Source organism: Pholcus phalangioides, unplaced genomic scaffold (genome assembly GCF_987345545.1).
Source record: "Pholcus phalangioides strain wild (caught in Gottingen) unplaced genomic scaffold, Ppha-v1.0 ptg000007l_1, whole genome shotgun sequence".
NCBI lineage: Eukaryota > Metazoa > Arthropoda > Arachnida > Araneae > Pholcidae > Pholcus > Pholcus phalangioides.
The window spans coordinates 20,722,711-20,866,889 of NW_028301600.1; the positions used below are offsets into that span (position 1 = coordinate 20,722,711).

The 144,179-nt window shown below is 36.9% G+C and overlaps 5 protein-coding genes across 8 annotated transcripts in view; 1 reads left to right on the top strand and 4 right to left on the bottom strand.

Annotated features, from left to right (window-relative positions):
- Positions 1-6,121: 6,121 nt before the first annotated feature.
- Positions 6,122-52,717, bottom strand: P5CS (Delta[1]-pyrroline-5-carboxylate synthase). The gene is made up of 15 exons (XM_089232821.1): positions 52,636-52,717; positions 47,956-48,324; positions 30,273-30,416; positions 28,653-28,766; positions 28,093-28,266; positions 27,583-27,798; positions 25,068-25,230; positions 21,803-21,946; positions 21,423-21,637; positions 21,177-21,314; positions 19,229-19,424; positions 18,299-18,420; positions 14,674-14,860; positions 8,015-8,110; positions 6,122-7,305 (listed from the first exon to the last, which is right to left on the bottom strand). Exons 2-15 carry the CDS (start codon positions 48,202-48,204, stop codon positions 7,136-7,138), a joined length of 2,328 nt encoding a protein of 775 aa, XP_089088947.1. The 5' UTR covers positions 48,205-48,324; positions 52,636-52,717; the 3' UTR covers positions 6,122-7,135.
- A 5,481-nt stretch (positions 52,718-58,198) lies between these two features.
- Positions 58,199-73,260, bottom strand: sfl (N-deacetylase and N-sulfotransferase sfl). Its single transcript, XM_089232822.1, has 11 exons — positions 73,092-73,260; positions 71,924-72,703; positions 68,132-68,329; positions 65,759-66,546; positions 65,510-65,625; positions 62,449-62,763; positions 62,172-62,354; positions 61,849-62,069; positions 61,420-61,765; positions 61,181-61,290; positions 58,199-61,044 (listed from the first exon to the last, which is right to left on the bottom strand). The coding sequence occupies exons 2-11, from the start codon at positions 72,085-72,087 to the stop codon at positions 60,819-60,821; spliced, it is 2,667 nt and encodes an 888-aa protein (XP_089088948.1). The 5' UTR covers positions 72,088-72,703; positions 73,092-73,260; the 3' UTR covers positions 58,199-60,818.
- Positions 73,261-82,716: 9,456 nt separating this feature from the next.
- Positions 82,717-83,963, top strand: LOC149085050 (uncharacterized). The gene is made up of 2 exons (XM_089233842.1): positions 82,717-83,168; positions 83,309-83,963. Exons 1-2 carry the CDS (start codon positions 82,717-82,719, stop codon positions 83,961-83,963), a joined length of 1,107 nt encoding a protein of 368 aa, XP_089089968.1.
- Positions 83,964-130,157: 46,194 nt separating this feature from the next.
- On the bottom strand, positions 130,158-131,831 carry LOC149085051 (protein ZBED8-like). The gene has a single exon (XM_089232823.1). It carries the CDS (start codon positions 131,725-131,727, stop codon positions 130,255-130,257), a length of 1,473 nt encoding a protein of 490 aa, XP_089088949.1. The 5' UTR covers positions 131,728-131,831; the 3' UTR covers positions 130,158-130,254.
- A 5,993-nt stretch (positions 131,832-137,824) lies between these two features.
- Positions 137,825-144,179, bottom strand: part of LOC149085052 (uncharacterized) — a 21,522-nt gene continuing 15,167 nt past the window's right edge. For 2 of the 4 annotated variants that reach the window (XM_089232825.1, XM_089232824.1), the window contains exon 5: positions 138,261-138,863. In XM_089232825.1, the coding sequence (XP_089088951.1) occupies positions 138,408-138,863 (456 nt within the window). In that variant the 3' untranslated portion in view covers positions 138,261-138,407. Of the gene's footprint in view, positions 138,864-144,179 lie in introns of all 4 variants that reach the window. The other 2 variants (XM_089232827.1, XM_089232826.1) reach the window with 2 other exon arrangements.

The window sequence follows — 144,179 nt, forward strand, 5'->3', positions numbered from 1 at the left end:
TAGAGGTACAAATGAATATTTTGCGCCATCATTAAAAGGCTTCAACTAGTAGAATATGGCGAAAACTAACTATACTTACAAGCATTAACCTATTCAATAGGTGTTGACAAATAATTGAGTACAAGATATCTCTTTAATTAATAACAATATCTTGCAATAAAGAAATTTAAAGGCAGTAATTAAATATGTCAATTAAATTAAACAATAACTTATTTTTTCTTTTCGATGGTCAACTCCACTAACTTTCGTTTACTCATAATCAGTGCCGTCTTAACGCATGGGCCCACCCGGGCACAGCCCGGAGGCCTCAAAAGAAGAGCGGGCCTCACAAAACTGGGATCTGGTTGAAATGTTCATGATGCTCTTAAGGTTGGTTAATATAAGAAAAATAAAAAAAAGGGTTATAAATGTTATTCGATAACTGTGGAGAAAAAAAAAACATGCTGTTTATATTTAATTGAATCCGCAACAGGAAAAATGTGAAATACATGTAGTATGCATTTTTCCGCCATCAAAAAGTGTCGGGGACACAGCAACAGGTGCCAAAAAATTCACCCTCTAACGCAGAGGTTCTTTCTGTGCGCCCTGGTACACGTTGCCCCTGACTAAGGTTTTTCGAAGAAACTCTTTGTGGAACTGCTCTGGGGAGAAGCGGATAAGCATTGATTAGAAAAAACCTTTTACGTTTACTGCACGGACTATTAAAATAATTATAATACAACATTGTATAATAATAATAACAATAATAATATAATATTGATCAATTAAGTATTATAAAATTTGGAATTCATGTTCCGAAAACGTCGTGAAAATCCACTGAGTGGCGCGTAAATGAAATATTTTAAATTCATAAGGTTTAAAGACTAATGAGGTCCAAAAATGTTCGATAAACGGAGAAAGTCGTATAAACGAGGTGTCACATGATTTCGGGAATTCCTGAGAATTCTCGGAAAATACGATTTCGTGTTTCCGATGGTCAGGAATTTGAAAAGAGTAATTATAGATAGACTTCCTTAATAGTAGTCGTTAAAATATTCTGATTTCGATAACGTATTGAAACATATACCGAGTGTTTCACCTAAAGTGCCCGAAAGGAACATCTCTGCGTTTCGTTCAAAAATGCAAGTAAAATATGAAGAATGATCAGCAAAGATTGTCAAGTTTGTCATTTTCTGTGGTCAGTCGCTAACTGTTGTACTCCAGTTAGGAAAGTTCCTGACAAGGACAAACCGGGTATCGAATTCGCGACACCTCTAAACATCCTTTGGTATTTTAAGCGAGTATCTTATCAACCTGGGCTACCGCGCCCAATAACAAAAGAGAAAATTCAATTCGTTGACAGAAAACTTTTTTATTTGGCAAATCATTTCCTCTGGAACCGGGAATGCTGATCAACCTGAGACATGGAGTTGAAGAATTTCATCGAATAAAAGCAGTTTACCGCATTTGGACTATCGATGGGAGGTTCTTCTTTCCGGTATGCCTAGGCTGACCATATTTCTTTGACAGAAATACGGGACATTGGGATTCCAAATACGGGAAAATACGGGACATCGCCAATTATCGCACAAAAATGACGCCAAAACCGAACACAGTCGCCAAATATTGTTAAAATAACGGAGAAATCACAATGGCGGGAAATGCAGCATTATTGCTAATTGCAGTGGATGAATTCCACGAAAAATTTTTTTCACTAAGACAAATATGGGAGATTCATATACTCATTTATAGTTGTAGTTATCATAATATAATTTATAAGTTGAAAATAATTTCAATCTTTGACTTCAATAAAGAATAAAAATTCAAGTAGGCTTCATGCAAAATACGGGAAAAACCGGGACACTTTTGCTAAAAAGTCGGGACAGCCAAAAAAACAGAAAATACCGGGACTGTCCCGGGAAATACGGGACGTATGGTCACCCTAGGTATGCCCCATAAAAGGTCCTCAAGCCTGAATCAAGAATGTCTCAGTCCATGAGACATTCTTGTAAGCTTATTCGGGCGATATGAGTTTTTCCCAGATTCCCACAAATACAGTTACCGGATTCCGAAACTTGGAAATGAGGACGCATGTGCGGAGATACGGGAGGCGTGCCCCCCCTCCCCCCAGCGTCAAAGGTGGAGTCGACTGATCTAATGTATATATGAATTGACATCCTCATCATCGTGCCCCCCAGTCTATCTCCGCCTATGCATGTGCCTATACCTTGGCTATGTCACTTGTTACTTTGCAACAGATGGCGCCTCCAAAACGGAACCGCTTTTAATATGCATACAACATTTTTTAAAGGGTGATATTTTTAACGGAGGGTATTTATGAAGGTTTCAGGCATTGGGTGTTGTTTCTGAATGTAGCAAGGAAGAGGTAAATGCAGGCATGGTCCTATGTTCTTTCACTATGTAGTGTGCCTCCATTTAACGAGATCTGGTGCTATGATTTTGAAAACTATGTAAATTGGTTGATTTGTATATCTCCAATCAGGTAGAAGTGGCCCCAAAATATCATTCTGCCAATGAATTCTTAGGAAAATTCTTGATGAAAGAAACAATTTCAGAATTAATGGAGATTTAAAATTATAGTGAAGCATCACTAAAACAATATATTGTTTAAACAATATATACCACAGAGTATCATTATATTGAGATTTCATTGTAATTGGAAGTCTTCGATCATTTTTGATCCATAATTGACTCAGCATCCTAGCCACTGATGGCACACACCAGTAAAGATGCCGTTGTTCTTTGAGTGCAATCAGCTTCCTCTAAGGCAGCGGTTCTCAACATTTTTTGGCTCGCGGAACCCTTTCTAGTACATAATGTCTATGGCGGAGTCCTGTAGGCATATTTTTTATTTCTCCAAAGTTACTGATTTGCTTTTATTATTCAAAAACATTTATAATTACTTTTTTTCAAATTTACAGTTCTTTTATATTTTCCTCGAGCGGCTGCAAAGCACCGGTTGAGAACTGCTGCTCTAAGGAGTATCTTGCCTTTTCTTAATATTGTTCTACTATACATAAAATATAGAATACATGTTAGAATATTATGTTAATGGACAAACAATTGATTTATTTATTTCTGTTTTTGGTATCTAGCAACACATTATTAGTCAAGTATTTAATTTCAGAGTTTTGGCAACAGTACGGAAAACATGGCTGCTCAAGTCCACAGCCGCTTGTAAGTTGTACGAATGTGAGAACAGAACTCTTGTAGAGATGGAAAGAACTCTCAAGTACTCCAACACAGAAATGAACTTCCCGGTTTTCCCATGTGGGTCGAGTTTATCAATACTTCAGCTTATATTTTGAACAGGACTGGAAAATCTTTGGTTCACAATGTAAGTCTGTTTGAGCTATGGATGAAAAAGAAGCCTCAAATAAGGCATATGCGTATCATTGGGTCAGTCTGTTATGCTCAAATCCCAAATCAAAGAAGAAAGAAGATGGATAAGAAAGCAACAAAGAGGGTTATCTTATCAGATACGATGGAGATGAAAGGTATCGCATCTATATCAAAGAAAGGCAGACAGTGATTTGCTGTCGTGATGTGGTATTTCAAGGGAAGCCCTTACAGATTGAAAATACAGTGACATTTCCAATTAAAAGAAATGATCAAAATAAAGAACTTTCAAATGAGGGAAAGTATACCCATGATGAAGAATCAGAGAAAGATAGCTGTAGCTCAGAAGATGAAGAGGCTGAAACAAACATCAGACAGCTCAGGAACAGAAATGAGTTGAAAAAGCCTGAAAGGTTTGAAGACTACATTATGTTGGCAGATGTCTTCATGGCTGATGCAAATGAACCAGAAACTTATCAAGATGCAGTCAATTGTTCAGAATTGTTCATTTTGGAAGAAAGCCATGGACTCTGAAATGAATTCCTTAAGAGAAAATTGTACATGGATTCTACAGCCATTACCTAAAGGATTGAAAGCTATACCTTGTAAGTGGGTGTATTGTATCAAGAAGAATCCAGATGGTAGTATTAACAAGTATAAAGCGAGACCTGTAATCAAAGGATTCAGTCAACCTCGTGGTATTGATTACAATCAAACCTTCAGTTCGGTAACCAAGTTAGGAACAATACGCTCGATGATCAGTATTGCAGTAAGTGAGAAATTGCATTTGACTGAATTTGATGTCTCTAAAGCAGCGGTTCTCAACCTTTTCTGACTCACTTTTACATATAATTTCTATGGTAAAGCACCGTTCGGCTCAAGGAGCCCTTTTTAGTATATAACTTATATGGTGGAACTCTTCAGATCCCTTTTTTTTATTTATTAATAAAATTTACTGATTTATTTTACTTTCTTCGAGCTGCTGCAGTGCCCCTGGGAAATGCACACAGAGCCCCAAGGGCTCCGCTGAGCACCGGTTGAGAACCACTGCTCAACAGCATTTTTATATGGTGATCTAGAAGAAACCATCTTGGGCAAGTAATGTGTATAGACTCAAGCGCAGTCTTTATGGTCTTAAGCAAGCTCCTTGGAACAAGTGTTTTGGAGATTTTTTGTTGAAACTAGGATTCAAAGCAAGTGAAGCTGATCCTTGTTTGTACATCAGAGATCATAACAACAGAAAATTACTTGTAGCTTTATATGTTGATGATGGCCTAGTTGCAGCAACTGATCAACAAGAAGCTGAAGATTTTATTAAACAGTTGAAAATGAAATTTAAAGTTGCCAGTAAACCAGCAACATACTTCTTAGGATTGGAAATTGAAAAGTTTTCCAATGGAAACATAAAAATTAGCCAACAAGTATATACAAAGAAAGTGCTGAAGAAATTTTGTATGGAAAATTGTAGACCAGTTCATACACCTATTTTGAAAGTGCCGTCAGAGGAAAATGGTCTTGAATCACAAGCAAATGAATCATTTCCTTACAGAGAACTAGTCAGAGCTATCATGTATCTTATGGTAGGCACCAGACTCGACCTAGCATACAGTGTAGGAGTTTTATCATGCAAGCTAGAGAATCCTTCAAAAGAAGATTGGGTGAAAGCCAAACGTGTTCTCAGATATATTGCCAGTTTCACAAGTAAAGGCATTATCTACAGATATAACTGCAACCCCAGAGTGTTGGAATTTTATAGTGATGCTGACTTTGGAGGATGTGAAAAGACTGGTCGCTCAACTACAGGAGTGGTGATCTTGTATGCTGGTGGAGCTATCTCATGGCTCAGTCAACAACAATCTATGGTAGCAACATCGACCACTGAAGCAGAAATTGTTGCAGCAAATGAATGATGTAAAGAAGCAATTTGGTTGCAAAGGATGTACAAAGCAGTTGTACAACTTGAAGAAATTCTAGTGATCCAAATTGATAATAGCGCAGCTATAAGACTTGCACGAAATCCAGAATTCCATCGCTGCACAAAGCACATCAGCATTAAACATTTCTTCATTGGTGAAAAAGTGATGGAAGGAGAGATTGCGGTACAAAAGGTCTATACAGAGAATCAGTTGGCCGATATGATGACAAAGCCATTGCACAAGCCAAGATTAGTGGCACTGTCTGCTAAAATAGGACTTGTATTGTAACGAAATTGTTTGTTTTATTAACAAGGGAAAGTGTTAGAATATTATGTTAATGGACAAACAATTCATTTATTTATTTCTTTTTTTGGTATCTGGCAACACATTATTAGTCAAGTATTTAGTTTCAGAGTTTTGGCAACGGTACAGAAAACATGGCTGCTCAAGTCTGAACAGCAACAGATGTTGTCTCTCACTTTATGTGTTTAACTCCCTATTAAAATATGTGTCTGTCTTCAATTGAATATTCTGGTTGTAATTACTTACACTCACACACATCATTACTAATAAAGATATATCAACAGATCCAAAATAATAAGAATACATAATATGTTAGAACTGTATTCAGGCAAACACTGAATTTTATGTAATTTTCTTTTCACTTTCTTCCAAGCATCAAGTATCCACTGGCTTTTTTTCCCTCTGTAAACATCGCATCTCGAAGATCCCTGAAAAATGGCTGACACCAGACTGATATTGATGCACGTGAATCTTGTAGGTGGAATAAAGGACAAAATTATATACCTCCTCTAAGGTGTGATTCGACCTTTATTCATGAGTGGAAATATATATTTGAAGTTTTTGGAGCAGTGGCAGAGTCTGCGCCTGTATTGTTGGCAGTGTAGTCATCAGAAATAGAACACAGACCATTATGCAGCACTGAGATATTGTTATATACAGTCAAATCTTGATAAGTTGAATGTACAGTGGCCAACAAAAACTTTCGAGTTAGCATTAGTTTGACAGAGTAGAAAAAATAAAGATTTATTAAAGTAACAGCGCTATTTACAAATTTTGTATCAGTAAAACATGTCAAACTACTGCAGATGAAGAAATTAAAAAAGATAAGTTATTCTAATTTAATCATATTTAATTATTTAATGAGAATGTTTAGAAATAAACTAGACTTACATACTATATTATTGAAATGGACACATACACAATACTCATATAAATGAAACAAATTATGAATAAAGTGTGTACAAGATTATTTTCTGTCAAAAAATGCAGCAATTTTCACAATATCTCTCTTTTTCATCCTTCTTTTATGAGAAAGTCATTCACCAAAGTCAGTCATTATCTTTTTGCAAGCAGACAAATGAATCCGATAAATTCTTTTGCTAAATGCTTAATTCTATTGCTAAATACTAAATTCTTTTGCTAAATACCAAATTCTATTGCTAAATACCAAATTCTATTGCTAAGTGCTAAATTTTATAACTAAATGTTACTTTAAAAATTTCTTTCATTCCCAAAAACTTAAATAAATAAAAAGAACTTTGAGTTAATAGAAAATTTTAACTCTAAAATATCCACAAAGTTCTAGGGATGAGTGAAAACTTCGACTTAAACAGATATTCAAGTTATCAAAGTTTGGGTTATCATGAATTGACTAATTTGTTGTCACTTTAAAATTTTGCTTCATCATATTTATGTTTCTCAACAAAAGAAATAAAACAAATTTTCATAAAAAATGTTTATTTTTTACAATGAGATTCCCCCCAATTGAGATCCCTAATAAGAATATTTCAAACAATTCTTATAAAAAAATACTTTAGAGATATCACTTGAACTTGTCATAAAAATGTTTCTTAAGCTCAGTTGACAGCTGGTAATGATTCGTGACAATACTTCATGTTTCCATCAGAACTGAAGTCCTGCACAGTATTACCAGATCCTTCAAGAACCCATTTTGTGGTCAGTAGTCCTTCAACTCCAACAGGCCCTCGGGCATGTATCCTGCTTGTACTAATGCCAACTTCAGCTCCTGTAATAAATTTCACTTATTAAATGTCATTTAGAGTGTTTCCAATAAGCTTTTTGAGTCATTTTTCACATCATTTTGCTTGAAAATCAGGAGAGTCAAAATTGAGTGAATGTTAATGCACAACTGCATGGGTTGGGTCTGACAAACCTATCTTTGAATATATTTTATACAAAATATACTTATGTATCTTTTATTTATAATATTTTGATTGATTAATTTTAGCACCATTATGAATGTAAAATGTATGTAATTAACCATTGCTGTACTATTTTATAGTAAATTTCAAACTAAAAGTTCTGGTTAATGATAAAAACAATAAAATAGATTTTTTTTAATGCATGTGAATAAACCTTATAATATTAAAATGTAAACATATTCATATCTCATCTCTACAGTAATTATAAAATAACCATATCTCAACTAACAAATGTTTTTTGACTGCATGTATTTGGTCTCATGAAGCCAAATACAAGTAATTCTTTACAGGAAAATAGCCACACACTCAAAAATGGCCCAGTAGATAAACCAATTTGAATAGGAAATTAGCAAGAACCTCAAGAAAATAGTTCCTGCTACCTTTCGGTAAATAAGAGAAATACATATGTATGTCTCTGTGTCACTAAAAATTGAATTTTCATAACAACCTCCAACTTGTATTTCTATCTCTAATCCATTCAATTCATTTGAAATTTCCATAAAATATACTCACCTAAACCAAACCGATAACCATCTGCAAATCTGGTACTGCAATTGTGGAAAACACACGCACTATCCACACCACTTAGAAATTTTTTTGCTGCTTCAGCTAGAAAAAGACAACAGTAAACAAGTAATTGTAACATAAATAATTATCCTTAACCCTTTATTCCCTTTATTTGGCAATGTTACTCTCAAAAGCAAAATGATTTTCTTATATTTTTCAAGTAAACTCATTTTATATTTTGAATTCTTTTCAGCATTGATGCGCTTCTGAGCAACTTCTAAACATTCGATTTTTACTTGTAGATGTTTATGAAGTTTCCATAATTATCAGCAGAACAGCTCAAAGGTACACATTGCCTCCTATTTCGACTCTTAACCTTTGCATTTTGTAGGGAAATACCATATGTGAGGGAGACATCTTTCCTTCCCCCCCTCTCCCGCCAAAAGCATGCATGTGCAAATTTTCACTTTTTGGGTTTTTCAGCTGGTTGGATCCCTTATTTTGCTTAAGTTTTTTCAGAAACACAAATGTTTAACCCCTATTGAAATGCATGTTACAAAGCATTTTGGGGAAATGACACTACAAGAGTAACACGGGTAAACATTCAAACATCGTTTCCCCCGTTTTCGAAATTTGCACATTCATGCTTCTGGCATGAGGGGGGGGGGGGAAGATATTACAAATACAAATACAATGCCACAACAGGCAAAATGCCCAACGAGGTGGCTGAGAAAAAGATGTCCATAATAAACATGGATGTCATATATTTCAAAAATACAGCAACCCAATTGAAAATGCAATTACAAACAATATATATATACATGATGAAATATTATACAATGCCCATAAGAATACTTATGGTTGTCTTATTCTGAGTATGGAATAGCCTCTCGATTTACTCCAACATGTTTATCATATTTCTTTTTATTCAAAAATTTATTTTTTCAATGATTGAAGTTCAATATTGAGTGAAAAATTTTGGTATTTATGATACAGTAATTTTTCATTTAGTTTTTGTATTTGAAAACTATTTGAGAAATCCAGACAGAATTTAAATTTGAGGAATCCCAGGATTGACAGAAATTATATTTTCAATAAAATTTGAGGTTTCAGTCAAAATTAAGACATCATGTAATTGTGATGTACACGATGTAAAATGAAATATTTCAGCATTAAAATGTAATAGGAATGATTTGCGACTGAAGCCAAACATCATATAAATGTGAAAGTTGTATATAACTGGGTTACCCTGTATTAGAATAAAGTAGTTTCATATTGGCACTTTATTAAATAACCAAAGGCAAAACAAAATCCAAGTGAAAATTTGTCAATTTTAAATTTGTGAAATTTCAATCAAATACTACATTAAATGATCTTGGAAAATTAAAAAAAAATTACTTTTTGCACCTATTTTTACTTCAATGAATACTCTCATCTTTTAAAAATTAAAATAGGGATGAACAGGGGTAACATTTCCAACAAATGTGGAAAAAAATAAGTTTTATTTTTACACCTAAAATAAAAGTCATATTTATAAGATTAACATGAACATGTAAATCAATTAAAATTTGTCCCGAATTGACATTGCAACAAAATGATGCTACGAGTTTGCACCACTACAAAATGATGCAGCGACAAGTTTGTACCATGACGCAATGAAGCAGCAGCAAGTTTGTAGTATGACAAATTGACCAAACCCCACATTATCATTTGGGTATTGTGACCAATATTTATTCACAGATTATGTTATCATTTAGGTTAGAGGCGTCTGAAGTGTTTCGAATCTGTGGGTGCTCATTTTGAGTTTCATGTAGAAAATTTTGATTTATGAATTCATTTTGGGGGGTGTTTGGACCCATTCTACAAAATTCTGTAGACAGCACCCCGATTCTGACACCACTGATTTAGGTGTTGTGACCATATAAAGAGCCCCCTTACTTCAGTTCTTGGTCAGTTTCTTTCAGTTGACCAGATTGAGCAAGTGGCGAGATGCTTGTCTACCATTATGAAGGCTACTGTCAAGTCAGCAGGTTCAATCGTAATCATTACCAAAGAACAGTTTTTTCTCTAACGAGGCATCACCAAATAGATGGAGCCTTCTTAATATGATCTAGCCAAAAGTCCCTTTCATGCTCAAAACAAGAGCAAAAGTATAACATGACTTTGTCTATAGAGAAAGATTTCTGACCCAACTCGACAGTAGTAAATGCTGTACATGACCAAAGTTGTAGTTTGGTAAAACAAAATTAAAAGTTGACCAGATTGACAATTCCTCTACCAAAAGACTTTCTCAAGGGATCAATGGTATTTATATATGTTAACAAAGTACATAGTCTACATTAAACAAAATTACCACTGAACTGCCGCCTGACAGTTCAGTGGTTAGGGAGCTAGCTTCTGACTGTGCAGGTCTGGGTTCAAATCCTGGTTCGGGCATGGATGTCTACTAACACACTAACAAATTCCCTGGACAGATCGTAAAGATCTCTTGGGAATACGTGATGATCACGTTTATTATTTATTATTATTAAACAGTTCCATTTCAACACTTCCTAATAACTGAATTATAAAAAGACTGACATGATCATAGCTTAAAAGAAAAAAATTCAGCTTTAGAAGAGAATAATAATAATAACAATAAAAAAATGAGTCGATGGAATGCAGTGGCACAATTAAGCACTTTGCAACCAGTTTGGGTAGAAATAAAAATGAAGCTGCCCTGTTTTTACTGAAATGGAATGTATGGTCATCATATTTGCTTCTGTACTTTTTTAGGGTGCAGTTATAAATTAGTTATTGTTATCAAAAACCTGATGTGATCACATTAAGCTGTAAACTCTATATTTATAAACTTAAACTTTATAAGGTTTTATAATTTTAGTCCAGTGATTGTATTTATTCATGCATAAGATGATTTCGTAGAAATTTTTTTAATTTATATGGTAATGAAAGGCATACAATAGATCAGTTTCTCATATGCAGTGATACTTTGGCTAACAAAGAAAATATGTTCCAGAATCACATTCATTAACCAAAATCTTCATTAGCTGAAACACAATCATAGGTTTCTATGGAAAAAATGAAAAAGCTTCTATGGAAAAATTTTGGAAAGGCCCAAAATTTGAGATAAGTTTTATAAAACACTAAGGAGCACTATAAAAAGGAAACATACTGACCAAAGATTAAAATGAACAGCTTCACAATCAGGTGAAGGAGAATATAAAAAAAGATGAGATACTGATAATCTTTTTATTTCCCTCAGATTTTTAATGTCAATTTCTGTGTCTCATATTCATGCAGATGGTAAAGATAATCTCCTAGAATGTATAGATCAGTGTTTCCCAAAGGGGACATGGTCCAGGGGGGTGGAGTGGTAGCAGCTTTGGATTTAGTATAGGATCCTATGGGTGAATTTGATTTGGAAGGTGATGAGAGAGAGAGAGAAAGAAACTTTTGAGGAAGGGGCGATGGAACAAAAAATTTGGGAAACTATGGTCTAGATTGTTAGTATTATGTTAAGAGTCTTGCACCAAATGAATGCTTACACAGAAAAATCCAAGTATAGACTTTTTTTAAATGCATTTTTAACTTTTCTTAATTATTAATTTTACATAAAATGACTTGAAAGATTCCTTGAAGAGAAATAGAGGTGTAGTTGAAAGTGATTTTCAGGGAGATATAAATTAATCAGGCTTATGAGACAATTCTGTGAAAATTCAACTTACAACATGGTTGTTTTATGTGAGCACATGTATCCATGTTAACTAAATGTTGTTTACTGAGGTAAACACATTCATAAGCCAAGGTGCTTGTTAGCCAAAGATATCAGTGTAAAAGACCACTGTAAAGAGGTCAGCCACTCTCACATCTTTGATGTGATTATGTCAACCCATGACCCCTCACCCCCATCTCTGCTTATGTGACTGTTGATCCTTCCCAGCCTGAAAAACTCAATAGATTACAAATATATGTAGAAATGTCAACTCCACTTGTTGATACAAGATTCTGAAAAGAAGAAAGACTGCTTAATTTTGGAGATGATGATTACAAGGAAGAAAATTCATCTCTGCCCCATGGGGACTTAAACCCATCTCTCGTTTGCCAGAGTGAGTGCTCTACCAACTAAGCTAGAAAACAGAATATTTCTCCCTTGGAGCATATACATATGTTTAAAGGCTCCATACATGGACGGCGGTGGCAATCAACTAATAGCTCATGAATGACATAGGTCACCAGATGATGCTTAGTTGGTAGAGCACTTATTCAGCGAATGAGAGACCGGGTTCTGGTCGCTGTGGGGGCAGAGATGAATGTTCTTCCTTGAGATCATGAATATTCCTACATTAGAAGGATATTTCAAAGAAAACTAGTATGCTTCAAATTTAAAGCACAAAGATGTGTTGTTCTGTTACACAATATACAAGTATCATAAATATAGTATCACTATGGAAGTATGGAGTGAGTCAGAGTAACTGTCCTGAACTTTAAAAAAACATAAAAAAAGTCTTAAATTCATTTTGTTTTACATAAAAAGTGATAAATTTACATAGAATTTTAAAATTTTAAATCATAGTATTAATGCCATGCTTATATAACAGTAAAAGATTTTGTTTAAATCACCCCTACCTTTTAGAATTTTAAACCATGATTTTCGAAATGTAAATCCAATGATATTTTGATACTGGCACATTTTTAAAATTTTGACTGTTTTAAAATATTCCAAACCTTTTTGATTGTCCTACAACCAAGAACCACTACAAACCAATCAAAAAAGTTTTGGTACTTGGTAAGCTGGAAAATTTAAAAACAGGCCAAAAACTTTACAAACATAAGATTTTTGCCTATTGTATGCATGTGTGTCTAATTGGTTTACGCTATTGCCTCTACTGGGCAACACATACCTCTCATAAACATTCCTTTGATAAGTTCTCAAGCATGCCGGAAGGTATTACACCTGTATATCATGCTTGCATGAACGGGTGAGAAGTGTGCGTAAACACTTCTTGTGGCTTTTCAATTAAAATTATGTTCCTAGAAAAATAAAATAAGATTGAAAAAATTAAAAATGAATAAGATTTGGTGAATCAGATTTTCTTCAGATAAGGGGCCATCATTGAGTTTGAGTATAATGTTATATGTATTAATGTTTGAGTATATATGTACTCAATGTTTCTCCAACGCCAGTAGTTGGCATCATCAAGAGATATCAGATTGAACTGACTACTACTTAACCATACATGCACCTCAACTTATTCCTCAGCTTATTATCTAACAAATAGGTGCATGTATGTGTTTATTACCTAACGTGAAGTTTGTTTCTGAGGAATGCCCTGTCATGTATGTTGAAATGCTACCATCGGCCTTCCAAATTTTGATGTAAGCAACTCAGCAAGTTGCTGCATGTTGTGTTATGTGTGAATTATTGAAATGTTGTTCTCTGTGGAGACTTTTTTAAATGGGAGATTGGCTCACATTAATACCTTAGAGTTGGAAAACCACAGAAAACCAACTTCAGAAACCACCACTATGCCATCAGTGGGGTCGAACCTGGATTGTCATGATGGGAATCTATCACGATGCTCACACAACTGCATAGCAGCAGATGAAACTGACTGTAGAACAGAATTAAAACTCATATTACTCACTTTAACTAACTGAATAATGGAAGAACGTTGCTGTTTTTGGAAAAACTTAGCTTGACTATGCTTGTTCTTTTGGGATTGGCTATTTACCATGCATTCAGAATGCTTCCCCTAGATATCAGTAGTAGAGTAGTTGAATTGGTTTTTTATTCTTTCTGATGCTGGCCAAGGAATCAGGAAAGTTATATGTTATCAAGGTAGGGGGTTCAAATTTGACTCAACTTTATTGATTCTTGTCTCTTGTTATAGCAGTTTGAATGTTTGAAGATTTCTATTGCCTTTCTGCACAGGGCCGTCATTTCAACTTTTTCCAGGGGGGGGGGGGCAAAGATCATGTACTCAATGTATGCATATATATACCATTTTTAGTGTATTTTCAAAAGCCTCTGACCCCCAAATGACGGGCCTGTTTCTGCATAATCAAGGGAAAAAATAGTCTTTGCTGGATAGAACCTCAGTTTCTTTTAATTTCATTCAGCAACAGCAGAATTTTCTGTTTGGCACAACCTGCAGTTTCTTTCATGTTCTTTAATTTTGGTTGCTATTGATAGTTGCGCTTATCGTGACTATGGTGCTAGAAAAATGTTGAGTTTAAGCTCATTATGGGCCCTTAGCCCATGGGCGGAGATACGGGGGTGGGGGGCATTGCGCCCCCAGCATCAAAGGTGGAGTCGACTGATCTAATGTATATATGTATATACGAATTGACATCATCATCATCATCATCTTGCCCCCCAGCAATAATGACCGTGCCCCCCCCCTGACTTCCAAGTCTATCTCCGCCTATGCCTTAGCCTGAGAAAATCTGATTCCCTGAAAAGTGGCATTAAAAACCTAATCAACTACAGAATGACATTTTGATTGCACTTTAAATTCATGATAGTTGTTTGACAGTTATTGAATAAAGAAAAGAAGGAATAAAGCATGCATAAATACATGTTAATTTACATCTACTAGTCATTGAAATTTCGGAACAGCAATTTCGACTCATCCTTCACATTCTGATAAAGTTAGACCTCTTACCATTTTCAGTGACAATAGCATCAGTATGAGAACTACCATATGTATTTATATGGTCAATTGCACCCTCAACATTGTCAACCACTTCAACCGCACAATTCAAAGTGCCATATTCCACTCTCATTGATTTAGCTGGAGGTGGACCAAATGTTAACAGAGAATGCATTCGAGGTCCAGAATATATTTTAACCTATAAAATATATATATATATATATATATATAGCAGACTGGTCTCATATTTTAATTATTTTATATGTAGTATACAATATAATACTACAAAGTTTTATACAACAAAAAACCATATACAAAGCAGGAAAATGTAAAAAAAGAGATTTAAATTTCATTTTCCCCAAACTCTGAATAGAAGATTTTAATTTATTGAAGTAGATAAAATAAACAATTAAATCATTTGTCTTTTAAAATCTCAAAAGATTTTTTTTTTTTTAAATTTGTATCACGTAGGGAGTATTTTAAGACCTCAATTAGTCACTTTTTTAATGGTTTTTGACCTTCAAGAGCTTCATGAAAATAAAGCACCATTTTTGAAATTCTACTCGATCCTCATCACTTTCATCTGAAGAAGATTCTGTCATATCAGCTACTGATTGCACCTTTGTAGTAAGTAATCAGATTAACCATCAGCACAGTAAGCTGTAAAAGTTAGAAATCACTGTCCTAATTTTAATTAGGACAGTGATTTCTAGCTACTGTGTCATTGCAGTTTAGGGGTGCATTTAAAGAGCTTTGAGACTGAGAATGGGGTGCCACTAAGTTAAAAGTCTGGGAATCAGCTTCACTATCTAGATACAGGTTTGCAATGAAAAACTTTCTTAAAAATAATTAGTGTTTTTTTTGGATGCTAATTATTGGAAAAATAATAAAAAAAATGAAAATCTTATATATATAATATACACTGCTCAAAACAATTAGGGGAGCACATGGTTTTAACAAAATTACGCAAAGATGTATACCGATAAGTAACATAAAATAAATCATCCATAATTTAAAGCCTAGCAGGAAACGGAAGAAAAAAACTTCATATGCAAATCAAAGTTCATGACATCAAAAACCAGAAAAAGGAGATAAGGGCAGAAATCGGGATGTTGCAGAAACGTCTGTTTTACTGCCGTAACTGTGAAATTCGATTGCGCAGTACTTTATTTTGAGACAAGGTGACTTAAGGATGTCTCAACAACGTGATTTACCAGAATCCATGGCATGGTGTGTTATAGGCAGACTGGAATCCGGGTCGCGGACGCTGTTGGAGTCGCCAGAAGTGTTGTTGCAAGGCTGTGGAATCGATTCCAAGAAACAGGAAATGTTAGACGTCGACCAGGGCAAGGTCGGCCACGCGCCACTACAGCAACTGATGACCGGTATATACGGTTAACAGCCCGTCGAAAGAGACAGAGAATGCTATGCAGCTGCAAAGACGGTTGCTCTTGGCAACGGGACGAAGGGTGTCCACCCAAACAGTACGTAATCGGCTTCATGAGGGAGGGCTCTATGCACGTAGGCCAATGGTCTGCATTCCGTTGACTCCACGCCACCGTGCGGCCCGAAGAAGATGGGCTGCTGAACATCGAGATTGGGAGCAATATGATTGGAGCCAAGTGCTGTTTACAGACGAGTCCCGATTCAGTCTGGAGTGTGACACCCGACATGTTCTGGTATGGAGGGACAGGGGCACTCGAAATAACCCCGCATTTGTTCGTGAAAGGTCACAATACAGACGAGCTGGTTGGATGGTATGGGGTGGAATCAGCATAGGTGGATGTACGGACCTGCATATCATTCGGAATGGCACTTTGACGGCCCGAAGGTATGCAGACGAGATACTGCGACCTCATGTCATCCCTTACGCTGGAGCCATTGGAGATTCCTTTGTTTTCCAGGATGATAATGCCCGACCGCATAGAGCTCGTCTGGTGGAGAACATGCTTGAAGCTGAAACAATACAGCGTATGGAATGGCCAGCGTGCTCTCCTGACCTGAATCCAACGAGCATGTTTGGGACATGCTCAGACGACGCATTGCTGCATGACCAAGGCCGCCTGTTACTGTCCGAGACTTGCAGATTGCACTTCTTGAGGAGTGGAACAGTATTCCCCAAAGTCTGATCGATAACCTCATCGCATCCATGGCAAACAGGTGTGCAGCAGTCTTAGCTGTTCGAGGAGACCACACGCCCTATTAAAACTCATGCATCATGTCTAAACAGTACTTTTTTTTTATCGTTTACATGTAACCAAATTGTTGCCCTAAATCATCTTTTCATGTTTTTTCCATATTTTCAAAGAATTGAAGCTTAATTCCAAATTTTTTTACGTCTTTTTTCTGTATTGCGCATTGATATGCGTGTACTATCCATTGTATGCCAATACGTGGCTGTCTCGCACGGTTTTCTTCACTTTTTTGCTTGCTCCCCTAATTGTTTTGAGCAGTGTATATATATATAACTGTAAATTATTGAACAGATTTATCCCTCCTGCACTGATTGTAAATATATCATATACAGTGATACGGTATATCAGCATACATAATAATCAAACACATTACATTATTGCATAATAATCACAGATTATACTAATTAAGTTAATATTAATTACAACAAAAATAAATTCTCAAAAATTCAATTAAAAAAAATGCTGATCATAAAAAGTGCTTCTTAGAGAATTTGTTCATGATTACTTTTTTGGTCAATATGCATCACATACTTTTGAAGATATCATAAAGAATATTAAACATGCCTGTATTTACAGTTAAACAGCCATTTTTATCTTTGGTGTTCTTTTTTAAATTTCTACTGTCTTTGCCTCTAAATTTTTCTTGAAAAGATATTTAACAGCAGGGCTTACCACAAAGTAACCATAATTTGAACTATGACTTGAAATGTAAAGAAAGGTGTTCTCTACACTTGTTAATACAAGATTCCTCAAAAGACTCCTCTCACTTGAGAGACCAAGGTTTGAGTTACAGTGGAGACAGAGATGAATTTTCTTCCTAAAATCATCATCTCCAAATATAATGAGTCTTTCGAGAAATCTTGTATGACTCATCATGCCAACCCAGTGGCACTTAATATCAAGTTATATACAACAAACTTTTATTTATGTAAGAACAATTTAAGAAAACCATAAAATCACTAAAAAAATTTTCCTTTGTTCAGCAGAAAAAACAATGAATAAGCTAACTGAATTAAATGAAACCTCTTCATGCAATAAATATCATCATTTTTATACACCATGGCTATTTTCTGAACAAGTGGGCTAACTAAAAAGAAAAATTTACAAGAACTCTAACTATTTATTGTTGATTGGGAATGATTGGGTCCCACAATTTTTTTCTTTTCATGTCTCTTGTGAGAGATTGATATGCTAACATAGGTGGTGGAAGGGGTCTTCCTACAGCAGCAATGTGGTTTTTTTTTCATCTTTCATGCTGTTTCTGCTGTACCTCTGCATCAAAAAAGATTCTGACAAAGACTAAGCTGGTATCAAAATCGTAACGCCTCTAAACATCCTTTGATACTGTAAGCTGACTGTGACTTATTGACCTATGCTACCACTCCCACAACAAATATATATAGTAAGTGAGAAAAATTGAAATTAATAAATAATTCACTTACATTTTCTTTTTGAAGGGTACTGCAGATTTCAACAAAAAAATCTTTGTCTATCAGGCTTTTATGCAGCAAAAGAGTCTCCATGGCATTGCATGCTGATGGATAATCACATTTGGAATCTTTGACTGAAAGAAATTTTTATATAATTAACATGTTACTGTAAAAGAATAATGGGGTAAAGTTTAGATTTTACCACAGATTAGAGAGAACATTGTTTATGAACATAGGTGAAGATAGACTTGAGAGAAGAGGGGGCACAATGATTCTACACACATATACATTATATATATGCACATTCATTAGATCAGTCCTTACCACAACTACCCATATCTCCACCCACGTTTATGTGTAATAAAATCATTGATTCTTTTTTTTTATTAGTCTAAGAGAAACTGATAAATAAATGTATGAGGAATTTCAAACAATAACTACTTTTGATTTACAATTAATTAATAAATATAATCATGATGCATGCAATTGATAAATATATGATATATAATGATTAAACAAATGAATTCTATCATTTACTAGTGGAAGCCCAAATAAAACAATTTTTCAAAACTTTTACCACATTTTTGTGATAAATGTTAAGGTATACTGATCTTTTACTATAACATACATTCATGTTTGTAAAAATTACAACACCATATAGAGGTTGTGCAAACAGCATGAAACTCACAAGAAATAAAATGTAAAATATGCTATGAAAAATATCAAAGTTTGAGAGTAATAAATATTGCTGTGATTAGCAGTGTCCTCTGCACTAATTGACTAAAACAGAGGGCTGTTGAAATATCCAACAAGTCATTAGTTTTTGTAAGCGAACTTGAGAAGTTCCTGGACAAGTTAATATGCCTTGTCTGCATAAAAGAGCTATGGAATACTGACAAACACTTTATGTATTTTGAAACAAAAAAGTACCAAAACAAGTACCTATCCGCAATGCAGTATCAATATCAGCATGTTCATCTATATAAACATGACAAATGCCTTCACTATGGCCCAGAACAGATATCCCTTTGCTCTGTTGCTGTATTGAATGAACCAGTTGTGATGAACCCCGTGGAACAATTAGGTCTATGTACTCTTCTAGTTGCAACAACTCACTAACTTCTTCTCGACTATTTATCTAAAAATTAGAAAAGGCATTAACTGTTATTTAAACTTGATATCTTAGTATGATAATACTTCAAGAAAGTGGGTTTCTGAGAAAAACATTATTGATGTATAACCAAATTACAGGTTGAAAAGTTGTAATCCAAAATTTTTTCATGATGTTACATCTACAGCTGCAAAAAAAATTACAGTGAGACCTTGATAACTCAACACCTTAGTGGGATCAAAAAACATGTCCACTTTAGCAGCTGCCAAGTTAGCAAGGTTTTATTTCATCTCACCATGGTTTATAAAAAAAACTGTTCATGTATTTTATGTAACATATATCTACCTATATGTAAATAAAAAATTCTATATCGCATCATCTACACAAATTCATATAATGTTTTGATCAGCAATTTTCTATGAAAAGTTTCCATAATTATCCCCAATTAGGCAGAAAAATCCTATTTCAATTGCTGGAAGATCTTTTATTTGTGAATAAGCAGTACAATTTCTCAAAAATAAGCAAAAACTTTCCTCCTCTCACTTGAACAGCAGTAATTATGGGGAAGTAATCCTACCTAAAGGTGTGACAGAGGTGAGGGAGAATCTTTGACACATATTAATCAACAAATGAATAGAAAATAATGAAACAAGATTATATTGGAATACAAATGAAAAATGTAAAATTTTTCAAACTGGTAAACAAATGGAAATTTCTGAAAATTAAGTGATAGGGCAGTACAAATCATAGTTGAATTGAGCAGGATGCAGTCATCATATGTCGAGTTATAAGGGTTCTTCTCTTTTAAATTTGGTATTGTGCCAACCATGAGAATAATAAGTGTTGATTTATCTGCGTGTCAAGTTATCAATGTTCTGCTGTATTTCAAAGGCGTTGCATATGTAAAGGCACATATACATGAGTAGGGCTCATTTAGATCCCGTGATAGGGAACCCAATTTTTTTTTCTCCTTGTATTTCAGAATTTTTTCTGGCATGACCACAACCTCCAGCGAAATGAGCTAAAACCGTGTAACTGATAGAGCTTGGTCGTGATCGGTCTGTTCTGATTATGAGAATGTGCTTGCTTTTTAAGTTTGCTGTTACGTAAAGTATAATAATTTATCTTCTCTTTTTTAAATATTAAATTTATTTGTAAATAGCTATTTTTAACAGAAGAATATCCCTGTTTGAGATTCATAATTTCATAATTCATTTCTTCAATAATCTTGAGAAAAACATTACTGAAGAAACATTATAGAAATACAGGTATTTCAAACCTATGAATCTCAAACAGGGGTATTCTTCTGTTAAAAATAACTATTTACAAATGAATTTAATATTGAAATAATTTATCTTCTTTTTTTTATATTATAATATTATTGAATTTAATGTTATAATATAAAAAAGAGAAGATAAATTATTATCTTTTACCTAACAGTAAACTTAAAAAGCAAGCACATTCTCATAATTTCAAACAAATAATATGCTGCATCAACAAGTTGGATTGGCTTTGCACATGATGCCTAAAAACTTATTGATATACTCATATTTTGTTGAATTCTCTCCATGTTGATCTCTCATGAAAAGTGTAGACAGAATTTGTCTTTTTTTCTGTCCAAATTTAAAAATGTTGTCAGATTAGACATAAAAAAACATTTTCTATTCTAAAGTTATAAATAATACCAATAACTAATTTTTCAAAGAAAAAGAAACAAACTTAAATTTAAAAAAAAAAAAAAAAAAACTTAACAATTTCTAATTGACATGTATTACTCACAAGAGCTACAGCATTAGATGACCCATGTATTGAAAGAGCTTCTTCAACTAATTTAAACAAACATAAATTGGTGTGATTTGCTTCCTTCCCTCCTTTTAGAAGCAAACCATTGCCAGTGATGATAGACAAAGCTGCAACCTAAACAAAAACAATAAAAAGTTTAAAATATTGGCAAAAAATTATGTATATCATTATTATTATTATGTATATTATAGCAAACTGTTAAATATTGGAAACAGAATTTACCTGAGGCAAACAGTCAGGGCGAGATTCAAAAATTACTAGCAAAACCCCAATAGGGACAGTAATTTGTTTTAGCTCCATACCCTCAGCCACACGTGTGCGTTTGAGGATCCGTCCTAACACATGTGATGAGTTGGCGATTTGCTTCAAGCCTTCAGCCAGGCTGTCTAATTTGCTTTCTGTTAATGTGAGTCTTGCCATTAGAGCCATGTCAAGGCCTGCATGTTGAAATGTTTGAGAAGGAAGATTCATTTACAATAAAATTGTGTGATAAATTTAATATTATTAATAAGCAAAAAGAACATTAAAACAAATACCATTAGGAAAAATATTACTTTCCTTTCTTTAAAAAAAAAAAACTGTGCAAATAATTTATCAATCACCTGTTCCTTTAGCCTCTTCAAGATCTTTTTTATTTGCTTGTAAAATGGCACCCTTGCGACTATGTAGAAGATCAGCCATTTGCAAAACAATGTCACTTCGCTGTTCATTTGTTAGCTGCTGGAGGGTTCTACTACCTTTCTTAGCTTCAATTAAAAAAATTTTTCCTTGAAAAATTTTGAATGCTATCAATAATTAAGACTTGGCAAAGACAAACTATGAAATTCTAATTAGAAATTTCAATCACACATTGGTTTCATCATTCATGAGTGATAATAGTTTTACTCTTATATATATAATGAGTATTCACTAAAAGTTTCTTAAACTCAGTGGGGTATTTATGGGAGGTTAGCTAGCTATAGCCTAGGGCGGCAAATTTTAGAAATGAGTGGCTAAGAAAATTAGTATATAATGGGAGAAAGACAGCAAAATTTTTTTTATAACTATGAGTCCGCCTCTGCCCTGAGAGTAAGAAATTAGACCAATTGAATCTAGAGAGTGTAAGCACGTGAGTGAGCAAAAGAGTGACCTACAGTTTACACAAGCATGTGAATGACAAAAAAAGTAATAACCTAGAGCGTATGCAAGCATGTGGGTGACTGAAACAGTGTTCAACAATACGGGTAACTGAAACAGGGTGTAAGCATGTGAGTGATCAAAACAGTGTGCAAGGATGTGAATCACCAAAAGAGTGACCCAAAGACTGTGTGAACATGTGAGTGACCCAAAGAGTGTGCAGTCATGTGAGTGACAAAAAGAGTGTGCAGTCATGTGAGTGACAAAAAGAGTACACAAGCATGTAAGTGACAAAAAGAGTACACAAGCATGTGAGTGACTAAAAGAGTACACAAGCATGTGAGTGACTAAAAGAGTACACAAGCATGTGAGTGACTAAAAGAGTATACAATCATATGAGTGACCAAAAGAGGGACTTGGAGATACCGCAAGTCTGGATCTTGAATCCTGCAAACTGCAGCTGCAGAAGCCGCTAACTGAAGGGAAGGGGCAATTTTTTACTACCAAAATATTATTCGCGTACACCTGAAAATTTCCAGAACCGCCCTGAGACATGAGTATATTGATGGGGGGGGGGGGGAAAGGTGGCTAAGTGTGTTATAGTAAAGGGCGGTGAATTTGAGGAATGAGTGGTCAAGAAAATTTAACTCGAATGAGAGAAGGGCGGCGAAATTCGGGCAGCCCATTAGCGGTAAAACCATACATATGCCTCTGCTTTAACTGATCTGAGACAGAAGGGGCTGGTGTTTATGTCAGGCCCACAACTAGTTACCCCATCAGTTCAGTTGAACACATCCCAGTATAATCCCAGTTAAACAAGTGGTTAAAGGGAGTGGATTTTATGCCCCCTTATTTTGATCTGGTGCTCAGGCCACCAGACCTGCCTGCTTCCCCCCAGTTGTGACTCTGAGTTATGCAGCATTGTTAAATAAGTTCTAAATGAGAAAAAAAGGAAATTCATGGATTTTTAAAATTTTTTGTTGGAAAATTCTTAGAAAATTGCTTTTCCTTTGAAATTTACTGCTTTTCAAAGAATTGAGAGTATTATGCTTCTTCCGTAATGAAATTATGTTGGAAGCTTTGTTACATAACACACATGCTCATATTTATCATTTTTCATTTTGTTTTTAATTTATGATGGAATGGTAGCATTTACTTGAGTAGTTTCATCCTTTGCTACTATAGCATTGAGGTCAGTAACAGATAGATTTAGTTACTTTTGCACTTAAATAAATCAAGAGTTTATGTAAACTTGATTATTTTTCTTTACTCATCATCAGAAGAAAGAAGAGATTTCTTTCTATAGGTTCAGAGGCCATACTTTGAAACTACAGAGTTTCACAAGTTAAAACTTAGCTGAACACCTAAAAAGCTCTGTAAACTTTGGAGATATGCGGCATCTAGCAACTGAATCTCTTCCAATTTTTTAATATGGGTACAGTATCTGTATTTATTCACACAAAAATAATAAAGTTAACAATGAAATTCCTCAGAATTTTTTTTTCTTATTAGATAAAATGAAACAGAGCATAATATTTTTTCACTCATTCATAGCTGTCTTTGACAAGTTTTGATCATATACATAATAAAAAAACCAGCACCTAAAAATGTCTTGAAATAAACTTTAAAACTTGATAACAATGAATTTGCTAAATGGAAAAAAATATTATATTCTGTGGGGGAGGGGAATAAACACTCAGAATAAACGTTCTCAATTGGAAAATGTCTAAAGCCCAAGACAGGATTCATTGCGCACTTCTCTCCAAAAGATAAGCATGAAATGCAAATTCTCAGATTACGAGTAAACAAAAGGACTGTATGGGACAAAACTTGCTGTATACTAAGAGCATAATATGCAAATTTACAACACAAACATAACAGAAATTGGCTCAGCAAAAAACATGTCAATCAGGTTATTGGTGAAAACAGGTGTTTCTTTCTTTGTTTCCTTACTTCTACTAAGGATGCTAGGGAGAAACTCCAAAATAGTCATTAGGTCTCAAAGGTCTATAGATTTCAAAGAAGGCATTTTGAAGATGGTCAGCGATGGTAAGCCATAGGAAGGTTAGAATGAAGCCAATCTATTGGAGAAGTTTCCAGAGTCTTCCGAGCCCACCAATTTGTGATTTCACAAAATTTCTTTACACCATTGTTGATTTCATACATAATCACCATTCTGTGATCTCACAGGATGGTGTAATTATGGACCCAATTCCAAATCAGCAAAATATATATAAAAGACCACATGTGAGGGCTTTTAGCTTTTTAACAAACCTCTGCAAAAATAATCCAAGAGTTCCAAAGTTTTCGCAAGCAAAAGTAGCAATTACTGCCTTCTGAAATTATTGAGAATTTTATCTGTGGCCTAAATAGTCTTTGCTAAGTCTGTATTAGTGTAAGGGTAGGCCATATTCCTTATTGTTATCATCCATTTTTTTCCAATTAATAAGAGATTTGTATGCAAATAATGCACAGATTCCTGTTCTATGCTTCTGTAAAATTTCAAATAAAATGTCTTTAGTTGTGTCTGATTTGTGCTGGCCTTTTAATTTTGGGCTTATTTTCTAAAGTGGAATATATAATGTACTCGAGTATATGAAGATTCAATGTTTATACAAGACAAAAGCAAAACTTCTCTAACCTACCACAGAAAAGAGAAATAATATGCCTTCTATATTATTAGTAATATTAATATTTCTTTCTTTAGTAATACTCTAAATTACAGTTTAAATTGCTACAAAAACTCATCACCTTCAGCTGCTACAGTTTCAATAGGCACTGCTGAACTTTTATGATTTGTGAAAAAAGTACCAACACGCCGTCCTTGTAAAATTTGAGAGATACTTTGTTCTGCTTTCCCATTACAAATAATCACTGAAATTCCACGCTCTAAAGCCCATGAAGCAGCTCTAACCTAAAATAAATAAAAACCCATATTTTTCATGCTCTACATAGAAATGCATAAAAACATATATTCATGTCATTCAAAGTGGAAGGCCACTCTAATTAAAAAATCTCACACACACAATTGGTGCTCAATACCCTTTATTTAATTTTAGTTAATCTGATATCAAAATTTAAACCAGCAGCTGGAAATCAATTTATTACATACAGCTCACCTGACTTTTTTATTATTTTCTTTCAATATCTTAAAAAAAATTCATGAAAAATATAAATGATCAAAATATTTCAAATTATTCTCAAAAGGTATGTCAATATTAGACCTGTAATCAATAAAAAAGCAGTCACTTTATAATATCAAATTATTAAGAATGAATCTAAAATAGTTTCATTGATATTAGTGGTAAATAATGAAGTAGCAGTTAGTGCAAGTTTAATGTTCATCAATGTAGAAAACATCATTACTTTTGCATTAGAGTATTTTCTGTTGGATGTATACATTTAGAATGTAGATATTTATACACCAATTGCTACTAATGAACTCAACATTACACTTTTTTAAAGCAAATTGTACCTGCCAAGATACCGTGCAAAACTTGAAATGAAAACTAACTTTTTACACTATTCTGTCTTATTTTCAGCACCTGATTATTATTTGTACAATCCAGTTGTTTCAAAGAATGTGGATATACTGTGCAAAGTAAAACAGCCACAACTGCTGAAAAAAAAACTAATGCTGAAGAAGTTGGACAGATAGTTCAGCCAGTACATCTTTTCTACAATAATTACATGCAAAGGAACGCATTGGCTTACAAAAAAAAAATCAGACTAAAAAAACTGAAATCAAAAGAGTGACATGATGTGATAGTTTCAGATCAAAATTGATCATTAAAACATATATTTATTTTTTATCATTATTTTTATTGTTTTATTTTCTTTGAAAACAATTTTTCTCTTTTGTACAAAGTATTGTAATTGTTTTTTTTTTTTTTGTTTTCCACGGTAAATATGCTGATTGTACCATTTTATATGACCCTATGTTATACTGTGTGGTGCATAGGGAGATGTTTTTGTGACACAAAATTAAAAAAACAAAACATATGCCATCTGCAGCCACTAAGACTACTAAAGCAGTGTTTCTCTTCCTTTCTGAACCCAAGGACTACTAAAATTGCTGAAATAATTTAATGGTACACTGATTTACAGTATGTGGGCCTAGTTTTTTATTTGAATCTATATGAATATTATTAATACTAGTAATATACAATTGAATAATATTCATTTAGTTAGAATAAAAATTTTCCCGTCTGCAGACTACCTATCCCATCTTCCCAGATCATAGGTTCAGAAACACTGTACTAGAGAAAAGAACAGTTGTGAGATACACACACACACTCTCTCTCAGGAGGCTTGAAATGATAGTGACATAGGCGGAGATAAACTTGAAAGTCTGGAAGGGGGCATGATGATGATGATGATGTCAATTCATATATATGCAAACACATTAGATCAGTTGGCTTTACCTTTGATGCTGCCCCCCCCCCCCGTATCTCCACCCATGGATAGTGAGTAACCAATAAAAGATTGTCATACAAACTTGCATAAATCAATACAATCAGATCCAAAGGTATCAGATCCATTGTATAGACAAGCTATACAATGACTATGATCAGTGGTAGATTTTGCATTACCCAGGTTGCACCATTAGGAAGCCTCCTACCATATTACAACCCCCCTGCACCCTCAAATGGTTGATAACACAGATCACATGAAATCCATTGAAAAATTATTATATTTGCTTTTGGTGAAGTGCTGTTGGATTGACTTAGCTATTACTTTCAGGGAAACCTGGTAGTAAGGATTTTTATAAACATAAATATATTAATATTGTGCTAATTGAATACTCATAAGTGCATTTTCTAGAGATGTCAACATTGTTTGAAACTGGAAGAGAGGCCAGCAGCAACACAACTTTGGTGGGCTCATGATGATTTTTCCTTAGCCCACAGAATAACGTTACATAAGGATAATACTGTATTTTAAATTTATTCTGATGCTAACCAAGAATGTTTGTTAAAGCAATCACATGATTGTGAGAATTAACATAACCAATAACTTCATAATTTTGGGAAATATTTCACCTTCTGTACCTTGTATTTGGGAGAATTTTATTCAAGAACAAAAATTTTAACATGAGCTATTGATGACAATAATTAAAAACCCAAATCTATGAACAGTTTGATCACACTGCACACAGAAAAAACAGGTCTGTGAAGTGAAAAAAATTTGCAGGAGCATGGCTTGTAATTTTAAATAAATTTGTACCTCTTTTTTGAAGTAATACAGATTGAAAATAACAACATACTTTTGACTCCATACCTCCGAGCCCCACACTTGACTTCTCACCATACGTGATGTTTCCATTGATGAAAGGACAATATGTATGAAGGAAACGAGCTCCATCTTCACCAGGTGGCAAAGTGTAAATACCATCAACATCGGACATGAGAATTAATAAATCAGCATCAACTTCTGCTGCCAAATGAGCTGACAAACTGTCATTGTCTTTGATATTAATTGACTAAAACATTTGAGAAAATAACAAAATTAAATTGCAATTCAATAAAAAAAAATCAGTACATATAAGTGATGATAACTTTTCTACATGAGAAAAACATAAGTTTAGGGGGAAAATGCATATTTATGATTGAAGAAATCACAAGAAAAAAATTCTATTGACTCCAATTTTCAATTTTATATCAAACAAATGGTCGTATTTCAATTTCTTATTTTTCACTTTATGAGTGAATTAAAATATTTGGTTATATAGCTAAAAATTTGCTGTATAGTTTCATTATTTAAAAATGTTTTCTACCTCACTACTGTGTTGAAGTTGCCTCTGCTTCATGAAGTCCAAATCAGCTGGGGGAACGACAGTGTCATTTGTATTTACAATCGGAATAATGTTAAGACTCAGAAGTTCCTGTACTGTGCATTTTAAGTTGAACCGACTCTCTGGATTATAAAAATCTGGTTTTGTTACCAAAACCTAAACAGTGGAGAAAAAAAATTATATGACTGAAGCTTTCAAAATTCTCATGATTATGGTACACACAAATACAAATATAAACACAAAGATTGAAAGAGGCAAATTGTAAGAACTGTGTAAATCTAGAACAACTTTGGAGAATTTTTCAGATAAGTTGTTAAAGATTTTTAAAATAAATGTTTGTCTTCTTATCAAGTATGATTACTTAACAGTATAATTAGGGATAATAATACACATAAGTAAAAAATTCTTATAGATGGGTCATCTGAATGTATTTGCTTATTTAGCTCGTACATTTTGTTGATTTGAAAAAATTTCATAGTACTATAGCAATGTAAAACACTCATAAATAAGGCCTAATTCAAAGTCAATATTTAAAGCTTTACTTGGGCAATGTTAACACCAAACTGTGAGAACATGACATCATATAACGCCATAAGCCCAGATTGTCCAACTGCAGCTGCTGCACGTGATTCAGTAAATTTTCCTGTTAATATGCCCTATGTGAGCAGAAATGTAAAATGATATAAATAATACACATTCACTGGGAATCCAGATTTCGATACTGCAAATTAACAAATAAAAACAAAAACAATTTTTCAGATATATCATGAATACATCAATGTCAAATACAGTAATACCCCAAAGTTACCTGATAAGTAGGACCAATGATATCCATGTAAATGACTTCATAAAATTTAACTTGTCTTGAAACTGCAATCTGGTCCTTAAAAAACTGTATTATCTAAAATTTGTACAAATGAAAGTCACGTGTTGAATGCTTTGTATATTTTGTATATACCTTTGTCCATTGAAAGAAATAAGTTGCTTGTGTTTGGAGGCAAGAATACAACTTTCAGCTGCGGTTGGTTTGAGATAAATTCAGAGTTGCAGACCAGGTGCATTGTCATCAAAGAGGATAGCATCAAACAATTTTTTTTTTTGACTGGCAATAATGTTGAACTTGAGGTATAAATTTAATTATTTTTTTTAATTATTCATTCATTCTCATTCATTTTATTAATTTCACTTCTGAAAAATATTCAAGATGAGGGGCAAAAATCGGCCAAGGAGTCAGTAGACGCATACTGGTAGATGCAATGCAAAATTCATTATTAATATTTATAAATAAACATAATTACATATTACTATCTATTGTAATAAAAAAGAAATGTGGTGGTTAATACACACAGAACAAAACTAAATGTCTATGATACTTTTCCCATAAATAACAATTTCTAAAGTTTTTGGAAACAACAGTAGGAAGTGCAATTTCATGAAACACTGATATTGCATGATTTTAAATTACTACAAATGATGAAAATAAGTATAGTATTGCAACATGTAGGAATGAGGTTAACACATAATTTCACTGAAAATAAGCAGCATAGGAAAAAATCAAAAGAAACTCTATGTTCCTGATCGAAAACATATTTCTTCATGTGTTTTTTGAAAAGTGATAAATTATTGTGTTAAGAATATCAGGCGATTTATCATGTTGCAAAATTTTGGCACAAAGTAAAAAAATATTTCTACAGAATATGGGGTACTACTACTGTACCATTAATTTCTAGAAAAACATGACACATTTTGAAAATATGATTACTGTAGTAAAATAATTTTTTATATTGAATTTTTCATGATTTTCTCTAGGTTTTGGGAGGTATGTTCTATATTTCTCTATGTTAGCCTTATGCTGCTTAACAATATGTCTTATATTGCATCATTATGTTAGCTCATAAATTTAGAACTACAACAGTGATTTGTATAGAAATGAATTTTCTTTTGGGTTAGATAATACAATTGAAGGACCGGCGTTAGTTGAACCCAAAATTGCAAAAGAACCACAGCTAACGGTGGCTCTTTCGCAATTTTGGGTTCAACTAACGTTGGTCATTCAATTGTATTAGTGATTTATATGTTTTATTTTTAGTGAATCTCTTATTATTTATTGAATCGCTTATTGACATAAAGATTGTGAGTGTTGAAACAATAAAGACATTTACCTTTTGCAAAGTAGTCTTTGGGGACAATGTCTCTCTCATTGACATAGACATCCGTATTTCAGCACGAAGCTTCTGTCTACCAAATGCTACAGCCCCACTTGTAACAAGAAGCATTTGCTTGCCCTCATTTTGTAGCTGAGAAAGCTGAAAATGTAATATTAGTCAAACCATGACTAGCAAATTCGATGGGACTGACAACTTCATTTGTTGAATCATGGTTGAGATAATGAGATAATCACAAATATATGCACAGGAACTTTGACAAAAAAAGTTATTCAATTAAAGAAATTGTTACACCCAGGGTATTACTTTATACATACATAAATTATTTTCTATAAATGAAGGGGAACAAATCAACCATAATTTAAAAATTTATTCATCAATTTTTTTAAAACTTAGCCAAAGTAAACATTGTAAAATATTAAATGACACTAAAAAAAGTTTTGGATAAATTGCTATAGTTTTGAGGATAGCATATGTATGACATTGACAAACTCAATGTGTCAGCTTGATACACGAGAATTGTCTCCAATATCACCTCTATCTCCAATACAGTATCTACAGGGATGTTCTATGTAATTATTGATATACAAATACGAGGGCCACAACAGGTAAACTGCCCAATGAGGTGGATGAACATATTTGCCCATAAAAAATATGGATGGCAATTATAACCAAAATACCAAATATAAAAGCATATATCACCAAAAAACATTTAATAACACACTACCCATAAAAAAGATTATGATTGTCTCAACTAAGTAGGATAGCTTCTCGATTTATCCCACTATGTTTATCGTACTTTTTTTTAAACGTATCAATTGTGTTATAATTCACGACCCCGGAGGTAAACTATTCCATTTATTAACAACCCTAATAGAGAAAAACTCCCTGTGACACCAGTTGAAAATTTTAAACACTTCAATCATATTGTAATGGTACGAACCCATGGTATGTGGAGAGGGGACACCCCATTTAAATAAGTGCTAATTAATTAATAACTATATTTCTAATAGTAATAGTTTCACCTGAAATATTGTTTCATCATCTGGGGTCGACCAGAAGTCATCACATATGGTGCCGCACTGTTATCAAGATCTGCCTGCTTCATTGCTGTTACGGCAAAATGACATGCTTCCATCATCTGATGGCTCTAGAACAACAGACTATATGCAAATGGGGTGAGATCGGCGCTGACTGGGCGCCTCAACAGCAGCCAACCTTACATAAGGTGACAGCGAGATCATCTCTTCGCATTACATTTCATCTCAATCTTAGTTTCATCTCCATAACTTGCTTCATCAATCATACTCCGACTCCAACTGGGAAGTCTGGTCCTCATAGGCGGAGATAGACTTGGAAGTCTGGGGGGGCACGTTCATTATTGCTATGGGCATGATGATGATGATGATGTCAATTCATATATGCATATATACATTAGATCAGTTGACTCCACCTTTGACGCTGGGGCCCCCGGTATCTCCGCCCATGGTGGTCCTCCATCATCTATGTTCCTGAATTCAACTCTGGCCATTTGATCATCTTCTAAGGTCCATGAAGTAAAGGAAGTCAGCAGCGTAGTTTGAGAATGATCGACGAACACTTTGAAGGACTGAGTCTCCATGGATTGAAGATCCAGATTGTCACACATGGAGGGATGAGACTTATGGTGAAATTCAACCAGTGCCCCATGGAGACCTAGGGCTCTGCTTTTGTCAAAATTTCTCATATTTTAGTAAGTTTAAATAACGTTAAATTCAGTAATAAAAGGTAACTGTAATAAGTTATCTTGTTGTGTTTGCTCGTGATGCTTATATTATTTTTGATCCCAATTACATTGTGACAATAACGTCACACTTTGACAACTGAGTTCCTCTAATGTAAACATGATCAAGAAATCAAGTCCTCATAGTTCAAACCATGTGTGCCAACAAGAGCACTCGTAGCTTTCCTCTTTCTTTCAAACTGAGCACAACTCCGGTCGATTGCCAAGGGCAATTTACTATGCCAGAAGTGTGAGTGTGTGTACTTAACAGTCTGAGTGTGTATACAGCATTGTGTCTGATTTATCATTGCTGCCATTTATATTTCAGAAATGAAGTGAGTGAAGTGTAATGATTGAATAGGTATACCGTTGTAGGCTTGTTGCTCTCTGCTGAGAGACTTTTTAGCAGATCAGCTCAAATTCATGCCTCAAAGTTGGGAACCACAGAAAATCAACTCTAGCTGGCCACCACTGTAGCAACGATGGGGTTCAAACCTGGGTCCTCATGGCATGAATCCATCACTATGACTACTTGACCACCACAGCAGCATAGATCTTCTCTGTACTCCCTCAACCAAGTCTATGTCCCTTTGTAGGTATGATCTCCTTAACCTTACGCCATACTCCTGTGCAGGATGAATTAAGACCCGGAAAAGTGGAAGGATCACTTTGAAGAAAAGCAAAGAAACCTTTTTGAGAATGAAACCAAGCATTCTGTACATTTTTTAACCACTGCTAAATAATGTTCAGAAAACCTAAGCTGCTCGTCAATGAGTATTCCCTAATCGGTGATCCTAGTTGCATCTGGAATGACACCACCATTCAACTCGTAGGTGAAACGTGAGTTGCTCGAACCAAAATGAGCGACCATGCACTTGTCAATGCTAATGTTCATGCTTTAATTGTTAGCCCATGCTGCAATCATATTCAAGTTCATCTGGAGCCTCTCCCTTTCACTTCAATTCCCAACTACCCCATAAGCTTCATGTCATCTGAAAATTTGTTCACAATCCCATCAATACCGATATAGAGCTTATCGGTAAAAATTAAAAAACAATGGGACCAAGGACACTTCTTTGAGGGACTCCACTTTCAACACCTGCCCAATCAGAAAATTCCCCATTCACCATAACCCAATGTGATCGATCTCAACCATGATTCTATCCAATTCAACAAGTTGCCGTCAATCCCAAACTCATGTAAGCACTTCAAGAGATTGCCATGCTGGACTTGATCAAATGCCTTCTGGAAATTTTGATAAACATAGATAAACAATATCAACGTTTTTGCCTTTTTCCCAAAGCCTAAGTCACTGATCAAAGAAGCAGAGGAGGTTGGTTACACATGACTTCCCCTTCCTGAACCCATGCTGGTTTTCTAACAATACGTTATTCTCATCTATCCACTTCATAGATTGTCTTTTGATAATAATTTCCAAAATTTTTGAGAGAGAGCTTGTCCAACTCAGTGGACAATAATTAAACATGGTGTTTCTCTACTATCATTTTTAAATAACGGAACCACATTAGCAAGCTTCCAGTCCCCTCGGACCATACCCTCAGCAACACTACTTCTGTAAATCTGTGCAACTGGTCCCAACAATTTATTTGCCCATTTTCTAAAGACCCTAGGATAAATATAATCTGGTCCTGGTGCTCTACTTGCACACATATTTTTGAAAAGTTTAGGACTTCCACATCTTCCACCTGGATATTGTTGAGGGCTTTATCACCCCATGACACACTCATACTTTGGATATCATTTTCCCTATTAAAACCCTTAACCATTTAAAGGCCAATGTTCCATAAATGGAACATAGTTTTTATTTACAAAAATATCAGATAAAAATTGATTAAAATATTTCCAGTTTTTTTATCACATACAGAGAAGAATTCAAAGTATTTTTTGAAATAAATTCAGAAACACAGAAACATTCAGAAACAAAGGTTAATATAAACTTTTTTTCCACAGAATTTTTAAATTTAACATTTCTTGCACATTTTCCCCCTATTTTGATTAAAATTTGCCGAAATTTCAATTTTGAAGTAAATTGAAAATTATTTTGCATGTTTCTACCACTTAATATAACAATCAAAATAAATCAACTTTTTTTTTGTCCTGTTACATGTAAACAAGCTATGCACGTTCAAATATGCATGTTTCATTTATGGAACACTGGTCTTCCAAGAGAGTAGGATTCTAGAGATATCTAATGTGCAGTGTGCTGCTTCGATTTTCCCATTCAAACTCCAGGGTGTTGTCATCATTTGACATGTGTATGGGGGCAAATTCTGGGTAATATGACACAGAGGAATGTGCTCTCTGGGTGAACTGTTTATATTTATATTGGTTGAATACTTTTTTATTCTTGCATTCTTAGAAATACATGTTTTGTGAACAGCAGACTTAAACAAACCGTGATCGGCAATGGTAGATAGTCTTGTAATGTTCAGCTGTATGTAACCATGTCTAGAAGATATCTCACATTAGAGAAGTTGTAGGATATTTAGAAACTTTTAGATATGCATAACTAGTAGGATATTTATAACTTGCAGATATATGCCAATTACTTGCTAATGAAAATGGGAACATCACGGATGAAGATGTTATTGTTGAAAATGATCTAGTGACAACAGTTGCAACTGATGTATGTGAAATGCTGGAATGCTAGATATATTTTGAAACAACGAGGATGAGGTATTACAAACTACCAAAACATGTTCTTCTCAAAAGACTTAGGGCAGAAAAAGTTTAACTCATGTGAACATTTCAAGAAAAGACAAAGCAATTTGAGCAATCCGAAAAAAACCATTGCATGGGATAAAAGAAATTCTTTCTAGAATCCGATCAAAACCTCAGCTCTCTGGATTCCATTGGAAAAGATTTGCCATATGACCATTATAACATGTTGGAAAAGTCATTCAGAGTTGCGAGAAGCAGATCTTATTTTGCATTTGGAATTCCAAAGCGAAGTGACAATGGACCTTCTACAAATGAAAGAGGGGTGAATGATTCATCCAAGTACACATTGTCAACTGAAAAAAAGATACCAGGTCATCTGATGGCCATTATACTGTGTCTGTGAAGCAAGAAAAGGGTGTGGTTTGCCGAAAAACACTAAATGCTACCAATGTGACCAACGGGTCCATCAAAGATGTTTTCCTTCTTTTATTATGGACATTAGAAAAAAAATTGCATTTTGTGCACACATTTTTATTAAAAAAAAACTCAGTATGTGTTGCGAATTTGAATTTGTAGTAGAAAATAGAAAATTTTGTGTGCTAACTGTACTCCAGAAATAAAAAATCATGAGAATATAGACGATACCAGTTTCCGCTTTCACCTCTCCCCAAGTGCCAATGTTCCATTTATAGAACATCGTGGGAAACAAAGAAAAAAAAATTTTTCTTCAAATTTCAAAGTTGATCTATGTATAGGCATGAAAAGGACATCGAATTCCAAATTTCAAAACAATAAGTAATTTTGTTCATAGTTCGGCCTTTAAACCGTTAACTGGTTACATCAGGTCTGATAGACCCAGACCCTAGAATATTTTCTGTGTAAATGTATTTAACGATACCAGTTAAGGGTAAAAAAGCAATGCGAAAAAGTTATTGAAAGCACCACACATGCCTGCATTGCTCTCTACCCTAGATCCTTCTATTGAGAGGGGGGGGGGGCCAACTGTTCTCTTACATCCATTGTTGACATACTTGAAGAATGATTTTGGGTCAGAGAGAGCGCCAATGTTATCAGCCAGCCTAGATTCAACTTCCTTTAATACAAACCTTTACTTTCCCTATATATATATAATCTCATCTTCAGTGCACTTCTTTTTCCAATAAATATTGACAGATTACCTGTTCCACTTCTATACTCTCTGAATATCCTTTTCTTTTCAAGATAAATATTATGCACGCTTTTCTTGAACCAGAGGAGATGCCATGAACAAACCCCCTTTTTATGAACAAAGGGCATGATACCATGCAAAACAAAGGAGAGTTTTGTTCTGAATTCTTCCCACTGACTCATCACATCCACTGATACCAACTGGTCTATAAAAATTAACCTTAACATTTCCCTCAAAAGTTCGAAGTTGGTTCTTCGAAAACAAGAGGCCATTCTTTTATTGCTCGGTTTATCCACGAAGAAGCTACAAAAAAAGTTAATAACCTGATGATCTAGAAGAAAGGTTGTCTCCAACCAAAACATGTTCAATAAGATCCTTGAAACTAGTGAGAATCAAATTCAAAATAGATTAGTACCCTAAGTACCTTCTGATCCACGCTGATACAAGAAATTGTGGAGCACCAACTTAACAAAATCTCTCTCTCATATTGATCTCTAGCGATAGGTTCTCCCAATCAATACCCGGATAATTAACTACCCTCTTATGTTTACACTAGGGCTGGGAATCTATTAAAATTTTTAATTGGTTAATCGGAAAATTTTAAAATCAATCAAATTTTAATCAAATATTTTCAACTGCTATTTATTCATAGCAAATGTAGTGTTGGTAGCTATATAATATTTATTAATTTATGCTATAAATAAATAAATATATATATATATATATATATATGTGTGTGTGTGTTCTAATCTTTTCACGCATACATCCCCTGAATGGATGTAAACAAATAAGAAATAAAGGCCACCCGCTTGAAGCTATTTTAATATCGTCCCCCTTTACCAGAAACATGAATGTAAAAATTTCTAGAACTTGGAAACGACTTCGGAATGTTACTCTATGAAAGTTGTTCTCCTAAAATGATTTGTAAAATGTGTTTCATTAGGAGATACACATTTGCATTTCTGCAAAAACTTAGATAGCAAAATAAGTGATCCAAGCAACTGAAAAGTGAAAATTTACACATTCATGTCTCTGGCATAAGGGAAATGATATGCTGAACATGCTTGCCATATCCTGGAATTTCTTAACTTGGATCTTGTCGTTTTTTTTATCTGTAATTTTAGAAGCCATCACTAGTTTTCATTGAATTCACTCTTGTGTATCCTCAATGTCTAAAACTTTGATGAAAATATTGATTCAAATACCTTTAAATATAGTCACTTATCTGAAATGTTATAAGTAGGAACATAATTTATAAGACATTTAATCTGTTTAGTCAAATAAATCAAGTTAAATTATAAACTTTTAATAAAAATTTGAATCGAATTGATCAAGTCAATTAACTCAACTAAAATGTTCAACAATTGATCGATTAACTGACCCGATTAATCCGACCAGCCATGGGCGGAGATACGGGGGGGGGGGGGGGGCGTGGGAGAGCATTGCCCCCCCCTCAGTGTCAATGGTGGAGTCGACTGATCTAATGTATATATGTATATATGAATTGACATCATCATCATCGTGCCCCCCCCCCAGACTTCCCAGTCTATCTCTGCCTATGCGACCAGCCCTAGTTTATCCAAGTGCAAAATTCCTTCATGAAGCTTGGATCCCATTTCCGTGGGTTATAGCAAATTCATAAAATAAGCTTATGCACTTTTTGTTTTTTCAAGCTCAACCCATATAGTTTCATTGTTATCTCTTATCTGTATGTTACACTCTCTAGTCTTGAAACATGATTTCCCATAAATCAAGAATCCACCTTTTTTCCTATCAGATCTATTTTTCTATTCTAAAAAGTATCTTACCCTGAGATGTGTAAGAATGATTCACCCCACGTTTGACCAAGATTCCGTAATGGCTACAAGGTCTAGGCTCTCCACAGCTATCATAGTTTCTAAAAAATCTTTCTTATTACCCAAGTTCCTGGCATTTATTAGCGCACATTTTAATTTGCCCTGTGATTTAGTGTCAATCGAGAAACTATCCAAGTTAGAATTAGGTAATTCCCCGTCTACCATATGCGCTGGAACCGGCTATTGTTTACATATGTATATGTGACGGAACCTAGGGGCTGAGGCTATTTCAGCCCCTCCCCAATAAATTTTGTAAGAGGGCTGAGCCCCAAATAATTTCGGAAAAAAAACAATGCAATGCACATTTCTCCTCTTGCGTATACACTTGAGTCCTGTATATACGGGACGACCAGCAACTTTCAGCCCCTCCAATGTTTTCTTCATGTCAGCACCTCTGATGTCTACACTGTAATTATTATCATTAACTCACCCACATTTTTTCCGTCTACCTAGTCCAGGAGTAAATAATCTGACCTAAGCCTATTGCAAACCTCCTAGACACCTCTCCCACTAAGGTGAAACCCATCCCAATGAAGCAACCTATCGGTGAATGTGGAAAGCTCCAAGAATGTGACCCCAAGTGAGAAGCAAATGTCCTTCAGGCCTAAATTGAATTTGTGGATCCTACTCCTATATACCCCCTACTACCCCTTGCCAGTACTGGAATCACTGCCACATCTAACCCCCCCCCCCCCGAGCAGATAATAGTAAGTCCCAAAACTCTGACAGAGACTCACTAATATTTGCTCCTACCTGCTTTGTTCCTACCCACATTATTTTCCGCCCAGGGTCCTTTCGTCTATTAAAAAGGTTTCAAACGTCCCTTATCTTTCCTCCCGGAAGACAGCAGCACTCGAAACCCCGGAAGTCCATACACACCCTGTCCTACAGTTCACTACCCACGGAATCCCTGATAATTATCCCACTTTCATTATCTCCCTCTTTCTCATCTACATCCACTCATTCCCTCTCTGAATTGTCATTCTTCATGGACAAATAACTTCTTTGGCAACAGGTAGCTGTGTTATCGCTGGGGTGTCCACAATATGCAACTTTCTCCAGTAACACTTCGACATCGAGCTCCAACCCTGCCCTCTCCAAACAACCTTTACACTTAAGAATTTTCTGTTACTATCCTCCTATATATAGACCAGTGAAACCGTCCGTCGCTACCCCTACACAACACTAATCGAGTTCGATGCGTACTAATAATAATGATAAATCTAGATAAGAAACAATATAACTATACTGAAAAAATTTGTGAATGTTAACAGGAACGTTAACAGGAAATTATAATAACCTAAAACACATTACAATGCGAAATATGAAATATACGTAAAAAATTAGCTATATATATATATATATATATATATATATACACGAAAAAATTAAGTAAAATAAAATAAATAAAGTGATCAACACTCTTAATCATGAAGAAGAAATATATATAGACAGGGTGCATTCGACCTATTCTGCCAAACGAAAGGGGGTGATAGACGAGCCCAAGTGTATCATGAAACACCCCACCAACCCTATCCTACCATTTTCGAGTTTAAAGGATAATCGATTGTGGGAAAAAATATGAGTTAAGTCTTAAAAAAACCTGTATTTGTAAAGTTTCTAAGAGACCTACACTCAAACTAAGCACATGTTTTGAAGAAATGAAAAAATCCTATAAGATGAAATCATTTTAATCTTTTTTTTTGGCGAACTACAAGCGGTGAAAGATTGGCTAAGTTCAGTATCGAACTGTCAAAAAAAATTTCATCACCAATTATGAAAACACCCTCTTAGCTACAATCGGTCAAATCATAGGCCGAGATAGACTTGGAAGTCTGGGGGGCATTCATTATTGCTGGAGGGGCACGATGATGATGCCAATTCATATATACACACATAGATCAGTCGAATCCACCTTTGACGCTAAGGGGGGCAATGCCCCCACGGCGCTCCCCCCGTATCTCCGCCCATGGGTCAAATTTACCAAAAGCTTATGCATTGTACCAGCTTTCAAGAGAGCCTACAATAAACCATATCAGTGTTCTGGCTCAGGAGAAATTTAGGTAGCCTTTTGTCCCCCAGCAATAATGACCGTGCCCCCCCCCCCCAGACTTCCACGTCTATCTCCGCCTATGAAAGTATGTCAAAAATGTGGAAAAACCACAAAAATGGCAGAAAACAAAAAACCAGATATACGAGCGCATGGGCACAAAAATTGACTATCGACAAAGAAACAACAGAAAAAACCTGGCAATAGTACAATGAAATCGAAATGAGAGCGAGAAAAAAAAATTTAAATCGATCGAAAATACGCAATGAAAATCAAAAAGTAGAGAGTATAAAAAACACTTATCTCGCAAATACAAAGATGTCTATCCTTCTAAAAATCCAGTGGCGAAAACAAAGACAACGAAGAAAATTACAAAATGGCGCACCGACGCCACAGACAATACCCTTCTTTCTTTCAAAACAAGCACAACTCAGGTCTATCACCATGGGCAATTTACTACCTAGTGAGTTGTGTCGGAAGTTTAACCCCTTCGCTTACAAGAAATTCGGATGCTCTCTATTGACGAATCGGCAATAAATATAGCAACCTTGTCCTAACTTAACCGCACGTTAGAAAAAATGAAGAAAAAAAAACCAGATGAATGAAAATATGACAGTATAATAGATAAGGTGATAATAATGTATGTAGAAAGTAAAACCTAAAAGTTTTCACCTTTGCCCTACTTGTTCTCATACATCATATGTGAGGAAAAAAATCACTATCAGGGTATACAAAAACCAAAAAGAAAAAAAATTGTAGGGTTGCAACAAAGCTTGATGATCAAGGAGAGAGAAAAGGAAACACAGTGAATTGTTTGAATTCATTCCACTGGCGTTTGAATGCAGTATTACGTCCTTTGATCGTAAAGTGTCCTTTGATGGTTAAGTGTGTGTACCTAACAGTCTGAGTGCGTATCTAGTGTTGTGTCTGATTTTTCAATGCTGCCAATATTTCAGAAGTGAAGTGAATGAAGTGTAATGATTGAATATTTGCACTGTTTGTAGGGCTATTGCTCTCTGTGGCCAGACTTTTTTAATGGGGAGATCGGTTCGCATTCCAGCCTCGAAGTTGGCCACAGAAAACCAACTTCTGCCGACCACCACTGTGACGCCAGTAGGGTCACAGACAATACTACTGTGACGGTCATGGCTTGAGGCCTACGGCTATTGGCCGGAGAGCGGATCGTGATAAAAATATATCTGATCCCTTCCGTGGCCAAGACGAGGAATTCATTGGTTGTGAAGATTTTGTGATGAAAACAAGCATTTCTATTTCGTGGAACTGAACTTCTTCATTCTATTACAGACCCACCCCCCTTCTCAGAGCTGAACTCCCATGTCAACGCATTGAAACGGCAGCCCCCACATGCACATATAAGAACCAGACATTGTCCTACGGCCAGGGCTGTAACTAGGATTTTTGCCGCCCGGGGCAAAAATTATTTTGCCACCCCCACAACTTTAAAATTCAATAATATTATAACGGTGTTCTTTGTTTCCACCTAAAACTGCCGCTCCCCTAAGTTTTTCCCGCCCGTGCCCCCCCCCCCCCTAGTTACGGTACTGCCTGGGGCGATCGGCACTTGAAAATTTACAGCCAATTACAGGAAATGCCGTGGAAGTTAGTCAAATTGTATTGCTTCTTTTTCAACTGAAAGATAAGGAGCAAGAACGGTGTAACTTCGGATGCAATCACGTGACCGTATGGTTCATCGGCTGGACCAGCGCTATTCCTAGTTTGTGTCATTCTCGAAGTATATTTTATGCAGAATGGCTGAAAGGAAAAGGATAACCGTGTTTTTAAGTCATCCGTGATCACCTTCCGCAATATTAGCCCGATAATTGAGGTTCTACTGCATTTCTGCCATCAATGAAACCCAGTATATTAGTAGTATAGCCATCCTTCAATAAGTATAATTTTTTATTAGGTTTTTCGCACGGATAATAAATATATACAGTGGATACTCAGGGCCGCAACTAGATGCTTGGTCACCCGGGGCAAGCACGCATTTTGACACCCCCCCTCCCCTTGTAATGTTGAAGGAAAGGTTTCAGAATGAAATTTGCGCTCCCTCGGGTCTAGCACCCGGGGCACGAAACCCACCTGCTCCCCGCACGTTGCGGTCCTGTGGATACTGGATAGTCATTTATTACAAACAGGTAAAATATAAAAATACTTCCTTTTTTCCAATTTTGTTATTTTAAATCTTATTTTACTCCCGGAGGTTTAACCGTGTTTTTTGATTATCCGTATTCACCTTCCCCACCATTAGCCCGGATAATCTAAATTCTACTGTATTGTATGTTCTGTAAGAAATTTCACGTAGTTTCCTGAAGTGAAATCAGCTGCGTGAATATCCACAAGACGCCAAACGAACAGCACATAAGTATATCGTCACACTTTCTAACAGGAATACGTACGTAAAGGTTGGGACTTGATAGCGTGTACCGTAGAGACACCTAGTTGATTTTCTGTTCGGAAAATAAACATATTTGTTTACTTGGCAACAGATGGTTTCGGGATCTGATCTTGCCACTTGTGTTGGAAACCGGTTACACATATAATTTAACACAATAACAACATGACAATTTTTTAGAATTTCTTCTGAGGGAATGTAAAATACTATTCTGAAAATACTAGTAGTTCTCAAAAAAAATTATCAATGTTACATTGAGGGCTAACCCGTTAAGACATCCACTGGTTACAATACTTTCATAACTTCCATGACAAAATTTATGCTAAAAACACGTGCTTCTTCAAATCAATCTATATATATTCTTATGGTACAACCGATACCGAACGTTTTAGAGCAGTGGTTCTCAACCTTTTCAAGCCTGCGGCCCGGCTTCATTCATTTTTGTGAGTCGGAGGCCCGGTCAAACACACGACCAACGGAAACTGAATGAGGAAAAATGAAACGGCTAATCACTCGCGGCCCGGTATGAATGATATCAGGGCCGGTGGTTGAGAAACACTGTCCTAGAGCGTCAACAATAGATTATTCTTCTCTTGTACTTTTTGGGAATATGTATACATCATTTTATAACTTAAAAGAAACTCAGTATATTTAACCCTTAAATGCAGGGCCGCAACTAGGGGGGGAGCAGGCGGGTCTCGTGCCCCGGGCGCTAGACCCGAGGGGGTGCAAATTTCATTCTGAAACCATAGGCGGAGATTGACTTGGAAGTCTGGGGGGGGGGCTGATGATGTCAGCTCATATATACATTAGATCAGTCGACTCCACCTTTGCCCCCCCCCCAACGCCCGTATCTCCGCCCATGTCTGAAACCTCTCCTTCAACATTACAAGGGGGCGTCAAAATGCGCGCTTGTCCCAGGTGACCAAGCATCCAGTTGCGGTCCTGCTTAAATGAGTAGCTTCACATATATCCAAAAGGTCACGTTCATTACTGCAGCCAGTTTAAATATAAAAATTCAGAATCGACTTTGCACATAAGCTGAGATCATTTTCTTTCCATGTTATATTTTGAATTGGCTGGTAGATGTCCCAATTAACGACAACTCTTCGTATGTTGCTGAAAATGTGCGACTGTAATTTCGCTGATTTGGTGAAATGTTTTGTGTGCATTTCTTTTTTTTTTTTTACTTCAATATATTTATTTTATGGAAGATTTTTGAGGCTCAATACGGCCTCTTCGAGGCCTTGTAAGAACAGTACAATTCGAGATAATTTTTTTCAAAGTTGATGGCACGTATAGAAAGCCTGAAATATCTTCAAAAAAATGTCAACTCAAAAAAAATTGAGGCATTTAAGGCCGAGCACATAGTGGAACGAAGAGGTACGCAATACAAGAATTGCGACTAGGAAAAAAAATTGGATAATTATGGAGAAAGATATGTCCGCACATATAGTCAAGGAGGAGGAAGACAGAGAAAATCACAGGAGGGGTTCTGAAATGCAAGGGTGTGATGATGTTGATTCCTTCCGCAGAAGAGAGACAGAAAAAAAAGCGAGAAACGGGCCAATCAAGCAGATCTAGGTGAAAACAAATAAGTTTGTTTAAGTCGCGCACCTCGTTGAGTGGCCTCTTTCTCTCCTTCGCCTCGTTTCTCGTGTGCGGTGTACAACAAAATAATACAATTGTTTTCTTCTCTAGTCTCTATTATACAATCTCTTACCATTTGGTTGACGCAATATGTGCGCGGCCTAAGGTTTAAGACGTTACATCGAACTGATGCAGTGAATCTCAAACTTTAGACACATGCGATTCACCTTCCCATGATCATAGGCCTGTGGTGCCTTCATGAAAATAGTAATTGTGAAAATCCGGTATAAACTTTGGTCAATTTTAGCCATCCCCCCCCCCCACATCCCGTGGCAGGGCCCCTAGACTGGGATCTTTGGCGGACACTCAGAACAGATTTTGAAGGACACCTCTCTAGTGAATTTATAGCGTGAAGAAACAAAAAAGGGTGAGAATTGTCTCGGGCTCCCGGGCCCGAGCCCCGTCAGCCCCAACTTTGTGGGATCCATGCTTCTAACCAACAAGCAGGTCTTGCTACACTCAGCTCGTCCTTGATGAAGTTTGGTAACCCTCCAAAAAGTCATGACGAATATTTCGAGAAACACCAATAATGCCAACGAATATTCATGAACACTTTTCATCGATACTTATTATTGCGATTTTATTATGGCTATTTATTCCAAGTGAATCTCAGATCGAATTTGTTACTCTTGTGTTACTCCACAAGATACATCAATCACTAATTCCATCACATTTATTATAATCTATTTCTTGGAAAATGCAATGCAATACAGACAGCCTTTTTTCCTAACCGAAAGTTTCGGTTTCGAAGATGATTAATACTTACTACTATAGTCAAATTCCGTTATAACGAACTCCAAGAGACCGAAGAAATCACTTCGCTATAACGAAATTTCGTTATAATGGAATTTCCGTTTTCAACATGCGCAAAAACATTTTTTATAGCGGAATTTGATTCTAAGGAAAAAAATTACTTATTTGCGTTCTAGATCAGTGGTTCTCAACCTTTTTGGACTCGCGGAGCCCTTTTCAGTACATAATTTCTATGGCGGAGCCCTGTTTCACTCTAGGAGCCCTTTTTGCATATAATTTTTATGGTGGAACCCTGTAGGCCTCTTATTTTTTATTTATCTATCAAAGTTACTGATTTGTTTTACTTTCCTTGAGTCGCCGCGGAGCCCCTGGGAAGTGTACAAGGAGCCCCAAGGGCTCCGCGGAGCACCGGTTGAGAACCGCTGTTCTAGATAATAAAAAGAACGAAGTTGAATTTAAAAAATAACTCAAAGCAACTTAAATAAATTAGGCATCGAAGTTTTTTCATAAGTTTTACTTACTTAACATGTTAGAGGCATATAAGCCGTAATTTTCTTTTGCACAACTATTGCGGAGAAGTCGAGGAAACAACAAATTCCTCTAAAGTATACGCGTGCTCAAAAAAATGATCTGGAAGGTTCTCTTGAGCTGATAAATATCGTTTTAGAGTTTCCAAACTAGCTAAGGCTTCAGATGCTGTAGGTACCGAAACACATTCTTGTGAAAGCTCTTCATCACCTGTCTGCAATGGATTGTTCTTTGTTTTCTTGTATCATACGAACGATATCAATGTCCATTAACGGTTCCGAAGTGAAGACGTCATCGTCAGAGGAAAAAAATCGTCCAGCGCCACTCCATTCGGAACGAACGTTTCTTTTGCGTGCCCTTCCGCACAAAGCCTGCAAATCGGTGGGTGCACTTTCTTCAGCGTTATTCAGTACTTCACAGAACTCTCTCTGCTGCTATTAAATTTGCTTTCTTCCACCCATTTTTACAAATAACTTTTTGAGTGATATCTTTCCAGGCTCCAGCATAGGCGGAGATAGACTTGGAAGTCTGGGGGGGAGGGGCGGGCGCGCACGATGATGATGATGTCAATTCATCTATACATATACATATACGCATAAGATCAGTCGACTGCACCTTTGATGCTGGGGGCAATGCCCCCCCCCCCCGTATCTTCGCCCATGGGCTCCAGCTATCAAATCCATAACTTGCTTGACGTCAGGCTTCACTATGATTTCTTTTTTATCAAGCTGGTGAAAAATACGTCAGCAGTTGCGTACGGTACTTTCCTTTCACGGCCTTAATTATGCATTGGTCAAGTGGTTGCAAAACAGACGTGCAGTTAGGAGGCATGTATTCGATGCGAATGCTCTCTAGCTTTGGAGGTTCATTGTGTGCCGTGCAGTTGTCAATAAGGAGCAGGAATTTTATATTATTTCGTTTCATTCCTCCACATAGGCGGAGATTGACTTGGAAGTCTGGGAGGGCACGATGAGATGATGATGATGTCAATTCATACATACATATATACATTAGATCAGTCGACTCCACCTTTGACTCTGGGGGGGCGCCCCCACGGCCCCCCCCCCCGTATCTCCGCCCATATTCCTCCATCAAACTTAACTAGCCACTCATAAAAAATTCCTGTAGTCATCCATGCCCTTCGACTTGATTTGTAATCACAAAGCAGCATTGACGTACTCGGGGGGGACCCCCCACCCCGAGCCAAGATTATAGTGTTAATTTGCAGGAAAACAGTAACACCCCCCCCCCAGAAGGAAAAAAGAATCTGAACCCCCCCCCCCAGAGAAAATTCTGCGTACGCCTATGCAAGACAGTGATTTCACGTTCTTCAGGCACCATGGATTTGCAGATTTGCCAATCACTAAAACTTTTCTTTTTTCGGTTCCGTTCATGTTGCAGCAACACAAAGCAGTCGAGCGTTGCTTGGAGTTTTTGCCAGCAATGCACTTGCCTTTTTTAAATGTCAAAGTTTTGTTAGGTAACAGTCGGAAAAAGATTCCGGCTTCTTCGTCTGCGTTGAATACATCGGAAGAATCGTTATGACTATCACTTTCGCTATTTCCCCACCTTTCCATTCATTCATATTTTTCATGTCAACAGAATTTGCTTCCCCGCAAATCTGCTTTGCTACCACACCATACCGTTCTTTGAAGCGATTCAGCAAGCCGACACCTGCTTGAAAGTTTTCGCATCCAAAAGCACGTGCGAACTCTAAAGCTTTTTCCCGTATGAGTGGACCGGTTATTGGCACATTTCAGGAACGAATGTCTTGAACCAGGTAAAGACAGCTGTATCCACTCCACATCTTGGAAATTCTAAAGTCTGATCTTTTTCTTATGGGATCTTATAACTGCTGTTTGAATTGGCAATTCCAATTTTGTCCAATTTTTCAGAAACGTTGAAAGAGTAGATGAAGATATGCCGTATTTTGATGCCACATTGTTTTTCTTTACACCAGCATTAACTTCAAAAATTATGTTAAGTTTTTCTTCAATTGAAAACTGTTTTCTTTCGAAACAGAAAAATATCAAACATTCGCGCTACTCGTAGCACTGATTTGGTTTCCTTTTCACGAACTATATTCGTTAAATTTCTTCCGCAACCCCACAAGCCATAGGAGAACAACTTTTCCCCCAACAATATAGCACAAGCACCATTTACATCGGGGGGGGGGGGGGGGGAATGGCGGTAGGGTTCAAAACTTCCCTTTTCCCTATAAGGGAAAAAGTTGCCGAACAGAACTATATTCACTCTTTTGATGATTTTCCGAATTCTGAATTTTCTTTAATTCTGGATTTCTGAATTTTCTTCAATTCTGGAATTTTATATTTTTCTTCAATTCTGAATTTTCATCTGAGTTCTGAAACTATTTATTTCATTTATTCTGAATTTTATGGGCACTGGAATTATTTCGTGCCCCAGGCGTTAAAGTCAGTTTTTGTTTCTAGTTACGGCCCTGGTTATATATATCGAATTTTCAACTTGTTACTTAACTCACTGTTTACACGTTTGAACTCACCTAAAATACGTTAAAATTTAGTTGACTACAAAATTACTTAACTCGTTTAAAGCGTTTAGCCTAAGGCGTTTGAACCAACGTGCCACTGGGCTTGAGATTCCTTGTGAGGAAAGATAGAGATCGCACAATCCCCAGATCTAAGCTTAAAAGTGGATGTGTGCCGTACACGACAGTGGTACCCAAGTGTAGTAACTTGCTGTCAACCACGGTCCCGGAAGTTTATACATTTTTTTTTAAATGAAAAAAAATTCGAGACACTGTTTTCGCTAAAAAATGAGAATTGAAAAAACCCACCTGTTCTACAATCGATGCCAAACGGCCTAAAGCAAGGCCAGATTGGTCTTCTCTGGTTACAACTGCAGATCCGAGTTTGACAACAACTCTACGGGCATCTCGTAACTGAGATCGATGAATGAATGGTGATTTGGGCGTGTTTTCCAAAGAACCCGCACGAAGTGATGAGTTCCTACGAAATGATGAGATTTTTCTTTGATTTCCACTGCGTACCACATGCTTTCTAGAAGTGCACAGGCTCCTCAACATTTTAAATATCTAGCGGTTCCCACAAAGAGACAGCGAAACTAAATGACTGAAGATGAAAGTCTTTTTTATGATTATATTGGCCCCGTCTTTCCCTGATGTTGATCGAGCTGCAGCTGAGATCTGAGAAAATGAAAACATATTAATCAAATCTCAAATAAATTCGGATAATCATATATATATGCAATTTTCTTAATACAATTCAAACAAAGTTATAAAGACTGACAAATAACAGCAGTTAAATTTTATGATCAACAAATAATATTTGAGTATATTACTCAGCAAATATATGAGCAGGTGCTTACGAAATTGAGTCAGACACTCGTTTACGTAACATAAAAATATTTACGGAAACTTGGCGAATGTTTAACGAAAAATTATCGTAAAAACGTCGAATGTGAGCAAAATAGAGTTAAAAGACAAAATTTGAAAAGATGGCGATTTATAACTCAAAATAATATTTAAAAAATTAATTCCCGTAGGCAGTGATGATTTCAATGATTCATTCAGTGATGATTTCAATGATTCATTCAGTGATGATTTCAATGATCCATTCAGTGATGATTTCAATGATTCATTCAGTGATGATTTCAATGATTCCAGAGGAAAGGACAAAAAAGAAGTCGGAGGGAGAAATATAATTTGGAATTATAATGATATTTTAATTCATTCTTCGAATGATTTATGACAAATTTCCCTTTTGTGACAAATCCGAGATTTCTGAGTTTACCCCGACATAAATCCAGAAAATATCTGTTTACTTGATATATTGGGCTGAGAAAAAGCCGTCTATCTCTAGCGTCCTACCTGGGGGCCATTTGCTGAATGTCTGGGTGAGCCCATCTTTTGGACGTAGCCAGTCCACAGGTGCTGGGCCACTTCTCTCATTTTCAATCACGGTCCATGGCTGGGTGGTTCGGGTGAGCCCGTCTTTTGTGAGTGGCCAGCATAGGTGCTGGGCCACTTCTCGCCTTTTCGGTGGCAGTCTACGGCTGTGTGGCTCGAGTGAGCCCGTCTTTTGCGCCAGTGGTGTAGATGGTAGCATGCTTTCCCGGTATGCAAGAGGGACATGGGTTCGTGTCCCGGTGGACACCAGATGGCTTTTCTTTCCGAATCCACCACGGCATAAAATCAAGAAAATACCTGTTTCCTTGAAATCCGAAATTATCTCATTATTTAACCTAGAGGTCTTCAACCTTTCAGACATCGAGGGCCAAATTAAAACTTCCCACGAAAAGCCTGTTGGCCAACAATCTGAGGTATTTAGAATTATAAGATGGAATCCATATTTACAGTGCTTTATCTCAACAGAAGGGTAAACACAGTGGCCCAAAATAATTCAAGACTTTCTTTCTTCTGAAATTATACCTTTTATTAATTCTGAAACCATACCTTTCATTAATTCTGAAACCATACCTTTCATTAATTATGAAACCATACCTTTCATTAATTATGAAACCATTTCTTTCTACTGGAAATATTTCTGATTAATTACTTCTTTTAATTTTCCTGAAATTACTTCAATTAATTAATTAATAACAATTTACTGTAATTATTTATTCCGGTAATTCTGTATAATTTCGAAAATATTATTTCTATTAATTTTGAAATTAGTTCTGGAATTTTTTTTTATAAATTATGAAATACTTTTTTCACTAATTCCGAGATCATTTCTTTCACTAATTCTGAAAATATTTGTTTCAGACGTTATTTTTAATCATTTATGAAATATTTTTATGAAATTCAGTTACGAAACAATAATTTCAGTAATTCCAAAATTATTTCTTTCGTTGATTTCGAAATCATTTCTTTCATTAATTTCGAAATAATTTATTTCAAAAAATCTAAAATTAATTTTTAATGAAGGTATTTTTCAGAATTCTGCCGAATTTTCCTCCAAAAACTATTTGATTACTGTGGCTTCAACTTACTCACAAAGCAGTCTTTTTAAATCTTCCAGCTAGCTAAAGGCATTAAAAATGCATAATTATTGAAACATATCTATAACGCCATCTGTACCTTATTTTAAAAACTTTAAAACATGTATAATTTATTCAAATCATCAATAGACGATTGAGAAGCCTGCTATGCCCATGTTCTTTTAGAAATGAAAGCTGTTAAAGGGTAAAATGCGTCAAATAACAAATAAGCACCTTGATATGTTAACAAAAGTGATTATTTCACTGGGCCAACGTTCTTCTACATCGGAATCTTGGATTATAACTTTGCTGTAAGGGTGGAGGGTTGAAAATCCATTTGTCTACGTAGGGGATTAAACCAGAGGTTCTTAACCTCTTTTCTGTGACCCAAAATCAACAACGCGACCAATGGATCTGTTCGGTTTTCAAGAATTATGAAACCAGTGTATTTACATCAGGAGTCCAGAATCAGAATTTTTATGGCGATGCCTGGCCCCTAAAGCGTGTCATAAGTCACCCTCTTGGGGGACCCGTGTGAAGAGAAAGACAAGAGAGTATGTTAATGTGGTGATATGAATGCATGTTGTGTAGAGAAATGAAAATTTTGTCGTAGTTGGTGATTTGTCTTGGTTATTTATCAGGAGTGTCAGTTGATTTCACGACCCATCTCGGGAGGCAAGTCCGGACTTCGGCAGGAGCGAAGGGTGCGGGCGCACTGAAACACTAAATTTTTGCAAAACGGGATAAAAATACTTTGATTACACTTTGACTTAAACGTTCTTAACAAAGCAAATAGCTTAAAATTCTGTCCAAGAACTCTAAAATTCAGACATCGAGCCCTCTGGTCTAGTGTTTCCCCTTCCCCGCCAAGCCAAGAGAAGGATGCAGATAGATCTAGTATCCCAGGCGCTGGATCAGATAGGGACGCTAAATTCTTATTTTAAAATTATTCAAATTTACACGAGGCAGACATTATTCATGCTTGCCCGGCTGAAAGACGGTGGGTAGTTGTGGCTCTGGGTAGATAATCGGTCCTCTAGCCTGTCAGTCCCCCCCACAACCTTTGAGTGCCTGGGGGCACACTTGACATTTTTTTTTACTTTGCAGCGGGCACTATTGTTCAAATTTATTGTCGGATGGCTTTCTCAAATGTTTTTTTATGACCATGAAAAAAAAAAAAGAATAAGTAGTTTGATATTCATTATTGGGTGGCGATGTAAATCTGGCGTACACCAGGGGGCCCATGTTATTGGGGAATTGCGAAACTTCGTTTTAGAGGGCCGCAAAATACTCCAGCCCACCGCTGTCGGGAGCTCCTTCGACCCATAGCTTAAGAACCCCTTAGATCAGCGGTTCTCAACCGGTGCTCCGCGGAGCCTCCATGGGGATCCGCGGCCGCTCGAGGAAAATTAGAAAAAACAGTAAAATTTAAAAAAATAATTAGAAATATTTTTAAATAGAAAAAATAAATCAGTAACTTTGATCAAGTAATTAAAAAATTTTCCCACGGGGGCTCCGCCATTGAATTTTTTTTACTAAAAAGGGCTCTGCGAATCAAAAAGGTTGAGAACCGCTGCCCTAGATCAAACCAAAGAAAAACAAAATCATCGTTCTGATGATAACTGGCTCTAAAGCAAGTAGATGGCGCCATCATATGGTTACAAATAACCATTATTTTGTTAATTAATAGTCCTTACGCCGGTATTACACTATAAAAGTTTGATAAAAATTATTTTATAAAACTTTAAAAATGTAACCAATAAGCAAATCTGTTAGGCCGGGATTACACTATAAAAGTTTGATAAAAGTAATTTTATAAAACTTGCAAAATGCCACCAATAAGATTATCAGTTTCATTTGCTCGAATGTAACCTATGAACTTTATTGGTTGAATTTTTTGAGTTTTATACAAGGGATTTTATCAAACTTTTATAGTGTAATGCCGGCCTGAGAAAACTCGAACCCTCAAATATCGACAAAAAACCTTAAAAAGTATCAAAATTGGCAACGAAATAAATTAATTATAAACATTAGTATTCAATGTAGTTATTGTAATGTAGTAAACATTAGTATTCATGTAAGAATAATAACACGAGTTATATGTATTAATCCATAATTGAAATAATTAAAATACGTAAAAACATGCGAAAAAAGAAATAATTGACATGTTTATATCTGGGTCAACCGGCTGCCACGTGCAAAAAAAAATAAAATCTTACGATTCAAAATATGTTTCAAATTTAATATGAGCATAATTAAATTAGTTAATTGCCAAAAATTAATGTCATAATTTGATCCATCAATGGTGTTTACGTTTCAAAAAATGACAGAAATATGCTGCTGTTAGAAGAAAACAACAACACGTGGCGTCGGTATGTGTGAGACAAAATACAAGATATAAACTTAGTATTGAAGGAAATTTTCAAAAATCGAATCAAATTCAGAAAAATTAGAATAAAAATAAATTAATATTTCGAAAAAATTCTTATCACAGCGTTTTTTAAAGCTAACTTACATAGATCATGTATCCCCAATACTGTCTGTCACATTACTCTACGTTCTCCCCGTGTGATACTGTCTTATTTTTTCTCTTCCCCGGAGTTTGTCTGATGTAATAGTTTGGCGAAAAATTGGTGATGGAAAATTGGTACAATGCGATCCTTTGGCTTCTTTCAGAAGTTGTTGGCCAATATTTCTATTTTGGTCTCTATTCCTATATTTTCCTTCCCTGTTTGTTGATCAAATCTCTTCTTAAGATTAAGGGCATAACTTCGATCAATTTCATCGAATCCCTGATTAATTTCAAGGTAAAAACGAGCATCACACATATTACGAAACGACAACAGTGTTTGGGATTATTCAACGTTTCAATGAATTATTATTATTACAGAGTGATACCTCGGCTAACGAAGGTGATTTGTTAAGGAATCACATTAGTTAGACGAAACGCTATTTCCCATATGTTTTCCATGGAAAATCGTTTAATTCATGGCCCCACAAGGGTGGGGCTGGCAGGGCTGTAGCCCTAGGGTCCGAGATGATTCTCATCATTTTTTGTTCTTTCCACGCTATGAATTCACTATAAAGTGGCCCGCCAGTGCTCCAGCCTCGGACCCCGCTCTAAGATGTGGGGGGCCATGAAAAAGACAAAAACTGACCGAAGGCTAAAACGAATAGCTTACCTTCGAACCAGTGCAGTCCCCCCCCCCCGTATTCGCGGAGGTTACCGCGAATAACTGAAACCATATAGGTTTATTGAACATCATGAGAAGAGCAGGGGGTGAATCACATAGGCGTAAACTTATTGAAAATGTTGGGGGGAGGGGGCGCTCAGGCTCATAATGGAACCTCGCTTATACGACGCGTCGTATAAATGCAAAAGCGGTATAACTGGAACTTTTTCCGAAAATTACCCCCCCCCCCTTTTTTTTACAGACGTTTTCGAAAAAAAATCTGTCGTTTTGATTCAAAATCTTATGCTTGAGAAGAAATATTATACTATCATAACATTACTGTTGCTAAAGTCTCAAGCAATTTTACGGTATTCATTTCAAGATTTAACAGAAAAAAAAAATTATTTAAACCTTTAAAACGTCCTATACATACTTGTTTGTTTTGTTTCTATATCTAAGCAAAAAGGAGATGATGTATTGAGTTCCGTTGTTGAAAGATTTTTCTCTTAAAGAAAGAACTAATAGTACATGTAATTTGTACATGTTTGCTATCAGCAAAAGGCCGGAACTAGGGGGGGGGGGAAGAGGAGGCAACTGCCCAGGGCCGAAAAATTTAGGGGGTAGCAGTTTTAGGTGGGAACAGAGAACACCGTTACAAAATTATCGAATGTGGGGGTGGCAAAATTATGTTTGCCCCGGTCGGCAAAAATCCTAGTTGCGGCCCTAGCTATCAGCATACCATAGCTCGTTCAATAATTATTTCAGTACCTGTCAAAAGCCATTGAACCAGTCAATCATCTTAAATTTTATGGCTTTTTCAGTAAAAAATATGCATGAGAAACTACAGTCGATCCCGCTTAGTTTTTTCGCTTACAACGTTTCTTCCTGATGTGTTTTTGAAAACCGGGAAACACTGTATTTCAGTGACACGTTTTTGCCAATTGAAAAATTATGTGATTCGATTGATAGAAATGGTGTTTTCCAAAGACTTGGGAGTTTGAATTGAAGTGAAAACGTCGATTAATTAAAGTGTATACAGGCAGGGCCTTGGGTAAAGCAGGAATTAGGAGGCTCTTGCGACAAGAGTCAAAGATGTTAATTGGTCAGAGAATGTATGTTGTTTGAATTTCGGGGGCTCAAAGTTATGAAGGCTTCATTTGCCCATGCAGAAATTAGGCCCTGTATACAGGGATAATGTATAGGAATGTATAGCAACTGAAGCCAAACGTCGTACAAATGAGTAAGGTCAGAAACGTAATAGGGAGACGTATAGAAAGGGTTCCATTACATTTTCCTAAATGCAGTAAAATCTCCACAAATGATCCCCTGTACTCAAACACAAATATGCATCAGTGGTCGCCTCTATTCGGCGTAAAATTTCTATGGCGGAGCCCCGTAGGCTCCTCTTTTATTCATTTATCGAATTTACTGATTTATTTAATTTTTTTCGAGTGGATGCGGAGCCCCCGGGAGGTGCACACAGAGCACCGGTTGAGAACCGCTGCTTCAGTGAAAAATTTCCCAAACTTTTTGTTCCATATATAGTCCTTCTTTAAAAAAAAAAATTCTTCCTCATCTCTCCCAACTCAAGCCCACCCATAGCATCCTATACTAAACCTATAGCTTCTACCGACCCTTTGGACTATTGCGTCGCCCCTTCCCCCAGGGAGCGATATTTCACACTTTGGAAAACACTGCTTTAGTGGCCATTCTTGGTTATTATACAACTTAATTTAATGAAAGGTCACCTAGCGGGAGACGGGAAATTGACCTTTTTATTTTTGATTTTTTTTGCACTATTTATAAATTTGTTATGTGTGTGGGTGTATATGTGTGTATGTTCTATATACAAATCTACAATTTTAGATCGATCGTCACCAAATTTTGCATATATACCAAATGGGACCCGACTTGAATGATAGGCTACTTTATAATTTCGTCAGAGCAGGGCAAATGCCCAAAATGGGCATTAATGGTTTTTGGGCATCAACAATCACTTTCCGAACGTTTACTTTGGTTACCGTGGTTCCCTAGCAGGGCCGCAACCAGGGGGGAGCAGGCGGGTCTGGTGTCCCGTGCGCTGAACCAGAAGGGGGCGACGAATTCACCTTTTAACTGCTTTTTCTACATTACAAGGGGCGCCAAATGCCGGATTGCTCCGGGTGACAAAATATCTAGTTGTGTCCCTGTTCTGTAGCAATGCGTTTCCAGACGTGTTTATGCCTTTACAATGGTTTGGCACTTCTCTAATCCTGTTAGTAATACGTATATGTATAATAGTTTATGACTTTATAATGCTATTTTGCCACATTTGCAAAATGCTATTTTGCTAAAATGCCACATTTTCAATACTCTTAGTAATGAGGCTTCTTGAATAGTCGTCATAATCATCATCAACATCGCTTTGAGGGTCAGGAAAAGGTGATCCTCATAGAAATCAGTGTTAAAATTGCCGATTTTACTGTAGAAATGCGGAAATTTGGTGGAGTTTTCTGTTACATCAATAACTTTAAAAATTGTACAGAATTTGCGATTTTTTGAAATATTGAATTCGCTTAAAGATACGAAGCCCAGAAAATTAGATATGAAGTTATACTCAAAAAAATTAGGGGGATTCGTCCCCCTCTTCTCTTCTCATTTTGCAGAATAAGAAACTGTAAAATAAAAAAAGATTTTAAGAAATGTGCAAAATATAAGTGTAAATTTTTTTTTGTTGGGCCACCCATTTGGCTCAGGTTCCTGGAGCATTACCCCAGCCTAGTTTCGAGCCTAGGAATTATCATTTTTAGTTTTTCAAGCTACGAATCCATTATAGTGAATCCAATACCCGTGAAAAGTCTGGCTTTGGGGGCCTGCTAAAGATCCCAGGCTAGAAGCCTTCTGCAGTATGTGGGAGTCCATGGCCCTGCTTATAGCCCGATGAGTGCCCTCCCCCCGGTAAACACGCCACTAGATGCCACGGACGGGCTGTAACTAGGAGTGAAGATCATTTTATTGTCGGTGGGGGGGAAGCATCAAAATGCCTCCTCGAGATCGACTGAGATGCCTCAAGACAGGGGCGTAGCCAGAAATTTCGTTCGGGGGGGGGACCAAAGTGACAGAACAATGGATTTGGCCATCTTTTTCCCTTTTTTCGGTCATTTTCTCACATTTCGGGGGGGGACCAGACCCCCAAGTCCCCCCCCCCCCCCGGCTACGCCCTTGCCTCAAGATATTTAAAATTTCTAAGTGCTGCGAACGTAAACAGGGTATGTAAAACTCCCCCTCTTTGCGGTCATCGGCGGGACAAAAAGAAATTCGTCCGTAAAAAAAAGAAGTGACCGTGAGAGGAGGAACCCCATTAAAACCTTGAGAATAATTCACTAGTTTTGAAATAAACACAATTTTGAATAACATAAGTAAGAAATACTACATACTTTTAGAAATTTCCCAATTTAATTTACAATGGTACATAGAAAAAATTACAGTAATTTCCGATAAATATGTCGCATCCTGAAAAAAGTTTTTGCGGAAAAATCGCCACTTTTTTTTTTTTTTACATGTCACAGCTTCGTATAAAGGCCGAAACACACTGTACTGACGTGACGTGATTATTCCGAGTCTAGGTGTGGAAAACGTATCCATGCGATTTTTGGGGGGGGGGGGGGGGTTGAGCCAGCTATCCAAAATTAATAGGGGGGTCTCGATCCCATTAGTCTATACTAATACAAGTTTACGCCTATGACAGGTTCCAAGCACTTCCCTGTGAAAAATCGGGGTCCTCGCGAAAGATCTCAGTCCAAAAGCCCGGTCCAACGGAGACGGGATTATTTTAGTCGTGGAGGGAGGGAAGAGTATGTAATTTTTTCACCCTCTCCGCAGAAAAAAATCGATCGAAACGATATTTCCTTCCCCCCTCCCTCAAGATTTCCGCCTGTGAAAACTGCCTTCTTCCGTAGTTCCGGCCCTGGCTACCTAAGTGTTGGGGTACTGGAGACAGGGCTGCAATTGGGGGGGTCATGTGTTGAGGGTGCCGGACCCGGGGGGGGGGGGAAGCAAATTTTAACCTCCCTTCAACATTACTTGAAATATTTAAAATTTCTAAGAGTGATGCTAACGTAGTTTGGGAATCCCTGACTTGTAAGGAGGAAATATTTCATATTCCTAATATTAGAATGCAATGGTACCTGGCTCAGGGGTTTTGAAATTTTCCATTCATTTCTTTTTTTGTGTGGTAATTTTATTTTACTATTATGTATTTGATTCCTCATCAAAGGCACCGGAACCTAGGAGAGGAGGATATTTGAGCCCCACCCCCAATAAATTTTGTAAGGGGGCTGAGCTTTCCCCCAATAATTTTTAGAAAAACAGCCAGCAACTTTCAGAGCTCTCTCCCCACCCAATGTTAATTTCTTCATGTCAGCGCCTCTGTTGTGAAGGCTCGAAAAATCAGGCCTTGTTAATAAGATTTTAAAATCGTTGTCACTTTTTACCTCTTCCCACTTTTTTTTTCTTTTGTTGTCTCATGTCCCATCCCCAAGGGTCACGCTCAACAAAAGAAGAAATGCTCCTGAGTTTACTGACAATACAAGCAAGAGAAAAGATTCTCTCCCCCCCCCCCCCCCCAATTGGGGAAAGTGACTTCACTAAGTGCTTTAGACATTAAGGTTATGAAACAAAATCTAAGGTCCATCATATGTATTTGTCTAATTACAGTGTTTTATTTTTGATATGTTATGTGTAATAGAATTTGCATATTGTATTTGTATATTTGGAATAGAATTATGTGTAATGAATTAGTGTATATACACGATATGTTAGGTAACATTTCAAAAAGTCAACGCATACATCGAAGTATTTGGCTGTCAATTGATAATCAATTTATAAAGGAAAAATGAAAGAGGATAACAAAAGTACCATGACAACTATCATTAAAAAGAAATTTTTATTACAGGATTTAACTTATTTTTTAACAGAGTGAAAAAAAAGCTCCATAAAATTACTCATGCTTTAAAACAGCATGAACTAAAACACAAAAAACAATGAATGAAACAGTAAGATCGGGCATTTATGTTTTTTTTGTCTAGCCAATTGAAAAATCATTGGAAGTTTGAAAATCCATAATTTCTCAGAACTTATTATGGTAATTGTTTGACAAGCAGAATATAGGAACATTTATATTGAAAATAATGAAAACCTTTTTTTGTATTTTTACTCATGAAACAGCTTTGGCAATTTTTTCTGAAAATGAAATTATCCTAAAATTCTATTGATTTTCGTATTTAATGAAGTATAATTTTTTCTCTCGATTCATACATGGAAAAATACTTATTTTCAAACTGGCTGCTTAAAATACTAAGTGATATAGATAAACGTGCACCTTGTTTTCCGTTGCATGAAAAAATAATGTCTTGATATTACCTCCTGGTAACGTTAAAAGTCATTTTAACTGCACAAAAACATCTGAAACTGGATTGATATGATGAAAAGAATTTGCTTACTATAAGTATTCCAAATTCATTAATTTTATATCTCTCATTATATATATATATATAAATGCAGAGCAAGGAATACTTATACCCACAGCATGAACACCAACTATTCAATAACAAAAATAAATCAACTTTGAATTACAGATGTCTTCTCCCCATTCCCAGATACTGTTTCTGCGAAACATAGTAAGTCTCTCTCTCAAAGATGGTTTAAAGCAAATACATAGTGTGAACTTTCAATTAAAAAAAAAAATTCTGCTCACAGATGAAATTATCGTAACAAAAAAAGATCACACAAAAATACTTAGCAAAAAATATCTCATGAAGTAGAAACTATGTATATACACCATCAATACATTCATTTTGATACATTGGAAGGGAGAAGGTAGTTGACTTACTCAATTGTGGACCCCTTTCCATCTACTTGTAATTTATCTGAAACATTTTTAATTAAGGATTCTATCTGATTGATACCCTCAAAATGGCCCAACCTTATGAGGTAACAGCTCATATCCCATACAGGGAAAAAGAAAGGGCTATGACTGGTTTTATTATCTGATTGAGACTGCTAAAGCATGTTAGACAGGGTGCATAGCTAACTCCTCAAACTGCAAATTACTGGAAAACCATTGATTCTGGAGGCATACTTCTAATTAAAAAAAAGTATCCAAATAACGTGTTGATCTCAGATACGTCATTCATATTGCAAGGGGTTGTATAGTTATTGAAATGAAATAAAAAAATTAACTTTTTATACAGACACACTGTGCTCAAAATCAAAAACTCAATTAGAAAGTTGTTGTCCAGTCACTACCGAGGCCAACAAAAGAAATCCTAGGTTTCTAACTGCAATATTTACTGAGATATTCGATTTCAAAAAATGGAGAAATTGAAAAAAAACATGAAAACTAAAGGGAAAAAGTATTTTCCGTTAGTCTGTGCTATTTTTTTTTAAATTTTCCCTAATTTTGTGAATTTAAATATTTCAGCCAATATTGCATTTATAAATGTAGAATTTCTTCTGTTCACTTCAAGAGAGACAGGACAATAACTTTCCAACTGGGGTTTAGAGAGCACATGGTGTCCATATAAAAAGTTATTTCTTTATTTTAATAACTATACAACCCCTTGCAATATCAATGACACGTCTCAGGTCCACGTATTATTGGGATACTTTTTCTTACTGGAAGTATGCCTCTAGGATCAACAGATTGCCCGTAATTTACAGTTCGAGGAATTAGCTATGCACCCTGCATATGTTATGCAACTTATTGTTGCATAGGATTTATGGAGTCTTAATGAAGGATCCAACTCTTTTTATACCTGATTGATTGATGAATAGGTACCAATGCAAAAAATAGCTATTCAAGAAGTGAAAAATCATATAACATACTAAAAAAAATGGGTAATAGCTACACATACAGTTTTATGCTCTGATTTGCAGTGTCCTCAAATAAAACTACATTGATTTTTTGTCCCGTCTTTGTCTATTACTATCCACCTACATTTCCCACATGCGAAAACTTTGTTTAATACCAATAATGATGCACCAAAATGAGTAATGTTGATGTGTTGGACTGTTAACAGATTAAAACCACCAAGAAAACAAATTATCAAATGCTGGTTCATAAAACTTTACCACATATGAAATTCATGCCCACAAATTTTTACAACATGGCACTCAAATGCATGCACTACATGCAAGTCTTAAGCAATTTGGGCCAAAATGCCCAAGAATCACAAAAAGTGTTGACAATTAGAAATTATTCTAACAAATTTGTGATACACAATTTTCCAATACAAATAATTCATTAGCTTTTATCTAACCATAGAATATAATTTGTAGACATAACACTTCAGACTTTCGTGGACATTATAAACAACAAAGGTGATTCACCTAAACATCAAACATGGCAATAACATGACTAAAATAAATATTACATATTTTGCAAAGCACATTAGCATCAGTGCTTAGATGAGGTGAGCAAAATCTTGAAATATATGGCAATTATATACAAAATAATATATATGTTTTTTATTATTATTAAGGAACACTACGGTCCACGTGACAATTCTCGTTCAAGCCAATATGGAACTGGCTGCCTCAACTTTGCAAGCAATTTTGATAGAGCTATATTGTGAGGTTGATAAAAGACATTTAAAAACTTTTCAGATTGTGAATCCATGGGTGGATACTGCCGTCCTTTGCTTCGTCCAAGGCACTTGGTACTATTTCTGTCTTGATTTACTTGGCAGAAAAAACCCTTTTTAGGATCATATCTAAAAGAAACAAAAAACTTTAATTTGTTTCTTTGAATTCATTCATTTTCATTATTAATCTGATCATAGAAATCTTGATCAATCTTGAGCTAATTTATCATTTTCTGTAAGAAAATATATATATATATATACACACCTCAACAGATCTTTGTAATTAAGAATAGGTTTAATTTTAAGAAACTGCTGCAGTTTACTCATCAATGCCACGGGATCAGACTTTAACTCATCACCATCGATGATCATTAACTGAAATTAGAGAATCAACATTAAGTTAAAGTAAAAGATGAAACATTTTGAGGGAAAAGAAAAACACTTGAGAAAAATTGTGATGTATGTTTTGAATATGTCCCAAAATCAAAAGACAAACTTGCATACTTGCTGTGGCGGATACAGGTTAAGCCATCTGTCTAAATGCTGTGCATACATCCCTGGTACTAAACATCTGTTTCTTAAATCACGCAATGGACGACTGCTTTTATCACTAGCTGTGACAACATCTCTGAAGCTGTAGTTCAATGCCACTGGATCTCTGTGAGCTTGCTGATGAACATACCAGGAATAGGCTCGCTTGACCGGACTGATTAGGATTGTCACTAATTTGGCATTTGGAAGTAGTGCATGAGCTCGAATTGGGACTAGTTCACCATCAAAATATGTAGCGCTTTTTTCAAACAGATACCTATCGGTACTGTTCTTTGGCACAGGGAAAAAGTTCATGTACCTAGGTGAGGTAAAACAAAATTTTTTAATAAAAATCTATTTGATTTTTTAACGATTACTAGCTGTGAAAAGACATTCATTTACCAATCAAGGCCTTTGTAATAGTTGCGCCCATTGAAGAACTGGACCTCCTCAAATGTTTCAGGTGATGGGTAGTTACTAACAATTGCAGGATGCATAGACAAAAAAGTATACAGAGCAGTGGTTCCTGTTTTCTGAGGGCCAATCACAAGAAATTTTGGCAACTGTTCACATGACTTTGAACTTGACCAAATGGCTTTATGCCGTTTGTCATTACATGGGTTCTGAAAAGTATGAATAGTTAGAATGCATATGATCATTTTATTTTAAACAATGTATCAGCTAGCAAATAATATAAAAATATTTTCCCCCCTATATAAACATACCATCCAAAGAGGATCACTTTCTTCTGGATACATTTGAAAGTACTTGTCCGCTAGCTGGAGTGGTGGAAGTGTTATAAGCTGTAAATTTGTCCAACATTGAACAAATTTGATAACCGACTCAAATGTGTACAATGCAAGCCGGTCATTTGCATAGTTTGAGAAGTGAGTCATAAATACCTGGATCTGTAACATCAAAAGCATCAATGACATTAAAAGACCAATAACCTCTATTAGAAAAATCAAATTTTAAATAAGATAGTGATAAAAAAAAACTTACTGGATTATACACAAAAGAGTAAAATAGCTCGCCTCCTTTAATAGAACTTTCTAGTTTTTCTGGGCCACCTGGATAGCGATCCAAGTAAATTGTGTGGGTGAAGAGACCACATGTTTGTCTTGGCAATATCATGATATTTCTGTGGATAAAACCTCGCCGTAGTCTTGCAGGTCGAAGATGAGGATATTCTTCTGTACTTGTGACCCGAACATTCCAAACACGTTTCCAGGCCTCATATAATATTTCATGAACAGGATATACACCAGAATGATGAGGGGCGACTGAATAACCTGAGTCTAAGGGAATGTTTTTATTCTGCAAAACATTGTCTTTAGTTAACTTTATGGTTTAACTTTACAAATTGAATTTCAGAAATTACAAAACTTAAAACCAAGAAAAGCATTAGTATTAAAATAAAATTCATAGCATATTTACATTAACCATGACATATAGGTGGATCAAATATAAGCTGGAATTTCATTCAGAATGGTGAGGGGGTCGGAGTGGCCCTCTAATGATTACAGGCCGGTGGTTTGGATGTTGGCAGTGTCTTACCTCTTTTTATTATCTACAGCAACTTGTATCTATACCCAGTAGCACAATGAGCAAGCAAGAGGTAGATACATCTGTTGTGCAGTACATTATTATAAAATTGCTAACTAAAAAAGGTGTAGAACACAATAAAAAAAAATATGCACAGTACAAGGAATAGTCTTCAAAACTGTAAGATTGGCTTAAAAGTCTTTTTTAGTAGGATTTGGTCAAAAACGAACCCTACCATAGACAAGTATCACAGCAGAAAACACTTGTGCTCTTTCCTAAATTATTGAAACAGATGGCCACACAAGGATATAAGAGATAGCATTAACAGTTGGTACAGTATTAGCTATGGGAGAGCTCAATCTATCATTGAGGATGGCCTAGACTCTGTAGTACCAGCAATTGTCTGCTAGGTGAATTCCTCATGGCGTTCTTTTCCATGACAATGCAAAAAGCCATACATTGCTACATTAACAGCTGAAAATGGTTCATTGGCTTGTTCTGGAACACCTTCCCTACAGTCTGGATTTACTGAATCCCCCAAAAATAATTCTGGTTTATATTTGATTTGCCCTCGTACCTGTAAATCAAAGATTACATTTTTGAGGTCAATATATATAAAATGAATAAAAACATGCAATATCATACATATATATATATATATATATATATATATTAAAATAAAGCTTAGAATAATGTGAAGATTTAATACCACCCACTATGGGATCATCTACTTCCCTCCTTCAAAGAAGAGTTATTGTTTTTAATTTCATATTTTTACTCTCATCAGCACGTTTTTATTAAGGAAATTTCCTCATGACATTTAAAATAATCAACATTACCCTCTCCCACCGCCTGCTTGGAATCAAGCCTCTCCATAGTGGCAGTGTTTATCGTCAGAAGGGGGGGTGGTAAAAATAAATTTCTACAGAGTGGCATAAGGTCAAAGGTTTTGCATGGTAACCTTATAAGTTTCCCTCTAGGTTTCTCCTGTTAAAATCCTTAGTTCATCTGCAGCAACTACAAAACTTTAATTATTTGCATATACCTGGCTAACCTATGCACCTTGCAAGGTTTAAAGTAGTTTTATCAGCCTTAAACTATTTTTAAATTTTTTATAAACAGTAGATAAATCGCATAAAAAACATCATGAAAAGCAATTTCCATAAGCTCTTGTTATGTAGGTCATTTAAAAAAAAAGGTGTACATTCCAGATTTTTAAAATAAAAAATTCAAAGTTGAATTTTCAAAATAAAATTGATCTCAAATTATAGCCAATGACTTGAAGTTTAATATTTCATAAATACTTTTCACTTTTATTTTGTAATAAAAGTGAATATCTGAATGGTGCTCGCCTTGGAAACTACTCCTAAACATCTCCAAAACAGTTTTTTCATGAAACTTACCCATAAAAGATCTCCCCTTGAATTTCCTTTTACTCAATTAATAATTCTTTAATCACAGAGCTTTCCCATCACAAATACCTGAGTGTGATAATTTCTGCCAACCTTCATTGGAACCTCCACACAGTGCCGTCTTAACGCATGGGCCCGGGGGCCTCACAGAAATGAGATCTGGTTGAAATTTAGAATTAACCAGGTAGGGCCTCAGAAAAATCGCTTGGCCCGGGGGCTCATGATGCTCTTAAGACGGCCCTGCCTCCACAAAGATTATATATTTCGAAAATGCCTTCAAAAACTTTTTTTCCCCGTCGTAACCTCAAATATTCCGCCCTCCACCTCCAACATCTATGCTTCCAAACTTATATCCTTCCTGTCCTCTCCTATGCCTGCGAAATTTGGGATCCTTATACACAAAGCAATATAGTTAAGCAGGAATCTACCTACCTACCTAAAATAAATCTACCTACTTTATTTTAATCTGGTACTAAAGACTTAATATGAATCTTATATATATATATATATGTCATTTTTTTAAAGTCAAATCCAAAAAGGTCAATCAAGCATGAAAAGTGAACCTTTTAATGAGCTCAAAAGTGTTATCAGATCCATTCTGGTATAAAAATATATTTCCCAAATGACCATAATAGTGGACATTTTAAAATACGAAAAATTTCGGGACAAGAACAAAAATAGTTTTTAATAAGAAATTTTTTTTTCTTCAAAATTTTGTCAGTTTTATTCATCTGTGGCACATATATAAAATGTGATTCCAAGTTTTCGAAAAAAAAAGTCCAGAGAGATTTTGTATCAAGTCTCTTTGTTTAACACTTTTTTTCAAGATGGGACAGCCAGGTTTTAAGGCTTTGCACTACACAAACAATAATTTAAAAAAACATTAGATACCATCTGAAACAAATTAAGAAATACCATATGACAGAGAATTAAATGAAGAACTACAAAAAATTTAAAGTACTACCAGAGTGCTCTGAAATTTTGTAAAAAAAATTAAGTCTCGGAAACAGTTTATACACTTTTTTTTGGAATGACCTTATTTGTATTGCATAAAAAAAAAAGAAGAAAAAATGATAGACTCAATGGTGTAACCAACCAGACATTACCTTTGCGAATTCCCTATTGAGTTTCATTTCCATTTCTAAAACTGTTATATTGTCAAATAGATGAGGTTGGGAATGACTGTACATATGGCAGAACCACCAAAATGATTTAGCATTTTCTGCAATTACAAGCAGAAATATATACATAAATATGTATCTTAAATGCGTTGTCAATATCTTCTTCACTGCTTAATAATGGACATACATCATTTAAAAAAATAATAATACAGCCAATACAATGTAAGAATTTACCGATCAGCAGATCATCGCCTTCATTTTCTTCGGAGGTTCCTTTTTGGTAATATTTCCCAGAAAATCCAAGATTGAATCGAAACCCTGATACTGTTCTTTGAATTCGTGACTGAGCACTAATTAAAGCCATCACATCTGTGGGTTTCATCCGAGTACCTTTCTCTCCCACAAATATGTCATCTATGTCAACAAGGACATATCTTTGCAATGGAAGACTGAGTTTTCCATGAGACAAGTATGAAATTGAGTCCAAAAATAATAGCCTATGAAGCCAAAATTGGAAACCATTTCCAAACAAGATTCGCTTTATACCGTCAAAGGTTCCACGGTCTTCCACAACAGTCGTTAACATTGGATCAATTCCTTTAGCAGCAAAAAATTTATGGAAGTTTTGTGATCGTGCTGTTGCCAAAGCTTCATATGTGGAGTGATTTGGCTGAAATACAGTCCAGTCTGATCCAGGAATATTGCCGTAAAAAATTTCACCAGACCTTGTAATCCTTAGCACAGCGGAGTTCTTATTTAAATGAACATCTTTAAGTGCAAGGTTGGTATGCACATAAAGAGGAAACCCTTTCAACTGAGCACCTACAAAACTGTCTTCTTGAGCTTTTAAAAATCCAATGATTCCAACATTATATTCAAAACAGTATTTATCAAGTATCTGCCTACTCCAGCGATTCAAATGTAAATACTTTTCATAGTTTTCAAAAACAATGACAGCAAATTTTCCTTTGTCAAGGTTTGTTAACAGAGGAAGACTCTTTCCAGCAATTTCTAACTTGAACCTGGAAATTGAAAACTGATTTGTTTATTGTTCACAAAAAAAATTCACATGAAAAAACAGTAAAAACAGTAAGACATCTCACCAACTTGATATTTTATATTTTGACAATTACAAAATATCTTTGCCTCCTTAAAACCTTATTTCGACAATGAAAGAGATACTGCGTTGTGTTTCCCCCCCCCCCCAAATTAAGTATGTTTTTTTATCCCCCAACCTGTCAGATCAACTGACAGTAAAGGGAGACAGCTTTTGTTCTCATTTTGATAATAGAAAAAAAGACAGATGGTGTTCCAAATATTCCATTCCCCCCCTTCTGGGTAGTATAGGAAGTTCTGGGAGTACAATACAAATAATAGAAAAAGAATATTTCTCTTCCTTGGGTTTTTTAAAATTATTCTCAAAGTTGGGGAAAGGGCAGTATCACCTGTACAAAATCAGAAAAAAGTTTTCTTGATAAAAGATGTGGCATTTTACAGAGGGTTTGGTTGTTTCCACCATGCCAGTTATAATGTGGATCAGTGAAATTTATAAAACCACGGAGAGGGTTAATAATAGTAGATAATCTTACATGGTTTTTTTTATCCATTAATCTCTACAATGCGATTCTCGTAGGAGACTTTTCTTTTCCAAAGATTATGACGTCAAACATGATAGAGCTATCTTAATGTAAAAGCATGAGAGGCTTGTACTTATTTTCATTGAATATACTGCAACCCTTTGTTGAATTGTGCAACAAATCAGGGAACAAAGAAAAAGTGCAATATACAGTGGAGCCCTGGTTATATGTCATTCAAGAGGCTATGCCAAACACACAAAGATAATATTCCTGCAATTTAATAAATACCTGTAATAAATAAATGCTTTGATTGCATTTTAATTTTTAAAATTGTATTATTTAACCTATAATTGACACAACATTACTACGGCTTAAATATCAAGTACTCACTGTTTTCTATACTTTTCAAGATTTAAAATAAAAACCCATAATTTTAAACCTTTTGGAAAATGCCTTATCATATATTTTAGTTTGGTTTCCATATCTGAGCTAAGACCAGATAAAAGAGCTGATAATTTACAAGTTTCTCATCAGCGGACCTGCACCCTTCCAAATGCTTTCAATGCATTTTCCTTCAAGAAAAATTTTATTGCTGACAATGAAAAAAAAAAAAATCACACTTAAAACCTGCTCCTTTGGAACTAGCTACTTGTGTTGAATTCTCAGAAACAAGTAATTACTCACATACGTGTCCAATCTAAAATGATCATTAGTTGGTCAAATGCTTATTTTTGTATCTCTCTAAGGTTTCAATCGCTCTAAAGTTTATGGCTTTTGCAGTTATAATATTTCAAAGATTTGGGGTTCGATTTACAGTTGAAACGTCACGGCACTGTGGTGGTCGAGTGTTGGACTTGCATCACATCACAAGTACCTGGGTTTGAACCTCACCGCCACCAAAGTGGTGGTCGGCTGAATTTGGTTTTCTGTGGTTCCCAACTTTGAGTTATGAATGCGAGTTAATCTCCCTGTTGAAAAAGCTCGCCACAGAGGAAAATTGAAAAAAAAGAATGTAAAATAAGTAAATTACTTCATTCGAGTAGCTTCCAAGATTTCAGATATCTGCCTACCAAGCTGCGAGTACTGCGTTTCTAAAAATACTAGAACTTTTGCATCGAGTCTCAATTGTGCACTAGATGCATGAACATTTGCGTGTCGAACTCCCATTGAATCATCAGATCCTTCAGATTTGCAATGGAAAGAGATCTCTTTGCGGATTTTTGAATCACTATATAAATATATAAACAAACATAGAAATAAGTTTATTGAGAAAAAACATAATACAAGAAAACATTACAACTGGCAAAGAATTTGAAATATATAAATGAAAGAAGGTAGTTTATGGTGCTGTAAAAACTATGAACAATACATGTTCATACTACCAACAAATTGGAAGCATTAATCTTCGAATAGGCAAGTGTACCTCCCAGGTGCATTGTTATGATTCACAAGTCCATGTTGGAAAAGAGGTGTCCCTACCTACTAGAAGGTTAAATACAACCCAATTCTCAATCTAACACTGGGGTGGCCAACTTCTTTCTGTTCAAGGACCAACGTAATGGCCAGCTGCAGCATCGTGGGCCACATTATGGGTGTCACTCCAGTGTGTAAGCCACACCAGTAAAATGATCCTGAAAACTCATACATTTTTTATACACCATAAGTACAGCAGAATCTCGATAACTTAATACTCTAAAATAGTGGTGCCCAACCTTTTTTCTGCCATGCCCCACCTAAGCATCTTATAAAATCCTGATTCCCCCCCCCCCCCAGAGACACGTGGTAGTGGTGGGGGGGGGGGAAGAGACGAGTTTGACAGTTAATGAGTGTCCGTTTATAGATAGCTAAATTTACCGATGCCTGTTGACGTAATTTTAAAAAAAGTCTGTTATCGGGGGTTTCTGTTAAAGAGGAGTGTTTGTTGAGGAAGGTTTTATTGTAGTTTTTATTATTTGAAAGGGATCTCCTATCCTCACGTGGAGGAGGCCAAAAAATCTATCAACCTGGTCTAAAGCAGAGGTTTTCAACCTTTGAGACAATACAGTGCAGGTCAAAAAAAAAAAATTTCTATCAAGCTCAATAAGTCATACCGTTGTATCTATATTCACACAGTAGCATCTTAACATGTGGATTGAACTGGGCCTTACATTATTGAATTTTATTTATTATGAGATAATTTTCTCAATAAATATGACTTTTTTCCCCCCACCCCTAAAAATCATGTTGCCCCATGTTGGGAATCAAGGCCCTAAAAGTATTGATGAAAATGTTGACAGCAAATGTTGGCCGCAAGGTTTAATTTGATCTAATCTAAAAAAATTATCTGCAATTTTCTATGAAAAGCTTCTGAATAATCTCAAATTATGGTGAAAAAATGAGTATCAAAATATGTTATTTGCGAATGAGCAGAACAATTGCAGAAAGTCAGAAAAACATTTATTTTTTAAAATAAAAAAAGAAACTATTTTTAGCTTATTCAAATATCGGCCAATTTTCAATGTACAGTATACTGTTTCGTCGCCAAATTTTTGTATGCGCCAAAACAGTGATATGTCACCAACATAATTCTTCCAGGTCCTAAAACGTAGATGGTGCCACTGCGCCAGATTTTCTTTTCCAGCTTATTGTCATTATTTCGTTTTGCTCAAAGCTGGTTTTGCTTTTTTTGTGCCATTTTTCACGGCATTTTCTGGTTTTTTCAGCATTATGGCTGATCGCGTAGATTTAATGTATTTGCATTGGCTGCAATTTAAAGGGCAGAGAAGCGTTATCAACTTCTGTATGATGATGGGCCTGTGATTGGGCAGTAACCCTAGCGCATAGCCATAGCGCTTGTGGTGGTCCAAAGTTGACATTTTCAGGTACGGGGACAGTCCCCCACAATGCAAGAAGCGATGTCTGAGTGCGAATGTAGGTGGCGAAGCCATTTACGTGCACCAGGCACGCGCCGTACGAAGTACCGCCTACAGATTTATTTATTAATATATCTTTAGGGGGGGGACATTTGTTTATTAATATATATGTAGACATATTATATATAAATTACATATATATATATATAATTTTATTATATTTCCACATGTTTTGTTTTTTGGTATTGGGGCAGTAACCCTAGTGCCAAAGCGAGTAGGGTGATATAAAAAGTTGCCAAAATCGCGGTATACCGTATATTGGGAATTTACACGAATATCTTTTGCTCAAAATTTTCAGCTATCAGTTGTGGATACAGTTTAAAAACAGTGGAAAATGGCCGTACCCCCCCCCCCCCATAAAACCTCGGAATGGTTTGCACACTTTTTCTGGGAATGACCTGTAAAAGGAACCCCCCTTTTTGCCAAAAATAAGAGGGGCGTTTTTTATACATGAATAGTATTACAAATACAGTAAAACCTTGTTAAGTCGTCACCCTAATAAGTCGTCACTCCGGTTAAGTCGTCATTTTTGTTCAGGCCCTTCCACCTCTCACAGACAACAATGTTATGAAACCCTCGTTTACTCGTCGCTAATTTCGGTTACCTCGTCATTATGAAAAAATTTGAGAAAGTGGAACAGACTATTTTTATGGCTCCCATTAAAAAAAACAGCTTGTTAACAGCATTGCCACATATGCTTAAAAGTCACCATAAAACTCTATTTACTACCCAAACGGAACAGTTTGAGTAACAAAAGTTACGCTGGGGAAGTTCATTTGCCGACTAAGGTTTTTGGAACGTTGGGGACTGTTCAAGCTAGATCTCATTTCTGCATGGGCTCTACTGGAGAAACTGCGAGACACCCAGGCTCTGTCGCAAGAAGCAACGTAAGCACTTCGGCCCCTGGGGGGGGGGGGGACCAGGACATCTTCGGCAAAACCAAAATTTATTGATACGTCAAAGATTACACATAGTGCAAGGAAATCAAAAATTATGTAAATCAAGGAATCAAATCAAATTAAGTCAAAGTGAAACGCGCGGGCACGGATAATAAATAATCATAGAAAGCATGGGCTCCACCAATTTAGAGCTTGAAATTTAAACAAAATATCTTTGTTGAAAAAAGTAGACATTCTTTCCGAAGTTGAGGTCTTCTATTTACTTTTCCCTGCCCAGGGCCCCTTCACCAAGTCAAAAGTGTTTGAGATTCCTTTGTAGTTGTATCATGAACTACTGATGAAGAATTAAAATACTAAAATATTAAATTTGATGTCTCTGTAAAATTAATGTGCAATAGAGAGTTCTATTATGAAGAAAAGCTACTTATAGCTTTAGACTAACAGAGCAACTGTTAGTCTAAATTAAAAATTACTAGTATAAATCAAAATGTACAGTACATTTTACCACAATAATTTAAGTAATAAGAGATAAAAAAAGGTAAGAAATTACTATTATTTTTTCTTCCGAGATCTATAAATTTTATTATTGTTATTTTGATTCATACTTTAATAAATTTCATATTACTTTAAATTTATACGATTTTCACAACATTCCACATTGAAACTGACAGCACTCCATTTAAACCGTCATAATTTTTCGATAACTTGAGGTGACGACTTATCAAGGTTTTACTGCATATCTTTTTCAACTTTTCTTCTCAATTTTAAGCTTGAAAAATCAGTGGGTTCCTTATACACATTAAAATAGGATACTTTCTATTTTAAAATATTTATCTGAAACAAAATTTAATTTATCAAAGCAAGTTCACCCAAATAATGCCAAATTTAACTGGACAACCTTATACTGATCTGTAAACCCCATGATATTCAAGCACTTCTACAGAATGCTCAAACATTCTTTGTGAGCTCATTTTTAAAATTAAATCATTTACTATAAAATAATTAACATACCTGTGCAGTTGTGCAATGTAATATGTGCATAAGATTAAAGATATTGCACTCAAGATGCAAGCAGAAAGCCACCATCGTCGAATTGTAGGTCTGTAGGCATAACAACAACGTTGGAACGCACTTGTCATAAAACGTTTGACTCTACGTAAACAAAGTTCCACCATGCCTTCTAAGACTTCAGCACAAAACAAAGGATTCTGACTATAACATAAATGTGAAGTCAGAAGTCCTATGAAATACTATACATTCCATTATTTATGCTCTGTAGAATAGTTCAACACAGCAAACTTGATAAATAATTACAACATCATCAAATTTCTTCAAACATTCAAACAACTTTTACAGTATGTACATTGGTAATTTTCCAAGTCCGGCTGGTATTAACAAAGTAAACCATATTTCACCATAGTTAAGTATTAAATCTCCTACAACAGGTAACAGCGAGTTATCACAAACTATAATAAAGAGCACAAAAGTGAAATTCGGTACACAAAAAACATGTTTTTTCAGCCCATTTTCAATAATTGCAATAAAAAACACTTTTAATATGATGTTTATGTTCTATACATAGCTGCCATCATGATGAAATGTTACGGAGAAGCTAACATTCATTCATTAACTGTCGTCATTCATGAATTTTTTTTTTTCAACGATTGTGCTGAAGAGTTTTAAGTGTTATCTATTTGGCACCATAAACGCCCAAAGCTTCTTGTTGGAAAATATTGTAGCGCTGACCACATCCTTCAGGAAGTTCTCAAGTTCAAGGCTGTGATACAGGGTCTAAAGAAAATTGAGAGAAAATACATGAAATAGTTTAGCAATATTCAGATATAAAATCCAGAAAAAATTATGATTTCCTCTTATATTTTTCTACTTATTAGATAAGTGTTGATTTCAGTAAACGTCGATTCTAAATCAAATGTTGACATGCGATCTGATGAAAGACCGTCATTTTTCTTCTACGTTTAATATCGTATTTTTACGTAAAAAAATAATGAAAATGGAAACGGGAAATTTTATGACTATTGGTTCAAACACCAAACACGTGTATAAATTTTTCCCTGGTTATTTAGAGACAACTAAACAATCAAGATAAAAGATAGCAAATATTGCTTGTAAGGGAGAGCCGACTTTACATTTGTTTATCTATTACAAATAAAAAACTTACAAGTCCATAATGTCGCTGGTGGTGTTGAACGCTTATCAATTGGTTCACATTTTCTATTTTTTAAGAATAGGGTCCAGATCGTGGATGTTCTATTATTATTTATTATATTACTATGATGACGTACCTTCCATGGTTACGACCATCAAACACAATTGTCACCGATTTTATTAGTACTAAAATAAGGAAAGTTTTTCTTTAATTCACTTCTTTTTTGGAAGAATAAAATAAGTAAAGACGTCATAATCATCACTATCATCTTTTTCAACGCTCTGACCATATGTACTCGAAAAATACGCAAAATCAAAATTCCAAATGTCACGCTAAATGTGTGCGAAATTGCATAAATCACTAAAAAAATACAATAGTGGGAAAGAAGCATGAGCATGAGGTTTTTTGGATCACGTCATATTTCCCTCTTTTAGTGGAAGGTAAAATTTACCGGTACAGTGACTGTACACTCAGTGACCAAAAAATTAAGAACATCCCCTCACTCAAACATCAAAGTTCAACATGACCGTGCAGCACGTACGCTGGCGTAATAAACCAGATTTGATGATAAAAAGCTTTCTCCTGGTCAGAAGCACCAGTTAACGCAGCAATTTGCGTGTGCACGAAGAAAACAATAGATTTGAGTAACTTTGAACGTGACATGGTTGTGACCGTCAGAAGGGGCGGTTCTCCGAAACCACTAACCATCTTGGCTTTTCTCGTTCAACAGTATCTCGAATCTTCAAAAAAAAGGGCAGCTAAACCAAAAAACTTCGAGTGGAAAGCGAAATAGTGGGTGAAAATCACTTGTGAAAGATAGAGATGCCAGACGACTGACACGCATTGTGTACAGCAACAGAAGAGTTACAACGCAACAAATTGCAGCGCAATACAACGGTATCATCAGACTCAGACAACTCAGATCATCGCAAAGCATATCCGTACGCTCTACAAGACGGATCTTAAAACGAATTGATTTTAATACCCGGCGACCAACAAGAGCTCTTTTGATTGCGCTGAAAAACCAAAGAGAGCACGGCGAAATTGGACAATTGATGAATGGAGCGTCTGGACTGACGCGTCAAGACGTTGATAGCAGGATCCGTGTGCGGTACAAGCAACATAAAGCCATGAATCCGGCATGCCACATAACAACTGTTCAAGCAGGGGGTGGCGGAATCACGTCTGTAGAGAATTTTTCTCTTGGTCCTTTATTTCCATTGGAAACATCCGTCAATGCCAGCGCCTACCTCCACATCCAGGGGTGGCTTGAGAGAAGGTGCAAGGGGTGCGATGCACCCGGGTGGCAGGTTGTAAGAGGTAGTAATTCAGGCTTCAGTCAGAAATAAATTTTGAAAAAAAATTTCCAGTACTGAAAATTTACATATCGCGCTTCTGAGCCATACTCTGACGACGAAGATGTTGAGCCACTGGATTATAGCTTTGTTCCCGAGTGGAGCAGTGGTAAGATGATTGTCTTCCACTATGAGAGTTGCCGTCAAGGTCCCTGGGTTCGAATCCAGCCAAAAGAATATCACAAAAGTTATTTACCGATCGAGTCTGAGGCGACCACCGATAGTTGCCGCCTTAATTTCCCACCGAACTCCACTAGTTGGAAGTTGTCATATGATCGGAGTTGGTGTGTGGTAAAGTGACTATGGTTAGAGGTATATCGCAGGGGCGTAGCCAGAAATTTCGTTCGGGGGGGGGGACCAAACTGACAAAACAATGGACTTGGCCATCTTTTAACCTTTTTTCGGTCATTTTCTCACATTTCGGGGGGGGACCAGACCCCCAAGTCCCCCCCCCCCTCGCTACGCCCTTGGTATATCGTCTAAAGATATGGGCGGGCTCATCATAAGATAATGCTGACATCACTGTATTCGGTAATGGTGTATATGATGGCTACGCACATTCGCTGTTGTTGTACACCAGCTAGTTTAAACAATTATTTCTCAGTCTTCGATTTATTATTTTCTGTTTTTAACATCGTACGTGGGCGCCTACTAGATATTCTCGTCTTTGTGAAGTAAGAGAAAATTTAACGATTTTTTGTACGATTTCCGAGGCAACGTCGGCCATTACCGGGCTCACAAGAATTGCCAGTCTCAGTGATGAGCCCGCTAGTATTTCTAGGTTTCCTAGTTTGAGGGACATACAAACCGTATCTAAGGTAACCAACATGGGATGTTCGGCGGCTCATGAAAGAAACAAATCTAGATAAACCTCTTCGCTTGCAAGCTGTTGGCAAGAAATGATGATCTCTATTTGACGAAATTGGCGGTAAGTATGGTAACTTTGTCCTAACCTAACCGCACATTAGAAAAAAGAAAAGATGGTGAAGGGAAAAAGTATAAGAACACACACACACACAGAAAGAAAAAAAACAAATGAAAGGAAAACAGAATAATAGGTGAGTACAGATAAGAGAGAGGATAGAAATAAGAGAACACACAAACACACACACACACACACACAGACACACAGAGGGCTGGCGCCAGGCATGAAGTGGAAATGCAGCCGTCTAGGGCGGCATGTTTACAGGGAACTGCATTATTTTATGACAGATTTGTGTGATGGGAACTTGCTTTCATCTGGTTCTTAAGGTTCAGGTCTATACAGAAACTGGTTTTTGAAAAATTAGGTTCCTTCTCTTTTTTGTAAAGGATCTTTTCACTCTTTATCAACATTTTTCTAGTTGACTTTCCTCTTGACCGAATAGTTCAGCAAGTTAGGATTTCTTGTTGATCTTCCGACAAATGCCTCCCTCTCGTCCAACACCATACTAGAGATAGGCCCATCTCTAGTATGGTTGTGTGGTTCTGTTTCGGCTCAGGAATGTTTTGACTGCTCGTTTTTTTTTTGTGTACCAGTGGTTCTCCAAAGCGTGCATTGTGGCTCCTAGGAGTGTTACCAACCTTTGTCAAAAACATCACGGTGAGCTGTTGATATTCATGATTGACTATTTATTGCTTTGAAGAGAGTTTATTTATATAGACTATTTTGGAGAGCTGCGGATAAACGTTGTCATGGCAAGGGTGCCACGGGTGGCAAAAGTTTGAGAACCGCTTTTTTAAATCATCAGTGCAATCTGCCCCACCCTGATGGGTCGCGACCCACATTTTGGGAACCATTGTATTCGAATAATAGATGTGAAGAAATAAAACTCTTTTCAGATAGTCGTATCCAAGAGGTGGCAAAAAGTTATTCACCTCAGGCGGCAAAATTTCTAGAAACGACCCTGAGAGAATAGGTATATACGAAGTTGATTTCTTCTTCCCCCCTCAGTCTACCAATTCTCTTTCACTCTTATATGTATATAGTAGGATACATCCCATGTGGAAAAAAAATCACTAATCTATATACACTGAAGAGCCAAAAAAACTGGTACACCTGCCTAATATCGTGTAGGGCCCCCGCGAGCTCGCAGAAGTGCCGCAACACGACGTGGCATAGACTCGACTAATGTCTGAAGTAGTGCTAGAGGTAATTGACACCATGAATCCTGCAGGGCTGTCCATAAATCCGTAGGAGTAAGAGGGGGTGGAGATCTCTTCTGAACAGCACGTTGCAAGGCATTCCAGATATGTTCAATAATGTTCATGTCTGGGGATTTTGGTGGCCACCGGAAGTGTCTAAAGTCAGAAGAGTGTTCCTGGAGCCGTACTGTTCCTTACGTACCTGTCACCTGTCAGAGTCGTATCTAGACGTATCAGGGGTCCCATATCACGCCAACTGAACACGCCCCATACCATCACAGACCCTCCACCAGCTTGAACAGTCCCCTGTTGACATGTAGGGTCCATGGATTCATGAGGTTGTCTCCATACCCGTACACGTCCATCAGCTCGAAGCAATTGGAACCGAGACTCGTCAGACCAGGCAACGTGTTGCCAGTCCTCAACAGTACAATGTCGGTGTTGTCGTGCCCAGGCGAGGCGTAAAGCTTTGTGTCGTGTAGTCATCAAGGGTACACGAGTGGGCGTCCGGCTCCGAAAGCTCATATCGATGATGTTTCGTTGAATGGTTCGCACGCTGACACTTGTTGATGGCCCAGCATTGAAATCTGCAGCAATTTGCGGAAGGGTTGCACGTCTGTCACGTTTAATGATTCTCGTCAGTCGTCGTTGGTCCCGTTCTTGCATGATCTTTTTCCGGCCGCAGCGATGTCGTAGATTTAATTTTTTACCGGATTCCCGGTATTCACGGTACACTCGTGAAATGGTCGTATGTGAAAATCCAAATTTCATCACTACCTCGGAGATGCTATGTCCCATCTCTCGTGCGCCGACTATAACACCACGTTCAAACTCACTTAAATCTCGATAACCTGCCATTGTAGCAGCAGTAACCGATCTAACAACTATACCAGACACTTGTTGTGTTATATAGGCGTTGCCGACCGCAGCGCCGTACTCTGATTGGTTCCATATCTCTTTATTTGCATACGCATGCCTGTGCCAGTTTTTTTGTCTCTTCAGTTTATATAAAAACGAATTTATGTCTGTTTGTCCTTTATGCATTACTACACCATTCACCCGATCGCCATGAAACTTTGGAAAGTTGTTGAGTACACTCCCGCGAAGGTTTCTGGCATAGTTCTTTTCTTTTTCATTTTTTGTTTTTTTTTTTTAATTTTTTTCATTTCCTTTATTTTCTTGAATTTCCTTTCCTCTGAGATCGCAGCAACGCGCGACGGGTAAGCTAGTAGAAATATAAAAACAAAAGGTAAGAAGCAACGGTAGGTAAAACATCCTCGTACGGTTACAACAAAGTTTCGCGATGATGAGGAGAGAGGAAAGGAAACAGAGAGGAGACTTGTTTGAATTTATTCCACTTGCGTTTGGACGCAGTAATATGTCCTTAATCGTAAAGAGGTTAAAGAAATGTAGAGATGGATCGATTCTTTTTCCTTTGTGAAGGACACTAAATATTTTTCCAATTATTCAAAAGTTAAAATTATCGATCTCTGCTTGTTTTTGTTTCAAAAAAATTTCAAATTAAAACTGCTGAACTTCTTCAATGTAAAATTTAAGGGCTATTATTAGTTTTAAAAAATCGTAAACTATATGAATTGATGCAGTTTAATATCAAAAGACAATAGAGAGAAGTTAATTTTCATTTTCATACTTGAGAAAATATAAATAAAAAGTTAAAATCAATGTGTTATTGCGTATATCCAACTCAAAAGTGGTCCGGTTAATTATTTTATATTTAATTTTCTGGGTTTCGTATCTCAATAACTCAATATTTCAAAAACCAATAATTGAATTCAATTTTTTAAATTATTGATGTGTTGGAAAACTCCACTAAAAATTTCCGCACCCCTACAAGTAAAATCAGCAATTTCAACATTGATTTCTATGGGGATTATCCTACGCTTGCCCTGAAAGTGATGTTGATAATGATGATGATGTCTATGTGAAAAGCCTGATTACTGCAAATTACGGTGGATTAAAATTAATTCCACGAAATAAAACGTTTAACATGACAAATTTGTGAGGTGAATATTGTTATTCATAGTTGTAATTATATATCGTCATATAATCAGCACTAAGGGAGCAAAATTGGGAAAGGCGCCTTTTTTTTGTGTTCCTGATTTAGGCGCAAATTTAAAAAGTATTTCAAATTTCAATAAAAAATTGAATTTAAGTTATTTTTTATTTTTAGTTTATCTTTGAAAATTAAATTAATTAGTTTTTTATTAATTAATTTTAATGTTTTGATTGATTTGGGAAATTTAAATTATATTTCAGTATATACCGTATACGTACTTACAAACTTTGAGCCCACAACTGACAAATTGCCCAACAAAGTGAGTTAAGGCGGTATTTCGAGGAACTGAAACTCTAGCCAAGGCAAAAATAGTTGGTGATCTGCTGAAACCAACTTCAACCAACGTTCTCCAACGCTTCTGTTGGTTTTCTCAACTTCGGGGTACGAAGGTAAACAGACCTTCCCGTTAAAAAGTCTCACCACAGACAGAAACAGGCCTACACAACGGTACAAATATTCAATCATTACACTTCACTCATAGCTCAAAAATAGACAGCAGATGACAGCACTATAACAATGGTCATAGTGACGGACTCGCATCGCGGGGACCCGGGTTCGAGCCCCACCATCGCCACAGTGGTGGTCGGCTGAAGTTGGTTTTCTGTGGTTCCCAACTTCGAGGCGCAAATGCGAGCTGATCTCCCCGTTAAAAAGTCTCGCCACAGAGTCTTACAAACAGTACAAATATTGAGTCACTACACATCACTCACTTCACTTCTGAGATATAGAAAAATCATACATAACACTAGATACGCACTCAGACTGTTAGGTACACACACTCACACTTCCGGCACAACTCACTAGGTAGTAAATTGTCTATGGCGATAGACCTGAGTTGTGCTCGGTTTGAAGAAGAAGAAGAAGCAGCACTATAACAAGCATTACACAGAAACAAACTTCACAGCAGGTCGCAACACATACACGCACATTGCAACATGTGATCATTCTTTAGAAATTCCATGAAGGAATATGGACGAGATGCATGCGTGGTGTAGTAGTAGTAGTAATCAAGGTGGCTAAAGATAGCGCGTGCTCTCGAGATGAAGAGCTTGAATGTGATTTTGAAAACGGTGATAAGAAAAAATCCCCCCCCCCTCTCTCTCTCTTCTTTCAAATAAATAGCGAAAACCCAATCGCAGTGAAATTGCAAGAGGAACATTTCGCACATGTATTTCAAAAGTGACTGTATTTTTGAGTTATCACCATGGAACAATTAGATAAAGTCCTCTATCGAGCATCAACAATTTACAAAATTTAGCTTAAATCCCGACCGCCAGAACGCTGAATTATTAGTGATGGAAATGTTTTTTAACAGGTCCACTTCATAGTTTTTGCAATTTCTTCAAAACAAAAATTTTTTATTTATACCACTTTTGAAAGACGTGCGATATATTCATGTAGTTTTTCATTTTTTCACTTGGGTGTTAATTTTTTAGCGGATGAAGTTAGAAAATGAAGTATTCAATATTTTTCTAATTTTTAATTATTTTTTTTTGGAAGATCAATCGTCGCTTAAGAAAATAGGGACCAATGTAGGCAGAATTTTGATTGGGGGAGTCATCGCTTCCCCTGCTACCTCCAATCACGCCACTGCATATAAATACAAATACAAAGCCACGTCAGACAAAGTAAACTATTCAATTTATTCACAACCCTATTAGAGAGAAAAATTCCCTGCGATACCATAACCTAGAATTGTCCCTTATCCTAGAATGATGTCCCGACAATCACTGATATTGCCAAAGTAGTGGATTGACGATGCATTAATAACTCATGGTCTGTTTTATCCATCCCGTTGAAAATTTTAAACACTTTGATCATATCCCTCGACACTTGCGCTCTTCCAATGTTAACATTTTCAAAAAATCAAGTCTCTCTTCATAGCCTAAGCTCGGTGTCTCTTCTCTGCAGCCCCTCGACCAAGTCAATGTCCCTCTATAAGTTATGGTCCCCAAAAAACCAAAACCTAACGGTATACTCCAATCCAGGACGAACTAAGCCCGGAAAAGTGAAAGGATCCCTTAGAGGGAAGACAAGATACCTTTTAGAGAATGAAATCGAGCATTATGTACACTTTCTTAATCACTGCAGCATAATGTTCAGTCAAACTAAGCTCGTCAATGAGAATTCTCGAATCGGTGACCCTAGTTGTATCCGGGACAGTAAATACCATTTAACTCGTAAGTGAAACGTGGGTTGTTCGAACCAAAATGAGCGACCATGCACTTATCAACACTAAATGTCATGCTCCAATCGTTAGCCCATGCTGCAATCATATTCAAGTTCGTCTGGAGTCTCTCCCTTTCGCTTTGATTCCCGACTACCTCCATAAGCTTGACGACAACCGCGAATTTGCTTACAATCCCATCGATATCGTGATTGAGTTTGTCGATAAAAAGTGAAAAAGTATAGGGCCCAGGACACTTCTTTGAGGGACTTCACTTGTGACACCTGTCCAACCAGAAAATTCCTCGTTCACCATAACCCGTTGTGACCAATCTCACAACCACGATTCCATAAAATTCAACATGTTGCCTTTAATCCCAGTCTCATGTTAACGATTCAAGAGTCTACCATGTTGGACTCGATCGAATGCCTTCTGGAAATCTAGATAAACGATGTCAACAAGAAAGTTTTTGCCTTTTCCCAAACCCTTAGTCATGTGATTATGGTAGCAAAGAAGGCTAGTTACACATGACCTTCCTGAATCCATGCTGGTTTTTCGTCATCACATTATTTTCGTCTATCCACTTCTCCAATTGTCTTTTGATAATAATTTCCAAAATTTTCGAGAGGGAGCTCGTCCAACTCACTTGTAAACATTCATCTCAAAGAGCATCAACACCACCGTCACCTGAGGCAAACGGAAAAATCTGCTGTCGCTGAGCATGCCTTCTTCAAGGGCGATGACATCTACTTCCAATATACTCTCTTTTGAAACACATTTCTACTTCCCGCTGAATCGCGAAGCAATAGAAATCGTCAAACACAAAGAAAAATTTAATCGGAAGTAAGAAGGGGATACATTTGAGCAAATATGGCACCCGGCAATACGAAAGACCAAGATCAGGACGGTCAAGAAACCAATTCTTTTGAATTCCGATTCCTAAATTCAAATTTGAAGACGCCGATCCCTACTCCCCCAATCAGAAGCGAACACGTCACTAGCTCCACGTCACAACGACGAGGTTGATTCTTCCGCATCTTCAGCCAAAACATCAGTAGGCATTGGTCCAAAGCTGTATTAAAGAAAACTCTTTAATGCAGCATTGCATTGGTCTCTCAATAAGGTCGTTTCGTCTCCTTGCTTGCCAGCACCTGCACTGATGATATCTACCACAGTAGCGAACATATGGATTCTATTATAAATTCCGGCATTAAAAATGCTCGCTTCCTCTTATCAATTGGATTGTTAGCAGATGACGTAAAGTTAAAATACAAATACAACGCCACAACAGGCAAAATGCCCAACGAGATGGCTGAGAAAACGATGCTCATAACAAATATGGATATTATATATTTCAAAAATACAGCAACCCAATTGAAAACACAATCACAAAAATTATAAACAATATATACACGTGATAAAATATTATACAATGACAATAAAGAATATTATGGTTGTCTTATTCTAAGAATGGATAGCTTCTCGATTTACCCCAACATATTTATCAATATTTCTTTTTAAACGTGTCAATTGTGTTACAATTTACTACCTCCGGGGGTAAGCTATTCCATTTATTAACAACCCTATTAGAGAAAAATTCCCTGCGACACCATAACCTCACATTGTCCCTTACCAATCGATACTGGTGTCCCCTTGTAAAAGCAGTCGATTGACGGTGTACTAAAAGTTCATGGTTCATCCTATCCATCCCGTTGAAAATTTTGAACACTTCGATCATATCTCCCCGACACCTGCGCTCATCTAATGTAAACATATTCAAAAAAATGAAGTCTCTCTTCATAACTCAATCCCATCGCTACAATTTCGACCAAAATTAATGCCCTCGTGCCAAGATTATAGTGCTCTGCCGGAAAAGAATGGGGCATCACTACGTCAATGCGAAGAATCCTATATATGGCAGTGGCTGAGAGGATCATCGCATATGGTGCCCCAGCCTGGGGTATCACATTAACGGAGGAACAGGGTAGACGTCTTGATTGTATCCAACGTGGTTGCTTATTGTACATCCTCAAAGCTTACTCGACGTCACCAACAAACGCCCTGCAAATCTTGGCACTAAGATATATCGTGGAGTACGAAGCTACAATAGGGGCACTTCGGAACAAACGCAATATCCAGCTACAAGATGCAACTTACATCAGTCACACTCAACTCCAAAGGAAAATCACCGGATGGAGGAGACACCCGGCAGAATGTCCTGATGATAGACAAATATCTGCAGACCCGACTGACACGGAACTGTTTAAAAAATCCTATTTCGACATCTATACCAATGGTTCAAAGACGGAAAATGGAGTTTTGGCGGCTTTTATTATCCTTCAGAAAGATGACATCTTCTATAGATGGTCTTGTAAATTGAATACCAATAACACGGTATTCCAAGCCGAACTTTTTGCTTTACTTATGGCTATTAAGAAAGCAGAAAAGAACTCCAGAAGAGAACATCTATCTTCACAGATTCACTTTCAACACTCCATTCAATCAGGGATCCCCTGTCTCAACACCTCATCGCTAGGCAAATCAGAAAGGTTCTGTGTGCCAATCCTCAAATCAGTTTTAATTGGGTGAAAGCTCATGCAGGAACATATAGGAATGGACAAGCAGACCAACTTGCAAAAGCTGCGACTGCAAGAGTGACGTCTGACTTTTCGCTGCTCTTCCCTAAGTCATGGGCAAAGAACATCTTATCTGAGGAAATGATGCACAAGTGGCAAAATCGATGGCAGACAGAACGCAAAGTGGGCAGGAAAATATATGCCCTCCTCCCCACAGCTAGATACAAATATAGGAAATGGACCAGGGAAATGGTTCTATTCTTTTCCGAACATAGCCCTTTCCCAGCATATCTGGCGAGATTTCATCTACAGACTGAGAAATGCAAATGTGGCGGGGAGGGCACGGTCATCCACTACGCTACAGTCTGCCCGTTGACCAAAGACTTCCACTTACAAATCCCTGTTGTTGATACACAGTCTTGGAAGTTGAAGGTCTACCAAAATCCTGGTAGTTATAATAAGATTAAAAATCTTATTAACTTTATGGAAAAGAATCAAGAATTATACATCTTCCCGAGAACAATGGCATATCAAGACAGAGAAGATCCCTTGGACTCTGATTCGGACTCAGACTACGTACCTTAATTGCGACGTCTTTCCTAACCCCATGTGCTATAACATATATAGTGATATTTTGATGAAATTTATCATAGTCATTGTCAGTGATGCCAATATGTATTCTTTCCATGTTCATATATGATATATAGGTATATATTTTTTTATCCAAAGTATATACTTCAGATTCAATGTTTAATAATATCTTGTTTGAATTTTGCTACTCCGCTTTGATGGGTTGAGCGCAATTGTTGATTGAATTATTGACTGAATTTTTATTATTGAATCATGCATAGTTTGTGGATGTTGTCCTATATACGCATAATTAAATTTTATCTCATTTCATGTATATTTACTACGAATATGTTATATACTATACAATGTTTACATCGTATCATCATGTATATATTCTATATATCTTACGTTTCATGGCATCGCTTTTTGTCTAGATCATTCTCAGAGCCCATCTATTATAAAAACTCTGACGTTGTACCCGGACACCTGCTTATAATAACATTATATATACTTTCTCAACTGCTATACGAAATGCCATAATTATTGTTATTCATCAATATATTCATGTGTTCGAATGTATACCGCCGGTGAATCCACTAGTGCACAACTGAACTATATATATTTAAGTGAACTTTGTAATTTCTCCAGACTTGATCCCATCATTAGGACTATAATATCCATATATAAATATGTCTCTAACTTGCAATGAAAAGTCCCCCCCCCCCCGGCTCCTTCAGTCTTGTGATATTATAAATACCAGCAATTGATCAATATCGATAATTCCCACTTACATATTTATAGTTCATTGGACCTGAATTTGTACATGTATCCTGTTTTTCCATGTTCTATTTTCAGATTCGGACCTATGAAAAAACCCTTCCAACAGAAGACGATGAGAGAAGTTGGTGTTGCACATTGGCCGATGGTTGGGGACAGAGTACGGTGATGAAGGCGAATGGCTCGGGATGTTTTCATTGGTCTTTTGCGGGCGATCCGCCCGGGCTCCTTGGTGGCCGGCTGGGGTTTCCGAAGACTTTGGGGGTGTGATTGCCACGAATCGGAGGCGATAGGGGCCTCGGCGGGGTTGGGTCCTGTGGCTTACGGGACGGGGATGCCTGCCGGGCCCGGACATCAAGAGAGTTTTTCCAGCATGGCCCAGCCGCTTGGTAATCTAAAAAGCGGAAGAATGATTTTCGGAGAACGCGAAGAGACCTTTTTGAAAATCAAACCAAGCATGCTATTCGCTTTTTTGATAAAAGTAGATCAAAAATAATTAAGTAGAGTCAACAAATTAGGGAGTTAAAACTCCAGACGAACTGGAATATGATCGACGAACTTGAATATGATCAATATACACTCATGTCCATAAATTGAGGATAATGCCAGCTCCGGCAAATAAAGGTTCAGAAACAAAACAAACGTTACTTATTCATAAAGCCCATTTACATAGTTTATAGTATCTTGGTCCACATAGAATCTCATTCTTTAAGAAAGATCCGTAAGGAAGCATAGGTGGTGGATGCTATCCAACAGCTTATTTCCAAAAGCGGCCCTTGCATTTTTTTTTTATAAAGAATGCACCTGGAAATATTTGCTGGCAAGTTGATATTCTTCGATTTTTTTTTGAAGGAACTCGTTGATGAGTGCTGCCCTGTTCGAACGAGTACAATCAACCATCATCTATTTTAACAAGAAAATCAAAGATAAATAATTCTACACTAAAAAAGACGGGACACAAGGCAGTAAAAATGTTTTCTTAGAATAAAACATTAATATTATTCTTTTAGAAAAGAGAAAAGATGGTACGACCATATATATATATATATATATATATATATATATATGACATGAATGTCGCTCTCCACTTGTTAATACAAGATATACGGAAGACTGGATGGTGTGAAGAATATCTTCACACCATCCAGTCTTCCGTATATCTTATATATATATATATATGTCTTCCTAGATAGATTGACTGTATATATAACTTTGCAACCTGCATCTGGATTCAGGTGTAAAAAAAAATCACTTCATGGTGCTCAAATACAAGAGAGATGGCAAAGAAACTCTTAAATGAGAGTTAAAAATTGAGAATGAAAATGAATTTGACGGCAACTGAAGAGGCATTCTATTAGTAACTAAGGAAGATTACCATCCATGTACTGCCTCAAATATTATAGAAGAAGTTAACGGAAGATTTTATAATTCACTTTGACCGAGCATTGCTCTTCAAAAAAACATGTCGATTTAACTCAAAAGAACTTTTTATGAATGTTTTTTACTTGTTCTACCCATAATGCACCAAAACTTGGGTCCTCATTGCAGAAACTGTGTAACAACCGAAAACTTCCCAGAAGAATATAGAGAGGGTAATTTTTTGGTTCCAACTGTTTGATGCAGCTGAAACCAGATAAACAAGACGTCATGCTTTGGAAACATTCACAACTGTGCTTCTCAATATTCAAACTGGTTAAAACTCGATTGAGTCATACTAGAACCTCCATCAACGCATTAAAATAAACAATTAAAAAAAATCAACCCAATTAATGCATTTCTGACAATTTCCTTATGAATAAATGTCAAGGCGGAAGAAAAACATAACTTTATTTACAAAACCAAACTTTTCCTGTCTGTAACAGATGCATCAATTGGTTAAAAAAGCCACCTGCTCAAATTTAATGTCTCTTCATTCTTGATAGAGAGAAAATTTTTACCAACGGCTACCTTTAAATACGAGCGACCTGGAGTTATTCCTCACAATTCCTTAGATACACCTAATTGGTGTATCTCAGAGCGTTTACGACATGAATTTGAAAGCGTTGATATATCTTTTCATTTTGGCGGTGAGTCTTATGTAACTCTGTATTCATTTTTTTCATTCTATGTATAACATCCTTATTTTATGCGACTTGATTATTACACCAATTGCTTTTATCAAAGGATTTTCCCATACTGTTCGTGCTAAATTTTCTGCTACAGATAAAGTCGATTGCTTAATTTTGTTCTCTTATACACCCTATTTGTCTTAATCATATCGGATGATGCGGGAACTCATACTCTTTCACAACGTGAAGGGAAACTTTACTTTCACAACGTGAAGTGATTGGCAATAGTGTATTGGGAGAGCTCAAACTCCATATGGGGACCTCAGTCTTATAGGCTGAATACAAGTTTACGGCTATGGCAGCAGTATGGAAGAAATGTGTATCAGCATTCTTCCTGCTACCGACTTGATATCTAATTATGCATAGTTGTGATGATCTAAGTTGACCTTAAGAGCCGTTGTGAAAGAGAATTTTTCTTTTATTTCATTCATAAAGTTATTTTCTCTCGTCTGTTCATACACCTCAGTTTAAATGTTCAAATCTAACCTACGACTTTTTGGCAACTTTCATTTTTTGAAGTCATTTAATTTTTGATGATGAAGAGAAAAAAAGCTAACATATATGCATTTCACTGAATCAATAGAAAGAAAATAAGACAGCTAAGAGATTAATGAAATTTAAAATATCAACATATATGAAATTGGTCGCATAGTCGGGATGCGTGAAGTCGGTTGGTCATACCAAACAATAACCGGCACCTACACCGTGATGTGGGGGCTGTGCAAAGAAGCTGGCAGCATAGGTTGATACAAGACATAATAAAGACCGTGGACTGTCAAGGTGCATGAATACGAGGCAAGATCGGAGGACTGTGTGACATTCCCGAACTGCCTCAATGGCATCACTGTCCGCCATCCAACGTGCTAGAACCTCTTTTATACCACCCGTCGTACCTTCCATCGTCTCAAGGCACTTGGCTGAGGTGGGATTATGCTCACAGCGGCTTTCAACGCCACAATACCGATAGAGTCATTTGGAGTGGTGACGTTGCCGATCATCATGGTTGCCAGAAGCATTTCATAGTGTTAAGCGATAAATTCCACTTCAGTCTTGGAGCAGATGACCACCGGATTCATGTGTGGAGGTGCATGATTTAGTGGCCCAAATCAGTCTTTGTTCTACAATGGCACACAGCCATTACCCCTGGTGGTGTGGGGGCGATGGCGTGTGGTGGCATGTCTTACGACAGCAGGTCACTACTAGTCATCTTGCGTACAACTTCAACAGCTCAACAATATGTTGGTGTCACCATGCGGCCGTTTGTATTACTCTTCACATTGCACGTCATTCTGGGGTCATTTTCCAAACCAGGCCCCATACGATTCGCATAACTTTGGACTACCGTACTTTTATTTTTTCGTACTGTGTTGACTCTCTTCTTTGGCCAGCAAGATCGCCAGACCTTTCACTTTCATTAATTGAACATTTATGAAGCATTGTAGGCCACCCGATTCGGTCTTGGAAGTCATTTCCAAATGTCGCAGTTCTGGAGCAACAATTGAGGAATGCCTAGCAGAATGTATCGCAGGGAGAGATAAGGAGTCTTCATCATTCCTTACATACACGTATACATGCATGCCCCGTCGCGAGGATAGGTTTCACCAATTACTGATTTTAACACTCCATGTGCGATTGCTAGCCACTGATGGGTCCTACCACCTTGAATTTTTAATCAAGTCATTATTTGTGTGTGTGGGCTTTGCACATATTTAATTTCAACTGAAAAGTATATTTTTGTTCATGGTGTTTCGTTTTATTTATTTATTTTTACAAAAGAGTATGTATACGCAGGGCGATTCCATAATTCTCCTTGCCGCATTTTAATAACAAACCGTTGATCCTAGAGGCATGCTTCTAACTAGAAAATGTATTGAAATGAATCAGAAAAGTAATTGAAAGTATGCCTCTAGAATCAACGGTTCGCCATTAAAATGTGGCAAGGGGTCTTACGGCATCACACTGTATATACATACCATTGGCGGCTCGTGGCCGCCACTGGTATGGATATTCTGAGGGAGGGGGGTGCCAAAACAAAATTTCATTCCAAGATACCAGTAGAAACAGCTTTCACAAAGATGATTTATGTAATTTTTTTCTAATTAATTAGATTATTTCTAAAATGAATTTTGTTTCAATACGTCTGTCCACAGAAAAAAAAAATTCACGCTCAACCTGGCAATATAGAAGTAAGCAGTTAGCCAGAATGCCGGACCACAATTTTTCTACAATATGCTGAATTTATACATGGTGTTTCAACACTAGGTTTAAAAACTTCTAGGAGGGGTAGGGTACACCTAGACACCAGATCCAAACTAAAAAACAAAATTTGGACCTTAGAGAGCTCTTCTGTAATTACTATCTTCATTTACTGTGATTGTGTGTTCATGCACTTTTCTTCAGTAGTTTCGAAGCAATCTCTCAGATTTTCTATGTTCGGCCAATTTTTCCCACGAGTTAACTTCACTGGGGCGCGGTGTCTTTCTTTCTTTCTCCACTGCTACACCCTTATTTACAGAGCTCTCTGGACTAGGGCACTACTCCTCGAGATCCAAAAATATGAATTTATCGTTAGTTGAATCTCTTGCTACAAGTTCCAAATAATTCTCCTGTAAATCGGAATCATATATTCCGCTTCAGGATATTTTTTCCATTAAACAGTAATAACAGTACGGTACACAGGGTGATTCAAAACCCAACGTACAAACTTTTAACGGGAGGTAGAAAACATAAAAACAAAACACAATGAAATAGGAGTGTATGATCGGAAACCTCAACCGAGGTTGAAACGGAAACCTCATCGAAACCTCAACCGAAGCTGGAGGATAAACGAAGATGCAGAAATGACAAACCAATAATAGGTGGAAAAACTCTTTATGTAGCGATACTTTACACGAGGACAGTACGTGCACACGTCAAGTTTCACAACAAGTGCTCAAAGTTCTTACCATCAACAGTTATATACAAAAAAAGCGATACATTTCTGTGTGTTTTTGTTTTGTTTTTGTGTTTTCTACCTCCCCTAAAAGTTTGTAGGTTGCATTTTGAATCACCCTGTATATATTTATTTCGAGACATTAAATTAATATTCAGACAACTCAGGGCATTAAACTGATGCCTTGAAATTCTCTTTGGTGGGGGATGCCTTTGCAACATATTTGTAATTATGAAATAATATATTTATATATTTTCTTGTGTGTGTATATATATATATAAAACCTCTTTGATTTCCTCAGGCTTCTGCAAGTTGCCAAAATCAGAATGTTGAAATTTGTGGAGTAATACATTGCAAATCAGATGAATGCTGTACGGGAACAACTACGAAGCGTTGTATGAAGCTTGGTTCCATTGGTAATTATTTTTATAACTCTTACTCTTTTTTTTTTACTCACATATACACGTGATATTGTGATTCTCTCAAACCTTCCAGTTCTAAATTGTATTCGTAATAATTCGGCAGTCAGATCAGAGTTTGACTTTAGAAAATAAAGATTTCTGATTTTTCTACATCTGAAAAATTAATTATTTGTTTATGTTACTGAGTATAGAGCAAATTTTGTTTGTACCAACAATTTTTTAGAGAAAACTAAAGTAACAGAATTTAATCGTAAAAAAAAATGAAACATCCATATCTTGCATTATCAAACCGAAAAGTTATCATACATCGTAAATTGGTTCGAGAGGTCCTATTTTTAAATTTTATTGAATGAATTAGACTGTCATACTGAACTCTTATACTTGTTAAAAATCGAGTTGATACTTCTCTCTCTCTCAAATTTGTACAGAAAATTAACCAGGCTTAAAAAAATAACGTTTTGGCTCATGTGTAGTATTTGTATTAACCACTTAACAGTTCAATTATTTTCAAATGAACCACCCAGAAAATGTCAATTTTTGTATTCATGAAATCGAAGGAAAAGTCATTTTATATACAAAATACTGTATAGAAGAGCGTATAAAAGATCGATTGTACGTATGTTGGCCGAAAATTAGATATTTATATAGAAATACTAGCTGTATCAGCTAGAATAATGCGGAAAATGTACCAGCTGCCTCGCTCACGTGGATTGCGGAATCTGAAAATTTCCCCTTCAGGTGTTGAATTTTGAAAAAATCCCTTTTTAATGAATCTTTATGGCTAACTGAATGACTCATCATGAAATAAAACTACTGATCAAAGGTAACGACCGACGTTAGCTTACTCAAAATTACAAAAAGGAACCACGGCTATACGCGTTTCGGAACTGTATAAAGTTCCTTCATCAGTAGCAGAAATAGTGTAGAATACTCCTTATAGTGGGAGTTACTCGCTGTTGTAGACAAAAGAATCGAATTCATGCCCGTTCAACTCACTCTTGTTTTAATTGTAACTTTAAATTTTAAAAACTGAAAAAAATTTATATATATAAATATTATATACAAAATAGTATATATTTTTTCATAAATCAATTAATAAATTAAGTATTTATGAATAAATCTCAAATATTTTGCCTCATTTTAAAACTGAAGTTTTCTATACGTCGAATAAATTTTTTTAAACTGACTTCATGCTGTTTTATCATGCACGTAAGGTGCCAATAATGCATTTTTTTTTAAATTTGCAAAAAACAAATAATAATAATAATAAATGTGAGTATTGGAGGTATGTAAAAAAATTTTGTTGACATATGATACATATATATGACCACATACAATCAGAAATATATGTATTAAATTTGAAATAAATCAACGGTTAAATAATATTTTTAATGACATTTATACAGGAGCATTGTTTTTTACCGCGTTAAAAGGTATGCGACTCCTTAAATAACAACATCTATTAACATAAAAGTAAGTTAGAATAGGGTGCCTCTAGAGGCATCGTGCTTCATCTTGGAGCGGCAAAACTTTTATTTCCCCTTCAATTTAAAGTAACGTATAATCATTGAAAAAAAGCAGAATGGGGAACAGCGATTGGCACGATTGGCTATAGCGATGATACTGACGTCATCACTTCACTCAAAGATGGCGCATTAGTTTACCTATGGTTTCAAGGAGGCCCAAAATTATAATAAATGAGACTGGACAAAATAAAGGTAAACAACATAGGAAAGAGAGGGGGTAACGCTGAACATTTAAGGGAAATCTCTAATTACTCAATTATTTGAAATAGTTCATTAACAAATTCACTGTAGTTAGATACCTTGTTTCATATATTAAATAAAATACCACAAAACATTTAGAAGAGCAAAAATATGACCGCGTAAGCGGAGTGACCGATGAATAGAGTAAGCCATTATCTCACTCCCCATTGATGCACTCGTACACATAATACTAATTTTTCGTTATTCAGATGGATTTTAATTAATTACATTAATTTATATTATTTATCTTAATTATCCATTCCATCAAAAGAACGTGGAATTTCGCAAAAGCACAAGATAGAGTCATTTGGACTGCAGTACTTTTTTAGAGTTTTGTGCTAAAAATGACCCCAGTAATAATAACAAAAAATGGTTCAGGACAAATCAAAATTTATTGAAAGGAATAAAAATGGCATTTGTTCGACCAGTTGTTCTTTATTGAAATTACAATTAAAACAATCATCTACTTTACTAAAAAACACTAATTTGCGTTCATTTTTCAAATGTTTTGAATTAATACACTTTTGTCACATAATTTGTTAATGATGAAAGCATTATAGGTTGCCCCATCTACCGAAACATTGTCGATAAACGATGGGAATGTTAGATGTCGATAAACGTAACAATATCAATTTTATATACAAATTAATGCCTAATTTACCATTTTCGAGAAAAAAAATGGTGAAGTCTTCAAAATTTAGAGAAAACACAAAATTGAAAGGAAAGAATACCAAGAAATTAATTACCAAAAAGAAATTAAGGGGGCGAGGGTCAACTTCGGGGATCGAGTCATCCATACTCGATGGGCCCTCTGAATGCATGTGTCCATCTGGGTATGACCTGGACACCCCAGGCGCATATAAGAGCCACGTATCAATGAGAATAAAATTGAAAAAAAAGTTTAATTTTATAACAGCGTACAAGATCCTAAATTATAGGTGACCGACAATTACACTTGAATAATTGGATACATGGACATAAATATTGGGGGGTCTCTTTCGCAGGGTTCCTTTCTATCTTGAAGCCGAGCTCCTGTGCTGAAAGCCCATCAGCCTCCCTTATATAAGGAGGGGATAGCATGCTCTGTGTCGAAGAGGCAGGAAAACCATCAATAATTGATAGTTGAGCTTATCATGTATATTTTATGGAGAATTCGGATTTGTATGAAAATTTTGGAAGGCATACTTTAACAAAACTGACCTATTAAGCGGAGTCTGGAGACATATTATCAGGAGTTTAATAATGCAAGAACGTTATAGAAGACATAGAAGACGAACGGGATTTCTAAAAAGTGACCCGATAAGCGGAGTGACGCGTTATCTGAGTGACCCGCTAACGAGGTTTGACTGCATTGCTTCTATACTTTTCATACTAAGATATGGCGTTTAATTTACATAATTTTCAAAATAATGTTCAATCTTTCAAAATCAAAGTAAAATGATTTTGGGTTTCTATGTCATTTATTCGACTAATTAAATAAAAATTCGTTACTATATAACAGGAAAAAAAATCAACATATATATACATTAAACTTATTATTATATATATATACATTCCAGGTACTCCATGTGGATCCTTGACATGTCCGTGTCAGGATGGCTTAAGCTGCGTAAACGTAGAAAAAGTAAGCTGTTGTTTACATTTTTTTTACATTCATTAGGTAGATATACGGGGTGCATAGCTTACTCCTCGAACTGCAAATTACTGGCAAACCGTTAATCCTACAGGCATACTTCCAATTAGAAGAAGTATCTAAATAATGTGTGAACCTCAGATAAGTCATTCATATTACAAGGAGTTGTATAGTTATTGAAATTTAAAAAAAAACATTTATATGGACACCCTGTGCTTAAAACCCAATTAGAAAGTTGTTGCTCTTGAAGAGGATCGCTTCCATCACTTCCAAAACCTCTTACTTTAGGAGAGAAGGGGAAAATATATATAAATTTTAGTTATACTCTTTTTTTTCTAGATTTTTCTCCATTTTTCGAATATGTCAGTGAATATTGCACTTAGAAACGTGGAATTTCTTTTGTTGGCCTCAAATGAGACCGGGCAATATCTTTCTATGGGTTTTTGAATACAGGGTGTCCATATAAAGAATTAGTTATTTTTATTGTAATTACTGTACAACCCCTTGCAATATGAATGACGTATCTGAGGTCCACACATTATTTGCATACTTTTTCTAATAGTAGTCTCTCTAGGATCAACTCTTCGTTCGTAATTTTCGGTTCGAGGAGTTATCTATGCACCCAGTGCCAGTACATGTTAGAAAAAAATTTAAAAAAAAAAGGGAGAAAACATCATAGATATTTTTTAACGATGAGAGGAACTTCGGAAAGAAAAGTTTGATTTTGATTTGAAAAGTTACTTTTTTGTCTTCGCTAGGAATTGAACGAAGAGAATCAGGGTTTGAGTCCCAAAAGAGAATTTCTTTATTTTTTTTAAGTTCATCTTCAGCATAAATATTAAGATAGTCTCTTTCTTTGATGTCCTTCAATGCTAAGTTAACGAGAAAATATCTTTCTGTAAGCGATAAAATAATTTGACTTTCAAAATATGGTTTGGTGATGATTTACGGGTTTGCAGGAAATAACAGATATAGTATATCTATGAAATACCCGGAATTTTACTCAATGAATTATTTACGACGTAAATAATATTCCTCACGAGTCCTTTTCTAACTTTCCCGACAGCATTCATTGAACGCGGTTACAGTCAGACATTTTATATTTTCATTTCTGGAGCTGGTTTTGAATTGCAGTATTTTACGTTGATTTAAAAAATCATTCAAAATAGACATACATTATGTTAAGAATAATAATTCAGATTTCAGAATGCAAAGAGACCTAGTTGTAACTAATATTATCTTATTAAACCTGTAACAACTAAAAGAAAAGAGGAGTATAAGTTAAGTTAATACAAATACAACGCCACAACAGGCAAGATGCGCAACGAGGATTCTGAGAAAAAGATGCCCATAACAAATATGAATGTCATATATTTCAAAAATACCGCAACCCAATTACAAACACAATCACAAAAATTATAAACAATATACAGGGTGATTATAAAAAAACTATCCCGACATATGGGCCCCTAACTATCATACCATTCACAGAAACTGAATGAAATTTTGGCATAAGGTATTTTGATGTATGCGCTCAAGAATGATATGGAAAACAACAGTGTCACTCTAACAGTTACGGTTACAGTGAGAAAATTTCGAAAATATCAAATGGCAACACCAAGTTTTTTGTATTGGAATGTAATCTCCATTGTGAAAAACCCTAAATAGCGTTCGAACGGCAACTGTAGCATGAAAATCACCGGCGGTAGATAGGCTAAAAGTGAGGACAACCAATAAGGACAGAGAAGCAGCATAAAATAAAGCATTTTATTGTGTTTCACAAATTTCCCACATGACCTTGTGGAGGACTGATCAGGCTGGGATCTCAGCCGAAGAAACGGTGTGACGAATGAAACGAACATTAATGCTCTGGTGCACGGCAAAGTCCTTTTTACTTTTTCCTTGCCTAGCTCCGGGGATATTCGTGCTACAGGTGCCATTCTAACGCTATTTAGTGTTTTTCAGTATGGAGATCGCATTCCAATACAAAAAACTTGGTGTTGCCATTTGATATTTTCGAAATTTTCTCACTGTAACCGTAACTGTTAGAGTGACACTGTTGTTTTCCATATCATTCTTGAGCGCATACCCCAAAATACCTTATGCCAAAATTTCATTCAGTTTCTGTGAATGGTATGATAGTTAGGGGCCCATATGTCGGGATAGTTTTTTTATAATCACCCCGTACATGTATACGCATGGTAAAATATTATACAATGCCCGTAAAGAATATTATGGTTGTCTTATTCTAAGTATGGATAGGTTATCGATTTACCCCAACATGTTTATAATATCTCTTTTTAAACGAGTCAATTGTGTTACAATTTACAACCTCCGGGGTAAGCTATTCCATTTATTAACAACCCTAGAGAGAAAAATTCCCTGCGACATCATAACCTCGCATTGTCCCTTACCAATCGATACTGGTGTCGCCTTGTAAAAGCAGTCGATTGGCGGTGTACTAAAAGTTCATGGTCCATCTCCTATCCATCCCGTTGAAAATTTTGAACACTTCGATCATATCTCCTCGCACCTGCGTTCATCCAATGTAAACATATTCAAAAAATGAAGTCTCTCTTCATAACTCAAGCCCTGTGTGCCAATAAGGACACGCGTAGCTCTTCTCTGCACCCCTTCAACCAAGTCTATGTTCCTCTGTCCTCCTCCCAACCAAGTCTATGGTCTCCAAAACCTTACGGCATTCTCCAGTCCAGGACGAACTAAGATTCATAAAAGCGGAAGAATGACTTTAGGAGAACGCGAAGGGACCTTTTTGAAAATGAGACCAACTATTCTATTCGATTTTTTGACCACCGCTGAACAATGTTCAGAAAACCTAAGCCGCTCATCAATGAGAATTCCCAAATCGGTGACCCTAGTTGCATCCAGGATAGTGACACCATTCAACTCGTAAGAGAACCGTGGGTTGTTCGAACCAAAATGAGCGACCATGCACTTATCTACGCTAAACGTCATGCTCCATTCATTTGCCCATGCTGAAATCATGTTTAAGTTGGTCTGCAGCAACTCCCTATCGCTTTGATTCCCGATTACACCCCTTAGCTTAACGTCATCTGCGAATTTGCTTACAATCTCATCGATACCCTGATCGAGTTTATCGACAAAAAATGAAAAAAGTAGGGGGCCAAGGACACTTCCTTGAGGAACTCCACTTGTGACGCCTGTCTAACCAGAGAATTCCCCGTTCACCATAACTCGTTGCGACCTATCTCTTAACCACGATTCTATCCAATTCAGCAAGTTGCCCTCAATTCCAATCTCGTGTAAACGCTTCAAGAGTTTAAACCATGTTGGACCAGATCGAATGCCTTTTGGAAATCAAGGTAGACAACATCTACATTTTTGCTCTTATCCAAAGCCTTAGTCACGTGAGCATAGAAGCAAAGGAGGTTAGTTACACATGACTTCCCCTTCCTGAACCCATGCTGATTATCCGACAATACATTATTCTCGTCTATCCACTTCACAAACTGCCTTTTGATGATAATTTCCAAAATTTTCTAGAGGGAGCTCGGCAAACTCACTGGACGATAATTGGACACAGCTTCTCTACTACCCTTCTTGAAAAACATTACCAAGTTTCCAATTCCTTGGGACGATACCCTCAGCACCACTACTCCTGTATATCTGTGCGACTGGCCCCAACAATTCATTAGCACATTCCCTTAGTTCCCTGGGACAGATATCATCTGGTCTTGGTGCTTTGCTTGCACATACATTTCTTAGAAGATTTAGGACCTCCACATCTTCCACTTGAATATCGTTGAGGGTTTTATTACCCCATGCAACACCCGTGTATTAACTATCATTATCTCCATTAAAAACTGACGCGAAAAAGTCATTGAAAGCACTACACATGTCTACATTGCTCTCTAACCTAGTCCCTCCTATCGAGAGGGAGCCAACTGTCCCCTTACATCCATTATTGACGTATCGGAAAAATTATTTTGGGTCAGAGCCAATGTTATCTGCCTACCTAGATTCAACTTCCTTTCTACTATCCCTTATCGCTTTCTTCAACACTCTTCTTTTATCAGTAAACAATGATAGGTCATCTCGTCCACTTTTATACTCTCTGAATGCTGTTTTCTTTACACGATAAAGGTTACGCACGCTATCCGTGAACCATAGAGGATGCGATGTACAAACACGCTTTTTTCGAACAAAGGGTATGACGTCGTGCAAAACAGAGGTCAGATTCGTACTAAATTCTTCCCATTAACTTACAACCCCTACTGATTCTAACCGGTCTCTTTGAAAACTTCCGCTAACCTTCCTCTCAAAACATCAAAGTTAGTTCTCCGAAAACAAGGAACCAGTCTTTTGTTATCAACCTTACCCGAGGAAAAGTTACAGTGCAATCTGACTATACGATGATCACTGGAAGAAAACTCTTCCCCCACCGAAACATGTTCAACAAGATACTCAGAACTAGTAAGAACTAAATCCAAAATAGCAGTACTCCTAGTGGCTTCTGATACATGCTAATACAAAAAACTTTCGAGCACCAACTTAAGAAAGTCTCATACTGATCTCTAGATGAAAGGTTTTCCCAATCAATACCTAGGTAATTGAAATCCCCTAGTATGAGAACCCTCTTACCCTTACACATGCAGGAAATTTCAACATGAAATTTGGCGATGTAATTTGGATCCCTATTCGGTGGATTGTAACAAACCCCAGCAATAAGTTTATGACGTCTTTTGTCCTCAAGCTCAACCCATATAGTTTCAATATCACTTCTCTGCACGTTACACTCTCTAGCATTCAAACATGATTTCACGTATATCAACACTCGTATCGTATATCAACACAAAAGTATCGTATCCTGAGACAAGAGCGTAGCGAGGGGGGGACTTGGGGGTCTGGTCTCCTCCCCCCCGAAATGCGGGAATTGGCAGAAAAAGGGAAAAAGATGGCCAAATATATTGTTCTATAACTTTGGTTTCCCCCCCCCCCGAACGAAATTTCTGGCTACGCCCCTGTCCTGAGATGTGTAAGATTTATCCCCATCGTTTGCCCAAGATTCTGTAATGGCTATTTTAGTTAATATAGATCATCGGTTAAAAAGAGGGGTAAAACATATTTTAATTTACAGAGAAGAGAACATTTTCTCAGAACTAAGTCACCAAAATAATCAGAATTCCACAAAAAAATGTGTATATATATATATATATATATATATATATATATATATATGTAGTAGGTTTTCGAACCATGCAAGGGGTTCCCCCTGATGACGACCGACTGCATAGGTTCTATTTCACTCTCATAAAATTCATTTTTCTTTTTCTTAAAATAATTCTTTATATATATATACACATATATAAGTCAAATATGAATTTTTTTGCCCATTCCAGCGGATCCTAGGTGTTTGCTTACCTAACGTACAGCTACCATCACCAACAAGGATATCCAGCATCGAAAATAACACAACTACTTACATTGCATTTCCAAACGTGGGAGGAAATGCAGGAAATGCAACAACGTCAAAAAATATTTGGACGTCATTACCGACTGGAACGATCGATTACATAATTCCAATAACAAATTCAATAAAAGTTCCAATTGAGAAAGACAAGGGCAATTCGTCAAATTCAGGAATGTTGGTTGGAAAAGTGCCAACTGCCCTGCCTATTACGAAGATATCACAATACATTGGTGGTTTTGGTGGCCAGAATGGGCAAACAGGAATTCTACAGATTCCAAATTTGTCATCATTTACCGGTAGTCTGCCTTTGATTCCAATTCAATCAACAGGACTAGGAGGTATTGGCAACCCGATCGGAATACCTGGTGGTATTCCCAACTTTCCATCGCTTCCATCAGTAAAGCAACCAGATGATCGGTCTTCAGTTTCAGTTCAAAAGGGAATTGGGATACCTGGAGGTATACTAATTCCAAATATACTAACCGGTGGTATCCCTTTCTTTCCAATTCCGTCCACAACACAAGAAGGTGTCGGTAAACTTATCAACATTTACGGTGGTCTGCCAATTCCAACATTGCCATCGCTTCAATCAGTGCAATTACCAACTGGCCTACCCGTTCCAAAGTTGCCATCTGCAAATCTAGGTGGCATTGGTGATCTCATTGGAATACCCGGTGGTCTGACAATTCCGAAATTGCCATCAATTCCATCAGTGAAATTACCGACTAATTTATCCATTCCTAAGTTGCCATCAGGGAACCTGGAAGGTGTCAAGGGTATATGGGGATTACCTGGAAGTCAGGCTATTCCAAAAATACCATCGATTCCAACAGTGAAATTACCCACTGGTTTACCCATTCCAAAGTTGCCATCAGGAAACCTAAGTGGTGTCGGGGGTTTATTTGGATTACCTGCAAATCTGCCTATTCCAAATATACCTTCGCTTCCAGCAGTGAAATTACCCACTGGTTTACCCATTCCCAAGTTGCCATCAGGAAATCTAGGAGGTGTCGGGAGTTTCATTGGAATACCCAGTGGTTGGCCGATTCCAAATATACCATCGCTTCCAACAGTGAAATTACCCACTGGTTTACCCATTCCCAACTTGCCATTAGGAAACCTAGGAGGTGTATTGGGTTCAGGTGGAATACCCGGTGGTCTGCCGATTCCACAGATACCATCGCTTCCAACAGTGAAATTACCCACTGGTTTACCGATTCCCAACTTGGCATTAGGAAACTCAGGTGGTGCCGGGGGTTCAATCGGATTACCCGGTGGTCTGCCGATTCCAAAGATACCATCGCTTCCAACAGTGAAATTACCCACTGGTTTACCCATTCCCAACTTTCCATTCGGAAACTTGGGTGGTGCCGGGGGTTTAATTGGATTACCCGGTGGTCTGCCGATTCCAAAGATACCATCGCTTCCAACAGTGAAATTACCCACTGGTTTACCCATTCCCAACTTTCCGTTAGGAAACTTAGGTGGTGCCGGGGGTTCAATCGGATTACCCGGTGGTCTGCCGATTCCAAAGATACCATCGCTTCCAACAGTGAAATTACCCACTGGTTTACCCATTCCCAACTTGCCATTAGGAAACCTAGGAGGTGTATTGGGTTCAGGTGGAATACCCGGTGGTCTGCCGATTCCACAGATACCATCGCTTCCAACAGTGAAATTACCCACTGGTTTACCGATTCCCAACTTGGCATTAGGAAACTCAGGTGGTGCCGGGGGTTCAATCGGATTACCCGGTGGTCTGCCGATTCCAAAGATACCATCGCTTCCAACAGTGAAATTACCCACTGGTTTACCCATTCCCAACTTTCCGTTAGGAAACTTAGGTGGTGCCGGGGGTTCAATCGGATTACCCGGTGGTCTGCCGATTCCAAAGATACCATCGCTTCCAACAGTGAAATTACCCACTGGTTTACCCATTCCCAACTTGCCATTAGGAAACCTAGGAGGTGTATTGGGTTCAGGTGGAATACCCGGTGGTCTGCCGATTCCACAGATACCATCGCTTCCAACAGTGAAATTACCCACTGGTTTACCGATTCCCAACTTGGCATTAGGAAACTCAGGTGGTGCCGGGGGTTCAATCGGATTACCCGGTGGTCTGCCGATTCCAAAGATACCATCGCTTCCAACAGTGAAATTACCCACTGGTTTACCCATTCCCAACTTTCCATTCGGAAACTTGGGTGGTGCCGGGGGTTTAATTGGATTACCCGGTGGTCTGCCGATTCCAAAGATACCATCGCTTCCAACAGTGAAATTACCCACTGGTTTACCCATTCCCAACTTGCCATCCGGAAACTTAGGTGGTGCCGGGGGTTCAATCGGATTACCCGGTGGTCTGCCGATTCCAAAGATACCATCGCTTCCAACAGTGAAATTACCCACTGGTTTACCCATTCCCAACTTTCCATTAGGAAACTTAGGTGGTGCCGGGGGTTCAATCGGCTTACCCGGTGGTCTGCCGATTCCAAAGGTACCATCGCTTCCAACAGTGAAATTACCCACTGGTTTACCCATTCCCAACTTTCCGTTAGGAAACTTAGGTGGTGCCGGGGGTTCAATCGGATTACCCGGTGGTCTGCCGATTCCAAAGATACCATCGCTTCCAACAGTGAAATTACCCACTGGTTTACCCATTCCCAACTTGCCATTAGGAAACCTAGGAGGTGTATTGGGTTCAGGTGGAATACCCGGTGGTCTGCCGATTCCACAGATACCATCGCTTCCAACAGTGAAATTACCCACTGGTTTACCCATTCCAAACTTGCCATCCGGAAACTTAGGTGGTGCCGGGGGTTCAATCGGATTACCCGGTGGTCTGCCGATTCCAAAGATACCATCGCTTCCAACAGTGAAATTACCCACTGGTTTACCCATTCCCAACTTGCCATCCGGAAACGTGGGTGGTGCCGGGGGTTCAATCGGATTACCAGGTGGTCTTCCGATTCCAAAGATACCATCGCTTCCAACAGTGAAATTACCCACTGGTTTACCCATTCCCAACTTGCCATCCGGAAACTTGGGTGGTGCCGGGGGTTCAATCGGATTACCAGGTGGTCTTCCGATTCCAAAGATACCATCGCTTCCAACAGTGAAATTACCCACTGGTTTACCCATTCCCAACTTGCCATCCGGAAACTTAGGTGGTGCCGGGGGTTCAATCGGATTACCCGGTGGTCTGCCGATTCCAAAGCTACCATCGCTTCCAACAGTGAAATTACCCACTGGTTTACCCATTCCCAACTTGCCGTCCGGAAACTTAGGTGGTGCAGGTGGTTCAATCGGATTACCAGGTGGTCTTCCGATTCCAAAGATACCATCGCTTCCAACAGTGAAATTACCCACTGGTTTACCCATTCCCAACTTGCCATCCGGAAACTTAGGTGGTTCCGGGGGTTCAATCGGATTACCCGGTGGTCTGCCGATTCCAAAGATACCATCGCTTCCAACAGTGAAATTACCCACTGGTTTACCCATTCCCAACTTGCCATCAGGAAACTTAGGCGGTTCCGGGGGTTCAATCGGATTAGCCGGTGCTCTGCCGATTCCAAATGTACCATCGCTTCCAGCAGTGAAATTACCTACTGGTTTACCCATTCCAAACTTGCCATCCGGAAACTTAGGTGGTGACGGGGGTTCAATCGGATTACCAGGTGGTCTTCCGATTCCAAAGATACCATCGCTTCCAACAGTGAAATTACCCACTGGTTTACCCATTCCCAAGTTGCCATCAGGAAACTTAGGTGGTGACGGGGGTTTAATCGGATTACCAGGTGGTCTTCCGATTCCAAAGATACCATCGCTTCCAACAGTGAAATTACCCACTGGTTTACCCATTCCCAACTTGCCATCCGGAAACTTAGGTGGTGCCGGGGGTTCAATCGGATTACCAGGTGGTCTTCCGATTCCAAAGATACCATCGCTACCAACAGTGAAATTACCCACTGGTTTACCCATTCCCAACTTGCCATCAGGAAACTTAGGTGGTTCCGGGGGTTCAATCGGATTACCCGGTGGTCTGCCGATTCCAAAGATACCATCGCTTCCAACAGTGAAATTACCCACTGGTTTACCCATTCCCAACTTGCCATCAGGAAACTTAGGCGGTTCCGGGGGTTCAATCGGATTACCCAGTGGTCTGCCGATTCCAAATGTACCATCGCTTCCAGCAGTGAAATTACCTACTGGTTTACCCATTCCAAACTTGCCATCCGGAAACTTAGGTGGTGACGGGGGTTCAATCGGATTACCAGGTGGTCTTCCGATTCCAAAGATACCATCGCTTCCAACAGTGAAATTACCCACTGGTTTACCCATTCCCAAGTTGCCATCAGGAAACTTAGGTGGTGACGGGGGTTTAATCGGATTACCAGGTGGTCTTCCGATTCCAAAGATACCATCGCTTCCAACAGTGAAATTACCCACTGGTTTACCCATTCCCAACTTGCCATCCGGAAACTTAGGTGGTGCCGGGGGTTCAATCGGATTACCAGGTGGTCTTCCGATTCCAAAGATACCATCGCTACCAACAGTGAAATTACCCACTGGTTTACCCATTCCCAACTTGCCATCAGGAAACTTAGGTGGTTCCGGGGGTTCAATCGGATTACCCGGTGGTCTGCCGATTCCAAAGATACCATCGCTTCCAACAGTGAAATTACCCACTGGTTTACCCATTCCCAACTTGCCATCAGGAAACTTAGGCGGTTCCGGGGGTTCAATCGGATTACCCAGTGGTCTGCCGATTCCAAAGATACCATCGCTTCCAACAGTGAAATTACCCACTGGTTTACCCATTCCGAAATTGCCATCCGGAAACTCAGGTGGTGCCGGGGGTTCAATCGGATTACCAGGTGGTCTTCCGATTCCAAAGATACCATCGCTTCCAACAGTGAAATTACCCACTGGTTTACCCATTCCCAACTTGCCATCCGGAAACTTAGGTGGTGCCGGGGGTTCAATCGGATTACCCGGTGGTCTGCCGATTCCAAAGATACCATCGCTTCCAACAGTGAAATTACCCACTGGTTTACCCATTCCCAAGTTGCCATCAGGAAACTTAGGTGGTGACGGGGGTTCAATCGGATTACCAGGTGGTCTTCCGATTCCAAAGATACCATCGCTTCCAATAGTGAAATTACCCACTGGTTTACCCATTCCCAACTTGCCATCCGGAAACTTAGGTGGTGCCGGGGGTTCAATCAGATTACCAGGTGGTCTTCCGATTCCAAAGATACCATCGCTTCCAACAGTGAAATTACCCACTGGTTTACCCATTCCCAACTTGCCGTCCGGAAACTTAGGCGGTTCCGGGGGTTCAATCGGATTACCCAGTGGTCTGCCGATTCCAAAGATACCATCGCTTCCAGCAGTGAAATTGCCCACTGGTTTACCCATTCCCAACTTGCCATCAGGAAACTTAGGCGGTTCCGTGGGTTCAATCGGATTACCCGGTGGTCTGCCGATTCCAAATGTACCATCGCTTCCAGCAGTGAAATTACCTACGGGTTTACCCATTCCCAACTTGCCATTAGGAAACTTAGGTGGTGCCGGGGGTTCATTCGGTTTACCGGGTGGTCTTCCGATTCCAAAGATACCATCGCTTCCAACAGTGAAATTACCCACTGGTTTACCCATTCCCAACTTGCCATCCGGAAACTTAGGTGGTGCCGGGGGTTCACTCGGATTACCAGGTGGTCTTCCGATTCCACAGATACCATCGCTTCCAACAGTGAAATTACCCACTGGTTTACCCATTCCGAAATTGCCATCTGGAAACTCAGGTGGTGCCGGGGGTTCAATCGGATTACCAGGTGGTCTTCCGATTCCAAAGATACCATCGCTTCCAACAGTGAAATTACCCACTGGTTTACCCATTCCCAACTTGCCATCCGGAAACTTAGGTGGTGCCGGGGGTTCAATCGGATTACCAGGTGGTCTTCCGATTCCAAAGATACCATCGCTTCCAACAGTGAAATTACCCACTGGTGTACCCATTCCCAACTTGCCATCCGGAAACTTAGGTGGTGCCGGGGGTTCAATCGGATTACCAGGTGGTCTTCCGATTCCAAAGATACCATCGCTTCCAACAGTGAAATTACCCACTGGTTTACCCATTCCCAACTTGCCATCCGGAAACTTAGGTGGTGCCGGGGGTTCAATCGGATTACCAGGTGGTCTTCCGATTCCAAAGATACCATCGCTTCCAACAGTGAAATTACCCACTGGTTTACCCATTCCCAACTTGCCATCAGGAAACTTAGGTGGTTCCGGGGGTTCAATCGGATTACCCGGTGGTCTGCCGATTCCAAAGATACCATCGCTTCCAACAGTGAAATTACCCACTGGTTTACCCATTCCCAACTTGCCATCCGGAAACTTAGGTGGTTCCGGGGGTTCAATCGGATTACCCGGTGGTCTGCCGATTCCAAAGATACCATCGCTTCCAACAGTGAAATTACCCACTGGTTTACCCATTCCCAAGTTGCCATCAGGAAAGGTAGGAGGTGTCGGGGGTTCAATCTTGGGTGGTTTTGGCAGTCAGATTGAGTTACCCAGTGGTTCTTCTCTCATCAATAATCTCACAGGCTTTCCTATCCCAAAGATGCCTTTCTTACCTTTCTCCTTAGGGAACTTACCTTTTACACCTTTCCCTGTTCAATTTGAAGGTGTTACTTCTTCGCAGTTTCAATTATTCCCATATCTGAATAATTCATTCTTTATCCCGAATTTTAGTTTCTTGCTTCCCGGAGGTGAAAACATTTCTTCTTTGTTTCAGGGTGGTATATTTCCTGGTGGTTCTTCGGTCGAAAGTGCTGGTGGTTATTTCTTAATTCCAACGCCAAAACGTTCAAATGATTCATCTGGCCCGAGTTCACTTTGGCCATCTCTTCCAAGTGATAAATTACCATTTCGACTTCCTTTTGACTCTTCAGAACTTGGAAATTCTTCCGTAGTTTGGTCTATCGTTCCGGCTTCTTCATCGAATTTTTCGTTGGACAAAATATCTGTTGGTATTCCTACTTCAGTACTTCCAGAGAAGTTCAATATGTCTTTGCTTCCACAGTTTGTAATTAGATCTTTGAATATTTCGAATGGGCTGCAGTATATTTTCATGCCGGTTAGAAGTTTGGCTTCATTTTTTACATATTTAAGCACCCTATTTTCAGTAAATAACAGCTCGAACGAATTTTCTTCATCTGTTAAATTAATCTCTCCAGCAACTCAAACATTTCCGATTTCTTCACTAAATTTATCTGAAGGACAATCAACTGCTTCCAATTTAATCAATAATATACCGATAAATTTGTCCGGTTTTTCAGGTAAACCGGTCGCTCTCTCATCATCTCTTCCATCTACGAATTTACAAGTCAGTGAAATTCCGCATTAGTTTAACCGTAACTTCCTTTACCTTCAGCAACTGAATCTGTTTGCATGAGTTGTTCAGCGGTTTAGCTATGGTTTCTGATTCTTACTGTAGTCGATGATTGATTTTTTTTAAAAATTTATTTTCTCTTGTAACAGTTTTTTGCCGGTACTGATGACGGCAAAGTATTCCTGCTTGCGAATATAAAAGAATATAATTAACGTTTTTGTATGTGAGTATGCCTTCTATTACATGTGGGGGTTTTTACTTAATGAAACTGAACTTGTTTCTCATTTTTTCTTCCGCAATTTTCATCAATAATAATGTCACTATATCTTGGACTACGTGTTGCCACCATTTTCTAAGAATCATTTTCGACCCCGTCAATTGTCTATCACTTGTTCCCTGAATTATATATAAAAATAGAACTATTGTAATTTTTTGTTGTTTAAGATGAATTTTTATTTGCAAGTTGGATGAATGTTATGCTATCAGTGAATCCGAAAAATAAATTTTTTGCATCAATGTTTCTGCTTGCGATTTTTTGTTTTCACTTATTTGCTGCTATTTAGTTTGGAAGTTTAATCCCTATTCGGCGGGGAATAGCCGGAAAAAAGTTCCCCTTTTTTAGTTCACTTTTGTGAAATATAGATGGCAATCGAGCTCACAGACTTGCAAATGTAATGTAAAAAAGGTGTGGTTCAAACAGAGAATCAGGATTCAAACCCACAATTAGCGACAATATAGCACTTGAGCTAGGCAAGCACTCTGCTATTGCTCAACAATGTACACCCATCTAATACAGTACAAGAAAACCTATTAAAAAACAGAGAAATAATAAAAACGCTATAGAATATACAGGGCGTTAACTATCGACCGCCTAATAATAGTACACGTGATTCTTTGTGAAAAACTAATATGGAAAAGTTTTTTTTATTTTTTTATTTGACTAATAATTAAATAGTTATATAATTCTTTAAAAATTGATTACGTCGCTAATCGCTTCATAACCTAACGTGCACTAAACTTACAACTTGGCGTTTTTGAAGGTGAAATAATCACCTTCAGCACATTATGTGCACATTTTTATGCGGTTGTTACTATGATTTTTTCAGATTGCAGTTTTCCAGTTCATCCGTGAGATTAACCACTTACTTCATTTACAAGTTATTAGCAACAAATTTGGATTATCTCTATTTGACAAATCGGTGATAAATCTTATAACCTCGTCCTAACCTAACCGCACGTTAGAAAAAGGAAGAGGAAAGGGAAAAAAATATAAAAGTATAATATATAAGGTAGATAAGAAAATTTTTCAGAGTGTCCTCTTTTCACCTTCACCCTACGAGTTCTCTTTCGCTCTTACGTGCATAGAGTTGAAAGATATGTTGTATGTGTGAAGAAAAATCATTTACAGGGGTATTTTAAAAAAAAGGAGCGAAAGGAAAAAAAAGCAACTTCATAGGGTTACTATAAAGCTTCGCGATGGTGAAGAGAGTGGAAAGAAAACACAGAGAACTTGTTTGAATGTATTCCACTAGCGTATGGACGCAATATTACGTCGTGATCGTAAAGAGATTAAAATTACAGCCCCAAAAATTCTGAAATTTTGCAAAAATGTTCACTTACCATGTGTTAGTAAAACGAAAACCTCAGATTTACAAAATAACTAAAGCATTTTTTAAAAATGTTTAATTTTGTTTCTCAGATTTTCGACATTTAAGCATTTTTTCAAATTTTAAAAATTCACAAAATTCTAACAAATAATCAGACATCGAAATTCGAGGTTGATTTTACTAACACATGTATAAATATTCCTACAAAATTTCAGAATTTTCGGTGCAGTGGTTTTTTTACCTTAAACCGGATTAAATCAAAAACTCTGCAATTTGAGAAAATCGCGTTAAAAGTGTTTTTTCTTGTTGAGGTTTACTTTACACTATACAGGGTGTCCTGTATGTATATATTTTAGAAACCTTGGTAGCACTAGTGTCAGGCGTTGTATAGGCCACGTTCAACTGTCCTAGGGGAGTAGCCAGAAATTTCGTTCGGGGGACTACTTTCATTTCAGGGGGGACCAAAGTGATAGAACAATAGATTTGGCCATCGTTTTCCCTTTTTACGGTGATTTTCTCACATTTCGGGGAGGGGGCAGACCCTCTCAAATCCCCTCCCCCACACTACACCCTTGAACTGTCCATAAGATCATGCGGAATATCCTCCGATATTATCCGTACAAACTTTCATTTGTGCAGCGGTTGCTTCCACATGATTATGACGCTCGACTCTGGTTCTCACTGCAGTTTCTAGCTCGCGTTGAGGTCGATTCAGAATGGCCTTGGAATATCCTCTGGACAGACGAAGCGTATTTTCACTTGGATGGTGCAGTCAATACTCACAACTGCCGAATTTGTAAACCAGAAAATCCGCACGCTATCTTAGAGAGGTTCCGTTGCATTCATTCACCAACAGTGACGGTATGGTGTGGATTTACTGCATCTTTATTTTTGGTCCCTCGGTCTTCTACGAGGAGTTACGTTCTACCGGTCTAGTGACATGTTCGATCACCGGGAAGCGATATGCATTGCTGTTACAGAACGTTCTGCAAGCACGTCATTGCCTTGCAGACACAAGCTTTATAAAAGACGGAGCACCTCCGCACATTGCAGTATGTGTTAAGAATGTTCTTAAATCACATTTTGCAGAAAAACGTGTCATCAGCCGGCATTTCTCTAATCTATGGCCTTCCCGATCCCCGGACCTTAATCTATGCGATTTTGGGCTTTGGGGACATTTGAAACGTCTGGTAGGTCATGACAATCCAAAAACTTAAGGTGACCTTAAAGGCAGCATTTCACGTGCTGAACATTCCCCCCCCCCCACACACTTCAGTCAGTTGTGGAACATGCCATCTTATGATTGCACATGGTATCTGAAAATGTTGGCCATCATGTGGAACACGTTTTGTTGCAGTAACAATTATAAGTGTTTAACAATTGTTAAAATTGTAAACGTTTGCCTAAATGTGTCAGTTCTTAATAAAACGTCCTCTAGTAGCGACATGTGCAATTATATATATATATATAATCCCTCGAAACAAATTCCCATCACTTCGTGAAGTCCTCCGGTCCTCCACAAAATTTCACAATTTTCTGCTGACTGGTTTCGCCTGTAGGCTAATTTAAAATACGGTCTTTTAATTATGGACGCCCTGCATTATTAATAAAATATGGTATATATTATTAAAAATAGCAAACTACATGCACAAAACAACAATTACGCTCCATTGCTTTAATATAGCTGTCACTTAACATCATCAAATAGCATTTAAAAGGAGCATATAAACATGGCTCCCACAAAATGGAGTAGGGTCCCTAAGTTGGAATCTTTTGTGGGCCCCCCGACCAGACTTTCACGGGCCTTTTTATGATGGATTTATAGCATGAAAAAACAAAAAATAATGAAAATCGTCCCGGGCCCCAGGGCCCCTTGCCAGCCCACACCTTGGGGGGGGGGGGGGCATGCATATAAACAATATTCAGAAGCCGCCATTTTGAATGTCCGTCATTACTGCAATAGGCAAAATCTGAGATGGCCTCTTATCCAAAATTAAATCTTGATATGTTTAGTCTATGTGCCCGAAGTTGTATGCTTCTATCATTAAAGGCACAATTATTTCACCCAGGACCGCAACTGGATGCTTGGTCACCCGGGGCAAACGAGCATTTTGACGCCTCCTTGTAATGTTGAAGGAGAGGTTTCAGAATGAAATTTGCGCCCCCTCGGGTCCAGCGCCCAGGGCACGAGACCCGCCTGCTCTCCCCTAGTTGCGGCCCTGATTTTACCTATCTGCAGTACTACAGTAGCTTTTTTTTACCTCATACATTTTTTACAGAGCGAGCTTCGCGGAAAACACAACCACATGAAATTATTCAAGAACCTCTCAAATATGACGTCTAGCCATAAGGATATACACATAAGTCACACGAGAAAAGAGGAGTGGCCTCAACACGTTTTCTAACTGCTTACACTAATAATCAATTGCAAACACATATTATTTCTTATCATATCCAGCATCTCTGCAACAGCAAAAACAATTGAAAAATTGTACTCGTTCACACATAGCCCCTTTTATATATATATATATGTGGAAAGAACGGATGTCTGGATATATATATATATATATATATATATATATATATATATATATCGTTCTTTCCACACTATTGTAATGTGTGTGTAAGAGAATATATGAAAACAGGCTGCTTCAGAATTCAATGTAAAATGTCCCAGGGAAGCAGGAGAGGCTCGAAACAAAATTCTTACCAGTGTATGACTGCATTGCCCTCCCCAAATGACGGGCCTGATTGTTCATGAACTATACTAACATGTATATCTGATTGTCAGTAGTCACAGTAAATGCAATGCATCCAAAATTACAGTTTTCTGTGCGAATTAGTCCTTCGATAGGGTATGATCATAGTGCACGCGTGTTTCCGATTCCGAAAGTGGGTGTGGTTTACTCGCGCCGAGAGAAGGTGTACATATATATAGTGCAATATCAGCACCAGTATATATCATATAACGCATTAAAATTCTACATAAAATTTACTAAAAATAATTTGAAGGAAAATCTTATTCAATCAAGTATCATAAATGTGCATTTTGTATATTTGTGTTTCCAATGTTTTGTATTTCCCGATTAGTAATTCTAAAGCTCGTGCCAAAATGATTCCCACAAGTTAAAGTTTTCATCTTCTATGAGTTTTTTATTTTCACAAACGAGAAATTTATGTTTGAAGATTGAGAGTAATGATCTTGAGTCGCGCATTTACGGTTTTCCGCACGTGGGCTACACGAATTTTGCCGTCCTTCCATTCTAGTCTAATTTTCTTGACTACTTTTTCCTTGAATTCACCACCCTGTGCTATAACCCGCTTGCCTCCCCCCACTTCTGCAAGTACACATGCGTTAAAGTCACTCTTTTAGTCATTCACATGCTTTCATGCTGTTTCGGTCACATAGGTGTTTGACACTGTTTTTATCATTGTTTGGTTACTTGCATACGCTCTAGACAATGCTGTCTTAACGCATGCCCCCCCCCCTCCACGGGCAGGGACCTCAAGTGCAGGGTGGGGGAGAGGCCTCGTTAAATGATATCTGGTTAAAATTTTTGAAAGTAAACGTGTCTCGCCAGGTAGGGGCTTCAGAAAAATCACTTTGTCCGAGGATGTGTTTAAGACGGTTGACCCTAGGCCACTCACTCAACTGATCTTTCGCTCTGTAGGTTACTCATTTGGTCATTCAAATGCTTACTCTCGCTTTAAGAAACTCTTTTGCTCACTCAGGCTACGGGCGTGAAGCGGGAGAGGGAAAAAACTGCAGAAAAATTGACAACAGAGAATTGAACGAGACCGTTCACACACAACACGCGTTCCCCGCGCAAAAGACGCGTTCTCAAGGTCGCACGCAACTGGTTCCATTTTTTTCGCGTGTTTTTCGCCAAATGGAGCATTTGGATAGCGAGTTGATTATTATATAACTAGAGCCCGGATTATATGCAAATGCATATTTTGGCCTTTTTTTAGCATTAATACATATAAATGCATAAAATATAAGAAAATTTTCAGATTTTTTTTTTTCCTTCAAGGTAGGATTTAATGAATTAATAGAGATGTTTGCAGTACAGTATTTTCAAAATATCAACCGTTTTATTGTACCGTATTTTCCTGCGTATAATCCGCATGCGAAATTTGAAGAAAGAAAAAAAAAACCCACGTATATAATCCGCGGCAGCGTATTATCCACAGGATTTGAAAAATAAGAATAAAAACCTCTCTCTCTCTCTCAATATCAATCAGTCCATTGATCCGCTAATTAATGGTCGCACTGTAATAAAATCACTGTAAATAAGGCTATTGTTTATTTACGAAACAATAGCCTTATATTTACAGTTCAATCAAAAACCTTCAAATTCAGACTCATCAGAATACTCATCAGTAGAGCCCGGATTATATGCACTAAAAAAGTGGCGACATATGCACTTAAAAATGCCAAGATATGCATTAAAACCCAAAATATGCACTAAAATATCATGAAAAACGAAAAATTCCGAAATATTTACCAAAAATAAGAAAATACCCTTAAAAAAGCTGCTCCAGTAACAAAATATCAATAACAAAATAATTTCGACGCTTTTTCTAAAAATAATTAAACATTTATGACATATCTCTCTAGAAATAGCCCTACAATAAAATGATTGATATTTGGAAAATAGTGTATTACAAGCATCTCTATTAATTCATTAAATCCTACCTCCGGAAAAAAATATGTTATGAAAATATTACGAGCAATATTTACTTGAAACATTATTAAAAAAAAAAGTGATTGAGCTTAAATAAACCTTTAAAAATACGCACTTATTCTGAAAATTCTTTGATTTTATGCATTAATGCTGAAAAGGCCAAAATATGCAAATGTATATGCACATATGCATTTGCATATAATCCGTGCCAGGGTATGAAAAAATCCTTTTTTAAATTAAAAAAATCTGTTTTTTTAATTAAAATCAACTGATTGTTCATTAATTTCAACAAATTAAACAAATTAAAACAAAATAATTAAATTAGAACAAATTAGTTAAACAAATTAAAACAAAATAATTAAATTAGAACAAATTAGTTAAACAAATTAAAACAAAATAATTAAATTAGAACAAATTAGTTAAATAAATCAAAACAAACTAATTATAAATGGCCATAATTATCAGAAAAAATATGCCAATGATAGGAATCTATATATATATATAGGGCCCAGTGAAAGCTCGAATTTCGGACATTGGCCGGGTCAACTGGGCTGGCTTCTTCGCGAAGGGGCAGCGTCTGCCTGTCGTAATAATGTCGTAATGGGCGTAAGGCGCTTATGACAGACAACCAATAAGGAGCTGGCACTGTGACGTCACAAAACTTGCGTTCGCGTCCGAAATACGCTCTCGTGTGACCAGGGGTTAAAAGCTGCTCGAAAACAGGTTTGCGTCCAACGGGAAAACTCTCCCGTGTGCCCGTAGCCTCACGTGCTCGCAAACTTTCTAGGTTACTCTTTTGGTCACTCACTTGCTGTCGTGGAGGTGGATTTATTCAGGGTTATACAAATTTCACTGGCCTTCTCCCATTCTACTAATTTTCTTGGCTCCTCTGAACTTGCTGCCCTGGGCTATAACCCGCTATGCCCCCCCCCCCCGTAACTACGACAACGTAACTGCGGGTTCAAAATCTGAGGGTTGCAGAAAACAAAATTCAGGAAAAAACTGAAAAAATAGCAAAAAAAAAAACTCGATCGAGTTGAATAGTTCTGGAACTAATAGAAATATGAATTATTAGTGCAGTAGACTCTCGCTAATATGGCACATATCACACCAGGGTGTGCTGGATTACCGAAATCGTCGAATTACTGCAAATTCATTGGAAAAGCCCATTTAAATAATATAAACTTCTGCTCATAGACATGTTCTGTTTTCTTCTTCTATATGCTCGAAGAAAACAGGCCTAAAAACACCAGATTAGTAGAGGAATTATTGAGAGTCTATCTCTATACGTAGCAGTATGGGATACTTTATTTAAGGACGAATAATATGGGTTTCCGACGCAAAAATGTTCATAAATCGGATGTCATCACATCAAAAACCATTTTCAATCCACTGCTAGATGAAGCAGCGAATTTTTCCATTTTGCTCTGTCTGATGCTTTAGCCATCCAGTTGACTCCAGCCACTTTTCTGATCTCTTCGATCCATCTTGCGTGGGGACGCGTTCTCGGACGTTTAACACCACGGGGTACCAATCTAGAATACCTGTGGTCCATCTGTTGTCCTGTCTTCTTACAATATGTCCAGCCCATTTCCATTTTAAACGTTTGATTCTTTCCATGACATCATATACCTTTGTGCGGTTCGGTTCCTTATCCAAGTGATTCGTTTTCTGTCTCTCCTTGTCATACCTAGCACACATCTTTCCATGCTCCTTTGTGTTATCTGTAGCCTTTGTATCGTCTTGCTTGTGAGTGTCCATGTTTCAGCTCCATAAGTCAGTGCTGGTAGCCAGGGCCGCAACTAGGGGAGAGCAGGCGGGTCTCGTGCCCCGGGCGCTAGACCCGAGGGGGGGCGCTAATTTCATTCTGAAACCTCTCCTTCAACATTACAAGGGGGCGTCAAAATGCGCGCTTGCCCCGGGAGACATCTAGTTGCGGCCCTGCTGGTAGCACACACACGGGTTAAACACTTTTTTTTTCAGAGCCATGATGGCATGTGACTTCAGAATTACACAGTTTTTGCCAAAAGTTCTCTATCCAATCCTGATCATTCTGTTTATTTCATTAATGATTCCGTTGTCCACATGTGTAATTTCTTGTCCCAGGTATACATAGCTTTCTACTTCTTCTATCTCTATGTTGTTGAGCAAGATTGTCCTCTTCAATGCGAAGGGGTTGAACATAACTTTAGTCTTTTGTATTTGCAGATTCATTTTCAAACCCACCTGAATACTTGCCTTCGCCAGTTCTTGTGTCATTTCTTCTAGTTCGTCTGGTTTACTGCTGATTACAGCAATGTCGTCTATAAAACGAAAATGGTTGAGAAATTCTCCAAATCGGATGTACAATGCTGGAAATTTTTAATGAATTTTCTTGAATAAATTTTCTTTTCTTTCGTCTTGTTTGAAAATTATAAGCGGTAAGTGAGGAAGTTAAAAAGGGATTATTTGTGAATACAGACATGTTATCAATGAGCAAAAGCTTAGTGTTTTTGCTATAGTGTTTCTTCCCATTCGAAAAGAGGATACAAGTTTGGTATGTTATAAAATTTTCTTTGAATTTCTAAAATCGTTCACAGAAAGACAAATTAATTGTCTAGAACGTGAGTGATTGAAATAAGAATGCTCAATGTTCCCTAAACAAATCTGTAAGTCTTCAAAGCGTATCCTTCAACACCAAAAGTTGCTGAAGTGAGCAGAGCTCGGCTGTGGGCGCTTGAGTTTCCAGCAGTGGCTCCCAACCTTTTCTGTGCATACGCCAAGCAGATCAAGGTTAAAGACTAAACAAGGTACTGAGCGAAACGAGCAGAGACCACAGAGAGCCCACCTGAGGGTCCCTCATGGATGAAAACAAAGTCCATTTGGTCAGGTCCAGTGCTGGGAGGCAAGTACTGAGCTGATATGAATAGAGTACGAGCCAAGCAGAGCCAACTGAGGGCCTCTCATGAACGGGCCGGCATATAAATGGATTACCGAACGAGACAAGCAGAAACAACATAGGGATCAACCTGGGGGTCCCTCACTGATGTAAACGAAGCTCATGTGGCCGGTCCGAACGGCGGTACACAAAATATGAATAGATAACAAAACTATCCTGTGCTGTATTGAATCCGAAACTGTCTTATCATGGACCCTACACGCGAGAAGGCAAAAGCTGCGCCGCGTAAGTTCAGCTTTTCTTTCTGATAGCATGTGGTCATTTGAAGTTTGAGCGATCACGTATATTTTTCGCAAGCGCAGTGCGACCCGTTACGGGTAAGGGACTATCATTGTGTGTCCACAGTGCATACTTAATTGATAACTGCTTTGTTTTTGTGTGTGTCGAGGTTTGGATTAATTTTTTTTTTCTTTAAATATTCAAGGATCATCTCTATTAAACAAGGATTCTGGTATCCGAGGCAGCTCAGAATTTGTTTCCTCTGGTTGACTGAGATCCTTACTTCGTTCATATTATTTTCCGCATTGTTATCAAAACGTCGCAAAGAGTAACGTTTAATACTTTCACAGGGGGATAAAAAAATTACATTAATAGTATCTACCTACTTCGACATGAAAAGCTGGAAAAAAAAACATTTATCGAATACATACAGATGTATTTTTATTTATGTATATTGTTGTGTCCGGCTACCCGTGAGCCTTAATTTTTATCAAGCAAAGGAGAAGGAAGTAGGATTCTAGGAACAACATTTTAAAATAATAATTCTTTACATACGCTTTTGATATATATATATATATATATATATACATATATTATGCTCTCTTTTCATCTGCAAAGTATTCATTAATTTGTACAATTGCACTTGATACTGCGAATAAAAAAAATTTTAGCTGGTAATGTCCATGAGAATTAACGTGATTCTCACGTATTCCCAAGATATCTTTATGACCTGTCTAGGAAATTTGCTAGTGTTAGTAGACATCCATGCAGGGATTCGAACCCAAACCAACTCAGTCAGAGGTTAGCTCCCTAACCACTCGACAGCCAGGCGGTTAAGGAAGACTTACGATGTTTATAAATATAACACATTATTCACTCTGTTCCCGAACTTTTTATTGCGTACGGTATTTTTGGCGAGGGTAGCCGGAACAAATGTCCAAATTTATTGTTAAAAACTGCTAATTCATTAATTGTAACATCAGTTGTACAAGCAATTTCTTAAATAAGTGTGTTGCTTATGGAAAAAAAATATAATATTTATAAATATAAATTTCAATTTATAGTTTTAATTTTTAATTAATTTAAATTTTAAAGTTTTAAATAATTTAAAGGTATAAATAATTTTGTAATTTTCAATTAATTTTTTAAAAATATTAACTTTTACGGCCGTATTCACCAACACAGTTTCAACTGCAATCGCAGGTGAAAGGATTGAAGATCGAAACGGATTGGTTAAATTAAGGATTTTAACCAATCCGTGTCGATCGCTGATCGTTTAACTTGCGATTGTAGTATAAACTGTGTTGGTGAATACGGCCGTTATATTTTAAGCATGTTTGGCGTCTGTGGACACTGGGCTGGGCCCCCACTGATCGAAACCTTCACTGTAAAAAATCACCCCCCCCCCCACCACATCACCCTGGATCCACGCCTGCTATCACTATGTTCACCCTCTCTCGGCGCGAGTAAACCACACCCACTTTCGGAATCGGAAACACGCGTGCACGAAGGATTAATTCGCACAGAAAACTAATTTTGGATGCATTGCATTACTGTGATTACTGTGACAATCAGATATACATGTTAGTATAGTTTATGAACAATCAGGCCCGTCAGTTGGGGAGGGCAATCCAGTCATACACTGGTAAGAATTTTGTTTCGAGCCGCTCCTGCTTCCCTGGGACATTTTACATTGAATTCTGAAGCAGCCTGTTTTCATATATTCTCTTACACACACATTACAGTAGTGGAAAGAACGATATATATATATAAGGCTATGTGTGAACACGACAGTCACATTTTTCAATTATTTTTTTTTTGCAGAGATGATGGATATGATAAGAAACAATATGTGTTTATAATTGATTATCAGTGTAAGCAGGTGGAAAACCAAACTCCCCTTTTCTCGTGTGTATATCCTTATGGCTAGACATCATATTTGAGAGATTCTTGAATAATTTTATGTGGTTGTGTTTTCCGTGAAGCTCGATCTGTAAAAAATGTATAAGGCAAAAGCTACTGTAGTACTGCAGATAGGTGAAATAATTGTGCCTTTTAGTGATAGAAGCATACAACTTCGGGAATATATACTACATATATGAAGATTTAATTTTGGATATGAGGCCATCTCAGATTTTTCCTATCGCAGTAATGGTGGACATTCAAAATGGCAGCTTCTGAATAATATCATGGAGGAAAGAATAACAGGAGGTGACGTGACCAGCGCGTCCGTTGAGAAAGCATGGGGAATCTGGGTTGCCAGATGAAGCCAGTGATCACTCTATTAAAGGGACCAAGTAAGCCCAAACAAACCGTGGATTCCCATGCTTTCCTGTGAGAAACATCCCCGTTTTTAAAAATCATTTAAAAATTTACTATTCACTTTAGGAACTCGATTTTTTCCCCTCAAATTCTGTGGATATATTTATATAATTGAACGAAAGCTTTTACAATTTTAGTTGTTATTTGTTTTCGAATATTAACTTCAACAACATGGAACCTTTTGCAAAAATAACCAAAATTTACTCATATCTTGCGCCCCAAAATTCCTTCTCGGCATTTTAATTTTAAAAAAATTATGCCAAAGCATGTAATACCTCAGTGCTGAGAAAGACACAATGTTTAAAGACACTTGAACAAGCGCGCGGTGTTTGAAAAAATCTGAATTTTTTTTTTGCGAAAAACATTATATATGCAAAACATTAGCATATATAATGCCTTTCAGCTGTTTATATTAAAATATTATAGAAATACTTCCAGTCCAGGTAGAACAACAAAAACTCGAGCACAGACAATTTTAGATTTCAAATTCAATTCGAAACTGTTTTTTTTTTCAAATTTTCGTACATATACCACTTTAAAAGCAAAGTAATAGGGGCCATTCAAGTATTACGTAAGCATATTTTTGGCCATTTTTGACCCCTCCCCACTTGTGAGCAAAATTTCGTCAGCAGCATAGAATATTTCATATCTTCAAAAAGGGTGGTTGATGACGTAAGCAACCTTCAAACTCCACCCCCCCCCCCCTGTCATCAAAAGTCAGCAAATCCTAAACCCCCCCCCCCTCGATGATGACGTAATACTTGAATGACCCCATAGGTACAAAATGAAGAGGGGAAAAAAACAGCCCAAGTGATTATTTTCCTAAATACTATAGGCTATAGGCCAGAGAAATTACTTATCACGGCTCGTAAAAAAAGTTTTTTATTTTTAATATTTTTTTCTCAATACTACATCTACATAGCGGAAGGTTTGGATGGGCGGCATATATTTCAATCATACGTATTCAAGCATATGAGAGTGGAACGGAAGAAGGTTGGCGAAATTTGTACAGCCTACAGGCAGCAAAACCATAAATACACAGTGGTGGAGGACGCTCGAGCACTTCCAGTACTTTGAGGCACGGGAACGGCAAAAATCCTAGCTACGTCCCTGTCAGAAGGTGCTCGAGCACCTCAAGATTGATTTAGAAATCAAAATTCCTCATGTAAGCTTAAGACGAGCGCCCACGGGCCTCACACACTTTCGAAATGTCCCGGATCTATGATAATGATGAACGAAAAAAAAAGACAAAATAAACAGTTAAAAGAAAAAATTATGAAAATTGCATTTTATTGGAGCTTCATATTATTTTAATTAATCATATTTCCATAGACATTAATGTGATACATCGAATTTTTAAAATAAATTGAAGGCACTGGACTAAAAACGTATGATGAGTTGCGAGTGAAAAATGATCTTCCCCTTTCAAAAATAAATTAAAAATATAAAAACCCCTTATACAAAGATAAACTTTTATCTTTCCCCTTTATCGGATCATGTAGATTACCTGAAGACGCATTAAACAGTCATGGTGCTTAAATTTATTTAGATATTAATATTTCAAGAGAATTCGATCCGGCAAAACATATGTTAAGTATAGGGAAAAGAGCGGTTTGTTTGGGCTTACTTGTCAGCCCATAGGGTTGCCACAACGGCTTCAATTTTCGTGCCTGATGTCACCTCCTGTTATTCTTTCCTCCATGGAATAATATTTATGTGCTCCTTTTAAATGTTATTTGATGATGTGTTAAATGACAGCTATGTCAGTATGTACTTGTACAGTATGTCAGCCAATGCACAAAAAGTAGCGGTAATATCTTGATATGCATTCCAGATGTACCATGCTGTCCTTTTGCCTCTTCCTCCAAAGGATACTGTGTTGCACCCAGTCATGGGCGGAGATGCGCCCCCCCCCCCCCAGCGTCAAAGATGGAGTCAGCTGATCTAATGTATATATGTATACATGAATTGACATCATCACCATCGTGTCCCCCCCCCCAGATTTCCAAGTTTATCCTCGCCTATGCACCCAGTTATTGTGTGAAACAATGGTAAGGCAGTAAACGATGAGAACCCAAAGATCTTGCTAAGTCATGTGCATGGCCCCCACATAATGGAGTAGGGCCCCCTAGGTTGGAATCTTTTGTGGACCCCCAACCAGACTTTCACGGGCCCTTTTATGATGGATTTATAGCGTGAAAAAACAAAAAATAATGAAAATCGTCCCGGGCCCCAGGGCTGGACAGCTGTTAAAACAATGGCGAATAATTGTTGTTTTGGGTAATTTGCTATTTTTAATAATATATATACCATATTTTATTTACAATAAATTTATATTCTATTTATAACAAATTTTTGCGAATTATTTAATGGAAATACTAATACTGCATCGTCTGTACTGTATAGAATACTGATAGATAAATACATAAATGAATAGAATACTGATTTAAATGAAATGAACAAATTTTTTTAATAACCCCCTCTTAATATCACTCAGTACAAAGAGCAGTACACTGTTAGGGCAGCCTTCCTACATTTACACTGTCGTGTGCAGCCTTTCTTGCAGCCACATTGTATTAGTTCCCTGCATGCTAGCAAAGCCTCTGGTAGGGCTGTCCAAGATATTTCCTATCCACCTCTCTCTCTTTAACCACCTTCTTCCAACCCCAATCACATGGTGACAGGAGTATTGGGGTTACGACCATCATTTGGGGCCATCACTAACCAGCATCTGGCTTTGTACGCTGAATGAGAGCATCTTGCGAAGGAGGCAGATTGTCAATTGCTGTACCTTTCTGAGTAAACAGGTTTTTTCTTGCATCCTTAACACATTCATCGCTGCTAGTACAGCCATATAGCAAAACTATAAATCTCTCCAATGGTTTCAGCATATTTTGTACAGTATGTCAGCTAATGCACAAAAAGTAGCGGTAATATCTTGATATGCATTCCAGATGTACCATGCTGTCCTTTTGCCTCTTCCTCCAAAGGATACTGTGTTGCACCCAGTCATAGGCGGAGATGCGGGGCACCCCAGCGTCAAAGATGGAGTCAGCTGATCTAATGTATATATGTATACATGAATTGACATCATCACCATCGTATTTCATTAATAAATTTTTTTGCAATCGTGTTTTGAATATCACATGAATTTTGCCTAAAATTTGACATAAAAACGACTTTTTCATAGAAAATATAATAGATAGACCAAAATTTGTCACTGTTTTCACCATTTCGAGACACTTTCTATCAAAAAATGTATTTAAAGTTCACTCCAGAACCATTTTAAAGAAAAGTGACAAGAAAGGTAGTCGGATACCTTAATAGGATCCTATATATGTTAAGTTTTATTTATAAGCCTCTCACTGACATAAAACTCATACTCTTCAACTCTAATTTTTTCAATAATTAACAATGTGTCTGCAACGTATATACAATATTTCTGCTGTCAAGTACCAGAAGATCAGAGCTGTTTTTACTGAATGGGTTTCTCAGATCTTGCATTACATGAGTGAGAGACTTGATATCTTTTGCAAATGCCATCTGTGAATGCTTGTTAGCTTTGTGGTGACGCTCATCATTTTCCCATCTCTTTGTCTTGGTAGAATTAAATTCTTCAACTAAGCGGACCATCTCAGGTCCAGACACCATCCAACGATGCAGAGCTTTTGAGTTTTCTGAGGAGCCTACAGCTCCTCCATCACCTTTGACTGATGCATTATTTTGTTCATGGGCCTGATCAATAGGGCAGCGAATGCCCTACTTGACTTTTTGGTAACAAACTTTCCTTTTATGAACTCCTTGTAGGTGGCAAGATGGTTCTGTTTAAGTGAAATCATGTCACATAGGTGGACAAGAATCCATCTTGCATAGTAAGTAGGGAAAAGAACCAGGGAACGATACTGGATAGTGCCTCTACATAGAGCTGAAAATCTCCTCATAATGTTCTTACAAAAGTCAACAAAAGGAGTTCTAGTTTTAGAATGATAAACCAAAATCTAAATTGTGGACACATACATCAACTCTTTCTTTGCACCACTCTTCAAATGATTTAACTTGACTGCTATCCTCTATGTCAAGGGTGGCCATCTCGTGGCACGCCATGGTATCAGGAGTGGCACGCAAACACTTCTCAAGAAAGTAAAGAAATTCTATTCCATTTTTCAATCAAAGAAATTGTCTCGAATTTTTAAACTATCCTTTTCTCAAGCCAGGATTACAATATAAAATTTTTGTAAAAAAGTTCCTTTCTTGCAATTATTTTCACCTATCTGCAGTGTTACTGTATCTCAAGGCGTGTATACATTAGCGCGCAGATCATGCAATGAAAACATTCGCAATTGGTTGTTCAGTAATTTGTACAGAAAGGTACACCAAGGAAGTTTGTGTACCCGCTTCAGGGGGTCGTAGGCTACAAGATCAGTACACTAATATATATTTGCCTTCAGATACAAGCTATTGGTCCTTTGTTAAATAAATGAAGATGTGGTACAAAAAAAAATTGTTTTCAGAGAATATTGCGAACAATTTGTGTGTGTGTGTGGAGCTGTGTTCCAGTAGAATATCTACAATGCAATGTTTGCATGAATTCAAAATTAAGAAAGAGAGATGCTGAATTCCATTTACAAACACTCACAAAGTGATTAGATTGGAGTTCACTAAAAAAACAAGTTGTTGATTGATAAGTGGCAAAATGAGTTTTCAGATTTATAACTCATATAAAAACTCCATAAAGTGGCAAAAATTTATTCCTTACAGGTTTAATCAGGGCTGCAACTAGATGCTTGATCACTTGGAGCAAACGCGCATTTTGACACCCCTTGAAATGTTGGAGAGGTTTCAGAATGAAATTTGTGCCCCCTCGGGACCAGCGCCCGAGGCACGAGACCCGCGGTTCACGGAACCTTTGCCCCCGATATTTCGCCTCCGACATTTCATCCCCGACATTTCGTCCCCGGTACATTTGGCCCCCGGAAATTTCGCCCCTGACATCTCACCCCGGTACATTTAGTCCGCGGAAATTTCGCCCCGGACATTTCGCCTGCCCTGACCATATCAGTGACCCAGTGAGTAATAAAGTAAATCGGAAATTTATGTCTGATATTTCTCCTGCCCTGATCGTACGCGTGACTATATGAGTGAACATATGAATGGTGGTACAAGTGACCACATGAGTGACCCAGTCAGTAATCAAGTGAATCGGAAATTTACCCCCCTGACATTTCGCCTGCCCTGATCGTACGCGTGAACATATGAATGATGGTACAAGTGACCGTTCGTTTACGATGTTTGCTCGGTGAGGACGGGCGTTGTCATCCATAAACACAAATTCTGCGCCCATGGCACCCCTAAACAAACGTACATGTTGTTCCAGAATGATGTCCCGATAAATTTGGGCTTTCATGGTTCCGGTTTGAACATGCAGATCTGTTCTGGAACCCAGTATAATTCCACCCCAAGCGAGCAATGCTGCACCACCGTAACGGTGTCGTTCAATGATGTTGTCTTGGTGGTAACGGGTACCTGGCGTTCTCCATATGAAAGTCCGACGTGAATCAGACTGCAAGCTAAACCTGGACTCGTCGGAAAACATCACACAAGCCCACTGTGACGATGTCCACATTGCATGTTCTCTACTCCAGGCTAATCGCTGCCGACAGTGAGTTGCCGTGAGCGGAACACATCTGACAGGCCTGCGAGCATATAGACCAATATCTCCCAAACGTCTGTACACGGTTTGCCTTGAAACTGTGGTACCCGTGGCTGCATATAGCTGACGAGACAGGTCGGATGCTGTGCTCCGTCTGCTTCTTTTGGCAGTTACTGCCAAATACCGGTCTTCATTCGGCGTTGTAACTCGGGGGCGACCTGTACTGTAACGTCTACTGACATTTCCGTTATCTTGGAATCGTTGCCAAGAGATGACACTTTGGGCAATTCCAAGTCCCTCGGATACTTCCATCTGAGTACGCCCACATTCCAGGCGGCCGATAATTCTACCACGTAAAAAATCATCCACATGCGTCCTCTGTGTCATAACTATTCGCTTATGGCACTGAGCGCCTTACAGAACTCTGGTGAACAATTTCTTTCACTTCTTTGCCACCATTCCTTATATATCCCCCTCTTACACTCTCGTCATTGTGACGTACTATCGGCATCATCTGGTGGCTTCCTGAAATTTGCATATCATTCTTGCAGATGTGTGTGATAATTCTACAGGTGAAATTTTTACTTCGATTTCCGTGTGATTCTGAATTATCCTTAATTTATGGACATGAGTGTAAATTTAATGAAAATTTATCCCTCGGACATTTCACCTGCCCTGACCCAGTGAGTGATCATATAAGCAGTGCCGTCTTAACGCATGGGCCCGGGGACCTCAAGAGAAGAGGGGCCTCACAAAAATGAAATCCAGTTGAAATTTTCTAGGATTTACCAGATAGGGCCTCCGAAAAACCACTTGGCCCGGGGGCCCATGATACTCTTAAGACGGCCCTGCATATAAGTGTAATAAATTGAAATTTTTGGCAAAATTTAGTGATAAGCCGTATTCAGCATTGCTATTTCCTGCATTCTCCTCGATGATACATGATGAACCTAAGTATGAAGGTTTTTATTTAAACCCATCTGGATATCTAGGAAGCGTGAGGAGAGGGAAAAGGAAGCGTGATTGGGGGATTTTAATGTTTTTGATCAGGACGGTAATACCTCTTCTTATATTAAAAAATTTCGCACACGTAAATTTGGGAAAAATATTTTATGATTCAACTGAACATTCCAAATTCTTAGGATCCATTAAAGTGTGAGTCACTTGATCACTCAGTGCTACGTAACCATCTATAAAATGGAGGGGATGAGGAGGATCATCTTTGCAGACACTCCACCCTCACACTTTGTCAATCACTCAATCGCTCACTTTGTCAATCATTCAATCGCTCACTTTGTCAGTAAATCAATCGCTCACTGGGTCAATCATACGGTGATTAACTTTATCAATCTTTTGGTCACTCATGCAGCCACTCAATTGGTCATTCACTTGGTCACACATTCACTTATGCGTTCCATCACTCAGTAACTCCCTTGGTCACTCACACGGTCAGCCCCTTGATCACTCACTTGGACACTCGTTCCGTCACTCATGCGGTCATTCACTTGGTCCCCGATACGGCCATTCGGTCAGACACTGTCACTCATACAGTTAATCACTCGGTCCCTCACGTGGTCATTCACTTGGTCACTTATACGGCCATTCGGTCAGTCACTCGGTCACTCATATGCTCAATCACTCAGTCACTCCGAAATTTATTCAAGCATTCACCCGGTCACTCATACGCTCAATCATTCAGTATTTCCCTTGGTTACTCATACGCTCAATCACTCACTAGGAAACTTACACCAGTATTTAATTAGTCATTCATTCGGTCAGTCACTTATTCACTCAAATGTTCCATCGCTCAGTAACTCCCTTTGTCCCTCACACGGTCAATCCCTCGATAACTCACTTGATCACTCATACGTCCATTCGGTCAGTCACTCGGTCACTCATACGGTTAATTACTCAGTCTCTCCTTTGGTCACTCATATGCTCAATCACTCACATGGGAAATTACACAAGATTTAATCGGTCACTCATTCACTCAAACGTTTCATCGCGCAGTAACTCCCTTGGTCACTCACACGGTCAATCCCTCGATCACTCACTTGGTCGCTCACGTGGTCATTCACTTGGTCACTTATACGGCCATTCGGTCAGTCACTCGGTCACTCATATGCTCAATCACTCAGTCACTCCGAAATTTATTCAAGCATTCACCCGGTCACTCATACGCTCAATCATTCAGTATTTCCCTTGGTCACTCCGAAATTTATTCAAGCATTCACCCGGTCACTCATACGCTCAATCATTCAGTATTTCCCTTGGTCACTCCGAAATTTATTCAAGCATTCACCCGGTCACTCATACGCTCAATCATTCAGTATTTCCCTTGGTCACTCCGAAATTTATTCAAGCATTCACCCGGTCACTCATACGCTCAATCATTCAGTATTTCCCTTGGTTACTCATACGCTCAATCACTCACTAGGAAACTTACACCAGTATTTAATTAGTCACTCATTCGGTCAGTCACTTATTCACTCAAATGTTCCATCGCTCAGTAACTCCCTTTGTCCCTCACACGGTCAATCCCTCGATAACTCACTTGATCACTCATACGTCCATTCGGTCAGTCACTCGGTCACTCATACGGTTAATTACTCAGTCTCTCCTTTGGTCACTCATATGCTCAATCACTCACATGGGAAATTACACAAGATTTAATCGGTCACTCATTCACTCAAACGTTTCATCGCGCAGTAACTCCCTTGGTCAATCCCTCGATCACTCATTTGATCGCTCATACAGTTAATAACTTGGTCGCTCATGCGGTCATACATTTGGTCACTCATACGGCCATTCGGTCAGTCACGTGGTCACTCATAAAGTCAATTGCACACTAGTTGATAGTCACTCACGTGGTGAGTCATTCTGCCACTCGCTTAGTCATTTCTACGGTCACTAACGCACTCCTACAATCCATTTCACACTCACTCGATCACTCATACCGTCACTCATGTCAGGTGTGAATTTTTCGGGGGCCAAATGTACCGGGGCAAAATGTCAGGGGTGAAATTTCCGGGGGCCAAATGTAACGGGGACGAAACGTTCTAGGGGCAAGATGTCGGGGGCGAAAGTTCCGGATCCCGAGACCCGCCTGCTCCCCCTAGTTGCGGCCCTGGGTTTAATCATACATATTCCTCAATATATTCATAATTATATATCAAAATGATATGATTGCAAGCAAGGCCGTAGCGAGAGGGGGGACTTGGGGGTCTGCCCCCCCCCCCGAAATGTGAGAAAATTACCAAAAAAGGGAAAAAAAGATGGCCAAATCGGTTGTTCTATCACTTTGGTTCCCCCCCCCCCTCCGAACAAAATTTCTGGCTACGGGCCTGATTGCAAATTATGGCTATGAATGTTCAGTACCATGTATTTCCAAAATACAAGTGTTCAATGACAAAGAAAAGTTTGAAAAACACAGCTCTACAGAAATATTTTTGGGACTACAGAATTAATACCTGTTAAAAGAATGAGTGGTATCTACACCACAAGCGTAAAAAAAATGTATATCGTATATAAGACAAACCCCCTTCTCCCCTAATATGGATAAAATTTTAACAAAAAATGTAGCTTGTACATAAGTATGCATGATACTATAAAGCAGTATTTTTCAACCTGTAGTATGTAGACCCCTGAGGGTCTGTGAGTACTTGTAAGAGAGTTCTGAGATCATTTTAATTCACTACCATTACATGAGTGACACATTTATTTCTGTAAAACTGTAATTTATTACTTCAATATTTCATTGTATGCAAATTATAAAACACAATACATTTTGGGTTTTATCGGGGGGGGGGGGGTGCAGCTCGAAAGTGACCTTTGCTATAGGGGGACCGTGGCATTAAAAAGGTTGGAAAACACTGATATAAAGTAAAAAGTATGATTTGACTCAAATGTGCTGATAAACTATATAAATTACAGAGCATGCCTTCTCTTTTCTCTCCTTTGAAACTTTCTGCATGTAGATTTTTTAAATAAATTACACAGAATCATGATTTTTTTTCAAATTTTTTTTAATGAGAACAAAGTGTCAGAGTGAAAAACATGACTAAAACTGTGACTGTAAAATACTCTATCAGCCATAACAATAATCTACACTTGCATTAAATAAAGCTATGAAAAAATATATAGATATCATTGAACTTCTGTTCAAACAAAAAAAAGCTCAGGTAGAATAAATTTCAATGAAAACATTTCATTAAAAAAAAATTTTAATATTTATGGAAGCATTTTTAAAATAATTTTGGGAAGAGAAGGGGGTAAAATAAAATCTTCTATCCAATAGGCAAAAATCCTTTTATGTATGCATCAAGAAGTGAGTTGCTTATAATAACTGAGTATTTCATGCAAGCAAAAAAACATTTTCTTCAAAAACAGGATCTCTTTTAGAAACTTCCTAGAAACATATTCACAACATCAAAAATGAAGAAATGTCGGTTTATGAGACCAAACCAAAAAAATATATTTACATGCCATACAATAAAAAATAAAACATTAAGGTTAATGAATGAGGCATTACATTATAACAAACTTCCCTCTAGAACAATGAGCATGCCTAAAATCAGAATAGCAGTTTGTGCCCAACAGAAAACCAAATGTTATGTGTAGCGTTTGGTTGCAACATATAAAATGCAATAAATTTAACAGACTTTACCAAAGGACAAATTGTGATGGGTGAGTATTTTGGATCGTCTATCTTGAAAACAATGCACTTTGTCAGCTTTTTATTTTGCCACAGTTAGTAACTTATCAAAGTCTGTATTACTTAAATGCTAAAATATAGTATCTCTTGCGCATCAGTAGCTAAGAATTGTAGAGCCACAGTGTGTCAAATCACTGGCAGCTACAACAGTATTGACAAAGACAATATGACACACCACACAGAGCAGCAAAGTCTTCTGCATATGAACCTACATCGGAAAGCAGAATATGCTGAAATCTGTGATGTATGTTGCAGAAGAATCAGTGCCACTGCCAAAAAATCTGGAAAAGTTTTAAGAAAAATGTAGAAAACACTATTATTGAAATTTTCACTGTAGAACATTTCCAGTCAGCTGAGGGCTCATTGCACAACAGCGCAAAACATTCTGCTTTTGGGGACCTGCATAGCTGCCACCTCTGCTTGCGTGCAGCACACCAATACATGCAATGGTCCTAGAAATTGTAATCAGACCCATGGAGACGTGAAAGAAATCACCTAGTCTGACCCGTCCATCTTAATGCATGGGCCCACTCGGGCATCAGAAAAATGAGTTGAATTTTTTGAGAATTTGTCAAATAGGCTCAGAAAATCACTTGGCCCATGATGTTCTTAAGACGGCCCTGAGTCTGACAAATCACACTTTATAGTGAATCACGTCATTAATCAAGAACAAATAAGCCACTTGCATCACCACTGATAAGTTTTGCTAGTCATCATGTTATAGCTCATTAATGCTGCCATTGGTAAGCATAAGGCAGCACCTCTGAACATGTAATACATATAACCACAGACATACATAAAGGTTAGATTCGTAAACACAAACATTTTCTGGCATGTAACATTGTTCGATGCAGGCCTTAGAGCAGTGTTTCCCAAACTTATTTGTCCAACCGCCCCCTTTCCAAATTAAATATTCCTCATCGCCCCCTGGAAGCGACATTGAAAAAACTGGAAAGATGCCGTGGCAAATTTCGATTTCTTTTGCATCAATATGTTTAGATAGCTTTTACTTTTTCGTCCTGTAACTAATAAAAAAGATTTATCGTTGAAAAAAAATTATAAAATTTCAGTATTTCATTACAAAAAATAAAATTTTACAGAGTGTTAAATTATTAAAAGATTTTATTATTAAAGATTTTCATTTATACACTAATTACTGTCAGTGATGTTCGCATCCGCTTGAAAAATGTTAATAATTTTAAGATTTAAAAGAAAAAACTACAAATAACAACACTAATGAGAAGGGTGAACCTGATGTGCCACCATTAGTTTACTAATGCTGGGCTGTATTTTAGTGAGCAGCATTCTTAAATCCCCACGGTTGCATATTTGTAATTGATTTCTTTTTTTTGTCAACAAATTTGTGACTGCGCTGAACCCTCTCTCTACTAAGTATGACGAAGGAAATGCAATTAAAAACTTTTGCACTATTTCCCACAATGCGGGAAAAAGTTCGGGTATTTGCTTCTGCAACCAGAATAATTGATAACCGTCTTTAAACTTAAATTTCAGTTCCTCAGTTAATCCTATTTCTATCAATTGTTCTTGCAAATGAGAGGATTCCTCTACTACTGTATATGTAAATGTATCCAAAATCCAAGCGGGTATTTTCATTTGAAGAATGTCTTTAAATGTTTTCTTGAAATCGTCATGGAGAGCATTCAAGTGCTGGCAATATACAATTAAATCCCCCGTTTTTTTTGTGACAGAAGATAAATTTGGAAAATGGTGAAATTCTCCTCTCCCCAAATTTTGCTTACCAGATTTAATTTTGCCACAAAGGCAGAAATGATAGATTTTGTTTTAATCAAATTGAGTTTGTCACCTTGCAGCTGCAGATTTGTCTCATTAAATTTACTGAACAAGTCTGTCAGATAAGCAAGGTCACTTTTGGCATTGATTAAGTTGGCTCGTAAAGTGTCGTCCTTATTTTGAAAGAACTCCAGGACTGAGTCAAAGAGCTTGTAGAATCTGTTTAAACAGGATCCTTTCGACAGCCAACGAATTTCAGTGTGAAGCAGCAAATGATTGAATTCTTCATCGTTTTCGATGCATAGCTGCCCAAACAATCTGTTGTTCAATGCATTACTTCTGATTTTGTTGATGGCTTGAATAGCATAATGCAAAGATATATGCAAACGTTCACTCAAATTTTTGGCAACTAAATGTTGGCGATGAATGACGCAGTGCACAGCGAATATGTCTGGGACCACTTCTTTCAAATATGCGAGAAAGCCTCTGTAGCGTCCTATCATCGCTGGAGCACCATCAGTAGCTATAGATAGGATATTGCTCAAAGGGATTTCTTTTTCTTTGAAAAACGTTTCCAACACTTTAAATATGGACTGTCCCTTTGTATCAGTTTGCAAGTTTTTAGCAAACAGTAATTCCTGACAATTTTTTTTTTCCTTTATGAATCGCACATACGCAAGAAGCAAAGCTTCATTTCCTGGTAATGTGGATTCGTCGAGTTGTAAAGAGAACTGTAATGATTTTAAATAATGGCATAACGAGTCTTCGACATCTTTAGCCATTTCGTCGATTCTTCTTTGAACTGTGTTATTGCTCAAAGGAATTTTCTTGATAATATCATAAGCTGGCTTATGTAGCACTGTACGTATTACCTCACTTATTGCCGGTAGAATTAGTTCTTCACCAATAGTATGTGGTTTTCCCGATTTTGCAATAAGTAAAGCAATATTGTAAGAAGCTCGCAGCCCATCGTCATCTTGTTTGGATGCCGTTGAAAAAAGTTCCTCTAGCTTCGATTGTTTCAAAAATCTTTCTTCAAATGCTTGAAAATAAGACAAACACTTATCTTTTTTATCCGCATAAACTCTAATCAAATGATCTTGAAGTCTCGAAGGCTTCATAGCTTCATTTGATAAAACTTTTTGGAAAATCAGGCACATTGGTAACGTATTGCTTGTTGGTGACTGAATAAAACCATAGTTCAAATATTCGACATTATATTGCCTGCATTTTTTCTTAGGTTTGGTTGCATTTTCTGCAAAAAATAAAAAATAAAAATAAATTAAATAAAAACATATTTTTTTAGAGTAGAGAGAAATGTCATACTTCGAAACTATTCTAATAAAATAAAAACAAGATATTGTGATCGCGTTCTCCCTTTTCAAAACCAGAATTTTTCGCATCAGTTATTTCATTAGAATATCAATCATATCATGTCATCTGCGCAATACATTTGATCTAAAACTGTGGATGTGCATCTGAATGTTGGCGATGAATGACGCAGTGTACAACGAATATACGTCTGAGACCACTTCTTTCATATATGCGAGAAAGCCTCTGTAGCGTGGTCCTGGAATATTCTAAGGATGCCAAAATTAAAATTTAGTGAAAAATGGGCTATAACAGGTAGTGAAGAGATCACAGAGAGCTGTGAAAAAATTTCGAGGTGACGAAACAAAGCTTTTAACTTAAATGTGGTATGGAAAAAGTGTGACTATATTTTCAGAATCCAGCAGAACTGCCCATAGAACCTGTGTAATTTTAACGTGTAACTTACGTAATTTCAATGCATGGTTCCTGTGAGCCCATGGCCTGCATGATGAGAACTGATCTATAATTTTTGAGGGAAAAAAAATGTAAGCTGTTATTTCCAGCAGCTATATGTATCCCCCAAGGACATCACTTTGCCCAGGGCTCACAATGTCAGACAATTCTGCGTAGAACCAAGACAAAAGGGAAGCTCGCTAGGGTCCGGAGACTGACCTAATTTATAAAAAGAAATTTGTTCAATATAAATTTATTCAAATAATTAATTCAAGATCCCTTGGATGGATTTTCGTTTCAAGCATCATTGTTTATTATACGTGCTTTTACTTTCCTGACATGACAAGAACAATTATTTTTTTAATTGGTCATTTATTTTGGTGCAGTTTGACCTAATTGGTCCTTGCGCCATAAAAATTGAAATCCAATCCAATCCTCGATTCTGGATGAGGCTGGGGTGCATGAGAGGAGGGGGTATTGTCACTAAGTGGGTTTATTCTCTACTCAACATCAACTTGCAAATCCGATATCAAACTGTCAAATTACCAAACTAAATTCTTCAAAAAATAATCAACAAAACTTTCTGTGCAATTAAAATTTGTTAATAATATAATTCAGTAAGTGGATAAAACTATATGTGATAAAATTTAATCAGTGATTTCTTATTAATGCTCAAGGCATTCACCAATCGATTTACGCATATATAAATTAGTTTCTTATAATGAACCGTGCACCCCTGATCATTTTTGTTGCACCACGGCCATTTTCTGCGCACGGGAACTAATTAGACCGGAATCTACAGTTTATTGCCGGTTCCAAACTAGGCATTCCATTTGTTTTGTACACATATGAAGACACAGGTTTCGTTTCGCCGAAAGATAAGTGCGTAAACTCAGGAGGGGGAAGGACTTCCTGTAACCATCTTATCGTCGTTGTCGCTCTTGTACCTACGTGTAAGGAAAGATTCTGACAAGGATATGGAACACTCGTGACACATCTGATAATCCTTTGATACAATATCCAAGTATCTGGGCTAAGTATCATCCTAAAACCGTGTTCATTCAATGTGTTATTTTTCTTTTTTAAATGATATGTACAAACATTTTACGATGAATATTTTTTTTTTACACTCTTGACAGTACATCTTTATTGACTAAAGATGACATACATAAGAAAATATTTTGCACCTGTGAAAGGGGAAGTCAAATGTTGTACGCCTACTACGAGTATAATATTGCATAAGTTATGGAATTACTGATTTCAGAATTTTTACATGTGTGTTCGTCAATAAAATAATTGAGTATTATATTGTACCGTATAAATTGCAATAGTTGAATGAATGTATGTACTTAAGTACTGGAGAAGAAAATAACCAGTTATTCACGACAACATCGTGTTTAGAAATGATAGAATTTTCCCTTGTGCTACGCAGGGCCGTCTTTAGAGCATCATGGGCCTCCGGGCTAAGTGATTTTTCAGAGGCCTCTACCTGACTAGAAATGCCTGACTCCCAATTAGCATGCTTGCTTTCGAAAATTTTAACTAGATCTAATTTTCACGAGGCCTTATCTGCACTTTAACACCCCCCTCCGCCTGTGCCCGGGTGGGCCCATGCACCAAGACGGCACTGGTACTACCATTGTATTACTAAAGACATAAATATGCATAAGATTTGCATAAACTGTATAGAAATATTTGTAATAAATGTGTAAAAATTTGAGTTTTTACTAAAATACTGATATTCAATTTCACACCAAGTTCGTAGTTTGCTTTGTATGTGATGGTAAGATCAATACGAAAGATTAAAAGAAGTAGCATTATAAATTTTTTCAATATTTTTATACACCCCATCCCCCTATTATTAAATACTTCTCACAAAAATTCCAGAAACAATTTAAACTAGATTTTAAATATCTTACATGCTTAGTTTTTTACAATATCGTATATTAGGAAACATCATTTTTACTTCCTGTTGGACCTATAGGTGTTCTACTTCCGTATGAAGCATAAAGTAAAAACTGGTGTTGATGAGTTCAATTTCGATGAATACAATAAATGCTTCATTGATAACAAAATTTAGTTAATAAGCAAATTAATTTAAATTAAATTACTTATTACTCTTTTATTTTTCCTTCAAGTTCCACTACCACACTTGGCTTAAATTAATTTTGAAAAATGTTTTTAATTGTGATTGATGCAAATTAACTCTGTTAGTCCGGTTACATAGCAGCTGTTTTACTTACAGATGCCGGTCAGGGATGGCTCTTAAGTCGTTCGGCTGTACGGGGCACAAAATCTGTACTATAAAAGGGCGAAAAAAGCTTTGTCAATCGAAAAGAACTTGGGTTGGGGTGTCAAAAATAGGTTACGTAGGGTGTCAAAAATAGGTTACGTAGGGTGTCAAAAATAGGTAAAGATTTTTTCTCGAGCCGCCTCTGGGGTCGACCAAATTTACTGGGAAATATGTTATTTTGTGGCTTTTTCGCTTATCAGAGATCGACTCCGATGAGGCAGAAGTCTCCGCTAAGTTGTATTTTTTACTGCCAAGAATACCACACTAAAACATTATTTTACTTTCGTTTTTATGGGATTATTGCCGCGCACGATTTTGCAAACATGTTAACAATATTTATGCTTTCTTAAATTTTAATTGTGAGGATTGCACCAAAGTAAAATCGTGAGAAAAATATAGTCTTTGGTCAACTGAAATAGAGTTCGCGAACTACTGCTCAATCACGCTACTGCTAAGAACTGTAGTACTTTTAAGAAACGTATATTAATTACACTCAACCATGGACGTACCCTTAAGTGAGTTGGGGAACAAAGCAATTTTTCCTTTCTCCATAGAAATTTTTTGGTTCTCAACTTTCAAAAACTAAAGCATTTCATATCAAAGAAAAAAGTTGTATCAGCATATCTTGAGAACTCTTAAGTCTTACGTTGTTTTCACAATTAACTTTCAAATTTTTATTTGTTTTGGGAGTGAGGGAGTAAGTGCTGTTAATTGCGTACAGCCCCGCTTTCAACTTTACTGAGACCACAGTACGGCATGTTCTTCTACAAAAGAGGATTTGAGAAAGTACACTGTCTCTGCAAATTAAGTAGATTATTGCCTCCCCTCTCTTTGCAGAAGTTTGCAAGATACATTAACATATATGAAACCACCTATATCAACCAAAAAACATTAAATCAACACCATAATATTGACAACACCATTATTATGTTACAGAGCTTGACAAATAACTTGCGAATGGTCACGTTTTGCCTGAGAAGTCAGTATCACAAAATTTTTCACGCGCGATTACCGAGTTCGAGTTTGAGGGCAACACAAAATTTTTAGAATTTATGTTAGTTTGTCAAGAAATATGGACGGGGGGTGGGGGGAGAAAGTCAATATATCCCAGAAAATTAGCAGAAATATTGTACTTGGATCAAAGAAATTAATCTGGCTCCTAATTTTTTCTGGATTTGTCAAGTCCTGGTACGTTATGTCATACATCAGACAGAATAAACCAGTTTTATACATGGTGACCAAAGATATAAACTTTATGGTGAGAAAGTTAAACAGGAATAGCAGAAAACTAGTGCGAAATTTTATATGCTCATCGAGGTATAACTTCACACACATTCCTCATAATTTTATTTTTATCCAGAAAATATCTCCATTTCATATGCAGTGTTATGCCCGACGGTAAACTATATCTCCGCACAACAGCGTTGTTACGAGGTGTTTTACTAATACTACTACATGAGCACTGTTGGTTCCTGCATAAACAAAATAGTTGTTATTTTAAAAAATAATTGTGGAATTCATGTTTGTAATTCTATAAAATATATATTTTTTTGTAATTTTTGTTGTTTGTTTTAATTAAAAAGAAATTTAATATATTATATTAAAAAACAAAAATATAACACCAATGAATGATTTGAATTCGAAGATATTCTCAGCATTGGGTTCATAAAAAACATTAAGAATTAATTCATCAAAATGAAGTATTTTTTGAAGTTATCAATTAAGCCGCTCACACACATACACACACACATGGGACGTAAATTTTTTTGTAACGTAACCAGTGCGTTATTTCAGTAAATTTGACACGAATTTGAATAACAACTAAATGCAGCATTTCTTTAGAAAGTTATGTGGTTTCGAGTGAAGCCACAGCAGAAAATGGAGTCTCGCCATGTAATGTAGCAGTATAGCAATATATATATATATATACAGGTCCGATATTCAAATTTGTGAAATTTTTATCCAAAACATTATCCCGGTGCCTTACTAAAGTCGTGAAAATCTGCCAGTAGAAAAAAATTAAATTATAGTAAAATTTTAAATAAATAATAATGTTTTTGTACTTACGTGTGGGTTTAGCAGACATTTTCTTCTGTGAGTGTATAGTTTTCTCCTCTTTCCGTACATCATCAAAATCGGTTTCTATGTTTAAATCTGATAGATTACCATTCGTTGCGTCACAAACACTTTCGATACGCGGCTCTTTAACACAAAAATTCAATATTGTACCTCGCCTCTTACTCATATTTATAAGCAATTCATAGGATTCACAACATTCACTGGAAATACTACCAAGTACCGCAAGGTTTGGAATTCGAATGCAAACTAAATTGACCTTCAGTTGAGGAATCATATTTGTGCTTCTTCACACTCGTTTGTCACTAAAATTCATATACATATGTTATTTTGTTCACTTTTGAGAACAGAGCATATACCGCGCTAACTGGTACAATCGGCTCGTTAGCAACTTTGGCCTTTTTATTCATACTACTGATGTCATAGCAAAAGCAGTCCCTATGCAATCTTTTTCCAGATGTAAAAGAATCTCATTAATAGTCAATCACTGAGGGATACTTTGAAATACCAGACATTTACGATACAGATGTTATCCTGAGAGCTTTAAGTACTTTACGAACTTGATTATACGAATTTATTACAAGATGTTTCCACTATGGTGATGACTGGCAAAAGAACAGACACGGCTTAGCCTTTGTTGAAAGGGGAGTGTTGCCGTAATGACCAGGCCGTGAGCAAAATCAGGACCGGGAGGGGGGGGGGGGGTTTAACTACAGATGGTGTTCAAACTTGTACAGAAGGCTCCATTCATCAATTACAGTTGTATTCAATGCATATTATATACTTGAAAGATGGGAAAAAGAAAACCCACTTTACTACTTCCTTTATACCACCTTCAATAAGCAACAATATTAGCTTTCTTTTCCTTTACGCACGAATACTTACAAAGGTTCCCTTGGGAATAGGGTCCGAGTTCTTGAAATCTTCTCTTCCTTCCATCGCCCCCTTATGCTCGTTCATAGCCCCCCAATCTTGTCTGAAGCCACTATCGCCCACCTGAATAGTCTCATCGCCCACTTTGGGAAACACTGCCTTAGAGGAATATTATTGAGGTACACGTAGAGTTATAATGTTATGGATCATAGATATATACCTACTATCACAGTGAAACCTGTCTAAGACGGATACTGTATGAGACCGAAACCTGTCTTAAATGGAATCAAAATAGTCTGTTCAATATTTAGTGCTTTCATTTGCACCTCTATAAAATAAAAATCTGTCTAAAATGGAATATTATTTCAGTCTTTTGAGACATTCTGTTTCATACAGGTTTCACTGTATAATATATTCCCAGATGTATTGGGGTCAATTAACACAAAAATGATGCCCTCTTTGTTTTGAAGAGTGAAGAAATAAAAAAACAGAAGTATACAGAACAGAAGTTTACCAAAAGAATTATCCAAAACACCAACTAGTTTCCTGCATCATTTACAATAGATTCCTGCATCATTTACAATAGATTCCTGCATCATTTACAATAGATTCCTGCATCATTTACAATAGATTCCTGCATCATTTACAATAGATTCCTGCATCATTTACAATAGATTCCCAATCACATTTGGAAATATTTCGAAGTCACGAACAAGATAAACTTACTAACTAGCATCATGTTTCATCTTTGGAAGGGTTAAGTTTTACATATTTTTGACTGAAAGAAAATTTAAAAAAAAAATAAGGCCTCCAGAACATTTCCACATAGGAGTAATCTTTTTTTGTACAGCCACCACATTCTTAGCTACCTCGTTGGGCATTTTGCCTGTTGTGACGTTGTATTTGTATTTATCGTTTATGAATGGATGAAATAAAAAGAGGATCTTCAATATCACTGACCACATTTCTTTTTACATTGCAGCATTATAAAGGAACAAATTCCTTGAAAATGTTTTAATAATCCTTCATAAAAATATATCTGCTATGAAACATCAACTTTTGGGAAAAAATTTCCTTTCATGAATTTTTGCTCTTGTCTTTTGATGGATGAAAAGACTGTGCACTAGCAGACATTCCAGCCTTAAGACTAGCCTTTTTTTTCTCTTTTTCTTGGCTCCACCTTTGGTATTCTTCAATGTTTTCTTTCTTTTTCCGCTGATGCTCTTCAATTCTTTTGAACTGCATTTCTAACTTCTTTTCTCTTGTGACAACAGGATCAACAGGAGAAGACTGCACACTGGCAGATATTGTAGCCTTGAGACCAGCCCTTTTGCTTTCTTTTTCTTGTTTACGTCTATGGTATTCTTCAATTTTTTCTTTCTTTTTCCGCTGATGCTCCTCAATTCTTTTGAGTTTTTCCTCTATTCTTTTTTGCCTGATAACACCATCAGGATCAATGCCATCATCCAGCTCAATGGCACCAGCTTCCCAGGTAGTAAGCATTGCATCAGTGAGAAATCCTAATTCTGACTCCTTTAAGAAAAGTTTCATATCATTATTATTCATGCATGTGTTCATAGCTTTTAATTACTCAAGCATAGGAGGAAAAAAAGACAGCTTGCATGGTCCACCCAATTAAAGTGAACCAAAAATCTGAAAACATCTTATAGCATAGATAGAGTTGTAAGATTAAACTTTCAGGTACCTGTTCAGCAGTTTCTTACCATCAGAATTTCCCTGATCTGTAAAAACGCCTGGATAACGTATTACTCACCCATAAAGCAGAATGTTTTGCATAATTTTTTTGCAGTAAAAGATAGTATTTTTTTTTCAGTAATTCAAGGTGTCATTATAACTGAAATTTATGTTTTCACCACCTTTCAATTATGAAAAATATATTCAGATGCAGGGTTGTTTGGTTTAAACCATGGTTTTAACCAAGTGGTTTTTAAAAAAAAAACCAGTTCAGTTTTTTCAAAAAGTCAAATAAAAGTGGTCTAAATATCATTTTTTCCTTGAAAAATATCACATTGGTTCATTATTAGCCAAAATTTTTCATTTTTACCACATTTTATATTCTTGGGATATATTTTGATAGTATATCTTTAAATGGCATAAGATGGTGTAAGTGGTTTTTTTCAAAAAAGTCTCATAAAATTGGCCTGAATATATATATTTTTTTCATATGAAGTATCTTAGTTGTTTAAAGTTATATACAGAAGCCAAACTTTTTCTCATTCTTACCACATTTTCTAACCTAAGGCTACATTCTGATGCTCTATCTTTAGCATATTCATGAATGAGGATTGCATCACACATCTAAATGTAGTGGTGTATTATCTCACAAGGTTTCTTTTTCCCTTCACAAAGCAGCAGCAACAGTAGTGATACCATCATGCTAGGGGCAGATGGTCCTATAATCCAATAAAGACACCAGCTGTCCCTAAAGGACAAAGACTAGTGTACAAGTAGTTACATTACCTCAAACATTTTCATTTTCTTTCCCATAAGAAGTACCACAGTCTCCAGTCTTAATATTCAATAGTTGTTTTTTTTTTATACTTTCACTGTTAGGCCCCAGTTAATCAGGGTTCTACTGTATAGTAGTAGTAACAGATTTATGAAAAATAATCAGCTATATACAGGGTGATTATAATTTGACGTTAACTATTCAATAAGAACTACTGGTCAGAATGACTTGAAAATTTGCATAGATACTCTTGAAGCAATGGAAGTTTCTTTCGCAAAAGGGAAAAAAATGCAAAATATGCGAGTAGATGATGCTGTACTTGGCCAGCAGTATAATCTATTGTGTGCAGCCACATCATTTTGGCACTTCCACAGCATCAGTGTGTGGATAGAACAACTTCTATCAAGATGCACATTGCAATACCAGCAAAGCAGCTGCTGAAGACCCATTTTGGCAATAACAGGATTGCACGACATCTGGCCGGCCATCAGTTCATTTGACCTTAACCCTTGCAACTTCTGGCTGTGGGGGGTACCTCAAAATGTTATTAACAGTGGTCGGATTGCAAACTTTGGTGAATTGCAAGCTTCACCACATCTCCTATATGTTAGAAGTTCCTCAGGAATATTAACGTGGGGGCCCGTTTGGTTTAATAAAGGTGAATTGCAAGCGCATCCACACCATGACCATGGCATACTCTGATCTGTTGTTAAACAAGAATTTTTGTGCTTTCATCTCATAGCCAGAACAAGGTGGACAACATATTTAACATTTCTCGAGTAAGTTGTAGTTATTTGTTCAATTACTTCACTTTTTGTGATGTTTCCATGAATTATAAAATTGTGTAACGCTATAATTAAGTTATCATTTTGCCATGACTGGCTATTGTTTCCATTCTGCAAGCAAATTTCCCATGTGTTGGATGGCCATTAATTTTACATTTTAGTCTTTTCAGGGGTCAGCACGGATCATGGGCTCAAAACTAGTGAAAATAGTCACCAAAATGCTTGAAAAAGTGACCAAATAGCGACCGAAATGTTTAAAAGTGACCAAATAGTGACCAAAATATTTTTAGAGAGAGACCAAATGGACAATGAATTTTTATTACCAAATTGAATGAATTGAAATTGAATTTAGTTTTAACTTTGCATTTCAATAGAACTCATTGAAATTGCTTTTTTTACATAATAGTGTGAAATAATTAATTCAAACTCAAACGCATTCTGCTAACCAGAAAAGTTTTGAATAACTTATCAAATTTATCAACAACTATGTGTGAGAGAATAACTACATTACATCCTTTCTGAGTAACAGTAGCAATGCCTTCCCCCATGTTGCTTTCCACAACACATCTTAAAATCAATTTAAGCAGGAAAAACTTAAAAACGGGAAAAAGTTTTTACATTCAAAGAAGGGAAAAAAATGAAATAACACAAAATTTGATGAGAGAATTTGTCCCATCTACATTCCAGTGGATTTTTCATTCATGTTATGCTATGAATGACAGTATACAAAGTGTACTCAAACTTTTTTCAAATAGTACAAATTTGATTTACATACCTAGGTTTGTATAATACGTTCCAACAAATTTTAAGAAATCATGGTTCATACTCCTTGAAAGTAAAAAAATTCAAGGACTATTCAAGCACTTTTCCAGACAAAATTTTAAAATTCAAGGACATTCATATCGCGGTTGATAAAAAAAATAAAAACAGTGATTTTTTACAAAAATTAAATTGGTTTTTTTAATTTATATTCAACATTTACTCATTTCTAATTTTGAAATGCCAATTATTTAAAACTTTATAATTTTTTAAAACAATTATAATTCTCATTTCAACTTGTAGACAATGTCAAGTTTTAAAGGTCTTGCTTTTGAAAAAAGCCACTGTAGTTCAGTATGCAAATAACATTTAAGCAGAAATCATTTTATGCTTGAAACAGTATTGAACTTTGCCTTCGATGAAAAAAAAAAATTAAAAAGCATGTAATCATATATCAAGGGTGACTATATGACCTGTATTTCCTGGGACATTCTCTTATTTTCATGTAATTTTGGCCATCCCAATTTGAATTTTTTCATGAAAAAATGTCCTATTATTTTCCATATATTTTCTACAAAGCCTATTGAAGTTTTTATTCTTTACTGAAATTAAGTATCAAAATTATTTTCCTAATCCTATGAATTATATTATGATAATTATGACTTAAAATATTGTCATGTTCGTTTCCCCCCCCCCCCATATAGAATTGATTTAAATCTTCTGCCTCAATGCAATGGTGCTTCATTTTCTGCTTTTTTTTTTTGGCAATTTTAGCAATAATTGGCAACTTCGCTTACCCTTGTTAACATTTTTGGTGACAATTGGCTATTTTCCCTTATTTTTATCAAGGAAATATGGTCAGCCCACATATATTCAGCTGACATTCAATAATTTCAAATATTTTGAAGCGATGCAATTTTTTGCTGCCATATTTTAGGCAACAACTTTTTAAACATAGAAATACCTCAGGTATGCGTGATCATATGTCCTGCTTTGAACATTGCCACATAATCATTGTACCCTTGTTGCTCTACACATTTTCGCCCTAGTGGAATATGGTTTAGAGGGGATAGAGTTGAAGGAAGCAAAAATTTATGGAAGAAATTCACACAAAATAATTTTTTTCAAGCACTTATAAGCCATCATTATTTTTTTTCAAGGACTGTAATGATTTTTCAAGGACTTTTAAAGACTTGTAAATGAACTCTCTTTTTTCAAGGACTGTACGAACCCTGGAAATTTACTATAATGATTAAAAACTATAAAATTAAATTTTTAACGTTATTTTAAATTATTAAATTAAAAAATTACTTAAATTACTGAATTATAAATTATTTAAATTATTAAATTGAATAAAGGATTTAAATTATTAAATTGAATAAAGGATTTAAATTATTAAATTGAATAAAGGATTTAAATTATTAAATTGAATAAAGGATTTAAATTATTAAATTGAATAAATTATTTTAATTATTATATGTTGAGGGAGGGTCAATCCACCCTCCCCCCCCCAGCGTCAATGGCAGAGCCTACTGATGTATACATATATATGATGTATATCAATTGTCATCGTGCCACACCCCTAAGACACCTTAAAGTATCTCCACCTATGGCTGGACTGGGAAAAGTGGGTGAGTACTATTTTACAGGCGGAGGGGGGGGGGGCACCAAAATAATACTGTCCTTGGGTGAGGGAGAAAATAAACCAGCTTTGAAATTGTTTGCTTTTCAAGAGAAAAATTTGTAAAAATATATATTTTCCTTTTTTTTACACACAACATACACCCCTGCAAAAAAAAACACATTTACTCCTTTACCCAGAAACACAGGGGTGGGAAGTGACAAAGTCGATTTCGGAGCAGCTTTGAAGCAGCAAAATTCAAGATTCTGAGCAGTTTTGGAGCAGCAAATTCAGGATCCGGAGCAGTTTTGGAGCAGCAAATTCAGGATCCGGAGCAGTTTTGGAGCAGCAAAATATACGATTTGGATCAGTTTTGGAGCAGCAAAATATACGATTTGGATCAGTTTTGGAGCAGCAAAATATAGGATTTACGATAAGACGCCTTTGAACGTAGTTCAATGAAGGCAGGGAGAAAATTTGCGATATTGAACTGGTAAAGTTCCTCCTTGAAGAAAAAAAAAACACTGACAGCAGAAAAGAGCGTGCGAGACCGAGGTTTTTGTTGCTAAAAAAGTGGAAAAAGTGACCTGGGCCTGAAAATACGTAATAAAAGTGACCAGTTTCTAAAAAAGTGACTTTTAGTGAAAAAAGTGACCCGTCTTTTTCCCCCTTTAATAAAATTATATTTCGGTTTATATAATTATTATTATATAGAAATATAATAATAATTATATTTCTTTTATATATATTTATATTAAAGGAATATTTTCATGTTAATTTTCAAGTCATTCTGACAATAGTTCTTTTTTTACAGTGTTTTGAAATCAGAACTTTAGTTATAATCACCCTGTATATCATAAATCATCGTTAATTAATCTGCATTATTTATGCTTCATTAAATACATTATATTCACCTAATTTTTATTATAGTGTTTGCAAAATAGCTTTCTAGTTAAGTATACTGAAAGTAACTGGAGAAAACATCTTTATATTACATGATTAATAATAACATTAAAAGAATTTTCAAACACAAAGTAATCCATTTAGTTAAGCAAAAAATAATTAAATTGCAAAAGTTGGTTTTTGTTAAAATATAAGAAATATTTATTAATTAAATATGGGAATAGTGTTAATTATATTAATAAACATTTTATTTTAATTAATTGTTAAAAGTTCGAATGATTTTTTAGAAATTTTATTGTTTTTAATGTTAA

Bases quoted from the DNA above. Each gene is read 5' to 3' on its own strand.
- P5CS (XM_089232821.1), bottom strand. From the start codon at position 48,204: ATGTTGAGGAGCCTGTGCACTTCTAGAAAGCATGTGGTACGCAGTGGA. The intron at 28,267-28,652 runs GTAAAGCTTTAA...TCCACTGTTTAG, and splicing joins TTGGTGTTAACATTGCCCAA to GTTTTGGTAACAAAACCAGA. The intron at 27,799-28,092 runs GTAGAAAACATT...CAAATGTTTTAG, and splicing joins AACTTCAACACAGTAGTGAG to TCAATTAATATCAAAGACAA.
- sfl (XM_089232822.1), bottom strand. From the start codon at position 72,087: ATGGTGGAACTTTGTTTACGTAGAGTCAAACGTTTTATGACAAGTGCG. The intron at 65,626-65,758 runs GTAAATTCTTAC...TTGTAATTGCAG, and splicing joins AGGCGATGATCTGCTGATCG to AAAATGCTAAATCATTTTGG. The intron at 61,291-61,419 runs GTATGCAAGTTT...CTCTAATTTCAG, and splicing joins ACCTGTATCCGCCACAGCAA to TTAATGATCATCGATGGTGA.
- LOC149085050 (XM_089233842.1), top strand. From the start codon at position 82,717: ATGGCAGTGGCTGAGAGGATCATCGCATATGGTGCCCCAGCCTGGGGT. The intron at 83,169-83,308 runs GTCTTGTAAATT...CCATTCAATCAG, and splicing joins GATGACATCTTCTATAGATG to GGATCCCCTGTCTCAACACC.
- LOC149085051 (XM_089232823.1), bottom strand. From the start codon at position 131,727: ATGCGAAAAATTCTGGTTTTGAAAAGGGAGAACGCGATCACAATATCT.